Source organism: Phyllostomus discolor, chromosome 4, assembly GCF_004126475.2.
Source record: "Phyllostomus discolor isolate MPI-MPIP mPhyDis1 chromosome 4, mPhyDis1.pri.v3, whole genome shotgun sequence".
Classification (NCBI taxonomy): Eukaryota; Metazoa; Chordata; class Mammalia; order Chiroptera; family Phyllostomidae; genus Phyllostomus; species Phyllostomus discolor.
Genome location: NC_040906.2, coordinates 191,118,688 through 191,262,866, shown reverse-complemented (window position 1 = coordinate 191,262,866; position 144,179 = coordinate 191,118,688). Strand labels below are relative to the sequence as shown.

Sequence of the window (144,179 nt, the reverse complement as noted above, 5' to 3'; positions counted from 1 at the left end):
AAGTCCATTGATATAAAAATGTATTCATAGAAAGGAGTTGGCTTTTTCAAAATTTTTCTTATGAAGTTAAAAATACAGAATTTTTTATATTATCAGATAAATGGAGAAAAACAAAATCATTTCAGTATTTAAAAACTAATTGGTCTATTTTAATATTCTACCAAGATATAACTCATTGGAATTTATTAACAGGACAGAACTTTCTTAACCTGCTATTTGGTGACAAGGAAATTCTTGATATAACATAATATTAAAGGATGAAATCCTAGGAGATATTCTTTTAGGTCAGGAATAAATAAGACTTGCATTTTGCCCATCTCTGCCCATGTTAACTATTTCTGTTCAACATTGTAACAAAAATTACAAGCAGAAAAAATTCCATTAATTAAATCTTTTAAAAATTGAAAGGATAGCAACACGGCAGTCTTCAAAGTTTGTTTCCAAAGTAGCCCTGATATAATCTCTAGAGACCATATTACAAAGGGTAAAATAGACAAAAGAAGACCAGAAGCATAGTCTTGTCTAAGAATACTCAAAGCAATTAATATATTAACTGAAGATTCAGGAACTGATGTTTATCTAAAGAAAGATAAAGAAAATGATTAAGTGGTATCTAGTAGACAACAGAACTACATCTTCAAATTGCTGAAATGAAATAATTCTCCATCCAGTACAGTATAACCAGTGAAAATATCCTGCAAAAATGAGATGAAATGAATACATTTCAATTGAGAAAATATATTAACAGCATATATAAGCTAAAGCAAGTATAAAAGGATATTCTTCAGGCAAAATGAAAATGGTAACAGATGAAAGCATAGATATGTACAAAGATATAAAATGGAATACAGAAAATATGATAATAAGCCTAAATGAATATTAATGTAAAACAAAAGTAATAATATCCTAAGTGGCTTAAAATACACATGTTTAAAATTTCAACAGCAAAATATAAAAAGAGAGCAGAGTAAATAAAGTTAAAGTATTTTAAGTATTTATATTAGGCTTTAATAAGTTAAAGATGTATCTAAAATACCACTAAAATGGTACCACTAAATCAATGCATAAGTCATAGCTCATGTAAGGGAAAACAGGGCATGCTGCAGCAATACCAACTGATAGGATATATAATGGATGGAGGAAATAAGGAGCAGCCCTCCTTACCGTCACTATCAAAGCATCTCAGAGATATCCTAATTTAAAATAAGGAGAGGAGGGCAAAACTTTGCCCCTACATTGACTAGTTCTTAGATGTTGGCTGCCCGTAGGAGAAGGCAGCTCCTCCATGCTAAGGACAGGTCCTGGGGAGTAACTCTAACGTAAGCTTGCCATAGAGTATTGATAGATGAAGGAATGAATACCTTGACCCAGAAGGTAACTTTGGCAATGCCCCACAGGACCCACTACAATGATATAGAACAGAAGACTGAACATAAGTTAATAGTTTTAAAAAGATCACAAAGGAGGGGACAGAAAAAATTGAAGAGTCTACCAGGAGTATCCAACCTGTGGCCCGTGGGCCACATGCCACCCAGGATGGCTAGGAATGCACAAAATTGTAAATTTATTTAAAACCTTTTTTACTTTCTTGCTCAACAGTTTTTTTAGTGTTTGTGTATTTAATGTGTGGCCCAAGACAACTCTTCTTCCAGTGCGGCCCAGAGATGCCCAAAATGTGGACACTCGGGTAGACAATAGGAACAAAGAGCCTGAGGGTAGGCTTAATCTTTAAGTGTATCAATTATGTTAAATTGATATGTTTACTAAATTCATTGCCCGGTAGCACCTCCATAAACTTAGCCAGACCCGCATTTATGATCCTTGAGAATAGTGTCCCTTTCCAAGTTTGTGTACCAGTGGAATGCCATGTATGAAAGACCGGCTGACATTTTTTAGTGCTCACTATTTGTGGAATAAATGAGTTGTAATTATAGTTCCTATCAAGATAAAAAAATGCTGTGTCTTTTGACAGAAATTATAGACTTCTTAGATACTGGGAGGAAGAAGGCCCACGTCTTCATTATAAATGCTATGAGCACTCTCGGTGCCCTGCACTGGGGCAGCCTTTCTTGGAAGGTTTCCTGTCATGTGGGTGGGTGGGCCATTGTTTCTTGGGAATTTTTCTCCATGGTCCTCATCCTTCTGCTGTTGCTCAGGCTTTTTATTCCTCTTAAGGTTGTTTATTGAGTTATAATTTCAATACAATAAAGTTAACTCTTTGTAGGTATACATTTCTAAGTAATTTGAAAAACGTGTAAGACCTTATAGCCATTGCCAAAAACAAGATATCGAATATTTTTATCACCATATGAAGCTTCTTCCTATTTCTTTAGTCAATGTGCTTCTCCCATTCTCAGTTCTGGCAACCACTAATTGATTTCTGCCTTAGAGATTTTGCTTTTGCCAGAATGTTATATAAACGGAACAATACAGTTTTAATATTATTCATATTTGGCTTTTTTCATTTAAGATAACACTTTTGAGATTCATCCATGTCATTGCACATTTTGATGGTTAACACTTCTCATTGCTGAGTAGTATTCTGTTATAGGGATATACTGCACTTTGCTTATCCACTCACCTTCGATGGCCATTCATGGTGTATTTTTCTTATCCTTAGAAAAATTCATGGAGGCAAAGTTGTTTTCTTAAATAGTATGCATGTGTTTAACTATACACAAATGCCTACTTGCGCTCTAAAATCAGGATAGTATTTATGTACTTCTGAGGAACGCTGAGGTTGAGATCTCCAAGGCACACACAGGGGACTGAGCTGAGTATAATAGTTAACCAATGGAAATCACATAGGTATGCTATTTATATTTTTATTAAACAGTAAACTTATATTTTCTTTACCTGTTTTCATATGTTATAGTTCTTAATTCAAAAACATTTTTTAAAAAGTGAGGAGAGAACCCAAATCAAGAATGTATGTTGTCAATGAAGTTATACACTTAAAAATTAAAAGAAAAATGTTGAGTATATCATTGTTTCCTATCTCGAAGGACTGGCATTTTATAGCTAAGGCTTAGTGAATTAGTTAGATCTCATATTCTATTTATATGCCAAACAAAATTTATTGAATGTTCACAACTATCCCACTCAGCTTTGTGTTATAAAATGATGAAGATAGCATATTAAATACAGTTGCTTGTTTTGGTGTCTATTTGGAGTGATTACAAAATGAACTAAAACCCACTAAATGCTATCTTGTAATGATTTTATATGCTGCAAAAGACTTGAATGGCTGCTAACTAGTTAGTTATACTTTTTTTTTCCCCTTTGGGTCATTAACCTGTCCCCTATGTGACCTTTGCATCTTTTCAATGAACCATAAGTATATATTACTCAACACACGTTTGGACATTTTAAAAAGTCCCAAGGTTGCAATATTTTTTGGTTACAAATCCTCAAAATCTATGCCGAGGATTTTTAACCCTTCCCACTACTTTAACAAGTGATGAGAAAGAGAAATGTTGATGGAAAACAGTAAAATAAAGTAGCATAAAGTTCTAATGCCATAGGATGAAATTCTGACTTCATGATAGGAGGAATGTAACATCTGTAAGGAAATGTTATTCTGATTTTTAAAATATGAGTATTTCACTTAGGAAACTTCCCTCTTCTTACTCTATTTTAAAGAGATAATGTCTTTAGTTGGTTTGCCCCTTTTTGGCTGATTGCTCAGTTTCTTTCAGGAAAAGAATTAAACAGGAAGCTAATTTTCAATATTGAAAGGAGATGAAATATGTTCTTTTTTATTGGCTTGTGGTATTTAAGACATAGCTTTCCACACATTACAATTATGTAATGTTATACCCTTCTTTCAGGCCCTCATTATTCTGCAAAAAAAGAATACCCTGGTTAAAACAGAACACACTGATCTGATAGGAAACAAAAAGGATAAAAAGTCAATGATATGTATATGACAGAAGAGAAACTTTTATTTTAAATCTGGAATGCTTTATATTACATAGCTAGACATATTCTGAGACTATACTACTACCCCAAAATGTAAGGCAGAATAGGAATATATTCACAGTAAATAATTTTAGAATGAACCCTGTACAAAAACAATGTTCAAAGTAGTTTCCTTAGAAAAATAAATATGCTCCTGGAGCTTGGGTTGTACATGCATTATTTTGGAGTTGCAAATGAAAAGTGAAAAACAACTACCCAGGAATGACTTTCCTCCTTGTGTGTAATCTTTATCATATAGTATACACATCATGGATATTTTCAAGCATGATATTAGCAGATCCAACACACTGTTTTCTTACAAGGCTTCAGTAACAGTATTTAACACCCTGCCTTTTGCACTTCAGTTACAGTGTGCACTTTTATTCACACTAACAAAAACAATTAGATCACTTCTCCCTGAGACATGAAACCCACATAGATGAGGTGTCTGGAGTTAACACAGGATACAAGCATTATAAATGTCTGTCAGTTTGAGGTACTAATTTGAAAATCCCCTATTGTCTTTGGAAACCTTTTTGAATTTTGATGTGAAATAAAACCATGTGTCTATATAGAATGTCAGAGAGAGGGGCGGGAGCCGTGCCTCATCAAAGAGGTTGGATCTGGCAGGGCTTTACACTGCTTCTCCAGTCCAGGTCCTCTTGGCTCTCTCAGAAGCTCTTTGTCAATGGTCTGGGTCAAGGTCATTGGCAGGCTAGAAGATTTTAGTTTATTCCATTTTCTAAACTTCATTACTCTGCTGAGTATCACTTAATACTGTGAAATGAAACAGGTTCAAAATCTGAAGGTTTCTTTACAGTGTAAAAATCTTCTAATATTCTCCTTAATTTCTAGACAAGAAAAAGAAAATAAATTCTTTCCCTAGTTACGAGAATCTTTTTTCCACTCGAAAGAGAGAAACCTTATGACTCTAGGAAAGGAGGAATTTATTTATAGCATCGGTTGAAGATTCCTTTCTGGGCACATATCTTACAAACACTAATCAAAACTCTTGCACTATTCTTGTACTTTTTTGAATCTCTGGATTCAAGAGGCTGTGTAAAGGCTGAAATGAGAGTATAGAGGAAATAATAAATTGTCCTTTTTCCCACCATATTACCATTTCTTCTCAGGTTAATCCCTATTTTTGTTAAATCCTCACATGAGGATATGTTTCCATTGATTTTTCAGAGAGAGACAAAGGGGAAGAGGAGGGAGAGGCATAGAAACATTGATGTGAGAGAGAAACATTGGCTGGTTGCCTCTCATACATGCCCCAACTGGGGACCCAACCTGCGATCCAGGCATATGCCCTGACCAGGAATGAAACTGGCAACTTTTTGGTACATGGTACGATATTCCAGACAACAGAGCTGCATGGCCAGGGATGATGTCTATTTTTTAATAACAGCTTTACGGACATAATTCCTATAGTACAAAATTCATCTAAAGTATACAATTTGGTTTTTTAGATATTCATAGGTATATGCAACCATCACCACAGTCAATTTTAGAACATTTCCAGTATCTCACAAAGAGCCTGTACCTTTTACTATCACTTTTATCCCTTATTCCCCAACCCTAACTATTCCTTGTCTCCAAAAATTGTATGGACACTTCTTATAAATAGAATCATATAACGTATCATTTTTATTGGCAAAAGAAGTGTTTTTTCAAGGCCTATTCATGTTATAGCATGTATCATTCCTTCATTCCAATTCCTTCTTATGGCCAAATCATGAACCAGTGAACATTTGTGTTATGTCAACATTGTGCCTGTTATGCAGTTTGCAGCTATAAATATTCATGTACAGTTTTTTTGTATAGGCATACACTTTTATTTCCTGAGTATGAGAGTGGCATCGATATGTCATGCATTAACTCTGTTTATTTGAAAAAATACCAGACTATTTTCCATTGTGATTGCTTCAATTTCCATTCACTCTAGCAGTGTATGAAGGTTCTGATTCCTCCACATCCTTCCTAATGTCTCTTATTATCAAACTTTTTTATTACAACCAGGATGGTGGGCATACACAGGTATCCCATTGTGTTGATTTTCATTCCCATGGTGTCTAAAGATGCTGAGCATCTTTTCACATGCCTATTGAATCTTTGTTTTTTTTTTATTGTTGATTTGGGACTTCTCTTTATATATGATAGATACTAATTCTTTATAAAATATATAATTTGAAAACATTTTGCCCATTTATGGATCTTCTCACTTTCTTGGTGGTGTAACGTTAAAGTATAGATTTTTAAAAAATTTTTGGTACAATTTGATGTATGTGTTATTGATTTTGTTGCTCATGTTTTTGGTGCCATGTTTAAGAATCTATTGTCAAACCCCAAGTCATGAAGTATAACTCCCTTATTTTCCTTTGAAAGTTTTATAGTTTTAATTCTTAGATTTAGGTCTTTGGTTCAGTACGTGTTAATTTTTTATATGGTGGAAAATAAGGGCCCGGATTTATTGTTTTCCATGTGGAATCCAATTGTCTTAGCTTCGTTTGTTAAAAATATTGTTCTCCCACATTTTGTGGTCTTGGAATCCTCGTCGAAAGTCAGTTGACAGTAGACACATGGTTTTGTTTCTAGACTCTCAGCTGCATTCTGTTGATGTCTACGTTTATACTTAAACCAGCACTGTGCTGTCTTGATTATTGTTTCTTTATTGTAGATTTTGAAGTGGGAACTAGGATTTCTTCTATTTTTTTTAGATCGTTTACTTATTCTGTCACCTGTGATTCTCTGTGAATTTTAGGATCACCTGTGAATTTCAAAAAAAAAGATGGGATTTTGATAGTGACTGTTTTTAAAATTGTTTTTAATTGTTGTTCCTTTACAGTTGTCCTCATTTTTCCCCATTACTCTCCCCTCCCCTGTCTCCCCACCTTCCACTTTCAATCCTCCCTGCCAGTTGTTTTCATCTTTGAGTCCTTTATACATGTTCCTTGACTTGACCCTTCCCTTTCTTTTCCCCCATTATCCTCCTCTTCCATCCCCTCAGGTCACTGTCAGTTTGTTCTTTATTTCAATGTCTCTGGCTATATTTTGCTTGCTTGTTTGTTTTGTTCATTATGTTCCACTTATAGGTGAGATCATATGATATTTGTCTTTTACCACCTGGCTTATTTCACTCAGCATAATGCTCTTCAATTCCATCCACGCTGTCATGAAGGATAGGAGCTCCTTATTTCCTTCTGCTGCATCATATCCCATTGTGTAAATGTACCACAGTTTTGTGATCCACTCATTTACTGATGGGCACTTAGAGGCTGTTTTCAGCACTTGGCTATTGTAAATTATGCTGCTATGAACATTGGGGTGCACAGGATCTTTTGAATTGGGGTTTAAGGATTCTTAGGGTATAATAATCCCAGCAGTGAAATTGCCAGGTCAAAAGGGGTTCCATTTTTAGTTTTTTGAGGAAATTCCATACTGTTTTCCACAATGACTGTACCAATCTGCATTCCCACCAACAGTGTGCTAGAGTTCCCTTTGCTCCACAACCTCACCAGCACTTGTTGTCTGTTGATTTGTTTATCATGGCCATTCTGACCCATGTGAAGTGTTATCTCATTGTAAATGCTTTAAATATATCAACTGATTTGAGGAGTATTACCTTCCTAACAATAGTAACTCTTATAATTGATGAGCATATAATGTTTTTCTATTTAGTAAGTTCTTCTCTAATTTCTTTCAAGAATATTTTACAATTTACATTGTACAAGTATTATACTTCTTTGGTTAAAGATACATTTTATTCTAAGTGGAATTATTTTCTTAATTTCATTTTTAGATTGTTCATTTTAAGTGTATATAAATTCAGTTGATTATTGTGTTTGATCTAGTATCTTTACAACTTTGCTGAACTCATTTACTAGTTATTAGTTCAAATAATTTTCTTTTTGAGGATTTCTTTTTGAGGATACACACACACTCACACACTCACACACACACGCACACATATGACTATGTTATCTGCTAATATAAATAGTTTTACATCTTCCAGTCTACTTGAGGTACCTTATTTCTTCTTCCTAATTGTCTCTAATACAATACTGAGTATCAGTGGCAATAATAACATTCTTGTCTTATTCCTGGCCTTTGGGGGAAAAATATCTAGCCTTTCATGAGTATGTAAGATGTTAGCTCTAGGTTTTCATAGGTATACTTTATCAGGATAAAGTAGTTCCTTTTTTTCTTCAGTTGAGTATTTCTATTATGAAATTGTTTGGGAGTTTTCAAATGTGTGTTTCTCTACTCATTGAGATGATCTTGTGGTTATTTGCTTAGAAATAGTTTACTCTTCTTTTTACTAGATATTGATCTGAGATCTTTTATTCTTTGTGTATATGTGTATATGTATATTAATTTATGTATATATAAATTAATTATATATATATTAATTTCTCAGTAAGCACTGCTTTAGCTAAACTCCAAAAGTTGCAATTTCTAATTTTCCTTTTGATTTATTTTGACTCCTGATTATTTGGAGTGCATTGTTTAATTTTCATATATTCTTGGGTCCTTCACAATTTTTTTTATTGATACCTAATTTTATTTCATTGTGGACTAAGAAAACACTTTGATTATTTGTAATTTTTAAAATGTAGTGCGGTATTTGACCTACCATATCATTTATTTTGAAGTGTTCCATTTGCACTTAAGATTTTGTTTTTCTGTAACTGTTAGGTGGTGTTCTACAGATGCTTATTAGATCCAACCAACTTATAATGTTGTTTAGGTTTTGTATCTTCCTCTTGGTCTTGCTTACATGTTCCCTCTTTCAATGGAACTGAAATAGTGAGCTCTCCAACTATTGTTGTTGAATTGCCTCTTTATACTTTATCCTGTCAGTCTTTTCTTCATGTATTTTGCTGTTCTGTTGCTAATTGCTTCTATGTTTGTGCCTACAAGCCCAGTGACTGAAAGTAACCACACAGGATGGTCTGATCATTAACTCCTAACTGGTAGGTAACAGTGGGTGGTCATATCCCAGGCCCAGAGCTTCCTTAGTAAAAACTTAACCTGTACCTTAAATGAGACCTTGTCCATTATTCTTATGCATCTTGGAAAACCTGCTTTTGAAATGTCAGAGTACTTTTCTCTTCCAGGTCCTTTGAAAACAGACCCATTGGCTGTTTTCACACAGAAACTTCACACAGAAACTTCATGTTGTCATTTTGTTGCCCACATTCCATTTCTACCATCTGTAATTGCTAAATATGAACTATCCTGTGCCCACCAGTGTGAAAGATTTGTGTGTCTCTCCATTTTTCCTTTTTATCAAATCTTAGAAATTAGCTTCCTTTGCTTTGTCCAAGCTCCTAATCTACCATCAAAAGCAATCTTCCCACAGTTTCTCCATTGATCTCAAATGTGTCAAGTAAACTGCAAAACTGTCTTCCTCCACTGAATCCTTGTTTCTGGGCATGTCCTCAAAATTTTGGGTCAAATAAATTATTATTAAGGCTTCTTATAATTTTAGATGTTTCTTTTGTCTATAGACTTTTGATGATATCTGTCTAAAAGTCCTTCAGATTTTCTTGCTCAATATTATGTATTAAATAATGCTATATTCATAGCATAATACATAATTAAACTAAAGGATGCAGTTTTCTTTTTCAAGGGTTTTATAATTTAATAGTGGGCATGAACAAAGAAGTATTTTTTTTACAATGTGAAATAAAGTACAAGAGATATTAGTGTAATATAAATACATCTACTTTAGCAACAACAAAAAGGATCGTTCAATGGTTCAGTTCTAGTAAAAAAAATTCTATTAGCTCCAAGGCCTACCTTTTGCCCTCTATTTCTATTAAGATGCCCTTTTCCGTCGCTCTTAATCTTTCTATATTCTTTCTTCTTTTCCCTCAAGATTTGACTATGCAAGTTTTTATGCTCACACAGTTTTAACTGCATTCTCGAGGCTAATTATTCCCAAAAGAACATCTCTAATCTTGTCCTTTCTATCTCCCTTCATTCCACCAATCTAATTACATAGAGTGTTGTGTTCCAGAAAAATACTGACAGATCATTTTCCCAGTCGAGTTCCCCAACTATTAAAATGAATCTCACCCCTCACTTTCATTTCCTCAAACTATTGACTCCAGTGCTGAATTTAGCACAGCCTCTAAAATGAAAGTGTGCTAATGATTCCAGGGATCTATAAAACATGAAAATTACAAATATTTCAATACACTGCCAAGAGAACATAATACAGTACTCAGTGTATTGCCACTTGACAAATAGTTTCAGACTTTTAGGGTTTCTTATGAAGCTAAGATTAGTAGTTTGAAGTGCTGTAATAGAAAAACATGTATCTTTCTAATTTATTTTCAAGATACACAAATCATCAAGAAGAAATCTGTTTCTAAGATGCTGATTCTGAAATATGTTCCTAGTGTATTTTGGGAGAGTAGAAGATTTTCCTGCTTGCTAGTTACCATATTTGTAATCTTATCTTTGGCATTATAGCTTTCTTTACACAAAATATATTTATCAACCTTAGTATTGACTATCTCGTTAGCTCTTACTACAAATATCCAATGGATGGATTCCTATAGTTGCTATATGCTATTTTTTCTTTAATTGGCGTTTTGGTATAATTCATTTCAGGCTGAAGTGATGCATCCTTTTTCAAGGATTCCAGTGTGCGTATGAAACCCTACCACATCCTTATCTCCAAATAAATTCCAAATCAAAGTATTTACAAACTATGCATTAAAATTCTTGAAAATGATTTCAAATTAGGAGATTCCATAGCAGTAAGATTACCCATATCATCTAGCAAAGAGATCCTTAATATAAAAAGTAAATATTTTATAACTTCATTTTATCTGTATGATTTAAAATGGACATATTAAAAGTATAACATTCATAAAGTTATATTAAAGAATAAATGTGATAATGCTTATAAAATGATCATCTAGCCTGCATTGAGTTCTAGTTATTAATAATGAAAATTTGAATTACTTTACCATGTGATGGATATTGTTTTTAGAAGTACAATTTATTTCATCTTACTTTCACAATAAAAAAAAAAGAATCAGTGAAGCTAACAGACAGTTTTGTTACAGCTATTCGGCCAGTAATATGTGAGCTGAGATAGGAACAGACTGATTCCAGAAAATTCAACCATTATAATTCAACTAAATATAGAAAGAACACATAATATTTAAAATTATTATTCATTGAGTGTTTTAAAAGTGCTGGGGAGGGCTATATCATAAGCACTTGCATTTTAAGAACTCACTGGTATATGCCAGCTGCTCTTCCACTTTTCTAGAAAACAAACATTCTTTCCTTACTTTTCTGTAATGGGTTGTTTCTTACTGAGCCTGTCCTTTTTTTTTTCAGGAGGCCCTAGAGGTGTTTTGCCATATAGACTTTTTAAGAGCTTAGAAGAACATTTGAGTCCTGTGAGGAAAAATGCTTTATTGACCTTAAAATATTAGAAGAAATCTATCAGTCTAAGATTAATAAATTCTGAATATCCACAGATCAAAAAAATTCTTTCTCTTTCATGTTATGTAAGGATATGAGTACATTCAGCATGAGTTATTGGAAACTGAGAGAATTGTGGACCCTCCTAAGGGAAGATTTCCTGGAGTCTGTAAAGTTGTTACCATCTACTCTACCACCAGGGAGTGCTTAAAGAACTAGCATGTTAATAATCCTTAAATACAACCAACATAGATAGATAGATAGATAAAGTCCTTTGTCTTCTAAGGTTCTCTAAATGCTGGCATGCTGCTCTTTCCTCAGCACTCTCTTCTGATTTTTTTAAATGCTTAAATAACTTTATTTAAGTATAACTAACAAACATTACATTGCATGTATTTAAAATGTAAAGTTTGGTAAATTTTCAAATGTTAGTACACCCATGATTCTAACATTGAAGCCACAACATGAATATGCATTACTTCTCCCAATTTTCTTGCATTCCTTTCTAATTCCTTTCTCTTACCCATCTTCACACCACTTGCCCATGGTGAGGCAACCGCTGATATTTTTCTGTCATTATAGGTTAGTGCAAATTTTCTAGAATATTATGTAAATAGAATCATCTAACATATTCTCCTTTTTTTCTGGCTTCACTCAGTCAGCATATTAATTCTGAAATTCACTCATGTTATTAAGGATATCAACAGTTTATTTCTTTAACTGATATATAACATTCCATTACATGGCCGCACCACAATTGTATTACTTACATGTTTTTCAAATTTAGGTTGTTTCCAGTTTGGAGCTTTTACAAATAAAGCTGCTCTGAACATTCATGTAAAATTTTGGATGAGAATATGCTTGTATTTCTATTGGATTGTTACCAAGGAGTGGAATAGTTGGCTCATGTGTTGGGAATATGGTTAACTTTTAAGAAACTGATAAAGTGTTTTATGAGGAGTATATCATTTCATATTCCCATCAGCAATGGATGAGAGTTTCAAGTGCTCTAGCGATCTTGTCAAACTTGGTGCAATTGTTTCTTTATTTTTCTTTTTTGTTGTAGTCATAGTAATAGGTTTTAAGTTATATTTAGGTATAATTTTAATTTGTATTTTCTTAATGTAGAATGATGCTGAGCATCTTTTCATGGGCTTATTTGCCATTTTTTCTGTGTGCATATAAAGTGTTCAAGTACTTTGTCCAGTTCTCTCTCTTAATTTAGTTATCTTTTTCAGTTGACATACAATATGTGTTAGTTTTAGGTATACAGCATAGTGATTAGACATTTGTATACCTTATGAAGTGATCGCCACAGTAAGTCTAGTATTTGGCACCACACATTGTTGTATTGACTGTATTTCCTATGCTGTACTTTATATCCTGATGAATATTTTGTGAAATAGAATAAGAAGGACAAATTGCCCACCTTTTAATTAAGTTGATCCTTTCCTAACTGTTGAGTTTTGATAGACATTATACATTCTGGATAAAACATATTAGTCCGATAGGAGATTTGCAATTATTTCTTCCCTGTATGTAGTTTGTTTTACACTGTTTTAACAGTATCTTTCAAAGAGCAGTTCTTACTTTACATGAAATTCAAGTGAGAGAGACAAACATCAGTTCGTTGCTTCCCGTATGCACCTGGCCTGAGGACTAAGCCCGCAATGTAAGCTTGTGCCCTGCAGGAATCCCACCCCCAACCATTTTGGTTGCAGGAAGATGCACCAAACAACTGAGCTAAATAAGACAGGGCTCTCCTTCACTTTTGAGGGATAGTTTCATAGGGTAAATAATGTTAGGTTGATGTTTGTTTTCTTCTCAACACTTTAACTATTTCATCCCTTCTCTTCTTGCTTGCCTATTTCCTGAAGAGAAATTGAGTGTACTTCTCATCTTCGCTCTTCGATGGGCAAGGTGATTTTCCTCTGGCTTCTCTCAGGATTTTTTCAATATCTTTGATTTTTTTTATGTAGTTTTTTTTTGACATTTACTATGTTGGTATTTTCTGAGCTTCCTGGATTAGTGGTTTTGGCATTAATTTGAGTAAATTCTCAGTCATTATTATTTCAAATATTTTTCTGTTCCTCTCTCTCTTTCCTTGTTTTATAGTATTTCCATTACATATATGTTACAACTTTGTAGTTATCTCACAATCTTTGAATATTCTGTACTTTCATTCTGTTTGCTTTTATGTTTTCAAGGATTCTACTGACATACCTTTTAGTTCAGAGAGTCTGTCCTCAACTCTGTTCACTCTGTTAGGAAGCTCATCGAGGCAGGCCTCACTTCTATTACAGTGTTGTTTTTTTGGTTGTTATCTCTAGATCTCTAGGTTTTTTCTGTTTTTGGTTCTTTCTTAGGGTTCCCATCTCTCTGCTTTCATTCATTATCCTTATATTTTTGCATGTTGTCTTTTTTTTTTAAAGATTTTATTTATTTATTTTTAGAGAGGGAAGAGAGGGAGGTAGAGAGAGAGAGAGAAACATCAATGTGGGGTTGCTGGGGGTCATGGCCTGTAACCCAGGCATGTGCCCTGACTGGGAATCGAACCTGCGACGCTTTGGTTCGCAGTCTGTGCTCAATCCACTGAGCTATGCCAGCCAGGGCTATGTTGTCTTTTTTTTAATCTTGTAGAGTCCTTAGCATATTAATCGTAGTTGTTTTTAATTCCTAGTCTAATAATCCCAACAATCTTGCCATGTCTGGTTCTGATGCTTGCTCTTCAGATTGTGTTTTTGATTTTTGGTACGACTTGTACTTTTTTTCTGGTAGCTGGAGAGGTTTTACAGGGTAAAGGCAATGGCTGTAAACAGACTTAGTACTGTGATGGTGAGGTCTGGGTGGTGAAAGTCTCTGCTCTTGTGATTACATCTCAGTCTTTTGGATAGCCTGCTTCTACACTGTGAACTTCACTAATGTTTCTCAGGTTTTCTTCTCCCTTATGTGTGAGAAGAGGGCTAGAGCAAGTTGGAGTTGGATTTTTCCCTTCTCTCATGTCAGTTAGACTCTGATAACATCCCAGCAGATTGGTTCTGCTTAACAAGTTTCTGTTGAGGGCAAGCCTTGTTAAGGAGGACATAAAGAGGGCCCAGAGATACATGAAAGGATGCTCAGCATCCCTAGCCATTAGAGAGATGCAAATTAAAACCACAGTGAGATACCACTTTGTACCAGTCAGAATGGTCATCGTAAACAAATCAACAAACAATGAGTGCTGGTGAAGTTGTGGAGAAAAGGGAACCCTAATGCACTGTTGGTGGGAATGCAGACTGGTGCAGCCACTATGGAAAACAGTTTGGAATTTCCTCAAAAAACAAAATGGAACTGTCTTTTGACCCAGCAATACCGCTGGTGGGATTATACCTTAAGAATCCTGAAACCCCAATTCAAAAGAACCTATGCACCCCAATGTTCATAGCAGCACAATTTGGAATAGTCAAGTGCTGAAAACAGCTTACGTGCCCACCAGTAAATGAGTGGATTAGAAAACTGTCACATTTACACAGTGGAATACTATACAGCAGAAAGAAAGAAGGAGCTCCTACCCTTCCTGACAGCATGGATGGAACTGGAGAGCCAAAGCCATGAAAATAAAGAACTGACAGTGACCAGAAGGGAGGGCAAAGGGGAATAACAGGAGAAAGAAGGGGAAGGGTCATAAAAGAACATATATAAAGAACCCATGGACAAAGCCAAAGAGGGGTAGGATTGAGGGTGGGAGGTGGGGGTGGGTGGGGTGGGAGAGAGTGGTGGAAGGAAAATGGAGACAACTGTACTTAAACAACAAAAAAGAAGAAAAAAAGAAAGCTATTCCTTAAAAAAAAAGAAGTGAGTGCTATGACTCATTTCAAATTTTCTCTTCCTCACCCCCACCTTGCCCCCACACTCTACTTGAAGCAAGAAAGGTCTTGATCCATTTCCTAGAAGTAAATCTCACAGTGTGGGTGGGTGGCCGCTGTGACTGGGTTCTCCTGGGGTTTTTCACTCTCATAATTGTACACACAGAACCTTCAGTAATATGTCAATTATTGCTCATCTCTTCCTACCCCAGCTCTGGTTCCCACAGCACTCTCCTCTTATGAATATCTGCTGGTAAGCTTACTCCCTGTGCTGTAATTGATATCCTAATGACTATTTTTGTGAAATGGATTGAAAAGTACAAATATCCCACTTTTTAATTAAGTTGATTATTTCCTAACTGTTGAGCTTTGATAGACATTATGCTTTCTGGGTAAAATGTATTAGTCAGATAGGAAATCTGCCTTTCTCTCCAGTGGTAGGGGAAGTGGTTTGCCTGGTGTCTTCCTCTGTCCTGTGAATCCTAGAGATATTTTTTCAGGCTGTTCAGCTTTTTATTGTTAGACAGAGTGATAACCTCTAAGCACCTTATAATTCAGGGGTGTCCAAACTTTTGGTGTCTCTGGGCCACACTGGAAGAAGAAGAGTTGTCTTGGGCCACATATCAAATACATTGTGACACATAATCACAAGAACACCTCATAGTGTTTTAAATAAATGTATGATTTCATGTTGGGTTGCATTCACAGACATCCTGGGCTGCGTGTAGCTCACAGGTCACAGGTTGTACACCCTGCTTACATATTGAATTGGATGTCAAAATTTTTTTAAATTCCAGTAAAATTGGTATGTAGTGTCATCTTCTTGTCCAAATTATTTTTGCTACTTTAGGTCCTTTCTATTCCCATATGATTATTTACATGTTTATTGAGCCTTAAAATAATCCTGCTAGAATTTTTATTGGATTCATGATGTTTTCATAAGTCAATTTGGGTAATACTCACTTAATAATGTTGTGAAACATGAGCATATTATACAGCTCCATTCATTTGTGTCTTCTTTAATTTATCTTAGCAATATTTTCTAGTTCTCAGTGTAGTCTTACATATGTTTTATCACATTTACCCCCAATCAGATCATATTTTGTGACATTAAATCATAACTAGTCTTTTACTTAAATTTCAAATTGTTTGGTATAGTTTGTAGAAATATATTATTTGAACAATGATATTGCATCATGCACTCACGTTAAATGCAGTGAAATGTTAGTTCTATAACATTTTTGTAGATTTTATAGGGCTTTCTACTTGGATGACTGAATAAAGACAGTGATAATTCTTTTTTAACCTGTATGTTTTATATTTCTTTTTCTTTATTGCATGAGCTGGTGCCTCCAGCACAGTATTGAACGGAAGTGCTGAGGTAGGACATCCTTGAATTGTTCCTGATCTTAGCGGAAAATGCACTTAGTCTTACTTTTCAGTGATGTCAGCTCTGGGTTTTTCAAAGCTGTCCTTTGTCAGGTGAGGGAATTGCCTTCTGCCCCTAGCTTCCTGAGAGTTGTTCTCAGGGATGGGTGTTAGATTTGAAAAATGCTTGAGTTTTTACATCATTAATATAACCATAAGCTTTTATTCTTTTGCCTGTTAATATTGCAAATTACATCCACTGCTATTCTAATGTGATACAACATTTCATTTCTGAGATTAAAACACATGAGGTAATAATGATTTCTCATTTTCTATATTGTTGGATTTGTTTGGCTAAAATTTTTAAAATATTTATTGCTTCTGTAGACATAAAGCATATTGGTCTGCATTTTTCTTTACTTGTAATAAATTTGACAGGTTTGGTATCAGAACAATGCTGGTCTTTTAGAATGACTAGGGTATGATTTTCATTCCTTCAGTATTTTGGAATAATTGATACAGAATCTAAATTACTTCTCTTAACTGTAGGTGGAAATCATTAGAGAATTCATTTAGGCTTGGCATTAAGCAAGATTATTTAAATAATTTAACTTTTATGAAGGCAATATACCTATTTAGAACATACTGTTAAAAGATTAGGAAAGTTGAATGGGTGGGTAGTTCAAAATTTACTTTGAGAAGCTAAAACTAATGCTCCTGAATCAATGAAAACATGTACATATTAATTTCTTAGTATGTTGGTCTTCTATTTGGACACTATAGTTTTTAATCAACAACTTCAAATTTGATGATATATGAGGTACAATATATAAATGTACTCCAGTCTAAGATATATAAAACTTTAAAACAATAATATCTGGGAAATTGTCCAGAAAAATCATTCAGTAAAATTGGTAGTGTTACTAAACTATTATCTACACAGTTCTGTTGGTAAAAATATCAGAAAATTTGAACATGAAAGGCTATTTTTAATAATTAAACTAACGACTGATGAAGTGCATTATTAGAAGCATGTATAATGTGTATTGACATACATGGAAGATAAAACATAGTTTTGTTTTATAGCTAATGCATTCTATTTTCAGCTTGTTGGTGATACGTTTTATATAAAACAACTATTAGTCCTTCTATGCTTTTCTGATAAATGACAAATGAAACATTATACTGTAGCTTTAATTTCAGACTTAACACTTTTCAACCCATGTAGGCTAGTTTTAATGAGTAACCTTGATTTCTTAATTACTATCTTGAACTGTGAAAATATTGATAAAGAACAGAAAAATTAAATATATTTCCATTCGAGAAGGTTTAGTGCATGTTTCCATGGCTACAGTGTTCCACTCACAGTGGTAGTCAAAAGTCTAGTCAGTAACCAGTAGGAAAAGACATTAATCTCGAAGAATTCACTCTCCATTGATTCAACTTCACAGTTTTGGTCGTCATTTAAATGATAATAATAATAAATATAATTACCGTTTCCTTAAAACTTTACACTGTGCCCGACATTGAGATAAACTCTTCATCTCAAAGCATGTGACAACTCTTCAAAACAACAACAGTATTAATAGAGAAAACCATTCCTCTTAGCATATGTGCGAACTTTGTGGCATAGAGTGCCATATGACAAAAGGTCACATTGGATAGAAGAGTAAATGTTCTATATCTGATGTGCTAAGTTAATAGATATTTATTTTTTAATATAAACTAACAAAACTCCTGTGTGAAAGAATAAAATAGCATTTTTAATAATTAAAACAACAATGATTCTTATCCAAGAAGAGTATCAGAAAGGTTTTAAGGATACATCCAGAATATCTTTATTTAATTTTAAATGTACCTTCAACTAGGAAAGATTTCTCCACCTGAGAGCTGCTCTTGGAATGACTGATGTTGGAGCTTAAACATACTGGATGACTAATTTATCCACTTCTTCACATGTATATCAATAGACATTTATATAAGAATGTGCATTTTAATATTTCAAAAACTTTCCAACAATAAGAATTTGTAATATAAACTGCTCATGGAAAACAAATGAAGAATATCTAAAAGTATTTTTCATCATTAGTAATTGCTTGAAAACTTTGAAAAACTGGCCATTTCACTAACCCTAGTTATTTATTCATATGAATACAGGTAAAACAATACAGTTTATTTATCAATTCTTGTTACGACAACATTTTGTTCAATGCAAATTCATTTACTCAAGAATTAACAAAATCATGAAGTTAGCAGAACTATGAAGTTTTTATTTTGTATTAGGAACATTTTGTTGCTCCACAAGTAGGAATATGGTAACAATTGCTTGTCAGATTTTATTGCAAAAGCATCTTTAAAAAGCAACAGCATGGGTGACAGACCAGTTCTTGTCATCTGTTTGCCTTTGTTCTAAGGTTCCTTTTCAGAGTTTTTGTTTTCTTGCCTAATGCCTTTAGAGTCATAATCAACCTTTATTTATGATCTATACCACATGTCTTCATGTTTTAAAATCAGGTCTCAATAACATCACCACATTCCATTCGATCCAGTCATCCCCAAGCACCACTAACAAAAGCAATGAATTTAAATTATTATAGTTTACTATCTTTTCATGTGGACAATTATCTGTTAAAATTGCACAGCAAGTTTGTTTTGTGGGTGTGTTTTGTGTATCCCTCAAAAGTCTCTTCTGTTGTACTTTTTTTTCTGGAAAAGTAGCAGCAATGACATTTTCAAGTCCCCAGTGGAGCCTGAGTGAGAAGTGATTCTAGCTGGGAACACTCAGAGCCCAGGGATGCTGTTGGGAGAGGGAGGAGGGTGTGGGAAGGAAATGCAATGGCAGGCTCTTCTGTCACGCTTATGTGTACATGTTTGCCATCCAGTAATGGGCTGTTACACCGAAAGGTAAAATCTTTGCAATGATTGCTTTCAGTAGGTTTGGAACTAACTTTCCAAGACAAATAATCATTACCAGGTTCAACCCTGAACTTGATGGGGAACATACGAACAAACGAGTAGTACTCTATAATGCCTGTATCTCCTAGGCCTGGACTGCTAATTTGAACATCCTAGAAGTTGTTCCCTACTGATTTTTTTAGAAGGAATTGTAAACTACCATTGAACTCAATTTCCAGGGATGTATGTGAGAATGTTTCTTCCAGGAAATACTCTGAAGATTGCCTTGTAGTGACATAAGAATCAAGTTGCAATATTAGTTTAATACATCTATTATATTGAATAAGAGTCTTCCCCAACTGGAGTTTTTCTTCTAGTAGAGAAGCCAGTGACAGCCCAGTATAGTCAGAGGCTTTTAGGTCTACACCAAGAACATTTCACAACCAATGCAGTTATTTTTCAAGATTGGGTTTGTGTATTCTACCATATATGCGAAGCCGCATTCAACTATCACACCAATTCAGTGAGGATAATTCACACTTGAGAAGTTTGATTATTTTGTTTTTCTTTGTACTGATCCATTTTCTCTTAACCCTTCAGAAAAGCAGGGCCTACATTTATAGGCCTTTGGTTGTGAAGTATTTCCAGCAATAACACTGAATATGTTGTTGAGTTTCATTACTGGTTCATTTTAGTACATGGAAATGGTAGAGAGAGTCTAAAAGATATTCATGGACTGTAAGAAACAAAATCCTTGCACATTGTTTTTCTATAGTTGCCATAAGAAATTATCACACATTTGGTCAATTAAAACTACACAAATGTATTCTGTTATAGTTCTGAAGTTTAGAAGTCTAAAATAGGTAGGCACGGCTGCCTGCTTTTTTAAACTTTCTATCTAGGAAGAATCTGATCCCATGCCCTCTCTAGCTTTTAGAAATTCTTTATATTCCTCGGCTCATGGCCCCATACCCCATCTTCAAGTCAGCAGTGTAGTAATACGGACCTTTATGATTACATTGGGGCCACCCAGATAATCCAGCATAATTACACCATCAGAAGATCCATCATAAATCACCACTCTCAAGCCCATTTTTAGCATGTGAGGTAACATAGTCATAGGCTGCAGGGATTAGGACATGAATCTCTTTCAGGAACCATTAATCTATCTACCATGATATTTTTCAGGAACAAATAATCTGTCTATCATATTTGGGTAACATATCCAGAGAGACATCAATCTAAAAGCTAAGAGAACACATTTTCCCATAGTAGCTGAAAGGAAATAAGTCAAGGAAATCTATATGAAAATGAGAAAGTTAAAGGAAAACAGTATAAATCAGAGACTAAACCATGAGTCAGCCATATATTTTGTAAATAATGCTATACTTATTAAAAAGTGGCCATGTTTCATACATGTATTGCCTATAGTTGCTTTTGTGGCACAACATCAGAGTTTAATAATTATGACAGAAAAGCTCCACTGAGTCCAGGCCCATAGTGGCCTGGCCCCAGTAGCCAGAGTGGCAGCATCCTGACTCCCAACAGGAGATACACTAGAGCCATCAGAAGAGAACCATGAGCTTCATCCTCCTGACTCTTAATGGTCTCGCCCTGCTGACCTAGTGTTCTACAGTATTATCAGTTGGCAGTAGCCAGCCTGGCCCCGAATAGGTCCAGGGACACTTTGGAAAGAACTGAGTTGTGTGGCTTTTGGAAGAAACCATTTTACCCATGCACATCAGTCAAGCCCCATGGTTTAGGTAGAGAGCCCTTCCTTCACATGGCAAAAACCTTGGCCTCTGTGGGCCTAATGAATACTACTAGCCACAATATGATGAATCCCTGAGATCCAGCTCCAGCATAAAGGTCCTCAGGCACACAGTGGGTGATGGGTGATGTTGATGTACACTGATACTGTAGTCTAGTGATACCAAATCCTGCACTGGAACTAAGTTTGAGTCTGTACCAGTCTGTGAATACCACCTGCCTCTGTCTGATGACTCAGTGAGAACCTCCCTTAAGCAACTCATGTACTGCCAGAAGCTCTTTCAGAAACTGAGCCTAATAGGCAACTAGCATGTGAAGGCAGATCTCAAGGCATGTTGCAATTTTTGCTGACCTGCCTCCAGACTCTGTGCTGGTGGAAACCAGACTTGGTGTGCAGCTAAGCACCTCTCACAGAAACCCAGGCCCAGCAAAGACAGCCACAAACCGTGGATTACCTTGTAACTCCAAACGGATAGCCTAGGGCTTGTCACTGGCAGCACATGACATTCACCTGCAGTGAATCCCCTCCTAAGGGGCCCCAAAACTAACACAACCAGTTGTTTGGACCACATCAAAATACGATCCAATTAGCTCCACAAGTGACACACACATAAAGATCCTGTCAGACACCAGGCCTTCTTGGGGTAAATTCAGATTTGTGGAATCAGCCTTTACACAGCAATTCATACATTGCACTCAGGTTATATCCTCATAGCCAGTCAGAGGGGTAACCCTACCCATGGGTGGACCAATGGTAATAAAGACTCAACTATTCTGAGTCTCACATAACTCACAAAATGTTCATTCCTCGAACACCTAGCTCAGGCAATCAGGGAGAATATTCCTTTGAAACCCATGAGGCACCTACTATACAAGGCCACCATACCATAGCATAGCAAGTCTTCTTAACACACAGGAACATATACAGAGAGGTATCCAAAATGGGAACACAAGGAAATGTGCCCCAAATGAAAGAACAGGGGGAATCACCAAAAAATTAAAAAAAGAACTAAATGAAATACAGATAAGAAAGCTACCACATACAGAGTTCAAAACAATGATTATAAGGATGCTCAAGGAACTTAGCAAGAACTTTGAAAGCATAAAAAAGGACATAAGAACCATAAAAATAACCAATAAGAAATGAAGAATGGAATATCAGAATGAAGAATACATTAAAAGGAATCAAGAGCAGACTAGTTGAAACAGATTACCAAATCAGCCATTGGACCACAAAATAACAGAAAAGGCCCAATTAGAACAACACAAGGAAAAAAATGAGGATAGTCTAAGGGACCTCTGTGACAATATGAAGCATAATAATATCTGCATCAGAGGGATACCAGGAGGAGAAGAGAAAGAGCAAGAAGTTGAGAACATATTTGAAGAAATAATGGCTAAAAAATTCCCCAATATGGTAAAAGGAGGACACACAAGTCGAAGAAGCACAGAGGGTCCCAAATAAGACAAACCCAAAGAGACCCACGCCAAGCCACATCATAATTAAAATGGCAAATGTTGAAGACAAAAAGAAAATCTGAAAAGGTGAAAGAGAGTCACTTACAAGGGAGTTCCCAAAACACTGTCCTAAAGAACTCTAACAACTCAAAGCCCAAAACAAACAAACAAACAATCTGATTAAAAAATGGGTACAGGACCTTAATAGACACTTTTTCAAAGTATACATACAGAAGGTCAATATATATATATTAAGATGTTCAACATCATTAATTGTCAGAGAAATGCAAATTAAAACCACAATGGGATATCACCTCACACCTGTCAGAGTGGCTATCATCAATAAATACACAAATGACAAATGTTGGTGAGATTGTGGAGAAAAGTGAACTCTCATGCACTGGTAGTGGGAAGAAAGATTGGGACAGCCATTATGTAAATCAGTATGGAGTTTTTTCAAAACATTAAAGATGAATATGCTTTATGACCCAGCAATTTCACTTCTGGGTATATATCTATGAAACACTAATTCAAAAGGATATATTCACCCCTCTGTTAATTTCAGTGTACTTGAAAGAGTCAACCTATGGAAGTAACCCAAGGCCCATCAATAGATGAGTAAATAAAAATGTGGTGGTACATACATTCCATAGAATAATACTCAGCCATAAAAAAGAATGAAATATGCTTTGCAACAGCATGCATAGACCTAGAAAGTACTATGCTCAGTGAAATAAGTCAATAAGTCAGTCAAAGAAAGACAAATATCATAATTTCACTTATATATATAATCTAAATAAAAAAAAATTAATAAGCAAACAAAATTGAAATAGAGAGGGAACTGGTGGTTGCCAGAAGGGAGGGCATTGAGGGACTGAATGAAAAGGTAAAGGGACTAAGAAGCACAAATTGGTAGTTAAATAATAGTCATGGGGAAGTAAATAAAGCATTGAGCATACAGCCCATAATATTCCATTAACTGTGTACACTGCCAGTTGTGGTACTGGAAATATCAGAGGCAGACCTATATGAAATATATGATTCTCTAACCACTAAGCTGTGCCCTTGAAACCAATACAAAATAAAATTGAAAGAAAAAATAAAAATAATAGAAAACCTGCTAGAACAGAAAAAATAATTGTGACAGTGATCATGTGGCCTACAGAACCAAAGTCTATCCCTACCTACCCTCTTATAGAAAATTGTGGATGGTCCATTTTCTAGCAGGGGTTTCCAAATTTTTAGCATCTCTGGGCCACACTGGAAGAAGAGTTGTCTTGGATCACACATTAAATACAAAAACACTGACAAAAAGTGATAAGCAAAAAAAAAAGATTTTAAGTAAATTTACAGTTTGTATTGGGTTGCCTTCATAACCATAACTGGGCCACAGCTTGGACACCCTTGGCTATAGTATTATCTGTGTGGAAATCTATAGCATTTATTTATATGATGTTCTCATCTCTGGACTAGGCATTGCATTAGAATTCTGGGTTTGCCATAACAAAGTGCTACAAACAATGTACATTTATTCTCTTACAGTTCTGGGGGCTGGAAGTCCAAAGCTGAGAATTACATGCCATTTCGGAAGGCTCCAGTGGAGGGATCTTTCCTTATGTCTTCTCCTTTTGGAGTGGTTATCAGCGGTTCGTGGCATTTTTTGGACTGCAGATGAATCGCTTCAATCTCTGTTTCCATCTCGAAACGCCTTTCTCTGTATATCACTGTCCAACTATCCATTTTGTTCTAAAGACCACCGTAATTTGTTAGGGCCTACTCTTACCCAGTATGACCTCACTGTAACTTCATTACATCTGCAAAGACCTCATTTCCAAATTAGGTCACATCCCAAGATTAGGACTTCCATATGTCTTTTTTTGAGAGGACACAATTCAACCCATAATAAGCTTCAGGAGACATAAAAATATTTTCCTAACATGGGAATCAACAATGTTCTAACTCACATTCTGTTTGACGTCAATCAGGGAAAATACTAGCTCCCTCCAGCCAAGGGAAAATAGTTGTGTCCTTTACATGATATGTGATATATTTGCACTTGAAATAGGAGTGTTAAAGAAGTGGTAGATATACTCAAAGTCATGCTGACCTCAGTGAGTCAAAATTCTTGATTCCCCAGGGAATATGTAGCGCCATTCAAAAGCTGGAACTACGCCCTTTATTTATTCTTTTTTCTGATTCTCTGTGGTAGGCTTATCCACACCCTTAACCTTGTACTTGTCCTGAAACTGAGAATATATGCCACTGGGTAACATACATAAAATGATAATAAATATGACTATTTCCCAAAACCAGGATAAATTTTGAAATGTTAGTATCTCTTTTTATATTCTTGAGATTCGGAACAAATTTAATCTGCACTTGTTTTTCATTTTTGCTTCATGTGGCTAAGTATGTTTTGATTTTCTGCTGCCTATTAAATTGAAGCTGCAGTGGCAGAGATTGTCTTATTACTTTTGTAAATGTGCCCAAAGGTTATTAAGCAATAAGCCTCTCTAATAAATATAATTTATGAACATGAAAAAGCTCATAAATGATCTGTAATTCTTAAGGGGAGCCACAGAAGCTCTGAATCCATGGGATGATATATCCCTTTTGGACTCCGCATTGCTACTCCGGTACAGCATCAAGGCTGAAAGAAATGAATACTGACTTTTAGAACTGTAGTGCAGGTCATAAATTAGGAAGAACTGTCATATCATAAGGCTGTTTGGAAAAAAAATGACGTCCTCACTTGTGATCATTATTTGCTGTTGATGAGCTTGTGTTGTTGGATATGTTTTCTTCCCAAATTACAGATATTTCAAATGTTTATAGGGAAGGGAATGCTATTATAGTTTTAATTAATATTTTTATGCAAAAAACATACTTAAGTATGATCAACACACAGGCAAGCTATCATGAAGCAGATTTACTCATTCATTTATTTATGCTTTCATACTACTTTATAAAAAAATTCACAATTATCATTTATCATGTTATTATAGTCATTCATTTATATGACTGTCACCACTTTGAAACTGTGAAGACCTTCAAACTAAGAGAATGCTTCATTTATCTCTGTAACTGCTACCTGCATGCTAACATATGGTACTCATTTAATAAATGATTTTGGATTAAAAAAAACTTAAATTGAGAATAAACTCACATAACTCCTAATAATTAACAGTATACACACATCCAATAAAACTGAGTATATAAATAGGTGTTAATGAATTTTATTTAAGAGAGGCATTAAATATATAGAAATTAAGATTTTATATTGATTGAAAGCATGCCATCTGCTTTGGTGATGGTCTGCTTTGTTCACTTCAATGAGAAAAATATGAAGAAAACATAACATGTTCTAAGGAAGTAGGAATCCGTGATTTCTTGGCAGGACCTTTTCAAGAAAATCATGATTACCTAGGCCTTTTTAATTATCTGATATTACACACACACACACACACACACACACACTTATATATGTATACTATGTATATACATATGTGTGTATGTATGTGTGTATATATAAAGAGGAACCCCAAAATGGGATTAATTTATTAAAAACATGGTATTTATTTTCACACATTTAAACTTCAGTCACCTTCAAAGTATTCTCCATTTGATGTAATATATCTATCGAATGTTTTTTCCACCGCTCAAAACAGTTTTTGAACTCATTTATTTTGATGCCTTTTAGTGCTTCTTTCATTTTTAGTTTCAATTCTTCCACATAGGGAGAATGTTTCCCTTTCAGAACTTTTTTCATAGGGGGAAAAAAAGGGTAAGATTGGCGAATAGGGAGGATGGGGCATGGAGATCATGCCGTTTTTGGCCAATAACTGCTGAGCACTCAGCATGGTGTGTGCAGGTGCACTTGTAAATCACCCATCATAAAATGGGCAAATGAGTTGAAATTGTCTTAAAAAAATTCACTGAAGATGAACACAGCCTCTCACAACAGTGCCAGCTCCTGCACTGATAAATATGGTTTCCTAGAACACTCACCTAGCAGGGGGGAGGCCTGTACTACAAGGGCCCTTCCCTCCAGAAGATAATTCCATTTTGGGGGGTTCCCCTTTGTGTATGTGTATATATATGCACACAATATATATATAATCACATATAACTTGACACAGGCCAGTTTGTGTCATTTGGTTGGTGCACCATCCTGTAAATGGCAAGGTCACAGGTTCGACTCCTGGTCAGGGCCCATGTCTGAGTTTTGGTTCAGTCCCTGATTGGGGCACGTATGAGGCACCCAACTGATGTTTTTCACATCCATGCTGCTCTCTATCCCTCTCTCCCTCCCACTTTCCCTCTAAAATCAATAAGCATGTCCTCAGGTGAGGACTGAAAAAACATATAACTTGTCAGTTAACACTTAATATTTATATTTCAGAATAGACTCAACAAACATATGTTGAATTCTAATTTGACTCTACACATTGTGCTATCCTTTGGGCCACAGTTTGAAAAAGACATAGTCCTTGCTTAATTCTTGCTCTCTTAGGACCAATAATGCTTCCCAGTGGTCTTTCATGTTTTGTGGAAATCATGTTCCAGAAATGATGTCATATATCTTTGAAATGCATTTTCCTTTTCTTCATGAGCCGGCATGTTATAATTACCAGTAAACATCCACTGAGCAGTATGCTCAATCATGGGGGACACAAAGCCCCTCTTTTATATTTTATCTGTATTGAAATGCCTAGTTAAAAGTGGGTATTATAGTTCAATTACATTTTTTAAATAGTTTATGGAATAATTATATGTAAAAAAGAATTGATATTTATGTGTTTGTCCCTTATGTGACTAGACTTCCTGTACCACCTAAGGCTGTTTCCCTGGACTAATGTTGCAATCACACTAGAGAATTGTATTCTCCTTCCTCCCTTTGTATCTGTCCTCTACCCCACTTAGTTTAGCACCAAGCTTACATTCCACTCGGTTGTAGAAAATAATCTAAAATCTCACCTCCATGTGCCCAGCCATCATTAGTGTTCTACTTTCTCTAAGCTGAAAATAATAGTGCCAGCCTCCAAATTCTCATTGTATTATATATCTAAGGATATTCTAAATCAAATAAATATTTAACATAAATTATTTGGATTTTATATTAATTATATTTGGATATAGAAATAACTAAAAATTCATTGGCCTGGGAAGATATAAGAGCTTTTACTGGCATTATTGATTGTTTCCTCAATACTTAAGAGCTGGCTTTATTAAATACATTCTAAGTAAAATATAACAGAAGAAAGATAGGAGACTATAGTCATTAATTCTACAAAGGAATGATAAATTACTAATTTTAGATATAATTTTCAATTGAAATATTAAAGCCATGTGGATTTTTTCCTAGAAAATAAGCATAAATGAAGATTTTTTTGAATAACTTAATTTCCACAATTAAAGCTAAAGCTTCTTCCATTTTAAAAATATTTTATTTATTTACTTTTAGAGAGAGGGGAAGGGAAGGAGAAAGAAAAGGAGAGAAACACAGATGTGAGAGGAAAACATTAATTTGTTGCCTCTCACACATCCCTTACCAGAGACCCACGCTACAGTGCAGGCACGTTTCCTGACTGGGAATCAAACCAGCGACTTTTTGGTCAGAGGCCATTGCTTAATCCACTGAGCCACACCAGCCAGGGCATTTCTTCCATGTTTGAAAGACAATGGGCACACAAACTTCACTTTCACTTTTATACTTTCTAAAAAACACATAGGGAGTTTGGGATCCAGAAAACGTTAACATATTTTGAATATTATTAAGCAGAAATTTTGCAGGTTCAATTTATTTTCTGAATTTTGATTAACTCTTCTAACATAAAGGAAAATGTTAACACTTAGGTGGATACACTCTGTGCCGGGTGACTGACTAGGACGTTACATAGGATTTCACATTTAATTATTATCACATTAAAACACTTTGTTCCTCTTTTAGAAATAAGTAACTGATACATTTCTAAGGTTAAATAGCTAGTAACAATTGAAATTAGAGCCCAAATATGTCTCTAATTCCAAATTCCATGTTCTTTTTTCATCCGAAGATTCAATGATGTGCTGGGAAATATTTCACATCTGGCTGTGTGTGGAGGGACTGCTTTGTAGCATTTTCTTATTCCCATGGCAGAAATATTTTTCCCTCAAATTTCAATACGACAAATGGGACTACATCAAATTTAAAAGCTTCTGCATGACTAAAGTAACCATCATCAAAATGAAAAGGGAAACAACTGCATGGGAAAATGTATTTGCTAATGGTTTGGAAAAGAGTTTGTTCTCCAAAATGAATAAAGAACTCACATGACTCAACACCAGGAAGAGAAACAATACAATTAAAAATGGGCAAAGGACCTGAGTAGACACTTCTCCAAAGAGGACATACAGATGGCCCACAGGCATATGAAAAAATGCTCAACATCAATAGCTATCAGACAGATGCAAATTAAAACCACAGTGAGATAGCACTTCACACCTGTCAGAATGGCCATCATAAACAAATCAACAAATAACAAGTACTGGTGAGGTTGTGGAAAAAAGGGAACGCTAATGCACTGTTGGTGGGAATACAGACTGGTGCAGCCATTGTGGGAAACAGTATGGAACTTCCTCAGAAAACTAAAAATGTAATTACCTTTTGACCCAGTGATTTAGCTGCTGGAAATATATCCCAAGGATCCTGAAACACCAGTTCAAAAGAGCCTATGTAGCCCTATGTTCATAGCAGTAGCCAACTGCTGGGAACAGCCTGAGCGCCCATCAGTAGGTGAGTAGGTAAAAAATCTGTGGTACATTTGCACAATGGAATACTATGCAGCAGAAAGAAAAAAGGAGCTCCTACTTTCTGCAACAGCATAGATGGAACTGAAAAGCATTATGTTAAGTGAAATAAGCCAGTCAGTGAAAGAGAAATACCATATGATCTCACCAAAAGGTGAATTTAATGAACAAAATAAACTAACGGACAACATAGAACTACAGGCATGGAAGCATGGAACTGACTGTGACCAGAGAGGAAGGTGGAGGGACATAACGGTGAAAAGAAGAAGCAGCAACTAGCTAAAGAGCAGTACCAATGGCACATGGGCATGGACAACTCTCTGGGATTGACTGGGGGCAGGTAGTGCAGATGGGTGGAGGAGTGCAAAAGGACACAGACTGGGACAATTGTAATAAAATAATAATAACCTTAAAAATAAAAAAAAATTAAAAATGAGCAATAACTAATTTTTCTGAGTAGTGGAAATTACATGAGTACATTTAAACTGAAACTCGAAGGGATTTTTGAAATGTGAATTATCCCAATTCAAATGTGTATATGTGTTTCCAAATAGTTGCCTTTGAGATTTCATGAATAACTGGATGAGTGGGGAAATTATTTTGTGGTGACCCATTAAAATTATTTCATTCTTCGTTTGTGGAAGAAAGAAAAAGAAATAAAGGACAATTAGTAACTTTAATAAAGTAATATTAATATTAGTAATATTAATAAAGACTGTTACCTGTTATGAGAGCCAAATTCATGTGCAAACTGAACCCCACAATTGGACAGGATTACCCACCTGTTGACCTGCAACTTTAGAGAAGAGCTCCCCAGACCACAGTATGTGCACTGGTGATATCGATGATGTGATGAAATGAGGAATCCCTGCATCAGGCAAACAGTGTGGTTCCCAAAAGAAAACTGCAGAATAGAGATGAATATAATCAATTATTTCTTCTCATATAAACCAATACATTAACATTCTCCATGCACATAATTAAAATGGTGGATGTCAGGAGTGCTCCATGGGTGAGATTCCCTCCACTTGGAAGGAAACGTTAAGTGGGAGTAAGCATCCTCCTAACAAAACACATGAACACATATGTCAACACTATTTAATATGGATATATTTCACTTCTATTAGAATTTTTAAAACAACACTGTATAAACAATGTTCCATTAAAAGGATGGAGTCATAATTGACCTAAGCAATTCCCCCATAATATTGATGATTTGGAAGATAGCCTGTTATAACTGCATTTATTTCTTGTTCAGCAGATATTTTCTAGTTATATAGTAATTTTTTGCAGACCCACTTACCTAATGTGCCTTATACTCTCTTTCTTCTCTCTCTAGGTAGACACCCAGGTGAAACAAAATTAAACTTTCTCTTCAAAACACTAAAACATTTTGGAATTATTCATTCTTTAATTTCATAACCCTTTAAAACTAATGCCATTATATTTTTATCTCTTTTTAAGATTCTACTTAGGTATTCCTTTGAAAAAGCATCTTTATTCTCACTTCAGTTATTTATGGCTTAAATTTGCATTCTCTCTTTATTCTGAAAAGATATGGTATTGAATAACACTTTCAACTTTCATTAAACATCTGTCACAATCCAGTGTTTAAAAAGGCAGCAGGGAAGCTGTATGCAATAACTGAATAAATCTGATGAGACAAAGAGAATAATATATAGTAATGACAAGAAATTTATTATGCCATCATTCAGAGCCCTAAGACCCAGCTGCAAAAAAGTAAAACAAAAAATCCAATTTTACCTTAAATGTTTTAATGACACATAATCTATTTTCTGGACAAATAGTAGATTTCTGAGTTACTTACCTCAGCAAATTTGTTAAAGCCTTTGTTGAAAATGTTTATCCATTTGCATTCTAAGATTCATCTGTTGAGGATTTGCCATTCATCGTATTGAGATTTAAAAGATCAGTTGAATAGGCAGATCAGTGGGCTATACTGGTTTTGAATGTGTATGAATACCTCCATTAACAAAGACTGAACAATTTGGCTAACAAAATGAGATACCTGCAGACAACAATTACAAAATGTTGAGTGAAAAGTATTTATTGAAAGCAAGAAGGCGTGTGGTAAAAATAACTATTTGAGAGGAACAGGAGAAGAGGCCAAGGGGATTCTATATTTCAAACAGCAAGAGAGCTCTAAAACATTATTGTTAATAAGTTGTCGCTACCAAACTGAGGGGTCACAACTCAAATGGAAATTTCAGCAGTATTCTGGGAATACTGCCAAAACTAGAGAAGAGTTTATCAAGCTCCCATTCACAGGCAAATACAAGAGGTCTGTGGAAAGGTTACAGATGCCAGAATGTTCTGTCATGCAGGAACTCTCAAATTAATCAAAGGAGGATACTTTTGAGAATAAAATCCAGCACTGAAAAGAAATTGTTCAGAGTAGAGTTTATATTGAAAAAATACAGGGATATTGGTCAAAGACAGAGAAGAGATATTTATTATAAGACACACACAAAAATAATAATGAGCAAGATTAGAGGTAATAAAAGTCAAGTAAAACCATATACCTAGAAAGCATATGTAAAGGCAAGCTAAAAATTAAAACCAAGATAAAGGAATTTTAAAATGTTATCAGTGTATAAATAGAACATTCATTAGAATTAAAAATTTAGAAATTAGACATTTTTAAGAAATTTAAAAAGAGTGCTGATACTAAATAGGAAAAAGTTAGAAATGACAAAAATATTTATTTTGATATTGAAGATTAACCTACACAACACAAAAGAGTGAATAAATGTCACAGGTAATGTTATAAAATGATAGAAGTTGCAAAGGGAAAAAGAGGAAAATAAAGAAAATATTGAGGGAAGAATTTTCAAATGTGAAAATGTGATAATTATAGAAAATAGGCAACAAAGGTCCAACATACAAATGACTGGGGTCTCCACTGGGGGAAAAATCACAGCATTGGAACAGAACAAATACTAAGAGTTACAATTAATATATGTACTCTGCACTAAAATGACCTGAACCTATATATTAAAATTTAGTACCACACAATGAGGAAAAATATCTCAGAACAGCCAATACCAAGACACATTCCAGTATTACTGTTACACTTTGAAGTAAAACTTCAGAAATAAGCCAGGCAATGAGGAACCAATACCATATGATATAACCTTTAACTGGAACATAATCAACAAAAGAAAAAACAAACAAACAAAATATAACCAGAGACATTGAAATTAAGAACAATCTAACAATGGCCAGAGGGGAGGAGAGTGGGCAGAGGGGAGAAGGGTTTTCAGAAACTACAATAAAGGACACATGGACAAAAACAAGGGGGACAGTGGAAGCAAGGGAGGGAGGTGGGTTTGGCTGGCATGGGGGGAGTGGTGGGGAGAAAATACAGACAACTGTAGTTAAACAATAATTAAAAATAACTTAAAAGAATCCTCAGAAAGAAAAAAAGATATACTCATTTATAAGGAGAAGAAAATCAAATTAACATCAGAGTTTTCTGTAGCCATACTTTATGCCAGCAGAAAACAGAATAACTTTTTAGCCTGCACAGAGAAAGCCAATTTAGCCATGGGTTTTATAGCAGGCAAAGAGACTATTGAATATAACGGCTGCAGACACCTTGCCACACGTGTAAGATTCTTAGGGTATTGTTCTCGTGAGCCCTTTTTAGACAGGCAATGATGATCATGCTTCTGACAAGTAAAGTGAATGGATATCATCAGCAAATGGTTGTGCTGAATACTGAATATAAATTTACCTGTAGAACTCAGACTAATTGATGGAATTAAGACAGACATTGTATAATATTATGGTGATATATATTGACAATATAGATGTAAGAAAACATAAATTAGTAGACAGTGAAAAAAATCACAAGAAACATAAAATTAAGTTGATTATTTATTTTGTTTCCTGAGAAAATAATGTCTGTTAGTTTAAATTAGCTGCTATGGGTAAAGAAGGAAACAAATATACAAAGTGATCATAATGTTTAAAGTAGGAAATTATAAGATATACAAGAAAATTGAACATTTTATCAGCATGCTAATAAAAATAAACTCTTAGATAAAAGTAAAAGGTTCCCTGTAAGATTCTCTCTTTCTCTCTTTCTCACTCCTCTTTTCCTCTCTCTGATAAAATTTGGATTTGATATATTTACCTGGTCAAATGAATTATAGAAAAAATAGTTTGTCTAACGAAAATCCAAAACTTTGCCATGAACCAGAGAATCCTTAAAAATATTCTTGAAGGGCTGAAAGAGGAGGAAAACTCATACTTACCGAAAAAATGCAAATTAAATATTGGAAGGATCAATTTCATGATATTTGACAGGGTAAAACTCAAATTATGGCCCTAGCTGGTGTAGCTCAGTGGATTGAGTGCGGGCTGCGAACCGAAGTGTCACAGGTTTGATTCCCAGCCAGGGTACATGCCTGGGTTGTAGGCCATAACCCCCAGCAACCACACATTGATGTTTCTCTCTCTCTCTCTATCTCCCTCCCTTCTCTCTCTAAAAATAAATAAATAAATAAATAAACTTAAAAAAAATAGTTAAAAAAACCCTCAAATCATAAAAGGGTAAAACCAAGAAACCATTATAATGCTAATATTTACAGTTAGAACATCTATATTAATATTTATGCATATGAAAACAAAACTTTCATGAAGCATAAAACAAAATATATATTTATACTGGGGTATTTAAAACCCCTTTCAAATTTTTAACACACATCAAGTGGATAACAATAAGTAAGTATATAGAAGATCTAGTTCGTTGAGGTCAGAGTTTAGATCTTTGATTTAAAAATATTTTTCTTCTCTAAAATAAGCAAAAAATATATGAAATCCCTATAAGCACTGCTTATTCTGTATTCTACATAATTTTATATGTATTTTTATTATGCAGTTTAAACATGACTTTGTCACCATTGAGCCAATATCTTTTCCTATTTTTATGAATTTTCAAATATTTAGAGATTTTAAGTATATTTTACTAATTTCTAATTTTATTCAATTGAGATAAAAGAATATATTTGGTAAGAGGTCAGTACTTTTAAAATGATACTTTTTGCCTTAGGATGTGATCTAACAAACAATTTGTGCCATCTTGTATAGACTGGTTCTTGATTTTTTATTCAATTCTATAATCTCAGCATTTATTTAGAGTGCTTATTCAATTTACTTTAATAAAAGTATATGCTATGACTGAATTTATATTTAACTTGCTCCTGCTTTTATTCTTTTTTCCCCACCTGCTATTTGCTCCTTTGTGATTACTGCCCTTTGAGTATTACTTGAAATTGTTTTAGTATTTTATTTTTACCTCCTCTAATATCATTTTACCTCTACCTCTATATATTATTAATTCACTTTTTTCTTTAATAGGTAAAAATGTGATGATTGTCTTATTTTGTTCTACATTGAACTAATATTATATTGATTTATACACATATAAAAACCTTTAACGGCATAATTTTATTAAATGGTATCCCACACATTGGGCTTTTGTTTCCATATATTTGCCTCTATCAATATGGTTATCTATTTATTATTAACCTCAAAATATATCTTATTTTATTAATTAAAATGAATATTTTATATTTACTTACATATTTTTCCCTTTCTCGGTGTTTTCCATTTCTTCCTTTAGATTAAATTTCCACCTGGCAACAATTTTATTCAGTCTAAATAACTTACTTTATCATTTTAAAGTTCTTGCTTGCTAATCAAAAAGTGTAGGTTTTGTTTTTACCATCTTTAGATCATTGGTCACATTGTTCTGCTTTATTCAAAATGTTTGATATGCTTGGGGATTTCTTCCTTTTTTTACTTTTTTTTTATTGATGTTCGAATACAGTTGTCTCCATTTTCCCACAACCAGTTTCCCTGCCCTACCCATGCCCACCCCCACCCTCAATCCCGCCCCTCCTTGGCTTTCTCCATACATGCTCCTTTATGTCCCTTTCCCTTCTTTCCCATGTGATTTCCCTCTCCCCTCCCTTCTGGTTATTGTCAGTCTGTTGTCAATTTTAATGTCTCTGGATATATTTTGCTTGCCAGTTTGTTTTATTAAATGAATTCTACTTATAGGTGGGATCATATGGTATTTGTCTTTCACTGCCTGACTTGCTTCACTTAGCATAATACTTTCCAGTTCCATTCATGTTGTTGCTAAGGGGAAGAGCTCCTTCTTTCTTTCTGCTGAGTAGTATTCCATTGGATTTCTTTTCATTGAGACATTATTTATTGTTGAGCTCTGGATGATGAATAGATTGATTGTGTCCTCCAACAGGCTATAAGTGTGGTGACCTATAACCTTCATGTAACTAGAAAATGAACTTGAGAATGGGGTACATTTTCTAAGGTTCATTATATCTGTACTTCATCCAAACTCTGGGTGTAAAAAGCATGGTACCAACTGAAATCCTTAGTTGTTCACTGAGCCAAAATTTAATTTTTTCCCTTTAAGATTATGGTGTTGCCAAAAACTTTGCTCTACTTCTCTGTGACTTTCCATTGGGTTTCCTTTTTATTTGTATTATTTAAGTTAACAATACTCTAAATATTTCAAAGGGACAATGTGTCATTTGAGTCCCTCTAATTTTGACTGCTATGATAGGTCTGAATTCCAAATTCTATCTCCATATATTAATACAATATCATACATCTGTCTTTTCCGTCTTTTTGTTTAGTAGTACTATTTAGCATAGTTCACAGTGAAAGATAATCGAATGCCTTGAGAGGAAAAACTTCATACAAAATATCAGTTTGAATGGATCAGACTTGTCCAAGAATATATAAGGTTAAACAATGATGATTTATTTGTAGCTGTCCAGGGTAAAGATGCTACCTAGCTTAATGTAAGGTGGTGATGGTGGAAATGAAGATTAAATTTTGGTTGAAGGTATAGTTAAAACTTGTTAGGGGATTTGATCATGGATGGAGACAGGAGGTAATACGGCAGGTAGTATAAAAGTTGCCATTTAGGTTTTTGGCTTACAAACCAAGAAGGAGGCTTTTGACATTACTCATTGATAAAAAGCATAGGACAAAGAGGATAAGATTTGTAAGGTAGGCAATGAACTCAATTTTAAATGTAAAATTTCAGATTCTTAAGAAACATTCAAAAGAAATATTAAGTAGTTAGCTCAAAATATGTATATGGAGCTCCAAGCAAAATTTTTAATTGGTGAAATGGATTAGAGAGAGAGAATGATAGAAACAAGACAGAAAGACCTTGGGATGAGGCTTACGGAATTAGAATATTTAATGACATGTTCGATAGGACGTGTCCTGAAGGGCAAGAGCCCCCAGAGAAGAAGAGCTGCGTCATTGACATCAAGGACAACTGATGTTGTAAGACAGTAGAAAGGACAGCTGCTATGAAATGCTGCTGAGGAATCAAGTATTTTTTTCTTAATTGTATCTAACAGATACTCTCCCATCTATAGCATAGAGTTATTGGAAAAGCCAATGAGATAAAATACATAAAATACATTTCTAGCCCACCATATTTCACATAATAAATTTTTATTGTGAGTCGAAGGATTAGGCAAGGGAAACTGCATGAGACCGATTACTTGTTTGCAGCGGCCTGGAGGACAGAATGTATGAGATCCGAAACAAGAGCTAGTTCACTAGCATTTTATGTGAAAAATAATTCAACTATGAAATCAACCAAGCATGGGTTGAGATTGGGAACAGTTATTAAGAGATTGGTTTAGATGAAAGGAGAAACACTTATGGTAGAGGAATCTAGTATGTTCTTCAGGTCTGTGCTAGGAAAAGAATACTAAAGAATAAAAAGGTTGGTAACATTGCAGTGATTGAAAAAGAGAAAAGATCCTTACTATAGAGAACACTGGCAGGAATTCAGAAACAAAGAGTTAAACAAGTACAGGAAATTCCAGGCAATCAGCCAGGGAATTTCTAAACAGCTAAGCACTAACCCTGTGCTTCACACTATTGGGCAGATGTACAAATATCTGGGTGTCAAGTACAATCTGGAGGAAAGGACATCTATCAGTAGAAATTCTGTTTATCTAGTTTTGCTAATCATGATCTATGGAATGCTTTATGATAGTGGAAGGAATAGCAAAATGTGTGGGTATAACAAATCACTTTCCTGTGTCATGTATATTTCTATGCATTACAATGCCACTCCTCAGCAGTTCCAAATTTGTCTGTGTAGCACAGAAAAAGGAATGAATGTCACTGAATTCTTTTCTAAGCAAAAGCATTTTAAAAATATGAGTATCAAAATAACTGTGATACATCTGTAATGCAGTTTTTCCCTATGCAATGTGCCTATTCTGAGTGAAATTTTCTTCCTATGTTTATAGAAGCTCACACTTATGCCTCATGGCAAAAAAGTACTAATAAAATGATACCACATATAATATTTGCACTTACTTAAAAATACTTGTGTAGCGGCTGTGCTGACATATTAAAATTCATTTTATTTAAAATCCAACATTGTCTTTAAAAATAAATTCAAAGCTTAGGTTCTTGTCTCAAATGATCTTTTCTGTACATAGGTAATAAAATTCTTTAAAAGATTTTATTTATTTATTTTTAGGGAGGGAAGGGAGGGAGAGGGGGAGAGGGGTAGAGAGAGAGAGGGAAGAGAGGGAGAGAGCCCTAGTGCCAGGGCTGGTAATAAAATTCTATTTACTCTTACTATTTTGTCTTCTGTTGCGAATTAAAGCAAAAGTATTAATTTTGTTTACAAAAATATTCAAAATTAAAAATATAGGGTCTGGCAGAAGTAATGGTTGCTTGAGTGTGGTTGGTAGTTAATAATATGGGTGTAATGATTTATAGTTTTAATTTAAACACTTCACCTAAAATGTCATATGGTGCGCTTGAATATGATATTGTTGTGTTACAGTATTACTTACATCCTTATGATTCTGTAATAAAATATTTTGTAGTAAAAAGGGGTGTTATTTGTGCCAGACCCTATATAATAAGTACTTTTTAAAATATCATCATATGAGAAAAAGTTGATTATTAAATCCAAGGTATGCATTTTGTTTTCTCTTGCACATAAGTTACTTTTACCTGGGTATTACCTTTTCCCCACAGATCCTTTTATCTGTATTTCTATTTTACATTTTTAACTTTTCACTCTTCAGGCTTCAGTCTGGTAAACACATATATATGCTACACAAACACTGATGAAATGGAGACTGATGTAAAATTTTAAATAAATGAATAAAGGTATTTTAAACAGGAACCATGCAAGTTCATTTTTATTGGTATAATTTTTTAAAAGATTTTATTTATTTATTTGTTTGTTTGTTTATTTATTTATTTATTTTAGAGAGGGAAGGAAGGGAGAAAGAGAGCGAAACATCAATGTGTGGTTGCTGGGGGCCATGGCCTGCAACCCAGGCATGTGCCCTGACTGGGAATTGAACCTGTGATGCTTTGGTTCACAGCCTGCGCTCAATCCTCTGAGCTACGCCAGCCAGGGCTTATTGGTATAATTCTTAAGAAAAAAATATGTAGTACATTTCTGTGACTCTGTTCCTGTTCTAGTTGTTTGCTTAGTTTGTTTTTGTTTTTGTTTTTGTTTTTGTTTTAGGTATGGTTGTTAATAACTGTGAATTTGTTGTCATTTTATTGTTCATATTTTTATCTCCTTTTTCTTAGATAAGTCCCTTTAACATTTCATATAATAAGGCCTTGGTGATGATGAACTCCTTCAACTTGACCCTATCGGAGAAGCACTTTATCTGCCCTTCCATTCTAAATGAAAACTTTGCTGAATAGAGTAATCTTAGATGTAGGTCCTTGCTTTTCATGACTTGGAATATTTCTTTCCGGCCCCCTCTTGCCTGCAAGGCCTTTCCTGGGAAATCAGCTGACAGTCTTATGGGAACTCCTTTGTAGGTCAGTCTCCTTTTCTCTTGCTGCTTTTAAGATTCTCTCCTTATTTTTAGTCTTGGGTAATGCAATTATGATGTGCCTTGGTGTGTTCCTCCTTGGGTCCAACTTCTTTGAGACTCTCTGAGCTTCCTGGACTTCCTGGAAGTCTATTACCTTTGCCAGATTGGGAAATGGTGATTACATGGAGGGTTGTCAGTGGGGAATGGGAGGAGGAGACAGGGGAAAAAGGTACAGAGAATACATATTATAAATGGTAGGTAGAAAACAGACAGAGGGAGGTTAAGAATAGTATAGGAAATGTAGAAGCCAAAGAACTTACATGTATGACCCATGGACATGAACTAAACTGGGGGGAGTGGGGGTAAAGGGGGATGCAGGGTGGAGGGGAATAAAGGGGGAAAATGGGACAATTGTCATAGCATAATCAATAAAATATCTTTAAGAAGAAAAAATATATGTAGTATACTTCTCAGAAAGTAGCCAAATAATTAAGCCTTAAAAAAGTAGGCAAATTTCATTTTGCAATGAACAAGTTATATTTTTTAAAAAGCTAGAATCTGAGCATAAATGTGCCCCAAACCCCTGTTTGAGAAATACAGGCAGTTAAGAAAATATGAAAACTTCTAATAACAAAGCTACATTATTTATAATAAAATATTTGTAATGACTACTGATAATCTAAACTCTTTGAACACATTTCAATGATGAAAGCATATTTTCCTGTGTTTTACAACACTGAAGAGCCCATCTCAACACTAAAAATGAGATCCAGCCTTTTTATTTAATCATTTCATTTTTTCCTATATCAGTACTTATGTTGATTTAAAGTTTTTTATTTCCCAGAATTTCCTTAAGAATATATGTATAATTATTACTTTTATGTTTGTGAGATTTTGATGGCTCTAAATTTCAGAATAAATAATGTTTTTTAATTCCTCATAAGATTAGTCATTATGTCAAAGCATTTTTATTTTGATTTTACCCTGTATTATGAAATGTATCTGTTTAAACTAATTTAATATACTGTGATCTAACCCAGAAAAATTAAAGGATCCTTGACTTCCATTAGTAATGTTTGCAAGCATTAATTTCAAGACTTCTCAATATATTGTTAATGAAAAAGGGCTGTGGGAGTTTATTGAGTTAATCATAAATTGTGCAGTTCTGCCTTTAGCCACATGAAAGAATTGTATGTCTGCCTGGAATTGGTAAAGTGGCTTGAATTAGCCAACTTCATATGAACAGAACTGTGACACGTCCCTGACAGGTGGAGGTATGCAATTGCTATTGCAAGCCATTTTAGTGACCTCTTCTATCTGTAAAGGTAATCATGAAAGCCTCTGCCCTAAATAAACATGAAGAACAGAGATCCTTAATGATATTCCATGGGCATATAGAGAAATAAAACATTTACATTAAATCATTTTGATTTAATGACATCAGTTATTGCAGCATACCTGAGTGACGCAAAAAGGAAATAATATGTTACTAACTCCTCTCTCTGCCAAACAATTCCTGAGACTGAGAAATAATTTTAACAATCATGAAGATTGTGATATGCAATCAAGTGATATAATGTTATTTGAGCTGATTCTACATTTATTCAATATGTGACAGGTTAGAGAACTACATATTTAACTGGACATGGGAGAGTCATCATCTTAGAATAACATTGATCTAAGAAACATTGATTTGAAGAAACTTCAAATGCTACATATGCATATGACCTAGGATACAATCCACCAAAACAAATTATATTTTGAAAAGTCTTTGGCTAATGTATTGCATCATATACTTTTTAAAATGTTTTATTTATTTATTTTTAGAGGGAGAGGTCGATTTGTTGTTGCCTCTTACATACCCCCAACTAGGGATCTGGCTGCAACCCAGGCATGTGCCCTGACTGGGATTGAACCAGTGACCTTCTGGTTCATAGGCTGGCACTTAATCCACTGAGGCACACCAACCAGAGCTGTATCATATGTTTTATAAAAAACATTGTCAATGGACAGACATAGTTTCCAAGGATGAGCCTAATTTTGATGGGATATAAAAGGTACAATAAACATACGATTTCCTGAATGCTGAAGTTTTTATAGTTCAAAGGGAAATTGGTTCTAGAGATTTTCTTAAATGTAGGATGACCAATTAATATAAAACAAATGAATAAAGTAGAATATTAAAAAAAGAAAAAATAAAAATACCTTCTTTGACCAGATTTTAGTTTTCAACTTTACATACTTTATTCAGTTACAAAACTAGAAAGTAAATCCATTGTTTTATGAGTTATGAAACTATTATTTTGTTTTATGAGTTATACAACTTCCATTATTTTAACATGAATTCATATATGACCTTAAATTTAATTTATGAAATTTATAAATAGATATCTAGCCTTCTTAACTTATTAAAATATTACTAGTCTTCTCTTTATTAATACAGTTATTAAACAGTATTTTAGGTTTAAGCAAGAGCTGCTCCCATAATCTGTATGGGTTTTGGGGGGATTAACAGTTGGAAATTCAAAGTGATCAGCTAATTTGACACTGTTAATCTCAAGTCAAAGACAAAATTTACTGTCTAAAACAGCTTTCAAATATTAATAAACATGCGATTTACGCAAAAAAGGTACATTGCCAATTTATGCAACCTACATGGGTATTATTTATTTATTTTTAAAAATCCGCACCCAAGGACATACTTACTGATTTTAGAGAGAGGGGAATGCAAGGAGAGACAGAGGGAGAGAAACATCAATGTGAGAGAGAAACATCGTCTATCAGTTGTCTCTCATAGATGCCCTACCGCGGGACTGAACCCACCACCTAGGCATGTGCCTTGACTGGAAATCAAACCTGTAACCTCTCAGTTTACAATATAATACCCAGCTGAGCCTTACCAGCCAGGGCTACATGGGTATTATTATTAATAATATCAGTTTCACTCTCAACATCACCCAGCTTAAACAATAAATTATATAGTACCTCTACAAAAATATGTGTGCCTATATAAAGTTTATTATAGAAAGTGAAATGAATGCTGAAATTTGCAAATATTGATTAAATTTAGATATGCAGCATTGACACTCTATCATTCACACCTATTGTGATATCTAATAATTAATGAGTCCTCAAAAATATTTATTAAGTAAATTAATGGATAGTTACAGTAGATGAGATGGATAATGTAAATGGCAGATTTGAGGTTCAAAAAGATTTGTAATATGTGGGAATCAGCTGACTGAGACCAAAGTTATATATGAATAGCAATTCTGATTATTTTCAAAAATTGTCCTTCAAAAACATGACAAAAGATTTTTACATGTAAAATGTATAAAAAATTATTAATTAATTATTAATTTCTTCCCAAGAGTAATATTTTTGAAACAGTGAAAGAAAATAAGATGATTGATTTTACAATTTGCATAATATTAAGTTATACTAATCAAGAAGGCAAAAATACTACACTATTCTGAACCGAATTCATGTCTGCTTTGTTTAGCTTAGGGGTTTAATGATTTAGAAGAAGAGAGCCTCTGAGATTGTAGAGGATATTTTTAAACCAGCTCAGCATTTGCTAAGGGAATTGGGACTTTTTAGCATGGAAAAGAGAATACTTAACAGGTTATAATAATCATTTGCAAATATTTGGAATACTGTAATATATAGAAAAGTGTTCAGGTTTTGTTTATCTCCAGAGGGCAGAAATGAGACCAAACCAATAAGTGAAAATTTTAAGAAGGCAATTTTTGGCTGTATGTTAGAGGACTCTGCCAGAAATTAGAACTGTTTAACAGTCTAATGAGCCATTTCAGAAAGTATGGGATACCACATGTTAGAAATGTCCATCTTTCAGGAATAGAAATTATTTCTCCCTTGGCAGGAAAGGTTGGATATTGAAGATCCTTCACAGCCTTCAAATTCCATATATTTATGATAACATTCTATCATCCTGAGAAGTATTGGTTGAATGAGTTATGAATGTACTGACATGATTAAAACAGGAATTTCTAGGCCATTCAAACCCAAGTGTACAGTCAATGTATTAGAGGAATAACTACAATTATGGCAGGATTTTCTATCCTTTGACCTTCAGTAGAATAGTTACAATGTCAGAATCTCAATGTTCATCTTTCTCTGGACAGATCAGGAGGAGTGGTTCACAACTTTTATTTGAGAGCCATTAAGCCTCTGTCTTTTCTCATCTGTCACAATGATGCTCAACAATAATGTCATTTCTTCCAAGTTAGTGGAGGGCTGGTGTTCATTTCCATTATTTGTCTTGCCCAGTTATCTTTTTTTTTTAAGCAGGGGATTTTTCCACTGTGTTGTGAAAATGTTCTCACCATCTTTTAGTCACTGTTGCAGAAATTAATGATGACATCATTCACTGTATTTACATGTTATTCCTACTCTGAGGACAAAGGGCATTCTTCGACATTTTCTTTTCTTCTGTTTTTTTTTAATTGACATAACACTATCTTTTACTTTGTTTTACTTTTTCAAGATTCACAGTGTTTTATGTTCTAGTTTTTAAATTAATTTGTTCTTTCGGTGTAAAACTTTCTTGTATAAATTAGAAATTAACATGTTTGCCTTCAGGATGGTTTGCAAGACAATCAGGGCAATTTTACATCAAGGAAAAGTATACGAACTTTCATTGCCAATGATATTCTTTTTCCATCTGCACTCTATTCAAGAAGAAGGGAGAAAAATATTTGATTCTCATTTACTTTGACTTTTCATTCTAACTGTTCTAATTCACCATATCTTTTCCATGTTTTGTTATTATTCAGTGAAGATTGCAGTAGACATTTATTGATTTCTTTTGGTCCAGCACCCCTGCTTTCTCTTCACAGGAAACTGCTGAAATCTATTACCATATCCACCAAGTACCAGTAGGGGTAGGAGAGCAGAGAGCAGGACTGTAGCCCTGATTGATTCAAGATGAGTTAGTCTTCATGTGGAGATCAGTTTTTCATGGCAGAAGGAAAAAGAGAAGGAGAAATGAAACAAGAAAGGCAAACATGCTAAGGGACTGGTTCTAGTTGTTTCTGAGACCCAAGGACATCCCTACTACACAAAATCCTACATTCAGGAGTTGTAACTCGTTCTGAATTACAATAAATTCACTTTCTTAAAAAAATTTATTGATTTCACAGAGAGAGAGAGGGAAGGAGAGAGAGCAAAAACATATATTTGTTGTGTCACTTATTTATGCATTCATTGGTTGATTCTTGTATCAACCAATGGCACATGTCCTGAATGGGTATCGAACTGCAATCTTGCAAATCAGTGATGCTCTAACTGATATAGCTACTTGGCCAGTGCTTGGCCAGAGCTTGCAATGAATTCCCTATTAACAATGCTGGGAGAGTGGGATATCTGGTTACTGACAACGAATGAATTAATGAGTAATTTGAAAACATAAGAACTTAGAATAGTGTTTGTGATCTCTTCATGCATTAATTAACCTTGAATTACAGATCTGACACAACCCCTTGATTCTATTTTGTCACATTTGTTTTAATTTTCTTCTTTTAAACATATATTTTGAGCCCAAATTCAGGATCCCCATTCTTCTGCCACCAGACAGATGTAACACCATCACTAAATAGGATATCGTATGAAATCCATTGGCGTCTTGTTCTCTTTCCTTTATTGGTCACCTGAGGTTCCTTCACCTTCAGCGAGTGTCATAGCAGCTAACATCTTAGCTCGTTCCTTCCCAAATAGCTCTTCACTGAGCAGGACCTGCCTGGCCTGGGTTTTTTTTTTTTTTTTTTTGCCTGATTTAGCAAATAAAAATGTAAGATACAGTTTGATTTGACTTCCTGACAAACAACATATATCTTTCAGTATAAGTATACCTTATGCACTTTCTGGGACATACTCACACCATGAAATTATTTACTATCTAAAATTTTAATGTGACTAGGGTCCAGAATTTTATCTGGTAACTCTATGCCTAACGTGGTATCCTCTTCCCCTTTCATCTCTTTGCCCTTCCCCAAATAGTAGCTAAGAGCAATGTGGGATTAGATTACTATTGTTAACATGCCATTGATGCTTAAAAACGACAGGCTCGATTCCATTGAACAGTGACATTGAACCATTAATTATTATTCTAAAACAAAATGTACAACTTGGCCAGCTTTCTTGCCAGCACTTAAAAAGTAACTCGCGCAGTCAGAGAACACCCAGGGCCGCAGACATGGCACAGGGTCCAACTCCAAGTGTGGCAAACTTTCAGGGAAGGCTGAACTCTCAGTCTACACAATCTACACCCAAGTAGGGGCCCTGATAGAGAGAGTGTGAAGCCCTGAAATCTGAGATGTGAGCATCATGAGAACTTTGATTCTTCATATTCTCTGGAACCTTCTTGGCCAGCAAAAGTGGCACACCCTTTCTCATTGGAAGATAGAGAGACTCGTGACTCAACTTGCTTGAAGGCTATGCAGTCTTCAAATGAAACAAGTACCTGAAAGGCAGCCTGTGTCTTCCTCAAATAGACTTACTCCTGAAAGGCTGTGCTATCTCCAGGAGAAGACTGTACAGTGTCTGAAGTGGAGATTTCACCCTGCTTCTGGGGCTCTGCTAGAAATTCAGCATGATGGATGAGAAAAAGGCTGAAGTCAGCCTCCCCAATGGAAATTCTTGATTCCTTACCCAGTTTTCAGAACCGAGCTAATTCTCCAAAACAAAACTCACTGGCAGAACGTAGGGCAGGCCTGCAACACCATGGCGGTTTTTTCTTCAGCCCTTCCTGAACAGAACCACAGCCATTCATAAGGCGATCCTACAATGGGGAAAGGTGAAGATCCAGATGTTTCAAGGTTGTTGAAGATGGGATCTGATTGGTGCTTATACAGAGCTTTGTGGTACCCTCATAATGCCTCCATAAGAGTTGTTTATTTGCTGGAGATCAAATAACGAATGGAGGATGGCTGTTGCCCATTTCATAGAGGAGGCAGGGAGAACTAAATACAGACCTACCCAGTAGTCATTGTTAGTCCAATATGGGTAAGGGAAAAGGACATGCAGAGCAGTTGGCGGGACCCTCACATTCGTTCTGTGACCTGTGGAATAATAACTATTGTATTATCGAAGGACAGATGGATAGCTCTGAGGATGATCCATAATATATAACCAAAAACAATATCAACTATGAATGAGAGAGATCGTTGCTACCCTAAGACATAAAGATGCAGAGATTGTGGTCCACATTACATATTTAATTTATCAGTTAGGCTTTGAAAAAAAATGAACTACCAAAACGTTAATTAATTGGTGGCCTCAAATAGAGACACATTTCTAGATATAGTATCTTTTCCAATGTAGACTAAAATAGCCTCTAGTACGTGGTACACAGCTCTTGATGAGGAGAATGCATCCCTTTCTATTGCCATCGGGAAGAAGAATCATTAGGCATTCACGTTCACCGGGACAGATAATCATAAACACTTGTCCCAAGCCCTGACACAGTGCAGTCCGATAGGAACTGGACAATCCAGACATTTGGAGATATCATCTTTGCTTACCCCATTACTGTTATTATAATCATAACTAATGATCAGCAATTGCTAAGTACTCTGGATACCCTCATAAGATACATGTGCTCTAGAGGGAGGGAGTAGAAAACTCTGAAAGTCAGGGACCTGCCACATCAGGAAATACAGGGTCCAGCAGAAGGAATGCCTGCTTAAGTGTGGTTGGTAGGATAACAATATGGAGCTAATAATTTATAGTTTCAATTTGAACGTGTCCCCTAAGCTGCCATATGGTGTGCTTGATTGTGATATTGTTCTGTTACAGAAGACATGCTTATGGTTTTATAATAAAATATTTCGTAATAAAAAGGAGGTGTTATTTGTGCCAGACTCTGTATTTTGGAAGTCCCATCGTCTGGAGCATGTTGGTACATCCAGTCCCAAGTTACCTTGTAACTCTTTCAATCAGAGAAAATTCCATTTGAAGGTTGGAAACAGCATACCCCACACCTCGGACTCTTTCTCTGATCCTTTCACCAGGCAGTCTGGAAGGCTGCGATGTTTGCATTTGCCCAGAATGAGAAATGCTTCAGCAACAGGTCTAAGCTACAGTATGAGCAGGCCTGCCATAGGGCACGCAGACCAGTTGGTCCTATTACTAGACTTATCATCCATGTTTGAGAGAGATGTGCAGAGCCTCTGGCAAAGAGCACTGGAAGTGTCACAATCCATGCCCCTAAGGTTCTGGAGCAAGGACAGGCCATCTTTAACAGAGAACTATTCACAATTAGAAAAACAAATGACTGGGCCATGCTAGAAACGCAACCTTTGACCATGGCATTTCAAGGGCCCATCTGGTTGTAATTACCATCAGTGTGCTGTCAGGCCTGTTAAATCCTAAGTTTGACCAGGCCCAAGAGCAAACAATTTTAAAATAGAAGTTTCGTTTCTTGGGTAATGCTTACGGGTAAAACTAAGCTATAAAAGTCAAACCAAGCCACGTACACAATTGGTCTGGAGTTTCTATGTCACTTATAACTTCTGTGCCAATGCCTCACATGAAACTTTGCCATGTTCACATAGGTGCCACTTATCATGAGCTGATGAAGGAGGAAAAAGCCCAAGCCTGATCCATTCAAGGGTGTAATTGGCTGAAGTAAAAAATGGATTCCTACTGTGCTACCTTTGGGATGGTTCTAAAAGGAAACGGTGAGGAAAAAAATGCTTTTAGTGTGTCAAGCTTCAGACAGTGCATTTGATCATTCTCTTAGCTGAAAGAGAAAAATAGCCCATAGAAATGGTATACATAGACTTATTGATAGTAGTGAATAAATCGGCTGGATACTCAGGGGGGCTTGCATGAGTTAGGGTCAAAAGAGAGAAGATCAAATGTATACCATTCATTTGAATAGGGGATTTTGACAAAAATAATTATTCACTAGTAATGGATGGACTACTAAGGGATATAATTAAACTCTAGAACAGAAGATTCCAAAAGCAGCCACTACCTCTAGGGCTGAGGTAGAACAACCAAGAAAGGCACAAACTTGGAAGAACTCTATGGGAAGGGTGAGATGTACTCATAGAGCTCATTGGAAAGAATATAGTGGAGACCCATTAGATGGTGCAGAAATTCTCTGAGTTGCTGCAGAGGAAAGTGTACATTGGAAATACTCCTTGGGAAACTGGCCAGAGTGTCAGGCTGTGCCTAAAATTTGCTCTCTGGAATGCTGGCAAATTTGCTAAGAAGCCACCTGTGGGGTGCTGATGAAACTGGCTGGGCAGCTGTCCATGAGGGTGGGGACAAAGTCCAATGAGTGTCACTGGTAAGGTGGATATCACTGGTAAGGTGAATATCACTGGGTGTCTCTCATGCTACTGTCTACCAGGTGACACAAAATCAAAAAGGAAGCTAGCACATCAGAACCAGGAAGAGAAGCCTCTTCTTTCTGTAGTGTCCAAGAAGAGCCCTCCACTGACAAATCATAACATAGTGCTGGCTGGCAAAGGGGAGCTATTTACAGAATCCAGCTTGAATATTATGAAGAAGAGCGAAGATGGGTGGATCTGGAGCTGTGGTACAATAAATTGAAAACACACAGGCCTGGAAGGAACAAGTTTGGAAGACTGGAAAAGGTTTGCCTGGGGAAAAGGCATATAGTTGGCTCTGTGGGAGTGGGTATAAAATGTAAGGTGCAAAGGTCAATGCTTGCTGGGGCACATCCACTGGAAAAGGTGCATTAAACAACCAAATAGTCCGAGTGGTGTGGACAACTGATGTCTGCCAGCCCCTGGCCTTAGTCACCACAGTGTTTGTGTAGTGGTTTCATGACAGAGGCAGTCACAGGACAAGCAAGGAGACTGTTGAGTGAGCCCTTGCAGAGAAGCACTGGGCCCTCCTAGTCCTGTCCTGTACTTAGAGAGTTATTTCCTCCAGGCACATGACCTCCAAATGGTCCTGCTATCCTCCAGTGCTCCTTTTCATGCGTGGCTGCGGTGAAATGGAAACCTCCAAACTTTGGCTCATTAAGATAAGTGCAACATCTTATTCATCCTTTTCTCTCCAGCAGCCAGTACCATTTCGGAAAAACATACAAAGAAGAGTGAATGAAAATGTAAAAAAAAAAATAATGGGAATGTTTTACTTAATTTAAGGAAAACGGATTAATTCCATAGGAGGACCAAAAAAATTCTGTTATCAATGTGTTAAATCCCTTCCTGTGCAAAGAAAAATATGTTGACACAGCAGGTTTAGGTCAATGGTTTCAAAGTGCCCAGGGCCCCTTGGGCCCTAGGTCCTATTAAGAGATCTGAGGGGTCAAAACTGTTCCATAATAATATAATAGTGATGTAGTATTTGTATTTTCCCATTGATTCTCCGCTGAAGGTACAATGGAGTGTTTCAGAATATATATAATGTGTGATGTAACCACCACTGTGATGGCTTAGGAGATATGAGACAATGACAAGAATTTCACTCTCTTCTCTTAGGCACACATTCAAGTTATTTGAAAATAGGCAAAACAATATGACTTTTCTTCCTAAATATTTTTATTTTGAAAATTTAATAACTGTCATGAAACTTTTTATGTCAATCTATCACATTTTTATTTCTAAAATGAATTAATAGTACACATATATTGAACTTCTCAGTCTTAATTTCAATTAACAAAAGCTTTTCTGGATCTTCTATAATTTTTAAGACCATAGAATGGGCTCTGAAGCCAAAAATTTAAGAACTTCTGTGTTAGGTAACTTACACATTTTTTACAGCATTTATTTATTTATTTGTTTGTTTATTATTTTAGAGAGAGAGGAAGGGGGCAGAAAGAGAGGGAGAAAAACACTGATGTGTGAGAGAAATGGTGTTCAAGAGAGTCATGGTTTGGCTGCTTCTTACACACACACACTTGGTGACTTGACCCGCAACCCAGGTACGTGGCCTGACTGGGAATCGAACTGGCAACATTTCAGATTGCAGGCCAGCACTCAGTCCACTGAGCCACACCAGCCCGGGCATCTTGCACAATTTTAAATATGTAGTAATGATGGGAGAGGAAACAGATATTTCGGTTTCTAGTATGATATTTTTATTATGTAAAATTACATATATTTGCATATATACATATAACTTAAATTCTGAAGTTTTAGTTTTCATTTTAATGGGACACTTGAAACTAAAAACATAAAATTTAATGATTATATATTCAGTAGACCATCATGAAAGGAGATATGTAAAATACTATGGGAAATACATTACATTATAAAGTTGTATTTTAAGTTTTAAAGAGACAATCTTGCATTTTATTTGAAAACTTTATGTGTCATTTAAAGGGTAACAGGATTGGATATTGCTGTCCATTGTAAATTCAAAAGAAAAAAATTACTACAATTGAAATTCAGTGGTGGTTTATTTCTAAGTCCATATATGTGGACACAAATGTATGAGTCACTGCAAGTTTTTAAGGTACATACAGCATCTGTAACTTAGATGCTTAAAAAAATCTTGAAACTTAGAATTAAAGACATCAACTATCAATACTTTATACATTTAAATGATATCTCCAACTCATAAAGTCAGCATGAATGTGTTCCCCTGTATTTAAAAATAAAACAATAAGCCTATAAAGAAGTAATGAGCAATGAATAATGGCTAATTTTTGCTTTAAATTTGTAGTACTCCTTTATTAACAAGGACAAAAATAATATCCTGTACAAAAGCAGTGCAAAATAAACAATTACTGAAATCCTCTCTATTTCTATTTTTTGGCCTGGTTTTGTTTTTAAAGGAAATTCTGCCCTTGAACCATAGGAAGTGAGAATGTAGTAAATGAACTCACTTTGTAAAAGTTTTGTTACTGTCATTGTCATCTAAAAGTGAGCGTAAATTTTTGCCCAATACATATCAGGCTTTTTAAATCAGTTTTAAAACACTTAAAGGTGAATATTAGAAGTTGGGATTAAATTGACATAGTAATAAGAGCTACATGTGAATTTAATGGTGGTAATTGGCTTAATAAGGCAGTAATGCCTGAATCCTGCCCAAAATAAGCAAATCTGTCACCCAAACTCCTGAGGGAGGTTCATATACAGGGGATCAAGACAAGCAAAATAACACTTTAATACTTACTGAGTTTAGTCCAAAATTCCATTTAGATCATGAACAAGTTGAGGTGGACCCCACTTAAGTAACATTAATATCTCTTCTAGGATGGCCTCAAGAGATCCTTGAAGTAATAAGAGTTGTAAAGTTTGTTTTATCTGTTTCCATAGAACGTCCAAAACCATTGTGTACCTTTGGCTCTCACCAGTTTGATGAAGGGAATGTTGGGCACTTGCCTAAAATCTGGGTGGAGCAAAGCAACAGAGAGGGGGAGTGTGGGAACAGAGCCTGAGAGAGGCAACTTGGCCCAATATTTACAGTCGACTGTTTACCTTTGGCCAGCACAGCAGCCGGAAGACAGCTGCCAAACTGACAAGCGAGGATGGAGCTCCTAAGTATTACTGCATTTCTCTACATTTTTGGAGAGAAGAGGTTTAGAAAGATTTCTCCAATTAATCTTGTAAATGACTGCCTAAACACTAGGTTTTAGCTGCTTTTTTGTGGTTTTCTAGATCTTTAAAGCTGTTTGAAAATTACCCTTGAAGTAAACAGGCCCAGTCAGGATCCTGTAATAGGACGTATTTAGATCAACACCTGCTATCTTTGAACAGTGCAATGGGGAGGTAAGGCAGGAGGGAGGGATATTTTTTTACTTCATCTCAGAGTTCCTTAGTGCCTGCAGCACCATGTGGTTATAGTGATGTCTGTAGTGAATCAGAGCTGTGACTGCCCATTTTAGGGGGAAAATGAAGGCAATCAGAAAAGCAAGCACTGCCTGAACTTTGAATGCCGCTTCCCAGGTCCGTGTGGCTGCACCTCTGTGAACCTCTCATAGCAGTTCTGACAAACATAGACTCCCTACATTTTGACTACCCCTCCATAGTACCTCCAGATCTTCTAAACAGGTTCTAAAAAGCCCAGTAAGGCCACATTACACACTGTTCAGCTGATCATCCTCCACTCTCTTTTCCTCCTTGAATTCTGCTCACCTGTGTTTCCCAAGCAAGCTCACCAGTCCACAAGCTTTGCCTTTGACAGAGAGAAATGATGTCTAAAAAATAAATCCTCACCCTTGTGTGATTACATGAATTTAAAATTCAAATTCTAAAATCTCCCCCTCCAGTCTCATTGTACTCTGACCCAAATCAGAGGGGTTATGTGCTGGAACAGGTGTGAGGCCTTCAGCAGTGCTGTCACTAAAACAGTGCACCAGTTCAGCATCACCCCGCTGTCCTCACACTCTCAGAGGTACCACTTTTCCACAGTTTCCAAAAACACACATGCACACACTATGCAGCCAGCCTTTGATCCAGAACTAGAGAACATGCAAAGAAGTTCTCAAAATGCTACCTCTCTAAAGTTTATAATCCAAGTATAATTTCTTAATACAGTTCTACTTGAGCAAGCATAATATCATGGTTCCAAGTTCCAAATTATATTAAATGTGATGTTATATGTGTTTTCTTTATTAGCTCTAAGCTACAGAGGAAACAATGCTATCTGTGAGAAGGAGGTAGAAAGATAAAATGGAGTAACCATAATCCTTGACTGACAAGGGCCCTTTTCATTGGTCCATATATGTCTGTATTGTAACCTATGGATTTTTTTATGGATTGAATTCATGTAGCTCCAAAATTCACCCATTGAAGTCATAACCACCAGTACCTCAGAATGTGACCTTACTTGAAAATAATCATTAATGATAGAGTTAGATAAGGAGTAAGGAAGGCACATAGTACGATATGATTGGTACCATTATAAAATGGGGAAACTCGGAGACACATATGCAAAGAGAATGGCATCTGAAGATACAGGCCGGGTTTGGAGTGATGCTTCTTTATGCTAAGGGATGCCAAAGATTGCCAGCAAAAAACCAAAAGACCACAGTTTTCCTTAGAGCTCTCAGAAAAACATTTTTCTGACATTTCGATCTCCAACTTCTGCTATTAGAACTGTGAGACCACATAAATAAATACATAAATATTTATATATAAACACTTAACTTTGTCTGTTGTTGACACTGTTACAGATGTCCCCATCCACCCCTGTGCCCACCTCCACACAGCCCCGCCTCCCCTTCCCTCTGGCCATCCCCACACAGTTGTCTGTGTCTATGGCTCACGCATACATGTTCTTTTTGTTGTGTAAGCCACTCAGGTTCTGGTGTTTTGTTTTGACAGACTACTAAACTAATACAAATATTTTTGTTATTTATCTGTTTGTTTTTTATCATCTTATGAATATTTATGAACATATCACCTATATATACAAAGAAGTGAGACTATGCTGCAGTAATAAACACCATCAAAAGAGTAAATTCTTATAACAAAGTTTATTGCCTGTTTTTATTACCTGTCCATTGAGGGTTAGCTGCAGTTCTGCACCCCTACCCCTAACTCAGTGAGTTCTCTCCTCACCCAGTAACACAGGATGGTGGCCATCTACAATGTGTTTGTTTGCGACAGTAGAGAGAAAAGATAGGATGAATCACACACTGGCCCTTAAAGTTTCCCTCTTGAGAGAGCATATACCATACCATTGGCCAGTGAAAGTCACATGGCCTCACTTAATTGCAGGAGATGGGGGAGAAAAATCATACAATGGGCTCAAAAAGAGAAGAACCAAAATTATATATGTAAAGTCTAATAATTGCCACTTCACCCCAAATCTAATCTATTATATCACCAATAGCTTCTGTCACCACAATTTTGTTTTAGAATATTTCCATTGTTCAAAAGGGCCCCTTAATCACATTAGCAGTCGATTCCTTCTTCCAACTCCCCTCCCCTAGCCGAAGCAACCAGGATTTGCTTTACTTCTCTGTGGTATCACATTTCTGGACATTTCTTATAAATGGAATCATACAATATGCGGAATAGCTTCAAGTAACTTTAGACTTCTGTACATAAACTATAAAATCTTTATAACAATATATTTTCATTTTTCTTTCTCATCTGTTTAGCTATTATTAGCATAAATGTCATTGCTACATCTGTTATAAATTCCAACACACACTTTGTATTTTTTAGATTTTTAGAATAAATGATCTTTTAAAGATATTTTTAAATAGAAAAGGCCTTACATCAAAACATTTGAATAATTATTATAATTCAAGATAAGAAAATAAGCAACTCAGTTTAATAAATGAACCAAAGATTTAAGCACATATGGCACATGGGCATGACACAAAGCACTTTACCAAAAAAGGTGACACCAATGGTCATCGAGCACATAAAAAGATGCTAAAAGCCATTAACAGGGAAATTTAAATTAAAACAAAAAATGAGCTACATCTATACACTTAGGCTAAAATCTTTTTCAAGTGACAAATCTAAGTGTTGGTAAAGATGTAGAAAAACTGAAACTCTCATTCCTAACTAGTGGAAGCATCTTGAAAAGTAATACATATATTTACCATACTTCCTAAAATTTCTATCTACATACTTATACCCCCTGCGAAAATGAATGTACACACACACACCTGTACAGAAATATTTATAGCAAATTTTTAATAATGAGCAACAACTACAAATTACCTAAATATTGATAAGTAAATGAATAACAGATTGTGGCATATGAATATGATGGAATACATCTCACAAATATGAAAAAGAAATTATCAATACATATAACAATAGGGATCAATTTTAAAAATATTATTATGAGCTAAAGATATATTCCAACATTTGTTACAAACTAAAGATTTCTACAAAAATAATGACATGCTGTGTGGATCAATTTAAAAGATGTTCTAGTACATATAAAACAAATCTAAAGTGATATAAATCAGATTGATTATTGCCTGAGATGATGGATATGTTCTAAGTTTTGGTCCTGTGGTAGGTCTATGGGTACATATTTTGTCATAACTCATTAAACTGTACAATTTCAAATGAATGCATTTTATGCTATGTACAGTATATTTCAATAATATTGATTTGTAAATGTTTCTTATCCTTAATTACTTTGTATGACCCACTAATATCCAGCAGGGAATATTTAGATTTCTTATCTTTAATGACAGTTCATATTTATGTCTATTTCACTTTTCCCTTAATATGTATTTATTCTGACTCTAAACTTTAATCTTTTATATAGGAATCTACGGTTAGTTTCCTTTTCAGTTTAATTTAAACGGTATGAATGGGTAGTACAAGGGCAACTTGTGGTGATGGAACATGTCTGTATCTTGCCTGTGCTGGTAGATCCATGAACACACAAACACGTGATGAAATTGTACAGAAGTACACCCACCCTCTGCACCCACCCCGCACACAAACGAGTTCATGTAACGCAGATGAACTCTAATATGATCAGTGGATTTCATCAGTGTCGATATCCTGGTTCTGATTTTGTACTATAATTTTGCAAGATGTGACCACTGGGAGGATATGGGAAGCAGGTGCATGGGATTGTTTTCTCTCACTTCTCACAACTGCATGTGCTTCAACAATTATCTTGAAATGAAAAGTTTAATTAAGAAAAACCTAAATGTGTTCTAAGAAAAACAGTTTTGTTCACTAAAGAGATCATACATTCACTTTTCCTACTGACTACATTTCTTACACTATACCTGGATTTTTCTGAGTCAAAAAGCTAGGACCTTCCAAAGACAAAGTTCCTTTAACAAAATTTTGACTTCTTGAAGATATGTAAATCTCATTCAGTTTTCTCTGAAGCCCTATATTTATTCTTATGTGTTTTTTTCCTATTCATTGCAGCACACTAAACATTCACTGTAGTTGAACTCCCAATCTAGGACCCTGGACTCATAACAGTAATCTGGAATAAATACAGACAGCATGTCTAATGGAAGGCTAAGAAATACGCCGCCCAGGTCAGGTCTCTCCTCTGCCATACATGGTTCACAACAAGATAAAGAACAAAAATGCTGGATCCTAGGAGGCCAGTGATTCTCTCCATGCCTTGAGTCCATTGTGTCATTCTCAGAAGAGCCCTACTGGGCCTAATTTTCATGGGAGTAGATTCCATTATACAGACAAGTATCAAAGACATTGGGTGTAATTTTTCTTTCTCATCCATCCATTTTGCAAGAGTGCTAAGGACACAAAGGTTGGCTTCAAATAACTGTGATCTTTGTCTTCTTTTTAGATAAGTTTTGCTCTACCAAATATAAGCCTAAGACTGGTTTATCTACCAAGAGAAGGAGATTAAATAAATGCTGCCTAGCTTTTATTTTTTATTCTTTACATAGGATTTGTTTTTCTTTCTGAAATAGGTGTTTCATGTGAGAAAATTTGCCGGGAAACTTTGAATCCTTGGCACTAAAAGAGATTTAATAAATTTACCAAGTGTACAGAAGAAGATTCAGGCCTTCATTCTCTTAAGCAGATTAATCACTTTTGAGTGAAAATGAAAGATTCGAGGAAAGGTATTTAGTTTGCCATGTTTCTAGCTAGAAATTAGTAGTCACGTAGAGAGTCCCATCGAGTCACTGTCCAGGCGACCGTGGCCAAAAGTCCTTCAAATTATTATTACAGGGAGTTGCCTTTCAGCTCTTCACTCCCTTTCTGCACAACAGCAGCCATTCTTTTTATCCTGTGCCCTTTTGCTGCTGCTTATTTCTATAAAGCAAACCAAAGTTCTGTGGTGTTTATGACTTCTACCAAGGGTTGGGTGGCCCTGCCCTTGGTCTTTGACCACTTAGTGTCATGCCACATCTAGGGATGCCCCTTTAAAACAATGGACCCCACATTCATTTATACTTCTTAGTCCAGGTGGATTAAATTGTTACAAACTACCTAGAATGACATGTTTCATATTCCTTTACTTCATCTTAAATGCATCATTTTGTGAAACAGATGCTAATTAGCTCTGCCTCCACTTTAGTAAATGTCCATAGACCTGAATGACTCTAAAAAAACCTTTTGGTCTTTCCCTGTTAATTCTATTTGCATGATTTCTCTATTCTCTTAAGATAGTGAGTTTCTAAGTTTGAACAGTGATTATAGTAGAAGTTATGCTATGCTGTTTTAGGAGTTAATTAACCCCCTGGAAATCAAGGACTCTGATTTTTAATTTCCTTTCTTTGACTAACTTGCCAAAATTCTAAGATGATCACAAATTCAGGTACATCAAATCCTTCCTTTATTAAAGTAGGGTTAATAATGTAGTAAGGATTTGATGAAATGGAGCTAATGGATTTTAATATTTTGTAATAATAAAATAATGCACGGGGATATTTGGAAGTAGGTCTATCATACTAATGAACTAAATTTTTAAATTCTTTAGTGAAATCTGAACATGGTCTTTGTGTTTATTCTGTTTTGGGGTCCCGCAGCTTTGAAAAATTGTATTTATTCATGAATAGGTTAAAAACAAGTAAAATTAAAGCTACTTTGCCATTGTTCATGTTGAAACTCTTCTGAAAACTAAACAGTAAATGAGCCCTAAAATGAACAGTCAGCTTAAGCCCAGCAGGAGAGCTCCTCAGAGGGGGACCGATTTGGAAACTAACATTTTTCCATTTGCTGTATCTCTACAAAGGTGTAAATTTCTAGGATGTCGCATGAACTGCTTAAATGGAAAAACCTGCAGAGCAAAGAAAATTCTACTCTCCTGGCCATCCGAAACGCCTGTTCTTCTGTGCACCAGGGTCTCTTACATCTTATCAGGACACTCTGCCTGTCAAGAATACATATCTCCTTAGAGTACTTACTGTAGAGCCTAAGTAGACCATGGCTCCATCAGGTTTTCATAAGAAAATTGGCAATTTCTAATATTACCCAGGTTGGGAAAAGCGCAGCCAGCTCCTGGAGTTGTAGGCTGCCGTGGGTGGAGGGGCAGTGTTGATTCCAAGGGGACATTGAACAATGCACATCCTTTCAGTTCCAAAGCCTGCACTTTGATATTTTGTGCTAAACTCAAAGAATATACAAGTATCCTGGCCATGAGCTACTAGCTGTTTCTCTGTTAGACATTTAGCAATTTATTATTAATAATAATGATTACAGTAATGCTAGTACCATGTGCAATTTGTTCAACATATACTATGTGCCAGATACCTGTCTCTCTGTTTCTGTATGAGAGTGTGTATTGTCTGATGTCTGTTGTGACAACCACCACATGAGGAATTTTTATCCTCATCTTACATTTGAGAATGTTGAAGCCTGGAGAATAAGAGTAACTTGCTTAAAGGGGACCTACGTAAACACACAACTTCCTCTGAATCCAAAGCCCATCATGCTACTGTCCCTTTTCCCTTCATTCCCATCACTCTTCATTAGTAGATGCTGCTGCCTGCATTAGTCTCGCCTAAGTGTTGGCCTGGGGATGTGATACTCTGAGAGGTAGGATGACTCCAGTTCTCCTGACATGGGTCTAAAATTTCACATAAGAGCAGTGCATAAATCATATCATTAGAAATCTCTTTGAAAGGGAAAATACTAGGTATTTCCAGGTGAGTGAGAATACATTTCAGCTTTCCTTTCTCCAACAACTGGATTACCAATGGCTATGAAATGAGAGGTTATAATCTAAGGCATATAAATAACTAGGTAAGCTTTGTATCCCAGGTCCCTTTCTAGATCCACAATTTTCCCTTCCTCTGCTCTTCTTCCGGGTCTCTAGTTATGTTCCTAGAGTTTCTTTTTCCCACTACCATATCTCTCTTGCTCACTCTCTGCAAGTCCTTCCTATCTCCTTCACCCTCCTTCTTTCTTTCTGTTTTCCTTCCCACCTCTAAATCATACATTGTTTTTCAAAGTCAGCAGTTTACACAGTGTGCCTACTGATGCTTGAATATTCAAGTTTGTTTGATTTTTGAGTAGAAATGTGAAGACAATATTTTTGTGGTCCTTCTGGGATAGAATTAAGTTATAAAGACTGACCAGAAGAGGTTGTTTGTTTGGTTAGAGTGGTCTTCTTGGAAGCTCTTAAATCACACTCTTTCTCTGTAAAATCAGACCAGACAAAAACAAACGGTGACAAATTTGAGACTTCAAGTGATTACGGAGGCTTACTGTGGGTGGAGAAGGTGCAAACTGGAATTGGGAGGAGCACGAATGCTGATCTTAGAGCTTGTCATTAAGAACCTCAGGTTTCAAATTTTTTAATATTTGCCAATATGATAAATTATAATTGTTGGCCAGGATTGACAGTGTTTTTCTGTTAAGGACAAAGAGTAAATATTTTAGGTTGTGAGGGTCATAAAGTCTCTATTATGAATTCTAAATTGCCATTGTAATGAGAAATGAGCTAAAGATAATTTGTAAATACGTGAGCATGGCTCCGTTCCCATAAAATAGTATTTACAGAAATGGGTAGATGGCCAGATTTGGCCTGCAGGGTATAATCTTCTGACCTCTGCTCTCGACTCTTTACCTTTCACTGCCTTTATCTGACCAATCAGCATATTTTCAATGATATACCTTTAAACAGGTGTACCTATCATCTTCTCTCTTAAACACTTACGTGACGTTCATTGAGTTCATCAATGTGTATGAATTATTATTAACTTCCTACTACCTGCAAGTTGTACTATTACCTTCACTATGAAACTTAAAAATATGAAGTAACCTGTACCACACATTGCAGCTATCAAGTAGTGGGAATATATCTAATCAGGGAGAATGGGATTTTGGAGGTCTCTTCTCTAACCTCCTATCTTATCTTTTTGCCTAGATTCCCAGCTCTAGGCTACTGGAGTGATTAAATCTCAAGCATAATCAGTTTGCATGTATATGATTAATAGTCCTCAGTGAACTGGCCCTGGCTTACCTCTTCAGCTTTTCACCAGCAAGAACCTATTCCCCTTGACACACACGCACAGACCTTCACGCTCACATAGTTGAACAAGGATCTCATTCATATGAAACTGCACAAAGTGCCACATACACATAAAGCAGTTTCCATGCCACCATCGCTTTGTTTATGATGCTGTCGAGCCCCCCTGTTGCCGCTCACTGTTCTTCACACACCCCTATTTTTTTATTTTCTGCCTTTTGGTGTGTTTCCAAAGTTCTTTCAAGGAAATTTTTCTGACAGAGTTCAATTGACCATTTAACTCTATGTTCTGAATGTGTTTCTGCCGTGATACATGTAACATATCGTTGCATAATATTTTGTTTTACTGCGCAGTATTTTTTGTTGTCTTTTTATTGTGTTTGATTTATATAGAAAAGGGTACTAGCCCTGGCTGGCGTAGCTCAGTGGATTGAGCGGGGGCTGGGAACCAAAGTGTCCCAGGTTCAATTCCCAGCCAGGGTACATTCCTGGGTTGCAGGCCATAACCCCCAGCAACCGCACATTGATGATTCTCTCTCTCTCTCTCTCTCCCCCCCCTTCCCTCTCTAGAAATAAATAAATAAAATCTTTATAAAAAAAAGAAAAGGGTACTATCTGAGAAGGGATTTGACTAATAATTATATAACCAGAAAATTTCACACAATTTGCATAAGAGTAGTGAGTAATGTATTCCTGCGAGGATAAAAGCAACAGTGCCAAATATGAACTATGGTTATTCAAAAATTTATATTAGGTCTTTGTAAATATGAAAGTATACTTTGGCAAATGAGGACATGGATAGATACGGTTTTACCCTCTTGGTATTTTAGTTTTGTTTCGTTTTCATTTGGGGAGGAGGAGGAGAGCTATAATGTGAGACGCACATTAGGATCTAAGTGATGTGACCATTATAGTGTTGGATCTGTGATATGGAAATGGCTTATAATGAAAACTTGATCTACGTAAAATAAAAATAGTCATATTCTTAATATTATAGGATAGGTATTTCACACCAAATGAAAACATTGTACTAAATAAAAATTTCAAAGTAATGCATTCTAGGATCATCTAAAAACTCTGATGATGGTTATAACCATGATTAATAAAATCAACTACTAGAATTGTCTTGAGACACAGATTTAAGAATAAAGTTTTGGCAAATAGATCTGCATGAATATCTTTGAAATCTTTTTATTATTTATAATAAGCTATACTAAAGTAATTAGGCATGGAATAGCACAAAGGAGTTTTACATCATTTGGAGCAAGTAGTTTCTGTTAATAATATGTTTGTCCTACTATCCTATTATTTTTCACAAGATAGAATATTTTACTTTGCTGTAGTGGTCCTATTTACCTGAGACCAACTTTTCAATATTCTGAGTAAAAAACAAACAAAACTAAAACTCTACTACTACAAAGTAACCTTGAGCCTCATATGTTAAGCTCATTCGGAAAAGTTCCCACTAGAGTGTAATGTTGCTCAAAGGGTTGCGTGGAAGGAAATAATCATCCTCTATAAAACTAGTAGAAAGAAGTCACAGACCTGCCGCTCATATGGCTAAGGAATAGTCCATAGGGATGAGTGAGTTGGGGAAAAGAAAGCTTCTGTGTAAATTTACCTGAGAAGAGTGTTTACTAATGAACTATTCCAAGCACATTATGGCCTGAGGGAGTCTTCTCCATGTCTCAGAAGTACAGTCGTTGATCACTAACACACATCACTGATGACAACTCTAAAATGATTTCGGCATGCAGCCCTGTCTCCTAACAAGGATGCAAGGAATCCCCAGGAGACCCTGAAGAGATACACTTGTGCATTCCAGCTTCTAATTTCAAAAAAGCAAAGAGAACAGAAATAAAGCCACAGGACCTGTAAGTCCCGATTCCTTAAAATTAGTTGAGAGTATGGTATGCTAGCTTTTAAATTAGCAAAGGACTTTGTAGTATCTTTAATTTGGATCCTAATGAGAAATGTTGTATAAAAAATCATCTCTCAAAAATCACTGTTGGTAATGCTGTGGTTGAGTTCATTGTGGTTTATCAGCTACTAACAGGAATAGAATAAGAAACAATGAATCTATATGGTTTTAATTTATATGACTTCATCTAAGGAAAAGATGGAAAAGGTCTACTAGGTCTGGTGACAAATCAAGATCTATGAGAAATCTGAGTTGACACAGTGTACTTCTTGATTTCATATGAAAAAAACTCTGGTACATATCATAGGACCATTGATATTGATGAAGGCCAATACACTAAACAAAAAATAACCTCTAAGCCCATGGTTCTTCAACTGTGCAAAGAGCCTCAAAGGGATGCCACAGGATATGTTAAACATTCAATGGAAAAACAGGTATATCATAGGAACTACTAGAAATGTGGACTTTTCCTACATTCACTTGGATGTCACATCTTTGGAAAGATGGGATAGAAAGAGCTGTAGTTAAGAAAGCAAGTCCTGTGGCAAATGAGAACCGTGCGGTACAAAATTTGAGGAGATATACAGCCCCAATGCACGCCCACATCCTACCACTAAATAATCACCTTTTTCAGTTGTGCCCCTGGAATCAATTACTGTTGTGCCTGAGAACTATGCAAGAGGTTAAATGTGTTCTCTGTTTAATAGAAGTGAATATCACTTTACTAATACAGTGACTCAAGCAGGCAACTATACTAACGACATTTACATATGAGTAGTCAAACACATCAGTCTTTTTCAAGCCTTATTAGCTTTATTATCTGGTTTGTAAATTTATTTGGGACACAGAATAACATGGACAATGATTTTGGTTGAATAATCTAGGCAAGAGTAAGAATTATGAAGCAACGAAAGTTTTTTTCTTAAATGTACTTTGTGTGACAAATTTGCCTACAATTTCAGTAAGTATTGGACATTTTTCTTCCCTAGGCTAGAAAAAAACCCCAAATATATTGCTTCCTGTTGAGATATTGTTGAATAAAACAGCAGGGAATTGCCAATAGTCTCGGGTCCTGTAATAAATTTTAGGGGACAGGGGTGCTCCTGTGGGAGTCACAGGAACAGCTGGTTCCAAATCATCTCTAAGAATCTGAATCCTTTTAAAAATGGGGGTTGAGGGTAAATGGGGTGTTACAGGTTGGGGAAGAAGGGTCGCCCAGAGTAAGGCTAGTTGAGAAGAGATGTGAGGAGAACCGGATCAAGATCTGACTTGTGCTTATTTGCATTCTCTGAAGTCACACCTCCCTGTTGTATAATGAAATGCTGAGCACAGTAAATGAGAGTAGATATTTTAACATAAGAGCACAACACAATGCCCTTTAACAGTATCCTCTCTGCTTAGCCATTGGGCTCAAAGTCAAAAAAGATTACTTGAGAAGCAGCAACAATGTGATGAGCCAGCACAAGCTCTACCTGTGTGGAATGCTGTGGTCATCAGGTCTACCTTGCTGCCAACAATTAAAAATTAACCTTGGCGTTTTCAAAAAAGAATGTAGTAAGTAATTCACATGCAGCTTCCCTTCTGCTTGACAATACGTCTAAAGAGCACTTGCTTTCTCAAGTCAAGATGGTTTACATACAAGGAACCTCTTCTGTGTGCAGTGTGCAAGGCAGGCCATTAACACACCTGTCAGAATAGGTGGGAGGAAGGGAAAAAACCTTCCCCTTGGTAAACTCCTTCATTCAAGACACTCAGGTTCACAGCGTTGTCCTTTGAACACCCCAATTACCGCCTCTTGCCCTTACAAACAAGTGGTGTGAATTTTAATCAGCTGGAATGCAATCAAAGGGTGAAATAAATTGTGTTGTTAAACCATCTTCCCAGAGAAGAGCAACCCACATACCTACAGCTGTAAGTATCTCTGGCTTTCACAAGGGTGGAATGTCCTTGCTATGGACAGAAACAAACAATGTTTTATTTTATTTTTTCAACCTCTGTTGACTTTCCTCTACATTCCATTCCCCTCCTATGCCAGAACCTCAGTTCTGAGAATAATTAGCAACACCCACTGGTGATAACAGGGCCACAGCAACCTAACAGCGATATCTTAACGGCGCCAGCTGTGCCTCAGTATTTATTTATGAAGATCACAATATTTACACACTATGAACTCACTGAGATGGTGGGGGATTGAGCAATGCACTAGCAGCTAAATTTCATCTCTATTTTTAAACGGAGAGGAAAATACTTCTAGGCCGTGTACTGTTTACTTCTCTGGATAGGAGATTCAAGCTTCTAATTCCAGTTCAGTCCTGTTTTCTGGCAGTTTGGTGTAAGGCCCCTGGAGAGGCTTTGCAGGCGCACACTGCGGTGGCTGCTGCTCTGAGACGTGCGTGCCTGACACAGGGGACGCTTGAAGCTGTGCAGATGCACGGGATGACACAGCAAAGAAATCGGGCAGCAGGCTTTCCAGGGCTGGTTCCACTGAGCCCAGATCTGTGACTGAACAATTTCCTCAAAATCCCACTTCACTTGAATTATTACATGCTTTTATTTGCTCTTCTGCGAGGATTTGTTAACATGGCGGTAAGCAACATGCACTGTGATTTCATCTGATGAGTGCATTGCTATGTACCACCCCAATTCTAGAGTTTTAGGTGTATATAAGTAATTCTAGGACATCAGTTAAGAAAAAAAAAATGTTACAGGGGTATTTTAGGCAAGGACGAAATGGTGGGAATAAGGAGTACATGCATTTTTTTCAGCATGTAGAACTTCCTGATGTTTCCATCTCGAAGTTTCTCAAGGAAAAGTTGGTTCTACTCTCCCAATGTTAATATTATTGATCCATGAGCAGAAATGATAGGATGGAGGCATTTGATTTACTCTTTTATCAGAATGAGCCCAAATTGCCTTTCATGCATTGTATTTTCTCACATTATAAACATATAGAGAATATATTTGTCATTAAGTTCATCAATACCTTTAAAATAATTGACTTGCTATTGTGAAGTATTTTGAGTATGGGGGCTTAAGGTGGTTACACAGACTTCAAAAATAATAAATATATTAAATCTTAATAGAAGAAATGTTCTGACATTATTGAAGAAAATAGAATTTTTATGTTTAACTTTGTCCACAGTAATAAAAATGATAAATTGTTTTAATTATTCATAATAGCATATATAATTATTATAATATATATTAAATTATAATTATATGTTATAAATCTAATTATTTACAATAACATTATAAATAGTATTTGCAACTCTTTTAATGAAGATTTATCAGACAATAATGTTGTATAAGGTCATAAATTATAAAGTTATTCATGAGCACTGGTTATTTTCACACCAGCCTTAGCCTTTTTAAAAATTAAAAAGAAGAAATACAGCGGTTCAGTTGACATTTAATGTTCTGTTGTCCATGTCACTTTATCTGTCTTATGGCCTTTATACTATAAAAATATCCCAGAATGATCTAATGTGAACAAGAAATCTAATTTTCTGTACTATTTTAACTTTTGTTTTAGAACATAACTGCAAAGGAACATAGCTATTTTTAGAGTAAACCTATGAGTGAAGAAAAGTATATGCACAAAAAGGCGACTGGTGCACAATCGTGAGACTGATTAATGTCCTCAACTTGAATACATCTGTTTGCAGACCCAGAGGAAGGAATGAACTATGACCTGCACACAGAAGCCCTTTGGGCCTCTTCCATGCAGTTTCCAGATCCCCAAGGTAACTACTATTCTGACTTTGAAAAGCGGAGAGTATTTTGAAGGATAATTTAAACATTCACAAAATAAATAGACCACAACATTAACCTCTGGTTTAACATCGTTGATATTCCAAATGTTAATGCACAAACATGATTTAAAATAGCAAGAAAAATTGCTTTGAATTTTTAGAGAAAGACCATACATGCATCCAAATAGCAACTGTTGACAGGATGGCTGCTGTGTTTATGTCTGGAACACAAAACACCATCCTGTTCTATCTTCGCTTGGCTCTGGCAACATGCAGTAAACTGGAAATTTACTACCGCCTCAGATGCTGATGGTACACTTTAGGTTGCCCCGAGTATTTAGTCCAAAAGTGACTATGCAAGACGATTTCTTCAATTCTAGATAGGACAAATAGATAAGATGGGAATCCAAACATTTGCTAAAGCCAACAGTGTATCAGTTTTACGTTTTTGTCCCTAATGACTATTTCAAGTAGAGGAGGTGTGCACTGTTTTCCCTTTTTACTCTCAAAGTCAGGCAGATTGCTTTACCTCTAGTGTGGAGTGATTACATTCTCAAAATAAAGCAAGAAACATTTAAAAATTTTGTTCATCTGATGTTTGTTTTAGGAAAGATGCTAATACTTGTGACTGTCTTATAAAAACTGAGTGCATGCAGCAATTTCTACATAGAAAGCATAGTTCACCTCTATTGATGTAGAAAAGATAGATTAATGACTTCGTGTAAGCCTATTAGGGGTAGATTGTGTATATAACTTCATATCCTATACTCACTATCAAGTTTATTTTTTTCACTTGATATCCCTGAATCTTCTCACTACTGAAGCAAGACCTCAGTACCACTTTACAGTGAAACTCTGGACATCTTGAATTATATGTTTATATTGTTATATAAACATATAATATATATATTTTCATGGTTGTCCAAAATGGAGGTGAAACAGTCTTCATTTTATACATTCAAAGTTCTAGATTGAAATTCTCAAAATGTATCTATTTTTTGGCAGGACATAGTTGAGTGGTCCTAGGTCATGAATGCTGAGAGCTTTCAGGACAACTCCTTCTGGCTTGACTGTTTGAGATACTCATTGTTTCAGTAATAATTAACTTCCATCCATCAACTAAAATATTACCTCATATAGAAAAGATATAGATTTATAACAGCAAGCAAAAGATGAAATTGGCTAATCATCATTGATTTTTTTTGAATGTGTCTTTTTCCTAATCCAACTAAATGTAACTCTTTCGTCTTCATTTTTTCCACCTAATCACCTGTTCATCAAAGATGACTGATTATTCAGAGATACTGACAAAGTTTTAATATGTGTAACTGGACAGTGGACAAATTAGAAATAATATGCAACAATCAGAATAACACAAAACAAGAGCAATGCCTTAACATTAAATGGTATTGATTTGATATACTAACTCTGTATTATTTCAAATTTGTTAATTCAACATACCAAGTGTTTTTCTAAAATATTATACATTGGATATGTTTTATTATTGTATTACCAAATAATCCATCTACTATATTTTTCAAATGTTACCTTATCTTTATTTTCTTAACTAATTTATGTTTTGACAAAATATATATAATCAAAATTAACTCTAAAATGTTTTCAAAATATGGAAAACTGTGTTTTTTCTTTAACTCAGGAAGACATCTCTCTGGTAACCATTATACCTTGAATTTACTGTATTAAATATTAAAAGGGTTCTATGATATAAAATATTTTATTGATTTAGTTAGTTTTAATAACAATATAGCTGGATTTATAAAATTAAAACTTTTGAAAAAATACATCTTTTCAAGAATAGACAAATAATTTATTTTAATATAATTATCCTCTGCTTTCTTTATAAACTGAATCCTTTTACTTGTCCAAGAAGGATAAATTAGATGATATTGTTCCTTCTCCTAATCTGGAATTTATAGTAAAAATTCTTTTAATGCCACATTATTAAAATATGATCCCACATGTAATAATCAGACTTGCTCACTTTTTTTTAAGATTTTATCTTTAGAGAGGGAAGGGAGGGAGAAAGAGAGAGAGAGAGAAACATCAATGTGCAGTTGCTGGGGGCTGTGGCCTGCAACCCAGGCATGTGCCCTGACTGGGAATCAAACCTGTGATGCCTTGGTTCGCAGCCTGTGCTCAATCCACTGAGCTACACCAGCCAGGAGACTTGCTCACTTTCTTGGTGAAAGTGATTTGTGATAAAAGGTAAATTAATCAAATAATGGTGGGCTTCCATGCTGGGTACAAATAGTGAACAAAGCAGACAAAACTTTTATCCTTAAGGACCTTTTATTCTACTCATAGACAACAATCAGTAAAGCTTCAAGCATTTCAATGGTGAAAAGTTTTATGTAGAAAAAAAAAAGGAGCAATGAGGGATAGGAACACTAGCACTAGGTATCTGTAACTTGTTTAAGGAAAACAACTTTTATTACTACTTTCATTTTTTAAAAATCAGCTACCAAAATATATCCGAAAAAAATAAAATAACTATGAGCATGTTTTTAAAATTGTATTACCTACCTGGCCTAGGAGGTCTAAAGAAAAAAAAGTAATATAAAACTACTCTCTGATTACTTAGGCCTCTAAGGTGCCTGGCAATAAGCAGACATAAATCTGGGATGGCACTCGCTCATTTTCATCCAGACAGGATTCCCATGGTTCAAGTGGTAAGAAATATGACATCACATTTAAAATTACAAAACGCATAAAGGAATGATCCATCACATGCCTGTCTCAGCGGTAACTATAAACATTAGAATAAAACACTGAAAAAAATCTCAGGTAACAAAATCATAGGAGGCATAAACCATAAATAAATAAGCTTAAAATCATCATAGACATAGGACAATGCAACAAAGTATAAAAATTTAACAAAATAATTTTAAAAGCACCAAATAAATAAACCTTGAAATAAAAATTGACATGAAAATGTAAGAAACTGGAATACATAAAAGAAGTTTAAAAATGAAGGCTAGATTCAAAATGCACAAAATGTGTCCACTAAAGTTTCCAGAAACATCAATGAAAGACAATAGGGAAAAGCAGTATTCAGAATAATAAGGCTGATAAACATTTAAAACTAATATAAGTCATAAACCCTCAGGCACAGGTATCACAGTGACTTTCGAACAGAATAATAAAAAGCATTTCAAACATAGACATTGCTATAAACTGAATGTTTATGGGATTAGTACTCTGATAAAAGGGACTCAAGAGAGCACCCTCACCCACTTCTGCCATGGGAAGAGTTTTCTATAAACCAGATAGGAGGCCCTCACCACACACCAAATCTGCTGGTGCCTTGACCTTGGACTTCCCAACCTCTGGAAATGGGAGAAATATATTTGTTTGTTTATAAGCTACCCAATCTACGGTATTTTTGTTATAGCGGCTAGAGTGACTAAGATAAACATTTCTTAGTACAATTTAGAACATCAATGATAAATGTAGGAGCTAAATTTACCCTCAGCTAAGAAACATGTTACTTACAAAGAAACAATTAGAGAGATATGAAAAGGAAACTGCTGAAATGTGGAACACTTCCTGATGGGGAATACTGTGAAGGTTTGGAACTTCTGTGAACCCCAGACATCCGAGTTCATCCCCATCACCTATTTCCTATAAGCCTGCTCCAGGTGCTCATGTAAGAGACGGAGGTCAGGGCAGAAAGCCTGAGAGGACTCTGTTCACTCACACAAATGCAAAGTAAACCCACCCATCTCCTACATCTTTTTACATGTCAGTCAAGAGCTGGAAGCTGCTGAGTGAGAAGTAAAAGCCCCACCTGTCCCAAGGCCCAGGCATTGCATTTGAAGATTTGAGTGATGGGAAGGAGAAAAGTTTTTTACCTGTGGCAGAGGGCACGAATACCTGGCAGGGACCAGGATCTCATAGTGACACTAAAATACTTGCTACTGCTGGGGTGCGGCAGAAAAATTTCCTCCTGCTCAAGACCCTCCAAAATGCTTGGCAGAGTTCATGCACTATGCAGGGTGGGAAACAATGCTGACAAAGATTCACCTCCCCAAAATCAGACACATAGCACTTGCATTCACTAAGCTGGCAAAAGGAACTGAAAAACTCCATTATGGGTGGAACTGTATACCTTAAAAGATCTATTGAAGTCCTACCCCTTCTCATTCAATGCCTTATCTGTGAGAATGTGACCATATTTGGAAAAGGGGCTTTGCAGATGTAATCAAGTTAAGGGGGTTCACTAGTGTGGACCATAATCTACTATTACTTGTGTCTTTATTAGAAGAAGAGACAAAGACACACAGGGAGGATGCCATGTGATAATGGACGCAAAGATTACAGTGATGTATCTATAAACCAGGGACTGCTAAGGATTGCTGGCAAAGACAGAAGCTAAAAGCAAAGCATAAAACATTTCTCAGAGAAGCCTTGGAGAAAACACAGCTCTTCTAGCACTCTGATTTCAAACTTCTAGGCCCTAGTACTATGAGAGAATATATATGTCTTTTGTTTTAAGCTACCTAGTGTATGGTGCTTTGTTAGGGCAGTCCTAGGAATCTAGTGCATCTCCCCCCACCTCCCCTGCAAGAATCACATGATAATGAAGAACAGTCTGGAGTGGGGTGGAGCATAACCGCTGGAAAAAACTGCTTAGCACTTTAGGCCCCTAACCACAGGGCAGCAACTCTATGCTGTTGGAAAAATCTGAAGTGTGTGTTTGCTGAAGATAATTACAGCAACACCGACATTCCAACCAGCTCAAGTCCTTACTCAGCAATGCCTCACAGAAAATGCATAACAGAGGATGAGGTGTGGCCATTCTGAACATGAAAACTTTTTACCTCCATCTCAACTGATTTTTATACCCACTGTCCATCATTGCATCAGAACTGATGAGACACAAAAAAGCAAATGGGGAAAACACTTATCAGCAAGAGATAAAAGCAGATAACAGAACAGGGACAGAGACTATCTAGATGTCAGAAATATCTAACAGGGACTATGTAATGACTGATAAAAAAAAATAAAAGGATCCAGTGGAAAATATAGACAGCATGTATAAACAGATAGGTACTTCATCAGAGTGACAGGAAAATATTTTAATAAGTACAATGTAAATGGTAGAAAAAAGTGCATTATTAGAGATGAGGAATTCTTTCAATAGACTGATGAACTTAATATGACAGGGAAAAATTCTTTGAAGATAGGACACTAGAAATCATCGAAGCTGAAATACAGATATAAAGAGAAACAAAACAAAAGAAAAACAGATTCATAGAAACAGAGACCAAAGGACTGATTACCAGAGGATAGTGAGTTGTGGGGGACAGCTGCAAAATGTGGAGGGGTCTATAGTCAATAAACAATATTTTAATATGTTTCTGTATTTTTGGATGTTAACATAGGTAACTAGTGATTCTTATTATGCTTCACTGATATAATGGAATATTCTGTGTGATGCAATCTAAAATAATTGGCTTCAACTCCAAGGAAATTATTTAATGTAACTGACTTGTGTTATAGTAATTTATTAACTTGCATTTTAACTCATGTGTTAAAAGCACTTATCCCAGAAAACAGTGATAAAACACTAATGTAATGTTTAACACTTAGAATAAATTCCTCCATTTAAACACTAGATCCTCTGACGCAACTAGATGATAATATGTATGAACTGAATGAGTCAAATATCTGGATGACCAAGTCAGACTACTTGGCCAATGAAATATGAGTATAAACTGAATAAAGTTTATCTTTCTTAATTTTTCTTTGCATATCTCAAACTTAACCTATTAGTAAGAGAATAAGGAGCAAGTTTTGGCAAAATTTCATAATAATACTCAGAATACATATAATCCATTAATATGTATATTAAATAAATATTTTTTTCTTTAAAAATACATTGAAATTATGACTAGATATTGTATGCTGTAAAATATGAAACAAAAAGATCACCACTAATTCATTTTTACAGAAAGCTGAACATTTATATGCAATGTTAGTATTCAAATGTAAACATTTCAGTAAACAAATTAAAATGCCTATTCACACAGAAAATCATTTCACTTTTACACATGAATTGAAACCTTACATTTCCAAGATGATTTTCTACCATATCTCCATAATGTCATGGATGTTCTTAACCATAATTATTTAATTGACTCTTCATAATTATAGTTTAGGATGCAGTTCAATTATTAATAGAGTTTTATATTTGAAATATTTTATTCAAGACATTATATGAATCTGTTTGGCTTCTGCTCTAATGGACATTATGTCTGCATCCAGCATTTTCATTTATTAAGTCCTGACACCTTCTCTCATTTGAATGATGTTATTAGCTATTTTAAATGAGGTAAATGTTCTTCAAACATTAGAAATTACACTTTAAGTATCTGATAATGTGTTTAAATGGGCAATACACCAACAAAGTCTTGGGAAATCAATAATGATGCTTAATTCAATCTACTACAGCTCTGCTAACTAGTATAGCATTTAAAAATTTAAGAGTATTTAAACTACTGAGGAATTTCCTGGCATTTTAATAGACTATTTTATAACAATCTTTTTTTTTCCCCTGTGCAGGCAATCATGACTATTGCTAATGGAATCAATTCAAAACTCATTAGCTTTTGCTTTTCTTTATGTTTCTTGCTTCCTTCCTCCTCCCTCCCTTCCTCCTTCTCTCCCTGTTCCCTTTGTTCATTCCTCCATCCACCTTCTACCCCTGCCTTCCTCCTTTCCTTTCTTCCTTGTTTCCTTGTATTTGTTTTGTTTTATTTATTTATTTTTTTCCTTCTGGTAGGACATCAATCTATGCCATCATTTATTTCTGACAGTCCTGGAAAAATAGAATCAGTTTCACTAATCAGAAATAACTGCAGGGTACATTTTAGGTAGAATAAAAGCTAGAACCTTTATAGCACAGATGATCAATCATTACGGAGGAAGAGAAAACACTGTGTTTCTGCGCTGAAAATAAATAGTTGTAAATAGCATTGAATCAAGTTGGAAAAAATATCAAAGAGTTATATTTATCAATCAATGCTATATATACTGACAAAATAAAATGATTGAATGTTAGCTCCAGCTAAATTCTTCGCTCTTCTCACTAAATTAAATTAATATTTACAATGACTAATTAAAAACTTCAAGTTCAGTCATTTTGCTTTCTCTCCAGAGGGTTATCCAGAGAGAGAGAAAGAAACATCAATTTGTTGTTTCAATTCTCATGCATTCATTGGTAGAGTCTTACATGTATGTGTTCTGACCTGGGATGGAACCTGAAACCCTAGCGTTGTAGGGATGATGCTTTAACCAACTGAGCTACCTGGGCTTGACTTTTTAAATTATAAACAATATCAAAGTATTGTGAAGTGCTGTGGAGGTACTAATATTTGCAAATCTTCATAACTGTTTAATGTAAAACAATTAAAATTTAGCAACAATTTGGGAAAGGGAGCATATTGATATTTATCTGTATCTATGTGTGAATCTATCATCTATCTATTAGCTATCTATCTATCCATCTATTTATCTAGCTACTCTTTAAGTAAACTTAAGCAGTTCTTAGTTATTGATAATTACTGATAAGCTAAAGTCTCCTCAGTAGTTTCTTTGTATAATTTCTAAAGTCCAAACTTATTTTCAGTCATTTCAACACAATGTAGAACAATTTGCAGCAGTTGCTTCCTTTTCTGATTTTCACAAATAGTAAAGGTAAACTACAGTTCTCCCTATTGGGCATTGCCTGCCAAAAACCAAATGTGTTCTTTTTCTTGTAAACAAACAGGAAATTGTTTCAAGTTAAATTAAAAGAAAAATAGAGGCTTTCATATCGTTTAGATTATATTTATATGACAAATTAAAAGATTGGTAATTCAATGACTTATTCTCTTAGGATTCCTGTCTGTCAATTATTTCTTTGTCATTCAACTACATTTGCCTGAATACATATTTATCATTGCCCATCCAAAATATTGCAAGTTATTAAACATTTTTTTTAGTCAAAGATTTAGTTTTTTAGTTTTCTTGGTCATGTACTCCGATGGCATTTTGAAGAAAGCTATAAAAAAAGTGGGAGACAATGCTTTGCCAGTGAATATCATTTGACTCACACAGAAAAGGGTCTCTCAGAAAGGGTTGTCAAGTAAGAAGCCAGTTGATTTTGTTGTTGTTGTTGTTGTTGTTAGAAGAGTCTGTTGTTCTTGAAGTCAGGATTTAAAAAAAACACATTTTTTTTTGGTAGGATAAAGTGGTGATGTTCATAACTGAACAAGAGTGAATGTAGATTTACAGGAGTATATTCAAATAGTTATTTCAATAGTGGTAGCTCTCTATATTCATAACTAGTAAACTCTAAAATATGTCCTCAAAGAGAAACACAAAAGAATTTCTCTACTCTTAATTGTTTTAAGGTGTTTCTTCAGAAAAGTGCTGATCTTCTCATTTAAGTTATTTCAGACTTCCAGTTGCATTCAGCAAATATGTTATGTGCCTGCCACCTGGAAAAGCCTGTACTATCTGCTTCAGGAGACAAAGCAATGAAAAAAAATCAGTATCTGGCCTCAGTATACTTACAGTTTTATTGATTCATAGACATTTGGTCCTGTCTAAAAGGTCCATGTCACCAGGTCCTTGGGTTGTACACCAAAAACCCAAGAGAAAGTTGGTCTATGCTGACCTACCTACCCAACCCATATGCCATTTCCAGCTGGGGTATCAAGGTGAGAGCATGTCATGGAAATGATTTCCTTGATGTGTTAGGTCCAATGGAATAAACATTTTGAATTTGATGGATGCTGCCACACTGCTGTTCAGAAGGGTGCTACAAATTTACAGTCTCCCTACAATTGTAGGAGTGAAATAGTCCTCACATTTTTCAGAGAGAAATTATTTATCTCTTTAAAATTAGAATATATTATTATTTTATTTGTATTTTCATATTATTCATTTATGTATTCACATATATTTTTAATTGAAAAACAACTCTGTTCCAGGATATCACTATCCTAAGGCCTAGGGACACAGAGTTAAGCAATTCAATCAAGGTTCCTTCTCTACTATGGGATTTCCATTCTAATGTGGTGAAATATTCACTATATATACCAGCAAGTTTTGAACCAGACAAATCTTTAACAAGCAATCCAGAATATTTTTACTGTGAATTGTCTATTTGTATATTATGTTAACTTAATGAATAGTTAATCTGTCTTACTCACTTTTGTTCATAATACAAGTAACTTCCCTCAAATCTTAATTAATATTTGCTTTATTTTTGAACCAAATGTGTAAAGGTTATAAAGTCTTTCTTTATAGTTGTATGTTCTTTTTTTCCTATTTCTCATAATAATATTAAAATATATTTTCATCTAGTATGTTTATTGCTTTGATTTTACTTTTAGGAATTTAATTATTTTACATATGAATGCTATCACAAAGGTTATGGACCATTGTCCCCAAAATATTTATTGATATTGAATAGTTAATACTTGCTCCAATCAATGTTGTTGACAATTTAAAGTCACTGTACATTCTTCTTTTTTATTATGCTTTTTATACTAGTTCTACATATTATTATACTGTTTTAATTATTTTAGTTTTGTATGTTTTATTTATTTCTTATTGTTTTTCGATTACAGTTGTCCTGCCTTTTTCCCCATTGCTCACTCCTGCCCTGCCCCACCCAACTCCCACAGTCAATGCCCCACCACATTGTCCATGCCCTTGTGTCCTCTATTCATGTTCCTTGACTTGCCCCTTTCTCTTCTTTCCCCATTATCCCCCTCCCTCCTCCTTCTCTGGATACTGTTAGTTTGTTCTTTGTTTCCATGTCTCTGGTTCTATTTTTCTCATTTGCTCTGTTGATTAGGTTCCACTTATAGGTGAGATCATATGGTACTTTTCACAGCCTGGCTTTTTTCACTTAGCATAATACTCTCCAGTTCTATCCATCGATATTATGTTTTTTCACGTGCCATCATTTCTCAACATTCTCATACACCATGGCTGATTCTTTTTTTTTTTCTTTCTTTTCTAGCTGCAGTCTCATTTAAGACACTTTTGGGGGGATTGTCAAAGGAATTAGTTTGAATTTGCAGCACAAATCAGGAGAATGGGCATTTTATAATATTATGTTTTCTCCCTCTGCATTTTTACGAAGTTTATTACACTATACTTTTAGTGTGATATGTTTTGATATTTTCCTATTTTCCTTTTATTGTCTATTTTTTACTGTTTTTATGCTGGAAAATTCCTTGACTTTACATGTTGATCATTTAATGTGGATCACTTCTTAATTAGCTCATTATTGAAAAACAGATTTCCAGACAAACGTTTTGAATTTACTAACATAAAGAATTGTACAATGTGAATATTAACAGTTTAAAATACTTTCTAGTTAGCTTTTAAGATTTATTTTTTAATCTTCTTATTTCATTCAGTGGGACCTCTAAATGAATGTTGAAGCACAAAATCAGTGACATAAAATATTCTTATTTTTCCCAAGTGAAATTTTATCTCAAATTCTATTCCTTCTGAAAAAATATTGTCTATAATTCATTTTCTTAAATGCCTTTGTTCATCATTAGTTTTTTTTTAATTTATTGTGTAAACTTTTTTTTGGTATTACATACTTCAGGAGAAAAAAATCTCAAGATTTTACATGATTTTTCTTGTTTTGAAACAAACTGAAATAAACTGTTTTTATTTTTACTTTATTAAATTCACATTTATTATTTTAAAAGTTTAAACAGTTTGCTTTACTTATGTCAAATACAGTTAAAAACATGGAAATTCTGAACTTTTCATGTATCTTGCAACAAACCTATGATCCTTAAAATAACAACTAGAAAGAACTGATTGAATTCTAAAAACATATTTTTTAAGATACTAGAAAACTGCTGAGGTAAACAAGACTTTAAGGACCAAGATCCCCCCAAAAAGAAATCTGAATCTGCAGCTGATTCTATCATCAGGGCATTTGCCAATTCTTGGCACAAATCCTAGCCAAGGACAAAAAGAATAATGGTTTCTGCTAATAGGAAGAAGCCAGCACAGTTTTTGGCAATCTCACAGGTCTGGAGAGACAGAAGTGGAGCTTAGGGATGCCAAAGGAGCCAGGAATGGACAAGAGCCAAGATGTTGGTGATAATGGAAGCATAGGGAATTGATCCAGAAATATGCCAATTTCCCTTGAGACATATGCTGAATATTTGCATTGCAAAGAGAAGGACAATAAGAAGTGAGTCCTAAAGCTGCTGGAATGCAGTACAAAGTGTTCCACAGTGTCACAGTACAAAAAAGAAAATGAGTGGTTCAGGACTTGGCGAGTAGGTGAGGTCTTTATAAATACCCCAGATTTTAACTGGGATCTTCAAGGTACTGAACCTCAATACCAGGTGAACCAAAGGTAAACTGTAGGCTGGGCTGTAAAGAGGCTTCAATTCAGTGTCAGGTCAGCCCAGTGCCTGATTGATTTAGGAGATCTGCCAAGTCCATGCATCTTCCAGAGGAAAAGATAAACTGTACAGAAGATAGCAATCTCATCTGTAGATGTTAAGCTGGATTTTATTAAGATGGCCAGGAACTGTACAACAAGATAGAGATTTTCACCAGAGAACTAGAACTTGTTAAATAAAATAAAAATTTGTAAAAATAACAATGTCAAGAACTGTTCCCAAAACCATTAACTCCAGTCTATCATGAGCAAAGCAACAGGCAAATATTAACTGAGGGATATTGTATAAAACAAACTAAGGAGACAGGGTCACTAAATGTTATGGTGGCAAGTGGCTTGGAGCCAATCAGTCTTGAATGTCTTAAGGTTAATGGGAAAGAAGGATAATACCTCTTCCCAGTCATTGAAGTAATATTCAGATTGGTTTTGGTTTGCTTGGATCACACGACCATTCCTACACACCCACAGAGATTGAACAATAGTGTGCTCAAGTGACCTGGAGGTAGATGCAGCCACAGGCTCTACCTCTGGAGTAGGTGAAGGGATTTTATCTGTATCACATCAATTTAATAGGGAAAAGGTGTTTCTTTTCAAAGTAAAATTACAAGCTGAAATCTGGAAAAGTGTTAAGATTCTTTTGGGGGCAGTTACAACAAGACTATTTATTACACTAAGGGGAATAGTCGTTGTCCTGTATGTATGTATTAGTGCGAGTACAATATGATAGATGATGATATATTTATTATCATTAGAAGAATCACTAAGATTATATATTCAAAGGTCAAATTGTAATAAGAGCTCCTCTAGTCTCTCCCTTACACTTCATTATTAGTTTCATCAACTCAAAGCTTGAGTGTTTTTTTTTTCTAGGAAAAAATCTAATTTAAAATCTGGGTACTCAGAAATCACAGATCTTAATTACTTGGTCTGGGATAAATTTAAATTGGTATTTTCCAAAATATCCTTAGTAATATGATTGAGATTAATGAAACAAAAGATATACACAAATTTAAATCTAAGTTAATATGTTTCAGGTTTTATTTAAAGGACATTTAGTTATGTCAACTGTTGACATAAAAATTATGATAGTTTGGTCATATTCTTTGTCCAAATCACTATTAAAAAGTTGATAAGAAATATGTATTGGAGATATTAGTTTGGTTAAGAACAATCAACCAACCACAGAACAAACAAAATATAAAAAATATAAACAAACAGAAAGAAACCTAGAAAGTCAATCTACACAGCCAAGAGTGGTTAAAATTAAGTAGTTTCCCAGGCTAGAATATCTGGTATATTTACTCCAAGGGCATGTGCATGCAGGAAGTGGATTTGGCAGAATTCTAGCTGTCAGTACATTCTGGAAGTGAAAGAAGCAGGGTTGGGAACAAGGTACATGGTCCACCATATACTCATCAAAAAAAAAAAAAAAATCCTCTGAGTTTGATACCTGGTGCTAAGATGGTCCTATGCAACTGGCCTGAATTGAGACAAGAAATCTGCTCAGACAATATCATGAATATTGATCAGTCACTGGATGTATGGTACATCAGGAAGGTGACATGACCTTGGGTGATACAACTTATTTCAGCTGAGGACAATCTCCATAAAGGCAACTGAGATGTACAATACACCCAACGGCTGGGGCCATGGGAGCTTCAGTGCATCCAGGTTGGTGGTGTGAGGGAGGGAGGACCTTAGCACTGCTCTTGGCACTGTCTGCCTGGCACTGCAGCATTAATGAAATGCCAGCCCACAATTATTACCCATAAAGTATAAATCATTCATATAACAGGGACAAGGAAGAAACTTAAAAGATTACTTATTCTTAGTTGAGAGTAAATATATGCCCAGCACGATATCTTTGATTCCATATATAAACCATTTTGTGTAACACAGCACTAATTTGGAGTGAGAAAAAAAAATCAATGGAATTCATTTCTACTGCAGAAAGAGATCTAACTGAATGAAGAATATTAGAGTTGTATCTGACCCTGTTTCTGTAATTCACATAATTTAAACTGTTTCCTTCTCTTCCTTTTCTGGTGTGTGCTTTTTGAGACCATGCTAAATGTATTCTGTGTGTCCTAATCGCCACAACAGAGAGGAAATGAGGACCTATGAAAACATACAAGTTACATTTTAGCTAAAAATATCCAGGATCTCCAATAATCCAAAACAAATAGTACAGAACTGCACAGGAGATCATTTAAAGGTCAAATTTCAGTATCATGGGCTTTTAGACCAAGCAAAGTAAATATAATGTGCTTGCACTTATTAAGCTAGAACAGTTTAAACAGGAGGCATGAACCAATTAGATTGGCCTGTAGTACATTATTATTAAAAACAGTAATTATCTTTACTGCTGAGTGAATTAGTAAATTGCTCCTGACCTGCTTTCCCATCTATTCATAAGACAGGCCAGATTGCTATTGTTTTCCTAAAGATTATTTCCAGTATGTTGGCCTCAGTGTAATAAACCTGAACTCTGAATGAAATTATCCCAATAATTTATGAGGCTCTGTCTTTATGGAGCCATGTCATAGAGTGGAAAATTTCTAAACCTGAAAAATGTCTGCTACAGCTCTATTTATTTCACTATAAATCAAAAATTGTTTCTCAGTATTTTCTTTCAAAGGTTATCAAACTCTTGATCATAGAAAAGATGGTCTGAAGTATACTCTGCATTCCTAACTGAAAATCAGAATATTTTCATCAGAAAACTCATTCCCATAAAATAACTGATGCTTAGTTTATTATGGATAATTTATTGCATCTATTGTTTACACGTTACAAATATATAGTCACTGCCACACTTGTAATTGAAAAACTAACCTGATGGCAATGCCTTTTTTGAGACAGTGTTTTGCATGATGTCCCTTGAAATCAAGTGATGACATTAATCATACTCAGTGTTTTAATGTTTTGAGCATCTATTTTTCCCCAAGGATATAGACAGAAATCATAATATGAGTTAATTTTTATGAACCCCATTTTGTTGGAATAGCATTGTAGAAAGGACTAGAGAGAGGTGCATCTGAAGACAAATCTTTAGTTAGGCTGGTCAAATCTCAGGCTAGGCCTTCTTCTCCAGGAGGAAAACGCAGAGATCTTGGCACACAGCCAGAGCACAGACCTCTTAGGTCCATGGCTGCAGTTTGAGAACACTTCCAAAGTAAAGCGACTCAGTGTAGGCACGTATTGAAGATTGATGGCTTCCACAGATGTTTTAGCAGACTTCTTTTGTTATTTTTAGAGTTAGCTGAGGGAAGAGGGAACTCGTTCCTCTGAAGTCCTTCTGAAGCCTCCTAAGTGCCCAAGTGCTGAAGGGACACAGGCATACCCAAGCTTCTTATTTTAAATAGCAACCCTTCCTTAATCAAAAATAAATTGCTATCATGACCTCAAATGTCTTCAAATTTATTTAAAGGTCTTTTTTTTCTGTTTAAATGAAATTCCACCATGGATATTTCCATAAAGAGAAAAGGCAAATTGATACTCATGCAAATTAAAAACCTTTGTGAATTAAAGGACACTATCAAATGAATAAGAAGACAATCCACAGAATAGGAGAAAATATTCCCAAATAGCAATCTGATAAGGGGTCAGTATCCAGGATACACAGATGACTCCTATAACCCTAAAAAGACAAATGGTCAGATTAAAAATGGGAAGATGACTTGAATAGATATTTTTCTAAAGAAGATATGCAAGCCCAATCAGCATATGAAAAGAAGCTCAACATCACTAATCATTAGGGAAATAGAAATCAAAACCACAAAGAAATACTATTTCACACCCATCATTATAAAACAAACAATTCCCCCCCAGAAATTAGTAAGTGCTGACAATCAACTTGAAAAATTTATTTTTATAATTTATTTTTAATTTTTGTATTGCTCTTCAAGTACAGTTGTCTGCCTTTCCTCCCACTTCTCCCCTCCCCATCACAGCCATCCCCCCACCTCCCTCCCCTGATTCCATTCCCCTTTGGTTTTGTCCATGTGTCCTTTATAGTTGTTCCTGAAAACTCTTCCCCCTTTTCCCCCCAAAACCTCCTCCCTTCTCCCCTCTGGTTACTGTCCGTTTGTTCTTAATTTCAATGTCTCTGGGTATATTTTGCTTGCTTGTTTGTTTTGTTGATTAGGTTCCACTTAAAGGTGAGATCATATGATATTTTTCTTTTACCGCCTGTCTTATGACAAAGGACTTGAACAGATGCTTCTCTAAGGAGGACATACAGAGGGCCCAGAGATATATGAAAAGATGCTCAGCAAGGCTAGCCATCAAAGATATGCAAATTAAAACCACAATGAGATACCACTTCACAAGGATGAGAATGGCCATCATAAACAAAGGAACAGACAAGTGTTGGAGAGAATGTGGAGAAAAGAGAACCCTAGTACACTGTTGCAGACTGGTGCAGCCACTATAGAAAACAGTATGAAATTTCCTCAGAAAACTAAAAATGGAACTGCCACTTCCACTCTAGGATTATAACCTAAGAACCCTGAAACACTAATCCAAAAGAAGTTATGCACCCCAATGTTTATAGCAGCACAATTTACTATAGCCAAGTACTAGAAGCAACTTAAGTGTCCATCAGTAAACTAATGGATCAAAAAACTCTGGTACATTTACACAATGGAATAATACACAGCAGAAAGAAAGAAGGAGCTTCTACCCTTTGTGACAGCATGGATGGAAATAGAGAGCATTATGTAGGTGAATTTTTTCAATTTTATTTATTTAAAAAATTTTATTTATTTATTTTTAGGGAGGGTAAGGGAGGGACAAACAGAGTGTGAGAAACATTAATGTGTGGTTGCCTCTTGAGTGCCCCCTTTTGGGGACATGATCCACAACCTAGGCATGGGAATTGAACCAATGACTCTTTGGTTTGCAGCTGGGCACTCAATCCACTGAGCCACACCAGCCAAGCTGCTACTAGAGAAATCCGAACTCTTGTACATTGTTAGTAGGAATGGAAAGCAGTGTGGTGCTTCCTCAAAAAAATTAAACATAGAATTACTATATGTTTCAGTAATTTTCCTTGTGGGTATATACCCAAAGTAATTGAAAGCAGGGACATGAAGAGATATTTGTACACTCATACTCATAGCAGCATTATTCACAATAGCCAAAAGGAATTAGTGACACAGTTGTTTATTGACATATAAAGGGATCAGCAAAACATGGTATAGATATACAATGGAAGGTTATTTGGCTCTAAAAGAATTTTGACATATGCCACAACATGGATAAACCTTGAGAAGGTTATGCTGAGTGAAAAAAAGTTAGCTACAAAAAGATAAATACTGTATGTTTTCACTTATATATGCTACTTAAAATAGTCAAATTCATAGAAAAAGTAGATTGGTGGTTGTCAGGGGATGTAGGGGAAGGGATGAAGAACTGATAAATGGATATGGAGGTTCAGTTTAAGAAGATGAAAGAGTTCCAGAGATGGATGGTGTTGATGTTTGCATCACAGTATGCATATACTTAATACCATTGTACTGGACACCTAAAAATGGTTAAGATGGTACATTTTGTGTTATGTGCATTTACCATCATTAAAAAATAAAATAAAATAAATTTGTAGAAAATGAAGGAAAAATTAAGTGATTAGTGGTCAAAAATCACTGAATGCGGATTAGTTCAGTTGGTGGTTTTTAATATAGTCACAGAGTTATGCTGCCAGCACCACAATCAGTTTTGGAACGTTTTGTCATCTTCCCTCCCCAACTTAGCCCTAAGAATCCACTGATCTACTTTCCTTCTCTATAGATTTGCCTGTTTTGGACATTTCATGTTAATGGGATCATATAATATGCGGTCTTGCATGACTGGCTTTTTTTCATCTCGTATAGTGTTTTCAATGTTCATCTATATTTTAATATTTATTGTACTTCATTCCTTTTTATGGCCAAATAATACTCCACTGTGTGGATATGCTGCATTTGTTTATTCAGTTGTCAGTTGATGGACATCTGGCCACTGTAAATGATGCTACTATGAACATCTGCATGAAAGTTTTTATGTGAGCATTGGCTATCCATTAAAATGATATATAATTCCATTTAAGTCTTTATTTCTCTCAGCAACAGTCCTGGTTTATTGTATAGAAGGGTTGTACAGATTTTCTTAAATTTATTCAAAATTGTTCTATATTTGCAATCCTTTTATAGATATAATTATCTTCTGATTACAATTTGCATTTATTGGATGCAAGTATCATTATATAGAAGGTCAACTGACTTTTTTAAAAAATGACTTTGTATCCCTTAAGCTTGTTTTTTTTAAAATTTTAATCATTGTTCAAGTACAGTTTTCTCCCTTTTACTCCCAATACAGCCCACCCACCCAACCCTCCCCACTTCCCTCCCATTACCACCCCCCCAGTTTTGTCCCTGTGTCCTTTAAATTTGTTCCTGTAAACCCTTCCCATTCTCTCCTGAAATTCCCTTTTCTCTCCCCTCTGTAAACTTGTTAATTTTAGTTCTAGTAAGTTGTTTTGAAAATTTTTTAGAACTTTCTACAAAAACATTCAAGTTGACTGTGAGTGCAGTTACTTCTTACTTTCCCATATCTATGCTTTTACTTGCTCTTCTTGTCTTATTATATGCAGGGTTAGAATTTGTAAGACAAAAGTTTAAGCGGAGAAAGAAGATATTCTTGGCTTTTGCTCCAATCTATTATACCATTAAATGTAGTATTAGCTGAGACTATTAGTACCTTCTTTATATCAACTTAAGGAAGTTCTACTTTAATATTGCATATTTGAAAATCAGTGTGTCTATTGTGTCATATGCATTTCCTGAATTGAGATAATTATGTACCACATCAACAACAATGCACAAATTATATGCTTTATTTTTATTATTTCCTTCCAATTAGATTCTGTTTTCTTGTGTGATATATCTTTGACACATTAGTTATTTAGTAATCTATTGATGGCTTTCTGATTATCTGAATATTCTAATTAAATTCCAGTATAGTTAGTGAATATTATGGGTATTATTATAGTCTTTTGAAATATATTGTCACATATTTTATGGCCCAGCATATGATCTATCCTTATCATTTTTTCATGTAACTCAAAATGAATATGCATTCTGCTGTTACCAAATATATATTCTTTATTTTTAATTTTTATTTATTGATTTAGTGGGACAAAGAGGGGAAGGGAGAGAGAAACATAGCAAGAGAGAGGGAGGCATGTATTTGTTTTTCTATGTATTGATGCACTCAGTTGATTCTTTTTTTTTTTTACAAGAGATAACTTTGCTATATTCTCAGTTATGTACATTTTTTAAAATTATTGTTGTTCAGTTACAGGTGTCTGCATTTTTCTCCCCACCCCTTCACTCCCCCTGACCCCAGTCAAACCCACCTCCCTCCCTTTGTTCCCCCACCCCCCTTGGTTTTGTCCATGTGTCCTTTATAGTAGTTCCTGAAAACCCTTCTCCCCACTGTCCCCTCTCCCTCCCCTCTGGCAATTGTTAGATTGTTCAAATTTGAGTACCAATTTACACCATACACAAAAATAAATTCAAGATTTCAAGGTAGATAAAGAACTTAAATATAAGTTGTAACACCATAAAAATCCTAGAGGAAAACATTGGCAGGAAAATCTCAGACATTCCACGCAGTGACATCTTCACAGATATGTCCCCTAAAACAAGGGACATAAAGGAAACAATAAGCAAATGGGACCTCGTGAAATTAAAAAGCTTCTGCATGGCTAAAGAAAACAGCATTAAAATGAAAAAAGAACCAACTATATGGGAAAACATATTTGCCTATGGTACCTCAGACAAGACTTTGATTTCCAAAATATATAAAGGACTCACACGATTCCATTCCAGGAAGACAAAAAAGCCCAATTAAAAAGTGGTCAATTCGTATATGTGCCTGTGAACTTGAGTGTATTGGGACGACACTCTAACCCAAGGAGCTACCCAGCCAGAGCCTCAAATCTTTTGTATTCCTAATAAATTTTTTCCAGTTGCTCTACCATTTAAAAGTAAGTGTTAAAATATGAAGTTATATATGTGGGTTTATCTGCCTTCTTTGATTAACATGAGTTTTTGCTTCACATATTTTAATACTGTCATTAAGTATGAAAATATTAAGTGTGAAAAAATTGTTATACCTTACTGATAAATTGACCCTTTCATCAACACAAAATGTCTCCATTTCACTCTGCCATTAGTACCAGTTTCAAAGTCTATTTTATCAGAAAATTATGTAGTCATAGTAGGTTCTGTGTGGTTAATATTTGCATATTATATCTTTTTTATATTCTTGCTTTCAACATCTTTGTGCCTAGCATTGATACCATATTTTATAGACACCTTAGAGTTGGAAATTATTTTTTATTATTCTGTCTTATTATCACTGTTTTCTTAAATGAACCTTTTGGCCTATTTACATATACAGTAATTATTAATTTGACTGTGTTTTAGTTTACAATCTTATTTGTAATCAAGTTTTCTTATCTGTTTTCTTTTCCCACCATTTCTCTTTTCCTGCTTATTTTGGATCAGTTGAATATTTTCTGATATTCCATCTTACTTCCCTATTTGCCATTTTAGGTATATATTTTGTACTTGTTTTCAAATATTAACCTCTTATAAATTAATTTGCGGTAACAACATGCATAATTTTTCAAAATATAGTAGGCTTAAAATATAGTAGGCATTTGAACTCACCTTGCATATTAGTATATTATATAGTTATATAGCAAAATAAAATATTGAATTTCAGAACCTAATCAGAAATTAAAACAAGTTTCTGCAGATAATGTTAACATTTCCTGAGTTACACACCAGATATTTCTAATCAGTGATTCTCTTAAACTTACACACTCACACGTTACTATTTTATGTTTTACGTTCAATCCCTGAATTATGTAACTTTGACAAATCCAAATATCTACTGGAGACATAATTTGAAAATTTCCCTTTAGAAGGATACTTAATTTTAAATAATGCTAATTATTGTTATTAATGCTTAACTCTTAGAAATAAAATGAAAATGAACAGTTTTCCCCTTCCCTAATCAAACAAACAAACAAGCAAACAAACACTGGCTGACTTGACTGCCCTACTTGAATTCATCTCTTACATGTCCAACTATCGGCAACCCATCTAAAACGTTCACTCCTAGATCTTGCTCATGCTGCCAAAAAAATACTTTCTCATCTGTGAAAAAAAACTATGTTAAAGAATATAATTTTTAAATAGTAAAGATTTGATTACAGGAAACCTAGAAGCACATGGCATGGAAACAAATTAATACTCAATGTTAAGTCAACTCATTGAGAAAAGAGCAATGACAGCCTGCCGTACGTGGAGCGCACCTGGCGGTGGGGTTTCCACCTGGCGGAAGTCCTATGTGTTTCTCTGAAGCCCGATCTTTTAAAATAATGTATCTTTCTGCAGCTCACGGCTAATTTAAAAAGGAATCCTAACACTCTTATTTCTGTCTAAACTAGCAAAGCAATGAGAGACAATGACCCAGTTAAACTCTTTGAAGTGCATTAATGAAACTGAAAAATATGAGGATTTTTTTTCTGTGTGTGCTGAAGGTGTATCTACGGATTGACACTTGGGTCAGTGGGTAGAAGATGTGAATATCATTTTATGTTTTTGTTTTTTCAAAAATTTCTATTCTCATCTAGAATATTTAATGTGGATTTGATATACTAAGAGTTATCTCTCAGCCTTAATTTTTTGTCCAAATATTTACACTAATTGTATGTAAAGATTTTAAAATTATTATAAAATTATTGTAAGCCTTACAACTAATGACTTTAACAAGTCACATTTTTATTTGGAATGTTTTCCAAAGTAATCCGGAATATGTATTAGATTTTTTCTGTAGTTTAGAAACAAAATGCAAATGCACAAATATAATAAATCTTTGCTGCTGGAAATGAGAAAAATCATAAATAGGTTCATTTGGGCTCAAAAGTTATTGCTCATTCATAAAATCATCTGTCCCATCAGAACAGCTGTGTGCCTCATGTGGAATCAGTACTAAAAAAATATTTAGAGAGTAAATGGCAAATTAATTATTCATTTTACAAGTGTCTGTTTCCCAGTTCAGCTTTCAAGTAATTTCCATGCCATCATTCAAAATATGGGCAAATCAATAAGAACGTACAATTTCATTGAGTGATAATTGCCACAAAATGATGAAACATTTTAACAACTGATATTTTTCAAAATATTGAAAGGTCAAAACAGAATAATAAGATAATAAAATATTAAAAGAGACAAAATTAGATGAAAACTAAAATATATACTATAGGCAAAAATTTATGATTAAAACTTGTCCTTCAAAAATAAAAAAGCAGAGATGTATTAAACATATATCTCTTTATAAAGGAAAAAGAGCAAAAGCATAATGCTCTCCACCAATCTGGGAAGTTAAGTGGTGGAATACCCCATGTTTAAGACACCAAAATAAAATGAAGAGAACAATCTGTTCAACCTTATGGAAAATAACTGAATTAAAACATGAATTTTCTAGAAAAATATAAACTCCAAAACTGGTTCCTAAAAACAAAAGACTCTCTAACTAGAGAAATTATTTGGAAGAAACTGAAATTTTTGTTAACTTTATAAAGCACTAGCATACAAGCTTATATAGAGTGGTTCTCTCAAGAATTAAAACACCAGTGACTTTATAATTTTTCACCTGGCTATAAATAATGGAGCATTTGGCATGGAAGAGAGATCAGTTATGGTAGCCCCTTAAAAAGTTACTATTTGAAATGTTTAATTTTTTATTAAAATGTAGCACAAACTTTTAAAGTAATTATAAAATAATAGCAAATGACCATTATCATATTCTATTTTTTGAATATAGTAGCAAACTTTAGTAAACTTAAAAAAAGTCAATCCTGGTAATAGTATAATGAGATTTATGAACTCCTAAATAATTTACCTAGAAATTAAGTAATTTAATAGTTTGTATCTGTCAAAACTTATGAACTATCTATTTAGTCCAATATTTCCACTTGAAATTAGCAGAATTCTAACAGAATATTACATCCAAATATTTTTTGAAAAAATACTATTAAAAATTATCAAAAACCTTAAATGCCCAAGAATGATTTTAAGGGTTCTATTTAAGCAATGACAAAAGCAGCCATCAAAGTTTGTGTTTACAATGTCTTTTTAATGACATGGCAAAGGCCTTATTAGAAGATTATAAATAGGAAAAAGAAGACTGAAAAAATATGCCCATTCTTCCTAGGATTACCACACATACATTTGATTGGCAAAAATACAGAAAGGCAAAGAAAAAAACTTACAGTCATATTTAGACAGGGATCGTATAATGACCTGGAGGGTAATTACAGCTCCTTACCTTCCATATTAGTGGTCTAAATGACCATATGTTAATTTTATAATTAGAACTTATTTTCAGGAATAATTTTCTATTTAAACTAACCATATAAGTTATAATAACTTCATGAATTGATATAGTATTGGAATGATTTATGCATATTTGTATTCAATCCTATATTTACCTATATTTAGCTAATTGACAGTTTTACTAAAATTGTATACCTACAATGTGTATGTAGCAAAACAGTTGGCTCAGATAACTGATTTGGTCTTGAGGTTCACTTTGTACTGAACATTCATGAATTTATGTAACAATAAGCATGTGTCATTTCATTCCTATATCATAATGTGCTTTCTTATTTTATTAATGATTAAGGAAATTGTTGTGAGAATAAAAATGGTATCAAAGGAAATTTTTCCCATTATCCAAAGTTGTATTTAATTTAGTTTTATATTTAAAGCAAATTGCTTAAGAATTACAAATAGTCTTAAGAAATAGCTATGTATAAAATTTAAATTTTAACTGAAAGTTCTTTAGTTGTCAGGTGAGCAGTCATATTAAAAAGTAATTTAAAAGTCGTCTAAGATACTTCTGTGGGAAAATGTAAATTTAAAACACATGAGTAACATAAATACAGAAAAGTGTTTAAATCATAAACACACAGCAAAAACAATGATCACAAAGTGAATTGACTCATATGTCTGCTATCTGAGTCAAGATAAAGAATTTTCCTAGCACTCCAAGACCCTTATGACCCACAAAATCATTACCATTTATTTACCCCTCCCTAAAGGTGATTCTGGTTTCTACCACTATGAATTAACTTCAAAAAGTTTCTGATCTTTATGTAAGTACTATAAAATATTATGTATTCTTTTGTGTCTGTCATCTTTCCCTCAACATTGTTTGTAAGAATTATCTATACTTTAAAAATTGTTATCATTATTTCAATACTTAGAGTGTTCTATTATGAATACATTGAAATTTGTTTATAAATTTGTGGTTATTCTGGTGTTGATATTTAGCTTGTTTCATGTGTGTTTCTATGTATATTTTTAAAGAACATTTTTGTGCATTTCTCTTGTTATATATATGTGTGCATGTTGTATTGAAATTGGTAGGTTATGAGGTGTGGATTTATTCAAATTTAGGAGGAAACACCAAACAGCTTTCCAAAGTGGCCATATCAAATTATACATTGTAACATCTATGAGATTACCAGGTTATCATATCCTTAGCTACTTGGGATTAGAAGACTTTTGAATTTTAGCCATTTTTTCATTGACTATAGTGGTATCTGTTTATAGTCTTAGCTAGTATTTCTTTGAAACTCAGAACCCTGTTAACTGCTAGCACTAAAATTTGTTTAAAGTATAATTCCCTTGGTCCATATGAGTATTGTGTCCTCCTAATATTCCTTACACTATCCAGGTTGCGTGCCATATTCTGATCTTTACCACTGAACAGATAATGGATAATGTCCTCTTTGAACAAAAACAAGACAAAGTGGTAAGATGAGAAAAAATCAAATGTATATCCAAAAGCATGTAATGCCATTGCAGCTTAATTGTTTAACAAAGTATAGCATTATTTACAGATACTAAAATATTTAAAAAATATATTTAAGTGCCTATGTGTTACCATTGGTATAAAACCCGTTATAACATGGTTAATAGTCAAGAGAAAGTATTGTGATTAGAGAAGCTAAGTAAATTCATCTTTTTTACTTCATGCCCATCCCTGTCCCTCATGGTCTTTCCTTTTAATGAGCTGGATCTCCTTCGGTGACTGTTCTTCGTTTCCTCCTCTGCCTTCGGATCAGGGGTGATGGTGGAGGGCCTCTGATTAATTTCCTTTGCAATATCATCTCACAACTAACATCTCAAAGACATTTTAATATTGATTAAACATTTTTAAAACTAACAATTATAGAGTACAGGATGAAAGCCAACAGGAAATTATTAAGGCTTTGCTATGTGTGTGCTGATTATTCGGAGAGGTTAATAGAGGGGAAGCAGAGAATTTGAACAAGAAAGTCTGACGACAATCCCGAGATGAAACCTGAAGTCATCTGCCCCTGTAGATTTCTGGGATAAAAAAAAGTTGTACAGCAACTTCTGAAGGGATGTTAGAGTAAATTGAAGACAAAGCTTTTGAGGCTGTTCTGAAATTTCTCAAAAGAGCCTCTGCACGCACACGTGTGCACGCGCACGCACACACACGTAGTCGCCGTCATCATCATTGCATCATCAAAGAAAGTTGTTTTATATATTATTATGAATGTTACTCATTTAAATGATAGCCGACAATGTTTGAAGATGAGATACTCCTAATCTAAGAGTGGTAAACAATGAGAATATCATATATTGATTCCATGAAGTGTGTAAAACATTCAGTAACTGGAGTTCGCCGCAGCTTTTTATCTTGGTCTGTTTTATAAAAGAAATTCAGACTTGGACATACTACTGCCACCCCACTAGTCTCCCCAAAAGACTCACATTCACACTCACTCTATTATTTAACTCTTCTCTTAAAGGAATCATATGTTGGAATATTAAAAAAAAATGGTAGTTATTTTTATATGTTAGAGAACTAGAGAATGTCTACCAAAGAAATTATTAAATTCAATGTAATTATTGCCTGATTTTAGTTGTGAAATATGAAAAGTAAAAGAAAAAGGGGTGCAATGTGTCTCCCTTTTCATGAAAAGAAAATTCTATTCAGGGAACAGGATAAAATTTTAACTAGCTTCTCTAATATTCGTCAAATATGTTCAGATAAAGATATCTTGTTCTGGATATTTTCTTAACAGAAAAATTAATGAACAAATACACCATATTCATTTAATACGCCAACAAATTTATGATTCAGAATATCTTAAAATCTAAAGTAACTAATATTTCTTTAATAAACAATTACTGATTTCACTTAAGCAATTTCTGATTCCATTTATTCCTACCAGTGAGCAATAATAAACTTTTCAAATCATTTTAAAGTGACATTACCAAAATTGAGCATTTGCTGAAAAAATGGTAGCTTTAAAGCCAATTTTCCAAAATCTGCCCCTCCAAAACCTAAAGAATGCAATCTTTAAAACCTATTAAAATGAAGGGGGAAAAAAGCCACAGTAGAGAAAGAAGATGAAGTGGGAGGGGAAAATCAACAACCTTATGACATTTTAAAATGGGGATTTGGAATGGTGGTATGTCGTTGATTGAGAAATATTTTGAAAAATGAACGTTTAAAAGGAATATCCGGGAGATGGTATTAACAACTACACAGTTTGAGAGAAGGAATGAAACACAATGAGAAGTGTAATGGGTTGACTTTGGGCCCCTACACATTCGTATTTTGACATCCTCACCTCCATTGCCTGAGAAGGGTGGCCCCACTTAGGATTAAGGTCCTTGCAGATGTAATTAGTTAAGTCAAGGTCATACTGGAGTAGGAGGAGTTCCTAGTTAAATCTGCCTTTATCCTCATAAAGGAAAAATATTGGCCCAAAGCCTCAGATTTCATGCCTTTTCTTGCTTCATTTAATTTTATTTTCACTTGAGGATATTCATATCTTTCAATAGTTACTACATAGTAATTGGATATGTGGGCATATTTGAGGCACTATTCTAATGAGGATTTGAATTTTTCAGATTAGCCTTATCAAACGTCCTGTCTTCATACTTCTGTTTTCTGTGGGTTGTTGTTTCCCTTATTTTTCTTGGCAATAAATGTGCTATTTCAAAGATATGAGGAACCAATTTGTTTGAAATATTTATTTGCAAGAAAATGTGTTCTACATAGCTTTGAAATTCAAAGATCCCATAGTAGTTAAATAGAAAAAGGTAAAATAATTATGAAAGTTTTCCCTTTTAAGAAAAAAAATACTAATCCAGTTTCTTATTTTATACATAAAATTGTTTTAAAAAGTAATGTAATGGAGTATTCACTAAAAAATACTGTTTTCTGCAGGATATAATCTTGTTTTTATGCAAATACCTTGTTCTGCATTTTTATTGGATGTTTTATTATTATTATTGCTTTGGCAATAAATGAAAATAGTATCTTTCTTAATTTACTACAATGTTCCATTTTTGGCCATTGCATTCTTAATTTTTAAATGTAGCACCATTGTTGCTTGCTATAGGAACTTATTTCATAGAGAAATAGCTAGTCAATTGTTGATGTATATGCCAGCATTATATTTCATCAAATGGATTTATGAGTAAAAGTTCATTTTAGAAAAATAGTGTTCATACTCATGAGGGCTTTATAAGTAGGAAGAGAGTGTGCTCAGTTTTAGACTCGCCCTGCAGGGAACTGAAGGGGCTGACACTTGGGCTGGCTCCTGGCGGAGGGAGAGCGCCCAAAACCTGATTTTCCCTTTTGCACACAAGAATCACCAATGGAGCTCACAGTGAGATTTAAAACGAAGACTATCTTGTATCTTTTCAAATAATTCTACACAGAGCTACTCGAACGTGAATGGGCTTACGGTTTTGAGTCATGGTGACCAGCCTGATGAATGTCTCATGGAAACTTGCACAGCGGATGTGAGGGCCCTGCTTCAGATTGCCTTTCTCTGGCACGTGTGGTAGCAGTGTTTACACGTGAACAGGGTAAGTCAGGTTTTCTCTTCATTCTGGAAACATAGCTGTGGGAGATCCAACCAACATTTAACAGACACACTTCTTGGCAAAAAGGGCATTTGTTCTTAACTCCAGAGAGACAAATTTTCCTTTTAAAGAAGGTACAATAAAAGTTAGAAATTAGACATTTAAATGGGTCATGTCCCATTATATATTCTATAAGAATTTCTATACTAGCAATGTATGAAAAAGACCCAAATAAATTTTTCAAAAACAAATATCTTACCTCCTATAAATTCTTGCATAAATATAAAAATAAATGAGGTGACCATTTTGCAATATATATGTATATCATCACATTGTACTTGTATACCTTAAACTTACATATGTTATGTGTCATTAATATTTGGAACTGTAAGAAAGTTCGCTTTTAAATGAGAAAAACACGAAGTAGTTTTGCTCCCCCCTTTATAGAAAACATTCATAGTAGAAGATTTTAATGCTAGGTAGAAAATTAAATTTTAAATATGGGTAGATTTAAGGTGAAAGTGAGAAAAATGTGGTTCAGCTTATCACCCGTTAATGTCATAACTCAGATTAGCTTTCTAATATCTCTTCTTTCATTAAGAAAGTGAGAAAAAAACAAGATAAAAGAAGTTAGGAAATGCTGTTGAGCTTTTTTCCTCTTCAGTTTTTTTACTTTTTAAATCAGGAATAATTTGGGATTCCTAAAATACCAGCCCCCTTGATTTATGTTACATTCATTTACCTCCTATGACATATATTTTCACAGGTAGGATTCAGGTTCCCAGATTTATTTCTCCATTGACCCAATTGCACCATTTCTGCCAGGTTTATTTCTCTGCCAGAGAAACATTTGCTTGTTGATGGACTGACTTCGGACTCTTTCATCTTCCTTCATGGTTACTGTGCTTTGCGTCTGACAAAATTTTCCTCTGCTTTCTTTAGGAATGGAGGAAAATGTCTACTTTATATCTGGATTGGTTTTGCTATGTATGAATTTTGCTTGTTTGAGGCTTCAAACTGAAGGGAAATATATAAGGATGTTTGAACCACACTCTTTACAGACAATCATAAAACTCTGTTTACATTTTAATTGAATGTCTGTCATTTTTAGAAGAGCACATTACCTAGTATGTGTGACATACTCAGCTCACAACATAAGATGTTGGGAAAATATGTTTTGAATATGTTATTTTCTGATAGTTTCTTTAACATTGTCTGAAATGGAGTTTAGTAATTACACATTATTGCCTAACACTCAAACTTTATATCAAAGAGCTTTTATATTAAGTGAAAGCTTTTGTTTGGTGAACAGAATTTTAAATAATTTTCTAGATAGAATTCAAAATCATCAATAAGAACAATAGGAGTTTTGTAACCATTTACTTAAAATTAGGTTCTTTCATCTCAATGACTTAAAGACGATTCTTAAAATAAGAATATATAAAGGGAAAATTTTCTATATTCAAATACTTGAATATGATCTGTTAATTACTCAAAATATCCATCATTTGTTATATTTATTTATGAGTATTTATTTTTAATAGATTCACCATATTTAAAATAAAACATCCAAAATTAACTCTTTGTGAAGTACAAAACAGTCTTTCAGATGTATATTATTTTCATTTCAATGATTGCCAGTTGAAAATGACTGAAATCCATGTTTTACAGAATCATGTTTTTAAACCTCTTAAACCATGTAAGTTTGTCCTTCAAAACTGACCCTTTGAAAGATATCTGACAAAGCACTATTTTTACAAAACCCCAGAGAAAAACAACCCCCAGAAATATCCAAAGCTGTATAGAGAACATGAAAGCCAGTGGTCTAGAAGAGACACATCTTCACTGACAGCTTTTCTGTTTTTCAGCCCCTGCGGACCTGACACAGACGTGATACAGTGGGTCTTCTCATCTATTTCAAAGATGCAACACTCTTAATTAACGTGCCACCAATTGCACAGCTCTTGGGTGGTAGACTTGCATTGAAATATTAAATATTTTAAGGAAAAGCTAAATTAATAAAAATTTTAAAATATGTTTTGTGCTAATGTTACAGAACAGGAGCCGGGGGGTACAATCTACTATTACTGAAAGGACCCTCCACTAGGTTCGATTGTCCACCACCTTAGGAAAGATGTCTCTCAATACCAGAGATTTGTGAAGAGGAAAGGAAATGTTCATTTAAAGCTATACAGACTTAAAGTAGTGACCTAATGTCTTCATTAAAATATCAAAGTCCTTTTGCATACCCACAGACACCCACAGTGCTTCCTTGTCCCCTGCCCTAATTTGGGGTACTGTATCACAGGAAAAGAAGTAAACATCCATGATTCAGGCTGCCAGCACCATCAGCTGTGTCACCGCCCAGGCAGGATCTCTAACTAACCCAAAGCCATGTGGCACCTTCTCATGGCCTACTGGCAAGAATGCTTTCACCCTTCTTCCAGGCAAAGTCTCTCCTACTTCCCAGGCCATGTCACCAAAGGGAGTACCCTGAAGCCACATGATCCTCTTCTACCAAAGCTGCAGGGGTCCCCACTCTGGCCAAAACCACATGATTCTTGTCGGCAAAACTGCAGGGAGGTGGGGGGTCACACCTCTGCCAAAGCTGTGTGGCGGTTCTCTGCTAAAGCCTCATGATGATTCCCCACTCTGGCAAAGCCGCATGGTTCCCTTTTCACCTACGCTGTGGGGGTCTGCATTCTGGCAAAACCGCAGGGATCTCTCTCCAGTGGCTGCCGTGTCTGGGTTTAAATCCCTGTGCCAATCTTCCTCTGTACCCCCATTTCCGACTCCTTCTACAATCACTTACACCTGCCAGCATTCCTGTATTATTCCAAGTTTACTGGGCTGCCATCGTGAGTTTGGGCAAGTCTGTCCCCATGTCATGGAGCCAGTCTTCTCCAAGCTCTCACACAGGTGCTGTAACTCAGGGGACCTGCCCCCCAGTTACATCAGGTGGAAGTCCCTCCCTTCCCCCTGGCTCAAAGCATGGCCACAGCTATTTAACATATCTATGCAACCAGTTGAAGGTTATAGGTATGTTAAATGACCATGACAGAGGTTAGCTGCAAAGCTGTTGCTCTACAAAACAGCCCTGCATGTTCCTGCTCCATGTATCCCTTCCTCCAACTCACACCTCTTGTGGGAGGAAGGGGTGAGGCCATCCTGTATATCTTTCTAATATTTCCTGGACACCTTGAGTTCTGGACCCCATTCCAAATCCCTGTTTGGGGCCCCCCTCTTGGCTGCACCCTGTATCACTAACACTACTGAATTGGCCTTTTCTGACTTCTGAAAAATATGTAAATATAATTCAAGTCATGTGCCTGAGCACAAATAGATAACAAAGAACATATGTAACACCAACTTACCTTGGGGGATACAAAGACATTTGAGCTGAATAGTATAGAAAAATACACATTAAAAGCAAGTGCGGTGATTTAAAAATATGCCCAAGTGTATTACCATTCCTTTGAAAATGTAGAGCCTAATTTTTCCCTTAAGTGTGGGTTGGACCTGTGAGTCACTTCTAACAAATAAGGCAGAGGTGACAGTGTGTGGAGTAGAACAAAGAGACCTTGCTGTAGATGCCTCCTTGCTCTTTTCTCTCGGGTCCCTTCCTCTCAGGTACCCTGTCATGAGGACATGCCCTGTGGAAACTTGAGCATCCTAATGTAGACTTTTAGGTGATAAGGTACTGAGGCCCCCTGCCAATAGCCTTGTGCATATGCCATCTGGAAAGTGAATCTTCTGGCCCCAGTCAAATCTTCAGATGATGACAGCCACAGATAACATGTTGATTCCAAATTCATGACAAATCCTGAGGCAGAACAAACCCACTAAGCACTCCTGAATTCCTGCCTCGTAGAAACTGAGATCATTTTATTACTGTTTTAAGCCACTAGCTTTTGGGATAATGTCCTGGTAATCAATAATCAATAAAAACCACCATATAGACTAAATATCCTTAGTGATAGAGGAGAGTATAAATGCATATATGTCAGAGGGAAGTAGTTACTTTCTGTTTGAAAGGCAGAGACGAGAAATCCTTGCTACAGAAGGTACAATATAAACCAGATCTCCAGAGTTTAAAGATCAGTAGTGTTTGGAAATTTCCACACGTAAGAAAAGGCATCCCTGATGCTGAAAATAACAGGAGAACAGACTCATCTGAAGAAAAAGATATATTTGAAAAACAAAATCTGCCACTTTGGATAAGTATAAAGCATATGAAAAGTATAAGGAGATGTGGGATGTGGGGGTGGTTGGGGCAGGAGAGAGTGATGAGGGAAAATGGTGACAACTGTAATTGAACAACAATAAAAAGATCAGGTTATGTGAGAGCTTGAATTACAAATTGAGTTCTATTTAGGGGACAATTGGGTACTACCTGTTCATTTTTTAGTGGGAGGATTTTAGAAAAAAAAATACTGGAGCTATGGTTCATTTTATAAATTCTGAGGCAACATGGAGGAAGAGATTGGGGGCCATTTCAATATTCAGGGAGGGAGTTGCTTCATAATAACCAAGGATAGTTCATTTGGGAAGATACTGGAGGAGAAAAATGCCGTGAAACTTCTGGAGCCTGAATTTGTACAACTTGATATTAGGTGTGTGATAGTGGCCTGCAGACAAGAGCTTGGCAATAATGAGGATGGCGATGTTGTTGAAAGTGTCAGGAGGGAGAGGTTGGGAGGCAAACAGATAGTTAGGGAACAGGTTTTTGAAGAAATGTTGATGAAGACTAGTTGGAAATAGAAAAATAGGGTCTGAAACACAAAAGTATTTATGGGATTGAGGTTTAAAGGACTGAATATTGGTGATATTTTCTGGGTAGTAATAGAGAATGAAAAGAATGGTCAAAGAATGAATTAAGGAATATTTATTTTGGTGGATATGAGGAAGAAAGTTTTGTGAAGTAGTTTATTTAAAAGAACGTGATTTTATGTAGGACCATATTTAGTAAGGAAATGAAATAAAGGGTACCAAATAGACAAAAAATTTACGTAAGGAAAAATCATTTTATGTCTTAAACTCAGATTTTCTCTCCTCTCTTAAACACTTGACTAACTAAAAATCTTACAATAATGTACTAATCTTTCTTCTGACCTAGGTCATTTTGCAATAGAGTAATAGCAAATGCTTTGCTAACTACTTTGTTATTGTAATTTGTATATCTTCAGATGAATATTTGCCACTTATTGAATACATGCCACTTATTTAATCTATTTACCAAATTTCTAAGTTTGAATATTCTCACTTGTAAATCTAGTTCGTTAAATGTCAAACAAATTTTGTTGATCACTGTAGAAAAAAACCTATACCACACTATTCTGGTAAAAACTGATTTTATATCCTGGCTCATACAGTTCAGTGGGTTGAGCACCAGCCTGAAAACTGAAAGGTCACGGGTTCAATTCCCAGACAGAGCACAAGCCTGGGTTTTAGGCTAGGTGCCCGGTTGGGGGGTGTTTGAGAGGCAACTGATTGATGTTCCTCTCACACATTGGTGTTTCTCTCCTGTTCCTTCTCCCTCCCTTCCCCTCTCTCTAGAAATGAATACATAAAATCTTTAAAAACTGATTTCACAAAAATCAATGAAACTGCAGATAATACAGACAGAACTTTGTAAGTCATCCTATCTTCTAGGCCTGGTAACAACATTATCTGTTGTTTCAGTCCCTATTGTATTAAGATTATACTGACCTTTAAACTAGAGCACCTTAATTATTAAATTATAGCTCTGCCCCTCTCAAAGTCTATGACCTTATGTTTTTTAAATTTCCCTTTATTTCTATTTTCTCATTTGTTACATTGTTATAAATGATGATCCTACTTTATTATTGTGCTGTGATAAATTGAATGTAATATGTCTATCACAGTGCCTGGTACACAGTAAGCACTCAATACATTTTACTAGCTTTTATTGTGTTAAAATAAGAAGTTGAGGTAACTAACACCCATTTCAATGGAAATGGACCTGGGACAAACCTTGAATGAATACTAATATGTCCTACAAAAGTCCATTTTTATTGGTTGGTTACACTTAAGGAAATAACCACATTATTTCTCCGTAACTTTCACCCAAAACTTCCCTAATCCAAATATCTGTATTTAGTTTTAATAATACTATATTTATTTTTATCACAGTACTGAAAACCATAAAGGTAGCTTTAGCTCTTTCATTTCCCCATCCCATCCTTTCATCCAGACCTACTCTATTTTACAAGAAGATCACATCAATAGAGGCCCAAACATAGCTGATATTTGATCTCCTGAAATCCAGGTCCTTTCTGCTATATTCCTGACATTCTTGCAGAAATCATGACCTGTCAGAAAACATCGGTCTATGTTTTATATTGTAACAGCATTACTTTCAAGTCCTTCCATTGTGGACTTCTCTCTCTCTGTACCCATACACACATGTATACACATGCACCTGTGTGTGTGTGTGTGTGTGTGTGTGTGTACTCCCAAGGGACTTTTCTCATTTATGGGAAAATAAAATTCTCTTCATAATTATTTTTTTTATTTTTAAAGCCAAAACACTTAGTAAGCCAATTTAGTGAAGATTAAGAAGAGGTCATTTAGCAATAGAGGCTCGATTTGTATAGATGTCACTCATGTAAATACTAGTTCTTTATCATCTTGTGAAAACAGCTCTTGTCTCTGAAAATTACAGAATTTCACAGTGTCATGATAAATTTGCCCTTAAGAAAAGCGCATCAAAGGAAGATAAATACATGGGGTTTGTAGCATGATTTAAAATGGGTGTAAGAAACATGATCATAAAATGAGTATGCGTATATAGAGATGTCAACAAAATGAAGCAAAGCTTTAGGGTAACCTCTTGGTAAAATTCCAAATGCTTTTAAAACTTCCCTCTCATTTTCTTTTGTTATAAATTACTTTTAATAGACATTAATTTATAACCGTATAAAAGTTATGTGTTTTAGAAACACATAAGGAAGAAGGAAGAAAAGCTGGCACTGTGCCTATTTCAGAAAAACTGGGAAGTTGGGCTTCTTTTTTAATAAGTTCAACTTAGCAAATACTATACATTACACTTTTAAAATAACTTATCCTATTTTTACATATTTGAAAATTTTCAACATCGTAAGATACGATATGTTTGCTTTCCTGCCTCTATTAAGATTTCTCAAGTTTTCCTTCTTATAAGAAGTAATAGGCCATGATTCACCTAGATGGCTTTTGATAATGTATACTAAAGTCAATACTAAATCTTACTTGAGCCCCATGGATGGATGGCTTTATTTATCCACAAGCACCACTTCGGAGTGGTTTGGATGCTAAATGAGTGGTTCATTTCTAAACTTTCATGAGTCAGTGAATGCCCCATTAACTCCTGAGGAATATAATTGTTCATTCTTCTTAGAATCGAAACTGAAATAAATAGTCCATAGCTGCTTTTCATTTACAGTGTGGTGTTTATTCAGTTATGACTGTTATGTTGTCTACAGTAATGGTCAGGAAAACCTACTCATTTTCCTTTGTCAATACTGTCTCTGTGTGCTCATCCAAGCTATTGTAAATGTCCTTTTTTTCTTGCCTTTATCATTATTGGTCTCTCAGTAAATGATGGTATTGACTAATATGAAGGTTAGAATGCATAAGCTACAAAAATGAAATGATCTTCAAAATTATGATCTTTCCATACTTGTATAATTGCCATATTTGACACAGATAAATTTCTATATATGTAAAAAAATTAAGTAATTTTTGTAATAAAAACATCTTGGAAAGGGTTACTTATAAACAAATAAATAATAAGTCTACTTCAAAGTTCAGGTTTTAAATAACCCTTTTACTTCAACTGAACAAAATTGAAGTGGGAAATAATTGAAACTTCAGTTATAAAAAAGTCTGTTCTTTGTTTTGCTTAGTGCTAAATCCAAAGCAAAGCCAAGTAAAACAAAAAAATAAAATACTGCAAAGAAAGTTTATTTTGCAGGGTAGGGGGGGATTGGGGTTGCTCCTGATGTGATCTAGCACAAATGATCTCTTTCTCCTTTGGAATCCCACATTTCTCTTATGGACCTGACCGACCTAATGCTGTGGTTAGACAGGCCCTCATCTTAGTTTGTTCTGTCAGCCAGCTTACATAAGTTATAGTGCAGTAACAAACAACCTCCGTATCTTACAAGCTTACAACAGCAAAAGCTGACTACTTGCTCATGTTATATTACCATCATGAGCTGGCCACAGCTCTGCTCCTTGTAGACACCCAGGGTAATGGAGAACAACCCCCATGTCTCTCTGGTTGTACTGAGCCTGTGGCAGAAAAATAAGAGACTTAATAACAAAGCACACACCTGACTGTACCGTCCCTCACCTCACAGAGTTACAAATTTCTTATTCTTGTGATGGGAGCTTTTGAGGTCTACTTTCTTAGCAATTTCCAAATACATAGTACAGCATTATTATCTGTATTCACCATGCTGTATGCCACATCCTCAGGGCTTATTTATTTTATAATAGGAATTTTATACATTTTGATCACATTCAACCATTTTACTCAACCTCTTCCCCCTGCTTCTGGCAACCACCAATCTGATCTCTGTGCTTACCAGTTCATTTAAAAAAAAATGATCATGTTCTGTATTTCAGAGATGAGGCATCAAGGATCCCTGCCATAACTTTATTTACAAACACATCTAGCATGTTGAGTTCAATAGTTAGATCCATTTTTCAAAGAGACTGCACCTCTGAAAATGCTTCTCTTCATATCTGTTTCATAGAGTAACTAAAACATCCTTTTTTTTTAAGCAGTTGGTATCAGTTCCTTTTCTTTTTTTGGTCCCACATACAAATGAGATCACATCTGGCTTTAATGCTTCTGCTTAGAATCATTGCTTCTGCTGCATTTCCGTAGCCAAAGCGAGTCATAAGTGGATATGTATTGTACTCCCCGTGGGAGGTGGGACACCGAATATTACTAACAGCAATGCAGTCTACCCTGCTCCCCTACTGGTCTGTACACTCCTGAATGACAGCAGTTTTTGTATTCTCTGATTCACAAGCCTGGAAACTTGCCAAAGCGCATTACTCATTTTCTGAAATAAAGAGCAGAGGTGGTATGCTGTGGAAATAACATAGATTTATTTGGAGTATCACTCTCTTTTGTGATCTCTTATGTTTCAGTTTGCATGATACTAATTATTTAAAAACCCTTATTTCTTTTTTTCAATAAAATATTTAATACTTGGAAAAAAGAAAAATAAAACAATCTATTATTTAAAACTTTAAGTTTACATATTAAATTTCATTCAGGAGATGAATATGTTCTATGTATCTTTCTGAAAGCTGTTACTTTATAAATTTTTTTTGATTTATATTAAATTATTAAACACTGATATAAGGGCTATGTAAACCAGTAAAGTTTATGAAACCTCTACTTTTGGAGAATGTATAGCTGAGAATTTAAACCTGAGGGAAACTTCATTTACCATTGACAAAAAAAAACATTTTTTCTAATCATTTTATCTTTGGTATAAGTAAAATTACATAGAATGCTGAGCACAATGTTGGATTTCTATGATTTTAATATAATATAATGCAAATTATACTTAGTCAGTTTGACGAAAATGCATAAATAATATGACATAAGTAAATTAATATTATCTTTTATAAATGCCCATAAAATAATAGTAAACGTTATCACATTCAATGATACAAAGAAAATTTTAGTATATTAAAAGCATAAAGTCTATGTGGGTTACATACACTGACCTCTGTACAATGAAATCTATGCAACTAATAAAATATGTATCCTAAGTAAGCATTAAAGACTAAAAAACAGTATATCAAATGAGAAGGGCTGTTAAGGAAAGAATGATCATTGCATAATTTTGTATCAAAAAATATGATATAGATTTGCAAGATTTCCCCTAGCAAGCATTCAAGTTTAAAATTAATCTATTATTCAGAAAGAAAGAAGTAAATAAACTACATATTCATATCAAGAAATTAAACATACAATAATTATTTTCAGTACAGAAAGTAGAGATAATTAATAAAGATAGAAGTACTTTGGAAAGGCTAATAGGCTGATAAATCTTGCATTATTAATTAAGAACAAAGAAAGAAAGATAAAAGAAAATGCATTAACAATGTATAGGAGGATTTAACTGAAATGAAACAGCAATAAATATTACATTAATGGATATAGGAATCAGTTAAACTGTTTTTAATTGGAAATGACAGGGAATTGCACCCAAACTAGCTTAAGAAAAGCATCTATCTATTGGCACGTGTAATAGAAGAATACCTGGATTGAGTTGATTACAGAAAGTTTTGGTTCATAGGATTAATAATTTTTTAAAAGATTTTATTTATTTATTTTTAGAGAGGGAAGGGAGGGAGAAAATGAGAGAGAGAAAAACATCAATGTGCGGTTGCTGGGGGTCATGGCCTGCAACCCAGGCATGTACCCTGACTGGGAATCGAACCTGCGACACTTTGGTTCTCAGCCCATGCTCAATCCACTGAGCTACACCAACCAGGGTTTGGATTAATGATTTTTGTGTCCTTTCTCGTTATTCCAGCTACACAAATCTCCATCTGTATATATCATCCTTAGAAGTGCCAGAGTAACTAAGGCAACTTTAGTGTTTTATCATCCCATGTTCAAATTGATTACAAGAGTATCTGCTGCTCCATCTGCAGTCCAAGGAAAGGCCTCACCACTTCTCACTGGACATGACTGGGTCAAGTGCCTGTCATGAATTAGTCACCAGGCCCAATGCAATGACAAGTTTTCATTGTTAATATTTCAGCCACATGTGTCACTCCAAGAACTGGGCTTGGAAGCAACTGTTAGCACATTGACTGAGATGGAAGAATGGTAATTTCCTGAACGCAAAATCAAGATGGTACAGTTTGTCACTGGGAGAAAGCAAAATGAGTGCAAAGCAGCACAAACAACAAATTCATACTGCACCATGTATTATCTGTTTAAAAATTGATAAGTAGTACTGTATACCAGGTATTTTACTAGTTCCCGTGGTAGCAGAAATCACAAGACTTATACTTTGCTGTTTATAATTACACTGGATTCAGTGTTACTCTCATTATGTTTAATATTCCAACAGCATGATTTAATTGTAGGAAAAAAAAACTAAATTACCTAAATTGTCTTAGTAAGACTTTACAATACATTGCATACTTAAAAATGAACATAATCATTTTAAGTGATTATACTTCTCAAAAAAGTATCATAGATTTGCTCACCAGTGTTAAAATGATATATTTCCATGTTTATTTACTGTAAATTTGTACTCAATAACACATTATGAGAAGTATCTCAAAAGTCCAGCAAGAAAAGACTTGATAAATTCTTTACATGGTGGAATAATATCTCCATAAAATTAGAAAAAATAGACCTAAAATGCTAAGTAATACATTCATTAAAATGTAATATTGAAGACTCTAATTCTGGGATATGATCATACTCCTTGGGTTATTTAAAAAGTTTGGGAAGGAGACCCGAGGTGGTGGAGGAGTAAAGAGAAGCTACTCTAACCTCCACCCAGAACCAAACTGGAATTGCAACTAAATTACGGAAAAATCATCCTGAATAACCGACTGAACACTAGCTGGAGAGAAATCTTATAATCACAGACTGCCAGAGGAAGCCACATCACCACAATGAGACTGCTATGGGGTGTGGAGGAGGCCAGAGGAGGCCAGAGGGGGCCGGCTGGGCTCCCACTGGCAGCGGTTGAAGACCTGGAGGGATATTTCAACAGCAGGGAAATACCTTTGAGAAGTGTGGGATCTGAACCCCAAGCTGGGCTCTCCAGGCTACAGCCAACACAACTGGGAAAGGAACTCCAATACCATGCTGTGGAAGTTTCTGATAGCAGTGCTGGGAGATCTCACTATCTAGTGACCTGGACAGCTATGTAAGCAGAAGAACTGCAACAGAAAGGAGCAGTGTTAAAGCCTTTAGAGTGGTAAACCCTGCCCAGGAAAAACATCACAGGCAAAATGCCATGTACTCCGGGACATGTATATGAACTTGGTGAGCTACTATTTTACCAACGTGTAAATCAAATAAAAATCTTATATCAAGTTGTCATGAGTCAGGGACATGAAAGTATGAAATTCCATAGCGACATAATTTGAAGATGTGGTAAAAGCTTAATCAATTCCTTTTTATTTTGATAATAGGAGTTTAGGAATCCTACTTCCTCAATTTATCTTGAAGTGTGTTTGAAATAGTAGAGCAATGAAAACATAACTACTAAACTCAAGCAATCCAATTTTGTAACATAAAAAAGAAATTTACATCATTTTGCAACAACAAAAATTATTTGAAAAAGCAAAAGCATGGTTTCTTCATCAGTCATTTATTTTGAAAACAATAGTTGTTTCAAAATAAGAAGAACAAATATGGATATACCGGATGGTAGTGTCTATTGTTAGGACATGGACTGTAACAAAATTGATTTTATCTACTCTCTTCTTTGCATATCTGATTCCACATTAATAATTAACATGAATGTCATCCTGCTGGTGTGGCTCAGTGTGTTGAGCGCTGGCCTGCAAATCAGAGGGCCACCAATCTGATTTCTGTTGGGGTTGAGAGAGAGGCAACCAGTAGATGTTTCTCTCTTAATTCTTCCACCTTCTCCCGCTGTCTAAAAATAAATAAATAAAACCTTTAAATTAAAAAAAGTTAACATGACTGTCAATGTGTGATGGTAGAAATGCTAGCATATTTTGAAACAAAATTATAATTTTCTTGACATTTTCAAGGTAATAGTCTAGCTTTTTATAAAAGCCTGCTCCAACAAAACTCATTATAGGAAACTATAATGTCTAAAGCAACAAAAATAAAATTTAAAATTACAACATAAATTTCTAATATATGCAAGTTGCCTAGTTGTGATATGTATACATCTTGCTGATATTTTAGAATGTCAAGGTTAGATATCAATCAGAAATCTCAGCTTTAGAGTCATTTGAAATGCTTCATCACTGCATGGTTGCAATACAGGGTCTAGCAGAAGTAACGCCTGCTTGGGTGTGGTTGGTAGGGTGTTAATATGGGTGTATTAATTTGTAGTTTTAATGTGAACATTTCACATAAAATGTCATATGGTGTGCTTGAGTGTGATATTGTTATGTTACAGAAATACATGCTTATGATTTTGTAATAATAAGGAGTGCTATTTATGCTGGACCCTGTATTGATAGAATCAGAGGGAAGATGTGGAAGACGTAATGAAGAATGTAGGAATTAATGTTTATTTCACTAAGTTGCAGTGATGGAACTCTCAGGAATATTTCATTTTGGATGGAGAGATGCTTACTGGAGAAAGGACCAGATATTAAGGTGGAAAATAAATGTTATTTGTGTTTTCTTGAAAATTAAGTGAATCCTTACATTGAATTTTGTTCCTGTTATGGTTCCAAATTACTCTTTATTTTTATAATGAAACAATCTAGTTTATATTGTTTTTATTCTGTTTCTAGTTGAATATATTACATATCATATACAGCAAAAATATAAAACCCATTTTTTCCTGTAAAAAATGTAGTGGTTTTCAAAAAGTAAGCACACAGATTTTAATGTGTAGAAAATTTACATTCATTTGCACTTTAAAATAGTCATCCAGTCACATTTTCTCTACTTTTGTTACTTTTAAACTAATTTGCATAGAGCATGAAAGTGGACCAGCTGTTCAGTGGAATACAATATTTTCTGCTTTCGAAGAAACTGCAAGCTATATTTTCTGTTCTCAATTTAATGCCCATTTCATTAAATTTCAAGTTAAAAAACATAAATACCACATAAACCAATTAGTGCTTAGAAAGAGGAAAGGTGAGGAATCAAACTCAAGATAACGTGATTGCATGTAAATGCAAGTTTCTAATTGTAACCTACAGTCTCAAATATGTCACATAAATATCATTAAGTGTGACAAAAATGTTTACAAGTAAATAAAAATTATTATGATAGAATAAATACATAATTTAAACATTTTATGATAGTTTCTCTTTACTGAACAAAGTGGCAAGCATGTCCTAAATGTAAATATATATCCTAAAGATCCCCTAAAATACTTAAAGTAAAAAAAAAATTTAATGAGTGTGTGATCCTCTGCTTTATAAATGGAAGCTGAAAAGCCAATAATGTGTCAGTATCGTTGACTACATGACTTCAGTATAATTCACAAGAAATGAGATCCATTCCTTTTTCCAGATGAAGGTTTGCTTCTGTTCTATATGGTTCTAGAATTCAAAGTTGGCACCAAAATTATAGTATTATTAAAAGGTAGACTTTTAAAAATATTTTTAAATTTATTTTTAGAGATGGGAAGGGAGGGAGAAAGAGAGAGAGAAACATCAATATGTGGTTGCCCCTCATGTGGCCCCCACTGTGGACCTGGCCTGCAACCCAGGCATGTGCCCTGACTGGGAATTGAACCTGTGATTCTTTGGTTCGCAGCCCGCGCTCAATCCACTGAGCTATGCCAGCCAGGTAAAAGGCAGACTTTTATAAAACCGGTATTTTGTTTTCTATTCATTAAAACTGTTGCAAGATGGTCATTAACCAGAAGTAAAACAGAAACAAAAAAGCACTTGTCAGGGATTTCATAAAGGCAGGGAGAGCAAGTGAAAACAGATTAAATAGTAACGCCTTTTATAAAATACATTGATTTTAGTAGGAAGCTTTTAATTCTGTGTTCTAACACATTCAAAGAGAGAGTGAAAATGAGGTGGGCATAGGAAGGATTTTGAGGATTTAAACAACTTCAAATGGATATATTTCAACAATTCAACTTGATACAACTTTGTTAAAGTATATATTTTTAAAAATATTTTATAAAATGTTAGCTCCCTCAGGAATACAGGAAAAGATATAGTATAGTATGTGTGGCATGTTTTGGCCCTCATTTAGAAGAACACCAATGTTTCTACTTACATAATGTCTTCTTTCATAAAAATCAGCAATAGTCATTCAAGAAAGTATGAAGAAAGCGTATTGTCCCTGTAACAAACACACAATCTCAGACCCATGTGTACATACACACCCAGTGAAAAATAGTCGAAATTTCATTAGAAAAGCACGTGTTTCCTAAATAGAATGATAGATAAGTGGTAGTAAATGGTTTTGTGCACATTATACATACTTAAGAGTTAAGTATTGAGCTAAGTAAAAGTGAAGAGTTAAGTATTTTAAGAGGTATAAAGTCCCTTAACCTGAGATTTCATCAGTCATAGTGTGTCTCTCTAATAGCTAGGTTGGCATTTAAACTACATTTTGTTTTACGTTAGGAGTCTCATCAGTTTTCCTAGTTGCTTTTCTGATCTGATCTCTTATGAGCCTTTGCCAGTGCACTTACCTAAATATACATATGCCATCGTAGGTATGGGTACGTGTGTACATATAGGGCCTGGGAAATTGGAATGGGGTGAAGTGAGAGGAGAAAGTTTCTACTTTCTATGATTAAGGCTTCTTTCTAGTGTATGGGGAATCTATTAATAAAGTTGAAATATCTGCCCTTTTCTAGAATAAAGGATAAAACTGTGAAAAATGGAACATTTTTATTTGATGAAAATGAGAAACTACTTCTCTCTATGTGTGATTATAAATCAACTTCTCTTTCTTTTCTATCTGATATTTTCTTAAACCCGTTGCATTTGCCTTTGCCTTTATTATAAAAGAGAGAATATTAAAATGCACGATTGTTTCCAAAAGCAAATTTTTGTTCTAATATCAAAGTCTTACAATTCAAAGAATTATGTAGAAATTACTCTGTCCTTTTCATAATTATCCAAATGGCATTAGATAAAAATGAGACTTTTTTTCTTCATAAGTAAAATTGTGGTCTATTTTATTCCAAGCTTTCATAGAAAGCTTTGCATTTGTGAGTCAGCTCTTCAAAGCAAATCTCATTTACAATTCATGACATCTTTTCATCCCAATTATTTAGCTTCATTTCCTTTGCATTTTATTTCTTTTAACTTTTAGACTCACATTTATTTAGCTAAAATTGCTCTGATCTTATTCTCCCCTTGCTGAAAATCCACCATGTATCTGAAAAGACATTTTTCTTTCTTTTGAGAGGTTGGTAAAATAAAAAAAATGGGCCTGAATTATTAGTGTACCAAGGAGGGAACTGTGCAAACATTTCATAAAGCCAACATATTTGTGTGTTACATTCAGTCTTCTCTTTATTTTGTCACAGTAAATCACCCTTCTTATATATTCATCCCCCTCTTTCTATAGTTGAGGTTTTATTGTTCATAGTATCAGTAGCACTCTTTTTAATAATTTATGGATTGAGCGCGGGCTGGGAACCAAAGTGTCCCAGGTTTGATTCCCAGCCAGGGTATATTCCTGGGTTGCAGGCCATAATCCCCAGCAACCACACATTGATGTTTCTCTCTCTCTCTCTCTCTCTCTCTCTCTCTCTCTCTCTCTCTCTCTCTCTCTCTCCCTTTCTTCCCTCCCTAAAAATAAATAAATAAAACCTTTAAACAAAGTAAATAAATAAAATGTTAAAAAAGAATATTAAAAAAAAGAAAAAGAAAAAAAATAACTTAATTTATTTTCTCTTTTCACACCTATTGACAAAACCCCCACTATCTGCTTTCTCTGCTCTTGCCTTTGACCTCGAAAGCACAGCAGGAGAAACTTTTGCACAATAGTTTTCACCTGCAGGACAAATGTATATAAACATAGGATCTGGATCACTATAAACTCATGGTCACTCATCAACCTCTAAACCTCCACTCTGTCAATCTTTCTGTTTCTTCATTTACTTTATTTCTCACTCCTTTGAAGAACAGAAATGTCAAACTGTTTCAGCTCTCCTCACCTCCAGTTTCTCCTTTACCTTGTATTGTTTCACAAAGATGATTATTTCTTGTTTCACAAAGAAAGTCAAAGGTACCGCCCTGGTGCTTCCTCATCTCTCATCCCCAGCTCCTTGGACTTGCCTACATTCCTTATGCCAGTGAACTGTTTCGTTGACATCTCCACATGGATGGCTCACAGACATCTTCGGCATGTTCAAGGTCAATCTCATAATCAAACACCCCTCCCTTTACTCATTCCTGTTTTAGCATTTTCCATCTCTGATGAAAACAACAGCATCCTTCCAGTTGCCAAAGTCTAAAACTTGGGGATCCTCTTGATTTCTTCCTCTTCCTTAACCCAGTTTTCAAGTAATAACCAAGTCCTGTAGATTTAAGTGATTAAAATACCTTTCAAACCCATCCTCCCTTTATATTACAAGTTTCACAAATGCAGAAAATATAGGAATATCTTATTTTCTGTATTAAAAAATAATCATTCTTCCTGTATAGGTTCATTATATTTTTCAAATTATTTATCTTTAGAATAAATTATCTTCCTAAATTTTGTATATTTCTCCTATACCATTTAAAATCTATATTTATATAGTCTATATTTATCACATTTTTCACTTAACCTAAAAAATATCATTAATATGATGTTAATTACCTTCCAATTATAATTTTGATTTTTCTAATGGACATGGTGCTTCTTCACTGATATTTGTGATACAACAGAAAAATATGCATATAAACTTGAGGGTAAATAAACATATCAAACTAACCTTAATTTTTATTTATATTGCTAATACACACTATTGATAATGTTTAAGACTGGCAAAATGAGGCCACTTTCTTGCAACTGTTCCAAATGCAATCCACTGTTATATTGCAGCCCCATTGGTGTGGTAGTGATATATGGCAGGCAGGCAGTATTTTATAATATTGTTACTAAATATCAGTCATTTATGGGTCTGTCTCCCTGTGCTATGGTTTTGGCAAACATTTTTCTAGGTTACCCACTCCCCTCCCTCCATCACTAGATGATACTGGAAGGCTAAAGTGGACTGCAGTGGGAATATTTTCCTTCCCACAGCTGGGAGGAGGCCCTGGTAAAAATATTTTCTCTGGAGAGTGGGCCTTTCTTATACACCATATTCTCAGAGCATTTCATGTTAATTAATCTTCTCCTCGTCCTGACAGAGCCATAAGGGGGTTTTTCTTAGGTCTTTGAAATGAGAACATGTTGGTGTTCCTGGTGGTAAAACCTGCATAAGTATGGGGACTCCTCAAGATTGTGGGTTCCAGAACTTTCTCACTCTCATGCTACTCTACTCTCAGTCTCCAGCAATTCATCAAAATAGTCATTTAAGTGTTTAGACTGGTTAATGTTTCCAGGACTCTCTGCCTCAGGTCCGCATACCCTAGCTGTGACTCTCTAGATGCATCTGTGTGTCCAGATGGTGGTAGTGTGCCTGCAACCCGAATTCACTGACAGCCTCAAGTTCTTTATTTTATTCAGTTTTTCTTGTTGCAGGGATAGATAAGAGTTGTGACTACCGAGTTCTTTATAGTTGGAGTTTAAACCCTCTCTGTTTTTGAAAGGGGAAAAGATTGATTTGTTGGTGTTATTTGCAATTATTAATCTAGCCAGTGTCTAACTTTGGACTAAAATGAAGAGAGGTAACAAAGTAAGGAAACAACAGAGGAAGCCTAGACAGGAACAGTTCACGACTGTGCTTATGGCAGAGAGGGAAAGGTATACATTAGAGATTTGAGTTTATCCATCTCCATGGATATGCTCTAAAGAGGATGCCATCATTTCAAATAAGTAAAAATTACACACATATTTTAAAGAACATCAGCTAAAAGTTTCTGGAAATGTGTATTGTCCCAACTATTGATTCTCTGCCTTCACAATCTGAGTCTGTGAAGTCTGCCCCTAGAAGTGGACTTCTTTGGGATGTGCCCAGAAGCCCTTGCATTCTGGTTCCTGGTGGGCTTCGGGTAGCAGGAGGCATGAGAAGAGATTACTTCTGGAGTAGATATGAGGAGAGTAAAATTGGGAAATTTGACTTTGTAAGCCTGCTCCTGCTGGACCTTTTATAAAAGGCAACATTCCTGTTTCATAACCCCTCTCTTACTTATAGCCACGTGACACTGTCATCTCTCCCTGGCTTCTGGGAATAGCCCTTTGCTGTTGTCTCCACAGGGCTGGAGGTAAGAACGGCCAACTCCCAAGTGTTGCTGTATCCAAGGTGCTACACTCTTCCTTGTTGATTCTTTAATCCTGCTGAGGTCTCTCTGTTTTATTCACTTCAGTTACTCTTTTTCAGTGTACACAGTGTTTTTTTGTAGGGGGTATAACTACTGCAGGAAGACTGGACTCGGTTTCTACCACAAATTGAGCACACATTATATGCATACACATTATATTTTTACAAATTTATTTGTTATATCATATGTGTGAGAAAGAGACAACAAGAGGGGAATAGTAAGAAATAATATAAGGCTTTGAGTCAGGGTGCTTTGGAATTCTGGTGCCATAGCAGGTACAAGAAGAACAACACGGAGTTTGTCGGGGATGTAAGAACAGTAGGGACAGTGAGTTCCATGGGAAGCATGGTGACAAATGGGAGACCTGTAACATCCAGGCCTGATAAGCTGTTGGAAATACAGGCTGGAGAAGTGATTTGTTGAAATTTACATTTGCTATTAACTCAGAGAAATAATAGTGAAGGTCTGTGAATAATAAAAATATAAACAAAATTATATGCCATATTTGGAATAGTTAGGAGAAAATTAAGAGCTTTGTATGCAGATGATAAAAGTTGGGAAGTAAATGGAGATAATTCCATGTTGGGGAAGATAAAGAAGGGAAGTTTTATATATGTTTTCAATAAATTGGTCTACAATTTTTAGTGTTGCTCAAATTTTGAGGATATCAAAAACCAAGAGGCTTTTAAATGCAGCAGTTAGCATGTTTGTGAGTTTTCAAAGAATACTATTGTACTTATTTTTTCTGCTGAAATAGTCCTACAGTAGAGGAAACCAAATGTGACTTGGGAAAATTTATAATATTATTTGTTACTTTATCATATTCCCTTATTTTTTACAAAAATAATTATGGGAAATATGTCCACTCCAAAATGTATCTTGTTTTATTGAAAGTAATATGTCTATTTTAAAACTACCATAGTTGTTTTCTAGGACATCAGACATAATAAATTATCACAATTGTGGAGGCTTAATACAATAGAAATACACTGTTGCACATTTCTAGGGGGGTAGGTAGTGTGAAATCAAGGTAATAGCAAGATCGGGTCCCTCTAGATAGTCATAGGGAGGAACCACCCCATGCCTCTCTCTGGAGTCTCTCTTAGACTCTGGAGGTTGCTGGCAGTCCTTGGCAGGCCTTGATCCATAGAGACTTCACTCCAATCTTTGTTTCTCCCTTTGTATGGCCTTTTTATGTGGTGTCCATAGTCATTGGGTCTTTGTACTTAGGGTTTCCCCTAGAATAGTATGACCTAATCATAACTTAATTGCATCTGCAAAGACCCAAATCTCAAAGTCACATTCTGAGGTTTTTGCTAGACATGGATTGGTGGGGAGGGGCACAGCATTTTTCGACCCACTACAACTACCTAATTAAAATAACTTTTCTCTAGAGAACATGTTCACATAAGTTTAATGCTCCAACACAGTGCATCATTGTTATATTTTATCCATGGCTTGACATAACTCCATGGTAAACAGTTATAAACACTTCAGTAGGGTAAGTCTAACTCTATATTATATGAAGGAAAATTTCACCAAATTTCAAAATGCTGAGGACTAAGTAGAATAAAGCAATGGATTAGAGGAGACATGCCTGGAGCTCTGTGTCAGCCACGTTGACAGGGGAAGGATGGGGCCAGGATGAATAAATCAGGACTGAAAACTAAGATAAGATAAAGAGCTTCTGCTTCTCACAAATCCATTTACCATAAACATTTTGTAGATTGGTTTTCATGAATTTATAGCCATGAAAAGATAGTCCACTTCATTCAGAGCATGCTTTGCACCAGAATATAAAGTAGTAATGTTAATCCAAGGGCAATAAAAACAGTCATGCATTTAAATAATTACCATACCCTAAACAAACACAATCAACAGTCTTCTGTCCATGCACTAGTCTAGAAGTGTGCATTCTCTATGCAGTGAGAAACACTGAGGTGACAAAGGCATTTGAATGGTAATGGAGCAGGTTGAAGGTTCAAGTGAAGCTGCAGTTTATGAATTAAATTCAGTTTCTTGGTGAATGGAAATACCCATGGAAGTAGGTAAAGAACCAGCAGGCATAGTACAGCTAGAGAAGTCTTTAAGAAGGGTCTCTGAGCTCAGATCCCATTAAATTTGTTGGCTGCACAGAAGCAGTGGGAGAAACTTGGATAGTTAGCCTTCTGTGCACACAAATCAAAAGCTAAAAGGATGCATGTTGAAAAGTACACTGTCAACCTCAGGGCACCCTGGAACTCTAAGACCAGGGCCTTTCAAGAGGTGAACAAAACTTAAAAAATATCACTTAGTAGTTTGTCATAACTAGAATCAACGTGATTTAAATCTACAAAGCAGTGTGGAGACTACTTTACACATTTCTGAGAGTGTGACCTGCGATTCCAGTTTGACTCAAGACTTGAAAGCTGAGAATGTTTTGTATGACCTTTCTTATTTTGATAAGAACAATTTACGAATCAGACTGATTTCTACCCAATCAGCAGGCATGTGGAGAAATGGCTCCTGCAGTTTTTGCTGACAGTTATTTACAGGATTTGCTGATGGTAGATTAGGAGACATGCGGATGTGAAAACCCATGGGTGGGAATGAGAAGACTGGATAGCAAGGTAGATACACTATCTACTTAATTTCAGTAAAAACCCAAATTTAAAGAGTTAAATGAGAGATTGAACTAAGGGATGGGTGAGATAGGAGATGTGAAGATGCATGCAATTTCAAAACAGATAACTCTCTGGTTGTTGCACAAGAGAGAGTCTTCTATTTAAGCATGTAGCCATGTTCATACATTATGTGCCTGTAGAAGACGTGCTATGAGAAAATGCACTCACATTTTAAAGCAAATACATTTGTGTGTCCCTGCACTTATCTGTGAGTTTGACACTCACATCCTTGATGACTCTTATGGTTAACAAACAGATTTTCAATGTTAGAGAAGACAAATCTACTTTATATTTTAAAAATGTTATTCATCAACTTTTAGATGTTGGTCTTTCCAATCAGCAAGAGCTATTTTTCTTTACTTATTATTTGAGAAATTGTTGAACCTGTACACAAATGGGAAAAAGTATACAGAAGGCCCATCTGGCATTCTCACAGCTTCACCAGTTCTTCCCCTTCTGATGACTTTTCCTATCATATATACCTGTTTTATTGGGAGTAGGCAAAACAAGTCATCGTATTATTCATAATCCTTCATATATAATTTGAATGATTATGACTATTTATTTCTAAATAAAAAATTCCATGATTATCCCAAATACATGGATAATAAATAATCTAATGCCAAGTCCATATTAAAATTTACCTGTCTCAAAGATGAATTTCAGTTAATTTGCTCAGATTATACAAATCGTACAAATTCCATACATTGTCACACTGTCTTTGATATTATTCTAAAGTTGTCCCTTGTCTTCTAGAGTGGCTGTACACACAGCCCGCTTGTGCATGTGTGTGTGTATATACATGTATATATGCACACATAATTTAACTGAGAAATCAAGTCATCCACAGTGCAGAGTATCTCTCATTCTGGATGTGTTCGATCGCTTTGGCATGTTATGTTAACTTACTCCTCTAACCCCATGTTTTTTATAAACTGGAAGATTGATTTGATTTGTAATCTTGTTTCTTTTTTTTCTGGCAAGAAAATTTATAGTTGCTTCTGTCTCTTTTTATGAAATCCCTATCAAACCAAGTCATATGATGTATATAAAATCTGTTTGTCCTAATCTTAATGGTATTAAGATATTTTTAATCAGATTGTACCATTAAAATTACTCTGTAAACATTTCATGTAGTGGTTTTAACATCCATTCATAGTGTTTTGCCTAAATCCTTTGTTATTATTTTACTAGGAATTGCCAAATGGTGTCTTTCTCTTTCAGTTATCCTTTCTTCATTTATTACCTAGGAATCTTCTGTTAGAAATAAAATACAAGTGTCTTATTATCTATTTGGTTTTCTTGTAATCAAACGAGTAGGGAATGACAGGATTAATAATTTACTTTTTCCTTTATTGATTTTCAGAGTAATGAGTCCATCACTGAAATTTCTTAAATTGACACTGATAATTTCTGTAGTACTATAATGAATATGTACCCATGGATATATTATGTACATATATACCAACTATATTTTCCAAAAATCTCTACTATAGATGGCAGAGTCTTGCTCAGGAACGCTGAAAGTCTGCCTTGTAAGTATTCCATTGAGTCTTGCCATAAACTTCACAAGGCATGTTTTGTTACCAACATTGCCTCTGATAGTATTGGGTCTGCCAGATCATATCCAAGTAGGCTACTTACTAGAATTGCTTGAACCAGCTGCTAAGTTCTTTTCTATCTGTGTGCCAAAACAGTAGTTAGCCATTGGTGTGACTAGATCAGAGAAGTATTCGTATGTGTGGAACATCTTGCCTGCAGAATCAAATGTTGTGTTTTTTTCCTTCTTAGTTAGAAGTACAATATTAACTAATTTATCCATTACAATGAAGTTACCCTGGCATGTCCCAGATGATTTTACAATGGACACTGATATTTACACCAGGGTTTATTTCTCATTGCCATGAGTACTAGTAATGCCTCCAATGCATCTTGCACTTCTTGCCTGACTATTCCTTTGCATACAGATTTATTGACAGAATGCAGTAGGATTATGTTTGCAGGATGGCCAAGTGATTTAGGCCTCTTTGGAATATATCATGACAGTGGGTGAGAAAGTTAATATAGCCCTTATGCAGGACTCTAATGTATACTCTTGTCCATTTAAGGGGAAAGCCAACGTTATCTCTGTATCCCCTTTCCCCTTATTATGGTGAGAACCTTTACATCTGAAAAACCCTGTGTGAGAGTAAGCATAATTCCGAAAGGAGATCACTATGGGTGCTGCTGAGTGCAGCCATACAGTAAAATGGTATTGTATTTTCAATTGAATTTATTCATGAAAATACAACTGGACAAATACAAGTTGAGGATATTATACAGGAAACTGGCCTGGATACATAGAAGTACCAATAACATGAAAGATAAAAGTAAATAAATAAAAAGAAATGAATTGGTCAATTCTTCTTGCTACTAAATGCAGGGCATAATTCTTAATTGTTTCCTTCACTGAACAACAATAAACAATGAAAACTTCACACAGCTGGAAAATACATTGACAGAGCAATAAGAAAAACTAAATATTGATTACTGTATTGTAGTATTTAAGAACATTAAATTTACTGGACATGATAATATCATAGCAATATCAAATGGTGCCATTCTTATTAATAAATATATGTCATAGCATTTAGAGAAGAAACAGTGTCCAACTCTCAAAAACTTCAAAATCACAGAGAAAGTGCAAACTTAACAACAAAATGGTAGTTACTAAATCTCTTTGATTCACTAATAATTGTATGGTTCTTACAACTTTTCTGAAGGTTGAAAATTTTAAATATAATGACTTATTGGTGGTATAAAATAAATGTGATGAGAAATAAAATAAGTTAAACATAATGAATATGTTAGATAATTGATTATTGAGCTACAAAACATGGTTAATACAAAAATATTATTGAAATTTATTGGAGTTTCAACCAGGATGGAGGTGTAAGTAGATAAGCTACACTTCCTAATACAACCTAAAGAAGGATAACAACCAATTTAAAAATGAAAACAACTAGGACTACCAGAAAATTGAACTGTACAGAAGTCTGACAACCAAGGAGTTAAAGAAGAAACATTTGTCCAGACTGTGCCACAACACACAAAGTGGGTTGCCTCACCCTGGAGAAAATCTAAGGCTGTGTTGTTTATAATGTAACAGGTGTACCAAGACAAAGAAATCTGGCTCAAGTGAAAGAACAGACCAAAACTCCAGAAAAAGAACTAAAGAACTAGAGATAGCCAACCTATCAGATACAGAGTTCAAAACACTGGTAATCAGGATTCTCACAGAAATGATTGCATATTCATGCAAGACAGAGGAAGAAATGAAGACTATACAAAGTGAAATGAAGAAAAAATTAGGGAACTGAAAATGAGGGAAAAGAAACCAGGATTCAAATCAATGATTTGGAACAGAAGAAAGAAATAAGCTTTCAACATGGAACAAAATGAGAAACCAGAATTCAAGAAAATGAGGAGAGGCTTAGGAACCTCTGGGACAACTTTAAACCTTTCAACATCTGAATCATAGGGGTGCCAGAAAAGGAAGAGCAAGAAATTAAAAACTTAATTGAAAAAATAATGAAGGAAAAATTCCCCAATCTGGTGAAGGAAATAGACATGCAAGCCCAGGAAGATCAGAGCATCCCTAAGAAGTTGGACCCAAGGAGGAACACATCAAGATAAATCATAATTAAATTACCCAAGATTAAAGATAAGGGGAGAATCTTAAAAGCAGCAAGAAAAAAGGAGAGTTACCTACAAAGGAGTGCCTATAAGACCATCATCTGATTTCTCAAAAGAAGCCTTGCAGTCAAGAAGGGACTGGAAAAAATTATTCAAAGCCATGAAAAGTGAGGACCTACATCCAAGATTATTCTATCAAGCAAAGCTATCATTTAGAATGAAAGGGAATATAAAGTACTTCCCAGATAAGGTAATATTAAAAGAGTTCATCATCACCAAGCCCTTGTTATATGAAATGCTAAAAGGACTTATCTAAGGAAAAGAAGGAGATCAAAACTATGAACAGTAAAATGACAATGAACTCCTGACTATCAACAAATGAACTGAAGAACAAAAACAAAGTAAGCAAACAACTAGAGCAGGAACAGAATTACAGAAATGGAGATCACATGGAGGGTTATCAGCAAGGAGTGAGAGGGGGATAATGGAGGAAAAGGTACAGGAAATTAAGAAGCATAATTGATAGATACAAAACAGACAGTGGCAGGTTAAGAATAGTATATGAAATGGAGAAGCCCAAGAACTTATATGTATGACCCATGGGCATGAATTAAGGGTGGGGGAATGCTAAGGGGAGGGGGTGCAGGGTGAAGAGCAATAAAGGGAAGAAAAAATTGGAGAAGTATAATAGCATAATCAATAAAATATAGTTAAAAAGAAAATATATGTTTTCTATAAAAGTTATACTCTATTATTAAATAAATTAGGTTTAAATACCAGAGTATATTAATTAAAACCCTACATAATGGGGTAAATTACATATACAAGTATGTGCAGTTTTATTTCAGATAAGGTGAGGGTTAGTAAATGAATTATTTTTCTTCACTCTAATAAAAAGATCTGTTATATTTAAATAAAAAGTGTGCTTCAAAATCACTAGAATTAAAAGAATGTAAGGTTATTAAAATATATACTAAAAGAAAGTTAAAAAAATAAAAGAATCTGTAAAGTAGTCTTTAGTTATAGCAATACCAAAATTGAAAATTCATGATAGCTAACATGAATTTATTAAAACCCTATTGCATTTATATGCCTCTGACTCAGCCGATCAGTCATCCAACTGTATGAGCCTCAACAAAGAAATGAATCTAACAGACTCTTGAAAAATTGAATGAACAGTAGGAATTTTTAAAATGTCGCGTTCTGGTTCATGATAGCACACAGAACAAATATTTATTTTTCCCCATCTTTCTTGGGCCTGGGGAATGAGGTTTTTTGCTCTGTAGAGTAAATAATGTACCATTTTTTGAAAGCAGCTTGAATGTTATATCAGTGATTTTCAACCTTTTTCGTCTTATGGTACATATAAACTAATCATTAAAATTCTGCAGCACACCAAAATCATATATATTTTTTTGCCAATCTGACCACATAATAGGTATAATTTTTATTTATTCACACCAGAAAGCTATTGTTGCATTGGCTGTGGTTGTTTTTTTGCTTGACAATCCTAAGGAAAGAAAGAGGTCAGTGCTCTTGACTAAATATGCAGGTGTTGCATGTTTGAACAGTTCTGTGGCACACCAGTTGAAAATCCCTGTATGATATCAGTAATATTTTTAAAAATCTGAAAATATTTATGCCTTTTCATTAACTTATTGCCTTATAAAACTTCGGTCAAAACAAATAAAAACACATTTAAAAATTATACAAGAGCCCTGGCTGGGTAGCTCAGTCCTTTAGAGAGTCATCCCCATAATCTAATGTTGTAGGTTTGATCCCCATTCAGGGCACAGACAAGAATTAACCAATGAATGCATAAACGGGTGAAATAACATATCCATGTTTCTCTCTCTCTGTCTCTTTTCCTTTCTCTCTTAAATATCAATAAAAATTTAGCAATTATGTCTGAGATATTTATTCCAGACATATTTAAAATTTAGCAAATTATGTGATTAGCTAAGTGTCCCAAAATAGGATAGTGACTTAATAATTATGGAAGTGGTATGAAATACCACATAGTTCAGGTATGGACAATTATTCATCCAATAATAATAAAGATTTCAAAAAATCTTGGCACAGTCCCTGGCCAGGTAGGTCAGTTAGTTGGTCAGAGTGCTGTTATGAGACACGAAGGCTGTGGATTCAATCTTCAGTCAGGGCACATCCAAGAATCAACCAATGAATGCAAAAAAAAAAAAAAAAAATAGAACAACACATTGTTGTCTCTCTTCCATATCTCTCTCCCTCCCTCTTTCTCTCTAAAATCAATCAATAAATTAAAAAAAACTTAATAGGATATTTTATATCATTTTTAATTTAAAAATATAAATTCTATATGCTGTACAGTTTCAATTTGGTAAACAAAATATTATGCACTAATCCTGTATAAAATTATTAAAAACTTAATCATGGGTACATGTATATGTGAATGTGTCACATCAAAAGCACTTATTATATAATCTATAAAATAATAGCAAGAGTAAAATTATACCTAATTTAGTCACCCCTCTTTGATAATGTTATATACTTACCACTTGCTTTTTACTGTTATTATTTTGTATACTTTGTACAATAGTAAAACATTACTATTAAAGTCAGAACACAAATAACAAATAGTTTGTAAATATGGTGAAGAGCATAAATTAAATATTAAAGAGCACACTAAGAAACTTAATCAAATATGAATTATCTATAGCATAAAATTTGAACCAAAATAAAAAAGAATAGCATAAATACTAAATGACATATAATATACCAGGTCTGCCTGGTAAAAGTCCAGTCATTGTTAATATAATGAGAATGAATTGTATGACATTGACGTAACCTGGAAGACAAGAAGTGTGGACTGGATTGTGCAAGGGTGAACAATAATAACTTCACTGTACTAGTCAGTGGGGGTGGTCATTGCCATTGAGTGAGTCTGTGTACTGTGTACTGTCAACATTCAAAATAACTGAGTAAGCAGAGCAAAGAATCTGCATCAAATTGAGTTATGCTTGAACATTCATCCATGGAGACTATTCAAATGATTCAGAAGGCTACAGCTATGGGCAACTGGTGATTGGAAGCTTCATCACAACAAGGCACCCACTGATGCATCACATCTTGTGCAGAGATTTTGATGAAACAGCAAATCACCCAGGTGACTCAGCCCATTTACAGCCCACATTTAGCACCCTGAGACTTCTGCCTTTTCCCAAAACTAAAATCATCTTTGAAGGGAGAGATTTCAGATTGTCAATGAGATTCAGGAAAATATGATAGATCAGCCGACAGCGATTGGGAGAACTGTGTGAGGTACCAAGGTGCTATTTTAAAGGGGACTGAAATTTCATTGTCTTATACACAGTGTTTCTTGTATCTTGTATGTTCTTCAATAAATGCCTCTATTTTTCATAGTACATTGCTGGATATCTTCTGGACAGAACTTGTATCAATTTTATAGTTAGACTTGATGAGATTAGATAGGTTATATCGGAACTCCACAGAACAAATAAAACAAACTCTTGAGATCATAGTAAAATCTTCAAATGCAGCCATAGATTCAAAGAGAAAAATATAATTTCAGAATTTAGAAAAATAAAAAGACAGTTATTACATGTCGGTGGATTTGAGACTATCGTGTTTTTGTGTGTTTCTGTGTTTATGTGTGTGTATGTCTATTTTCCTCCTGTGATCAGCCCAATGTGGTAAATACATAGTATTCTTTTAGAATAAAAATATACCCAATAAATTCTTATGTATATCAAATAATTATTTGGTAGGAACACAAATTCTCATGACAGAGAGAATTCACAGAAGAAATGTCTTGGTAGAATGAAGTTGCTTTAGAGAGATGTTGTAGATTACCAAATTTTATATATATTCCAGAAATAGTGCTTCCCATTCTTCAGAGCCAAGCCTTAAAATGGTGAGTGGGAAGCACTATGTCTGGAACCATTGTTTTATTTTCTTATATATTTTCTAAGCATGTGCCACAGCCAAGGCAACTATTATGTGTGTGCAGCCTCTGGACTGGGAGCTGGGGAACTGTAGTTTCTTGGCCAAATTGGTCTGTAGTATGTTGTTGCATGGCTTCAAAACTAAGAATTTTTTTCTTTATTTTATGGTGACAGTACCTGAAATCTACTCTGAAAAAAATGTCCAGTATATGATACAGTATGAACTCTAACATGTTGTAGATCTCTACACTTATTTTTCTATTAAAAAAGCCACTTTGTAGCTTTTGACCATTATCTCTCTCTTCCTTCTCCCTCCCCACACTATCAACCACTTTTCTCTTTGTTTCTACGTATTCGGCTTTCTTAGATTCCACATGTATGTGAGATCGTACACTAGTTTCCTATTTGTGTCTCACTTATTTTACTTAGAATAATGTCCTCTGAGTTCATCTATGCTGTCACAAATGACAGGACCTCCTTTTTAAGGCATAATAACTGTATATATCTAGACATATATTTTGGCTATTGGGAGCAATGTAGTAATGAACATGGGAATGCTGGATCATATGATTGTTCTAATTTTTTGAGGGCCTCTCATACTATTTTCCATAATGGCTCTATCAATTTACATTCCCATCAATGGCGTGCAAGTGTTCCCTTTTCTCCACATCTTGGCCAACAGTTGTTATCATTTATCTCTGTGATATAGGCATTCTGAAAGATTTACATAAAACAAACAAAAATAATAAAAATACATGTGAGTCATAGGTAATCTGCAAAGCCTAAAAATTCTTACTGTCCAGTTGTTTATTGAAAAAGTTTTGCTCACCTCTGATGTAGATGGTCTTCGTGTAGCAGAGAAATAACAGCAGAGAAATAACATGGAAAAGCAACATGTGTGGTGATAATAGTCTTGGTTTAGTCATCAGGCAGACTCCCGTATAGGCTACAATTTAGTCACCTAATTTAGCTGCTTAAATTTGGGAACGATGTTTGGTAGCTTGTGTAAAGTAGTGCTGACAATATCTTCTTTAATGGTCTCTGGTCATTAAATTCAAAGCTAGATGAAAGAATTAGTGAATTACCACAATTATCATGTGCTGTACATGTGTTATTTACCCATAGACACTTAGCAGTTCCAGGGCTCATGGGCATAGTCAGCTGGGAGCAGTGGCAGCCAAAGAAGAGGGATTGGTTGAGGAGTGAGATGTGGTAGGATGTATAATCTCAACTTCTCCAAACTTGGCGGCATGCAGTTCAACATACAGTCCTACAGAAAGCTGTCTGGACATTCTCTGGCTGCTGCTGACTCCCCAGCTGCATTTGGAAGTCACTGTTCCGTGATTCACCCTCATTCCGAGGGGAGCAAGACCATGAGATGTTAACATGGTGAAAAGAAAATGAAAGTCGGTGCCTTGACAATGGATCTTTTTGCCAGAAAAACATACAGCGTGCTAAATCGTTGTGTTGTTTAAAGATTATAGTATATGAACACAGAGAGTTTAGAAAATCTGAAAATAGAACTATACAAAGTAAAATTCAATGAGCCAAAGATGGAATTTAACTATAAAATGACATTTTCTCTGGCATTATTATTCCCCCTTTAAGCTAAACTTTGATGTTTTTCAGATAGGCCATTGTTGAATATTTATATAGAAATCAGGTTTGTTTGTTTGTTTTCAAGAACAAGGTTCTGACCTCCCAAGAAGATAGCAGAGTATCATCTAAATACCGCGATGACTTTGATTTGCTTTTCTTTTGATCTTTGATTTCTCTGTTAATGTCTCTGACCTTGTATACTACTTTGTTTCTACTTTGTTTTGTTTGCTGCTTTTCTCTTCCATCATTTTTCCCAAAGGCAATTGTACACATCACTGTGTAAGAGATGTAATGTCCTGAAATTTCTCAAATGCTTTTAAAACTTGGATTCTTTTAGTAGAGATTTTAGAAAATTTTAAAAAACCTGATATAATTAATTCAAGATTTTTTCATCTCATATTGGTGTAAGCAAGGCTGGAACAGCTCACACTTGTTTCTGTGTATCCATTTGAAGAACATATTTTCTTCTGTGGGTCAGTGAATGACTATATGACTACTTATTTCATTCCTTTATTTCCCTCTAATCAGTATGGTAATATATTAAATTTTATTTCATTTGGGTAAAAATGCTCATATTTTATGATGAAATAATGTCTTCACCATTAAAGAAGGGGAAAGAACAGAGTAATAATATCCTAAAATAAGGCTATGCATGACTGTAGGAAATGCATCTTTAAAAAGATACATGTTTTCAATTATGTACACTCTTTAAGTAATACAGTTGAACATAATTTATTTTCTTAACACTTTGAAATTTAACTTTGTTGTATTTCATGAGTAAGACATATTTAATGGGAACACTGTAAGGTTCATCGAACATTTTTTTCTACCTATCAAATTGAGTTGGATAAGCTGCCTGGCCACGTGTATATATTAGAATTTTGAAATAACAAACAAGAAACTGTTTAAAGATGTGCACTGTCACCATACGTCTCAAACTATTAGCCATTGTATCAAACCCTTTTAAAATTGAAAATAAGAGTGTATTACTAACATACCATGTTTTTAAATCACATATCATAATATAAATTATAAAATGATAATTAGATAATCTAGGAAAATTGTTTATTTTATTGACACTGATTTTTAAAGTGTAGATGAATGTTAACATTTATTCAGCAGCCTATCATGTTACTGCTGCAATATTTTACAACTCATGCCAGTGCATTCAAACTCATAGACTTTGACTTGACTTTTTTGCACATTTTAAAGATGAAGTTTTGGAATGTTAAAAATTAAATAGTATTCACTCTTTTATCTGTGTAGCAAATTTTGTCATTGATTACAATGACTTCATGTTTCAAATATATTTTGTAATATAAATTTGTGTTAAGCAACATAATCCAGTACAAATAATAATTACTGACTTGAATTTGTATCATTGACTACTTATAGCTGTGAAGTAACAACTATATACACTTATAATGTGCAGGTACATATACAAATAAGTGAATTTTCTTTTATAACTTCTAGGTTTAGCCAAAAAAAAATAACTGTAAACATATAATTTCATTTCAGAAGCCTTGTTATGATAAAATTTAGTGTATACATCTACCAAAATTTATTAAAATTGTCAACTATAATTCTTGGATAAATACTGCCAGACATTTTTATGTATAAAATAATGGACCATCTTCCCACATTTTTCCACTTTAAAAAGAAAAGAAAGCAAGTAAGTAGCATAAGTGCGTAGGTTCCTTGTCAAAGACTCATTTTTATGATTATATAAAAACACCAGCCCAGGCTGGTGTGGCTCAGTGGATTCAGCGCTGGCCTGCCAATCAAAGAGTTAATTCCCAGTCAGGGCTCATGCCTGAGCTGCAGGACAGGTCCCAAGTAGGGGGCACTCAAGAGGCAACCACAAATGGATGTTTCTTTCCCTTTCTTTCTCCTTGCCTTCCCTTCTCTAAAAATAAACACAATCTTAAAAACATAAAGTTTTACTAAGTAAATAAATAAATACACAAATAGATAGATAGATAGTTAAATCGATCAATAAATAAATATGCCAGCATTTTATTCTTACGATGACAGGACCTGAACAGTAATTGTTGTAGTTGTCAGGGACCTTGAAGAATGGCAAAAATTTCATCATCATTACAACAAATTTTCTTTTCAATTCATAGAAAAATCCTTACTTCCTCTTTTCTTTGCCTTTTTAGAATTCTAAAACTTGTTACAAGCTTTTACACTCTAGGATTATAGTATATGTGAAATAACATCTTTTGAACATAATCCCTCAATTATTATATGCCAAATGCACCAATGCTGCAATTACAGGAATTTAAATGTAGTGCTCTAAACAACCAATATATCCTTGCTTTGTTCTGCAGAGAAGACACTGTTGTTGGATGCGAAACTTTATTTTTACTACAGTTAAATTTGTGGCAATAACTGAACTTCATGGGGATTTTGCAGAATCTGCTAGAGGCCCCATTTTCATCATGTCTTTGTGATACTCATATAGATGTGGTTTTTTAAATCTTTATCTTAATGGTGGTGCTAATTTAAGCATTCATGAATTCAGATTCATAAACCTATAGACAGCTACAGTATTTTCTGCTCTCCCTGAATATAAGCATGGGAGAATCCACTGGTCCACGTTATCGACATTCCTAAGGTTCAATTTCAGAGGAAATAATAGGGACATTGAGTATCACTATGCTGAATATTGCGCATGTTCTCGACCTGACAACTCTTGCAAATATACTATTGGTGTGTAACATAAATCTGACTTTTGGAGTGATAAATATGAGCTCATTTAATTGAATTTTTTTCTTTACTTCAAACAACAATTTAAGACAGTTTACAGTGATCCATTTAGCATAGGATCATGGCCTGGCTTTACCTTGGGAAAGATACTTAACCTCTCTGTTAGATTTTTCTTCACTCATAAAACAGGCATGATTAACAGTACCTAAGTTACAGAAGGTTAGTCAGGCTAACTGGAGTGATACGCATAACAGGAATGTAACATTGACTGCTGCTGAGTACTCAACATTAGCCATTATAATAGATATAGTTAAAAAAAATAAGCTGAACACAGTGACCTTGAATGTTGTTGACTCTATGATCTTCAGCAATTGCTTATTTCTGTCTCCTTCCATTTACCTATTATTTATTTATTTATTTATTTATTTATTTATGTACCCTTTTCTTACTAAGAATAACTTTTCTTCCGTGCAGGAGAAGAGAAATTCATAATCAGGCTTGATTTTAATGCCATGCTATCATGAAACTCCTGGATATAGAAATGAAGCATGCTAACAACAGAACAAATCCAAAGGGAAAACTAAAAGTGTGAAACCAGGTAGAAAATTTTAACACTTTATAAAAATGTTCTTGCTTGATTGCTTTATTTATTTACTGCTTGCTTTCACCAAGGACCCAGATCTCTTAAAGCAAAAAGTTATAGGCCAGTCATTCAGGGTCAGAATGCCCTTTAATACCCAATGGTATTAGGTTTTCTTTTCTTTCTTTGTTCTCTAATTTCCAATCCTTTCTTGGTGGGGAAATGTTTTGATACTAAATCTTTCAATTTTCCTTGTCTTTACACTGCTTTAAAAATTAAAAGTGAATCCCGGTATACTCTGGACTTCCACAGCTAAACCAAACAGGGAAGATCAAGCAGTGAAAGAAATATGAGTTTATGGTGAATGGAAAGAGAGTAACTAAGGGGGGTGTAAAGGAGACGAGATGACCTCTGGCCTTGGTTTAGCTCAGGGTATAAAATGTGTTCATGACTACAGCTAAAGAACACACCACAGAACAAGTACCCACTGAATGGTATAAAAATTTGTATGGGTTGTGGAATTAAGAGAAGGGATTATGGTTTCCAGTTTTGGTATATATTTAGTAACTATTTATAACTGGTTCAAATATGTATGAATTGCTTTTACTGCCAAATATCAGTAGCTATCGTAGGCAGCTCTGAAATGTACACTGAAGATTTTTGCCTCTGAATAAGGCCTCTTTTTGCTTGTGGGAACTCCGTTGTATGACTTTGCTTGTAATACCATGTGTGACACCTAGGTCTGTCTCCCTATGTTAGGTACCATTTCCTTAGATTTGACAGCCTTGTTCTGCTTTGAGGGATGAGATAAAAAAACAGAAGAGGTTAGAAACCCATCCAACAGTAAAATTCACATTCCTTCCAAAGATTTTCATGGGAGAACTTTACATTTAATTTTGGCTTAATTTGTTCTTCAATTTTATACAATTTCCTATTGTAAATTTCTGATATCCACAATATTACTGATGAGGTTAATACTATTATATATTAGAGTTTATGATTTTATAATATAATTTCATGAAATCCTGATGTTAGTAAAATAAACTCTAAGTGCCTTTGGTTATTAGCTGTTGTTTCTGCCCTTTCCATATATTTTTATTGTGAAAAATCTGGTCTTGAACAAGGTTATTGGATTTTATTTTCCAAATGAGATTCTGTTACACCATACTGAATTTTTCTTAAATGTGAAGACATCTTTCAGTTTTTTCAGGAAAGCAAATAAATATTTATAATTGGATTTTATGAACGGCTGTTCCTTTGAAAATTGTTTTTATTCTATTAATTTTACCTCATAAAAACTATAAGATGTAACTACTAAAATAAGTTACTTAGCTTTTCACATAAATTACTCAATTTTATATAATTTGTAAATAATAAAACAAGCTCTTCTTTTTAAAAAAGATTTTATTTATTTATACTTTTAAACAGAGAGGAAGGGATGGAGAAAGAGAGGGAGAGAAATATCAGTGTGTGGTTGCCTCTCATGCACCCCTTACTGGGGACCTGGCCTGCAACCCTGGCTTGTGCCCTGACTGGGAATCAAACCAACAACCTTTTGGTTTGTAGGCCAGAGCTCTGTCCACTGAGCTACACCAGCCAAGGTTAATAAGCTGTTCTTGCCTGGAGTCTTTTCCATAAATTTCTTGCTAAAGCATCTATAGGTACTAATGTCATAATGACAATCATCTATAATTATTATAAAATGCATAAAAGAATAATTTGTGTATTTTTCCAAATAATTTTTGTATATAAGCCTTTATTTTCCCTTAACCTCAGAATTTTTAAAAAATAAACTGGTCTTTGAAATTGAAGGGATAATTCATTTTGAATCTAAAGAAATCTAGACGTAAAACACAAAAATGAGAAGCAGAAATATAGAGTCCCATTAAAATAAAAGCAGGATCCAAAACCCATTGCGTAGTTTTCAAGGATGGATGTTGTAAATTAAAATAGCTTAGAGCAGTCTTCAAAGAAAGGGAACAGTTTATTACAATTGGCTACAGCATTTAAATCAGTTGCTGGGGAAAAATATGACAAATTGGGCTGGACAGAATGCAAATAGATTAAGAATTTCCAGTAGGCATTTTATAGGGCTAGTTTTGACAAGAGACTTGGACTAAATATGCTAGTATGATAATTATGTTGCCAGAGACAGTGGAAAAAAAACAAGAGTCATTATATTGTCAAGAGTGCCAATTGAAAATTTTAAGCTTTCCCTAGAATACATCGAGTCCTTTGAATTTCTTTTACAGTAAAACACTCATATTCTTGGAATATTATAAGTATTTTAAAATGGTACCCAAGAGACATTCAACCAAATGAAATTTTGATTTGTTAGAAATGTTGATATTATATAACTCAGAGTACAAAAACCTTACTTTGGTATTTTGAATTTTTCTCCAAACTGAAACATTTAAAATAAAATGTTCTATTTTGTTCCACATAAGAATAGTATTGAGTGTTTTTTATATTTTTTTAAAAAAGAAAATATTTTAGCCTAACTTTTGCTAATTATTTTTTAAGATTTAACTTATTTTCACAAGGGAAACTCAGTGAATGGTCATAAAAATCTTACTAAAAATCAATATCCTCTTTTTCATTAAATAATACAAAAACCAATCAACCAAGTTTGGAAAAACACTGTTGTGTGTTTCAATCTTCTTACTTTCATACCCTTTTTTCATATATAGCTGTATTTTTTTATGTTGTTGGTGAAAGTAAGGCTTTTATATATAAATGTTTTGTTTCAACAGATTTCAATAGAGCATTTTATTTTCTCTAGTAAATTTTCCTCTCTCTTTCCTGACGTAGTCCATGCAAAGCCCCGTAAGTAATGTGGGCGATACTTTCACTGGCATATAAGAGTATTGCCTTGATGTGGGTAATCAATGATTGAACACAAAATCACAAAGAATAGTGCCAGAAAATGTGCATGAAAAAGTGCTGCTAGAAGAAGGGAGTAAATGGGGTCCAAAAGTAACTATTACAGAAGAAGGTTTGGTGTTATGTGTGCAGCATGAGAAATCAGCATTGCCAGAGTAAGTTTTCAGAAATAAACCGAATTGTAGTCTTAGATTTCTCTTGAGCTAAGCTTTATTTTATGGAGGGAACAGATGGAAGGCATTATTTAAAAGACCAGTTTCTTCTTTGGCAATATCATAGGCTTGTTGCTGGTTGTTTCTGTTATTGTTGTTTTTATCAAACATATCAATGTGACAATATTTGTTGACTCTGCCCTTTGGTTACTTTTTTTCCTTCTCATTATTCTTATTAATGGTGTTACCCTTTCAGGAACCTAACCTGAACTCTTGTTGAACTGATAGAGAAATATTCTATACTTTTCCCTCTTACCACAATTATAATTATTTATGTGGTTAATGTTTAATTTCTACATATTCCACTCGACTCTTGTCTAAGCAAGGGCAAATACCTTATCTGTCATCTTAACTGCTGTGTGCTCTGCACCCGTTCCTGGCATGTGGTAGGCATGCAAACTATTCAGTGAACAAAAATATTCATGTGGCCTGGAATGCTAACTGAACTTTCTAGCAGATTTAGTTTATATTTTATTTTATTTTTAATTAATTTTTTTCAGGTGGCAATAGTTAATAAGATTATGCAGGTTTCAAATGTATAATTCTATACTGAATTCCATACTAAATCATCTGCATATTGTATTGTGTACCTACTGCCCAAAGTCAAACCTTCCATCGCCATATATTTGAATCCCTTACAGGCTACTCCCCCTACACCCCCCTTCCCTCTGGTGACCACCATACTGTTTTTTTGTGTGTGTCTATGAGTTTATTTTTCTTGTTTGTTCATTCATTGTTTTAAGTTTTATATCCCATATGTGAGTATAGTCATATGATTCTTAACTTTTTCTGTTTGACTTATTTTACTTAACATAATATTCTCAAGGTCTATCCATGTTGAGGCAAATGGCAGTATTTCATCTTTTCTTCCAGCTGAGTCGTATGCCATAGTACATATGGACCCTGTTTTTTTATCCAGTCATCCAAGGACACACAGGCTGTTTCCATGTGTTGGCCACTGTGAATACAGCTGCAATGAACAGAGGGGGAGGGTATATGTCTCTGCAAATAAATGTTATCAAATTATGGGGGTAGATACCCAGAAAAGGGGTTACTGCATCATATGGTAACACAATTCTTTATTCTGTTATTACTTGTCTTGTTGGTAATAGCCACTGTTACAGGTGTGAGGAAGTATCTCATTAGAGTTTTGATTTGTATTTCCCTAATAGCTACTGAAGTTTAGACTGGCATTACCTCAGTGGTTTACCTGTCAAGCCTGTTCTCTTGTCAACCACACTAGTAGACATTATTGATGTTACTTTTAAAAAGGATTACTTAAATAACAGTCACAGGTTGGGTTCTCTGAGAAGCAGACCCTGAGACAAAGTGCAATGATGAGGATGATTATTAAGGAGTAGCCATTGTATCTTGCAGAAAGGAAGGGAGGAACATAATTGAACAGAAGGAAAAGATTGTATTGCAGCCCTCCCAACAAAGTGGGGCCATGGGTGCATATGGGAAGGGATAGTGCATGTGTGTCTACTATAGTACGTACATCCTCACACCTCACAGACTCAGATCTTCACATGCACTTGTTGGAGAGCATTTCCTGCAGGGACACACAATAAAAATGTGACTTGGATACATCACAACCCTTCTTGTTACAGCCAGTCTTCATACAATAATGAATACTTCTTATTTCTCTTCGACAGTATCCATTCTAGAGTCCCTTCTTCCTCAGCTAATGCTTCTACCGGTCTTGAAAGCTTGTGATCTCTCAAGGTCTTGTGAAACATATTGTTACCCATGGTCAGTAAGCCCTGGTCGGTAAAATGTTTTCATCACAATTGGACATCATCTGTGTACCAAACCCAACTCTGTCTGTCCCTATTGTGTGGTAGTGCCCCTGCATTCTCCTGATCATCAGAGTCAGTCTCCACTGCCACCACAGTTATTCCTCAACTTGCATGCTAATCCAAACTATTAATGCAGAGCATGGGAAATCCAACGTGTCTAGGCTATAAAGTATAAAATGGAATGGGGCCTTTCAGTATTTCCTAGTGGAAATATTCCCCACCTGAGAACCAGGAGCGCTAATCATGCAAAACATAACATTTCGGAGAATGAGAGGAAATATTTCATAAGAAGCTCATTGGAAGAGATGGCACTAGGACACTCACTTCTCCAACTCTTAGTTTTCATATCTATATATTCTTCCTATGAGGAAAAAGAAAACACATAAATCATTTTTAAAAGTATTTATCTTTAGAGAGGGGAAAAGAGGAAGAGAAAGAAGGAGAGAAACATTGATGAGAGAGAGAAATATCACTTGGTTGCCTCTCCTATGCCCCACCCAAGGTGAGAACCTGCCACCCAGGCATGCGCCCTGCCCAGGAAATCAAACAGGCCATTTTTTTGGTTTGGATGACACCCAACCAACTGAGCCACACCAGCCAGGACAATAAATAACTTTGATTAAAGTTATATACTGTGTCCTGGAGGACTGTGTCCAACATTGTACAGTCTTTGCTCCAGGCAGGCACTTGATCAGTGTGTTCACAGCTTTCTGAAGACTGCAGCTTCTGCCCGTGATATTGGATATACTGCTCTTGATTTACTAACTTGGGTATGGGGGACACTTTCAGAGACTTTAACTTGCCAACACATTTTAATAGCTCTTACCTCACAGGCTTGAAAGACAGTGTGAGAACGTTAGCAACTACCAAGTATGTTTTTCTTCATTGTAAATTCTAGGACCAGGGAAAGCACAATTATTTGACTCTGTGAATACAGTGAATGTGCCTTCACCACAGGACCTTAACTAGGACTCTGTTTGCTGCTGGGACCACAAACAAATGCCTCCAAGCTGATAAGGAACATAAAGATGCTCGATGTCCCTGAGTATCAGTTTCAGCTTGGACTCTGTATCCAACAGTCTTTAAAACGTTTGGTATTTCCCTTTTCCTTATACAGGATACAGTTATCTGAATAAATGATCACAAATGTGTTTGCCGAAGGACCGGAGTTGTCATTACTGTGTGTACATGATAGGATGGATAGTCTCTCCATCTGGGGAGCTGACTTTTCATGCAATTAATGGGTTCCCTGTTCAGAAACTGGGTTAGGCCTGGAGACCGGGCAAGGAATCCTGACATTTTACTGAGGCAACTGCCATTGTGACCTCCAGACCATTACACCACTTTTTCTAACCTATTGGAACATTTTGTGTAGTAGGTTTGTTGGCTGCTGAACTTATCTATCCACATAGATCCTGAGTACTATCAACCATTTTCATAAATATTTGTGGGTCAGTCCCCCTTGGAGGTGCTTCAGCTTTGCTTTCAACTAGGGCAGGGGCATCAAACTCATTTTCACCGGGGGCCACATCAGCCTTGTGGTTGCCTTCAAAGGGCCAAATGTAATTTTAGGACTATAGAAATGCAACTACTCCTTAACAGTTAAGAGAGCTCCGCACTGCCACAGGGTAGAAACAAGGTGCCAGGCCAGATGAAACAAAGTGGAGCAACAATTTTCATAAGTATCTGTGGGTCAGTGCCCCTGGGTAGCCACTTCAACTTTGCTCCTGTCTAGATTCTGACAGTTAAGTGTTACCACTTCACCTTCTTGGTTTATGAGCCTACCACCCCCATGCCAATCAGTGAAGCAAGGCCTGTAGCAGCGTCTTCTACCAACAGTGCTGTCCTATGGAAGGGAACCACCTCCCAAATTCACAGGGGCGAGGGCACGTCTCACCAGTGCATTTCATATGATCTCAGTACATGATATGATACCAGTCATTAGGCCTGCACGTGAAACATCTGCTGGATGTTCCAGATTTAGTGTAACCCTCTTGAGTAAGAAATCCTCTGCAGGTTCCATCCCCTCTTCTACTATCTGACACAGCAGTTCCAGCATTATAACCTCATTGACCAGAAGTCATCATTTTCTTTCACATTGACCAGTCATGCTAATGATGAGATCACACCATGTTGGGGCATCCTTTCCAGATGGTAAATCTTGGACCTCAAGGAAATAATTTCAAATTTAAGTAGTGGCCTGCTTCATCAAGGCCTTTTAGAAGTGAGTGGCATATATTCTTCCTCAACTACTACTGGAATATTCATTTAGTCTAGCAACTGCTTTGAGGTGTATTCCTGTTTCTTCTCAGGCCCAGCACATCTCCGTCTGAGTTTTGTTGTTATTTAACCATAGTTATAAGCCAAGTGACCAAGACAGAAGGGACTCCTATGTTGACCTGAGGTGGAGAAACCTATTAGCTTCAAGCAAGGAGAATGTACTACTTTCTACTGACAACCCACGATTTCTTGCAGCATTTTATCTTATCTAGATTTTTACTAGATCTTAGAAAGCCATTAATTTCTGTCACTTTTATTATGTCTATTTTCTCCATATCTTTCAAATATCAGATTAATCTCATAGTATATTCTCTTCTACCACTACATGACTCTAATTCACCAGTAGAATTTTAACAATTGTGCCATTACCTTAATACTAGGGGTATATGTGTTCTCCCTACTACCATGATTGGGTTCTCATTGCTAGCCTGGTGCCAGGCACTTCAGCTCTAAAATGACATCTTAGCATCTGCTTTCTGGGGTTCCTCCAATCAGTCACTTTCCCAGTTTGACTTCTATAGAAAGCAGAACTGAGACAGATTTTAACATCCAGGATGCTTTTGAGGGATGATATTATGATTAATACTTTCAGAATGGAGGAGGAAGCAGAAGGATCATGACAGAGAAAATTTGTTCTGTAACGTGGTCTGACAGGATCTGTCCACTTCAGTGGGAGTAGAGGACCAAAATGGCTCTTAGAGTTGGTCCCGTGTTAATTCCAAATCACTGGGCCTTTAAACCTTCACCTGAATTAGTCGTTGGAGGTGGGATGGCCTCAGAGGGTCATGACTATGGGTATCTCTGTGAAGCTAAGACAGTCCTTCAAGAGGCTAATAGGCAGCTGCTGGCTGTGCTCCCAGAAACTGTGGCAGTCTGCCTGTCTTTGAAGGATACATGTTTAGCATATCTGTGTGTGTCCACCCCAATGGCTGAAATTGGGTCCCCACATAGAGCATTACATTATCCACTACCGATTCTTGTTTAGCCACCGCAGTCCGTTTACTTAAATTTAAAACATTTAAATTTAAGTTTAAATATAAATTTTAAAAAATCAAATTTACTTACATTTAAAACTTGATGGTCATTTGGATATCTTCTTTGATGCAATGTCTATTCGAGTCTTTAGCCCATTATCTTTAGGTTATTAGTCTTTTTGCTGTTGAGTCATAGATGTTTCTTATATAGTTTGGAAATTAAACCCTGTGTAATATATGGTTTGCGAATGTTTTTCCCATTCCACAAGTTGTCCTTCACTCTGCTGGTTGTTTCCTCTTCTGCACAGAAGTCATTTAGTTTGATGTAGTCCCACTTGTCTGTTTTTGCTTTTGTTGCCTTGATGTGCTTTGAATGTTGTATCCATGAAATCATCACCAAGACCAATGTCATGAAGCTTTTCCTGTATGTTTTTTTCTAAGGGTTTTTTACAGTCTAGGGTCTTATGTTTATGTATTTAGTACACTTTAAGATGTTTATGTATATGGTGTAAGGTATGGGTCCAATTTTAGTTTTTGCTTGTGGATATCCAGTTTCTCTAGCATCATTTGTTGAAGAGACTATCCTTTCACCACTGTGTATTTTTCACCCCCTTTGAAGGTCAATGGAATGCACATGTATGATAGTCCATGTCATTAATCATCAGGGAAATTCAAATTAAAATAAAAATGTGATATCACCTTATACGTGCCATGATGCCTATTATCAAAAAAATGAATGAAAACAAGTATTGACAAAGATATGGAGATGTTAGAATCTTTGTATGCTGCTGCTGAGAATACAAAATGGTACAGATGCTATGAAAAATGGTGTGGAGGTTTCACACACACAAAGAAACGACAAATAAAAGTAAAAATACCAATTCATTCATTGATTCTAGAAGAATTGAAATCAGGATCCTGAAGACATTTTAGAACTCCTATGTTTATTAATACACTATTCATAAAAGCCAACATGTGGAAATAGCCTAAATTTTCATGGATGGATAAATGAACAAAGGAAATGCGGTATATATATGAAGGATTATCAGCCTGCCTTAAAAAAAAGCAAAGAAATTCTGCAATGTGGGACAATGTGGAAGACTCTTGAAGACACTATGATAAGTAAAATAAGCCATTCAGAGGAGCTCAAATGTTGCATCATTGCACTATTTGTGTGTTACATCTGAAATAGTCAAACTCAGGGAATCAGAGAGTAGAAGGGTCTGAGGGGGAGGGGAAAATGGAGGAAGTTGATAATCAATGGACATAAAGTTTTAATTACACAAGATTATTATTGTTCATTATCATTATCAGCATTGCTCATTATGATACAGAACAGAGCTTACGACTTCTCTTCACACTTATGCCTACTGGTGTCTCCTTTGTTTTTTTTTTTTTTTAGATTAAGAAAAAGCCTCTGTATCATCAGACATGTTTTAAATTTGTGCATTTTATTATTTCATTTATTTATTTGTGCCAATAACCTCAATTCCTTCAAAGAGAAAAGAGAGCTTATTTTGCAAATTCTAGGGTTTTGCTCCATTGTAGAAAGGAGCTTAAGATTGATAGGAGAACATCATTTTCTTTCTTTTTTTTTTCCTTCAGTGGTGGGGGTCTGGTTTCTACAAGTATAGTAGTCAGCTCTGTTTGTTATTACAGATGAGTACAGAGGAGAATAAGGCTGCTTAAACCTCATTAACCAAATTATTATGCCAACATACTCAGAGGGACATATTCTTATATTATGAATATATTACCAAAAAATACATAAATATTACTTGTGAGAACATTTCTCCCCTGATTATACCTTCTTCAGCTCATTTAAACATTTGGATGTTTCAGAAAACAACTTTTAGTAGGAAATGTGATGGATGTAACCTTTTCTGACATTCCCCAGAAGAGAAGTTCAATAGTTAGTAAATACCTACATTCTTCCTTTCCTTTTCTATGCAAGAACCACTTCAAAGGAGATGGATAATTGAAATAACACCTTCATTATTCCATCTATATATAATTGTTAAAAACTTGACTATCCAGTAAAAGCCTTTGTGGATCTAAAGCAGATTGATAACTTGTGCTTTTGAAAAATAATTTGCTCAGTTTTTTGGAAGAAAATCTTGATCCTGACCCAAATGTCAAGTTTTAAATAAAATTGGCAAATATTTTGTAGTAGAGAAATAATTTATTTTTTGAAGATTTTACCCATTTATTTTTAGAGAGGGAAGGGAGGGAGATAGAGAGAGAGAGAGAGAAACATCAATCTGCGGTTGCTGGGGGTTATGGCCTGCAACCCAGGAATGTACACTGGCTGGGAAATCGAACCTGGGACACTTTGGTTCTCAGCCTGCGCTCAATCCACTGAGCTATGCCAGACAGGGCTGAGAAATAAAATTTAAAAAGTCACTTTATTTCCCCAGACAAATATTTTTTGTTCTCTTCTTTTATAAGATAATAGAATTATCTGTTTCAGAAACCTTTCAGATAAAGGGGGTCCCTACCTGTCTACATTCTTTTGTTCTCCAAAGAAGAAGGTAAAGGGAATAATCTTTTTTATTTCCATTCCAATGTTTGATTCTGTAAAAACTAATTTTAAATGATCAGTTGATTCATTCTTTTCTTTATGGAAATACAAATTATATGAAGGCAGGAGACATTTCACTTACTGAATGTGTAAACAGATCATCTCTAGTGGGGAAACTGGAAATGAGATATATTAAAAACTAGAGAGGCCATGCCATAGTAAAAATACTAATTGCTTAAATATATTCCTCTTAAATGGTTATGAAATGAAGAAAAGAAAAAGTAATAAAATCCTTTCAATTTCCAGGAAACTCGTTACCATTTTAAATAATAATTTAAAATAATAACATGATGCTAGAAGCAGAGATGATATCTTGGTTTCCGAGTATTGGAAATGAACTTGCGAGATAAACTTCTAATGTGTTTGAGGAACTTAACAACTTAACTCCAGAGCACTTAGGTAAGTAGCAGCACACTGTGGATTAAAGTTTTCTAAGTCTATTACTATTCCATGACCATACTCTTTTATTAAAAATTCAATCATCTCCCGATCAATTTCTAGAATGGCAGAATGAGAACCTGGTGAACTTCTTCTCCCTCTAAAAAAAGAAAATTTGAAGAATACAACTAAAATCAACCATGTCAGAAAGCTGGCAATTCACCAATGCCACAGAATGAGCTGAAACATCCTCTGTCCAAGTGAAACTACTGAACCTCATTAATACCGTGGTGTCTGGGAAGTCCCGATTCCAGGCTGTTCCACCAGCCCTCTCTCCCCAGTTCAGCTCCCTAATAGCTACAACCTGGTAGCATTGCATTAGAAGGAGTTAGTGAACCTCTTTCACAACTGTGTTAAAAGTTTCATGCACATAGCATAGTAAATATTTTCCTGTACTTGTAGATCTCTGGAAAGCCTCTGCTCTCAGGGTGTGGTGGTGATTTGATTTGACTCAGAGCTAGGTGGGGATAGGGGAAGTACCACCTTGGATTTACCAAAACAATAGCAAACTCTGGCATCATCTCAGCAGTCTAAAGCCATGATTTCAGTTTTAACATTCATTTTGTATCCACACAAATTAGATTATACTGCACAATTGTGGGTTTTAAAATCTTAAGTGTTTGTCTTTGTGGCTCTTCCATATCAGTACACATCATGCTACCTTATTTTCCTGTTTGTATTTTTATTTGGCTGATTCAAACTCTGTTTAATCTAACTTTCCAACTTCTCCATACCCATTCTGATGGGTTTGCCTGGAACACACACACACAGACTTACACACAGCCATGCTGAGTGGTCTCACATTAAATTAATGACTAGGAATCCCAGGTGAGTTGCTAATGAACCTTGGCCATTGTGCTATATTTCCTCATGCATCTATTCTCTCACTGAGATGACTATTTCACATCTCTTATCTCTCATTTCCAATCCTTTCACTCAGCTAATAAGGGAGCTCCTAACTCAGTGAGAAAATTGGAATACTCAAGTAATAATTAAAAGGACAAAAGCCACTTTCTCAGACTCTGGTTCTCAGAGCTGGCTGCACCTCATAAAGCATGACTGACCTTAATTGTTTTGTCCTCAGGACTAGAAAATTACTGGAGCCTTTATCCTCGGGACTAGAAAATTACTGGAAGTGCCCTGAAGGCACAGAGGCTCCGGGAACTTACGAAACAGGACATACCAGACCATGAGTGGATGGGACCCTGCACCCAAAGATAACATCGAGACTATTTGCAGCCCAACTGAAACATCCTGTCCTACAACCACACCATTGCTGGGTAAAAGCCCAAAGCCCTATCCCCTCACAGATGTGCATTTCTCTGCACCCAGCCCTTTCCCTACCTTGGGAGAGTAAAAATAAAAATGTTTAGTCTCTGCATTTTCTTCTCCTTGTGAATTCTTTCACAGCCCGCATCACCAACCACCCTAACAATGATCTTGAAAAATTCCACCCATCATGAGTACCTGCTCTCATGCCTAAATTTACCTACCTTCCATTATATATCCACTGATGTACCATTGTTCCATCTAAACTTTCTTCCTCTCTCTATATGAAATCTCTTTTCTTTCCTAATCAAGGATATATAATATACCTCCAGCAATTTTCTTCACTCTTTTATATTATCCACATTGGTGGTATTTTATGGATTATCCTCATCAATGTACAAACATGGTACAATTTCTTATATTTTACTGAACATCTGCCAGTGGCGGGAGCTAAGGTACCATACCACGATGGTGGAAGGAGCCAGATGTAGCACACAGAGCAGGCTCCTTGGCTGCCCCTCTGCTCTGCCTCAGCCTTCAGTTCAGGAATGATACTTTCAAATTACAGAGTTTGAGAAAATGGTTAAAATCCTTATTTATTTCCAAAGCTGATGCAAGAAAAGATGTTCACTACTATGCCCTAGCTAAAAAATGAAAACAAGCAGCTTGTACAAATTATGATTGCATGATGTTAAGCTGGATGCCTAGGTGCATACCACAAGGTTAGTTGTGTTATCAGAAATTTCTAAAGGTTAACGTTGCTCTTATACTTTGGTGGAAGCTTGAAATACCAGTCGGCAAGCTCCGCAGTATTATGCTGTCTGCATTGGATGTATAAAGGAGATTATCTATTCCTTAAGAAGATCATGAATAAACTCAGAGAAAATCAAGAAATCAAGCCCTGGCTGGCATAGCTCAGTGGGTTGAGCGCAGGCCGAGTACCAAAGTGTCTCAGGTTCGATTCCCAGTCAGGGTACATGCCTGGGTTGCAGGCCATGACCCCCAGCAACCGCACATTGATGTTTCTCTCTCTCTCTCTTTCTTCCTCCCTTCCCTCTCTAAAAATAAATAAAATATTTTAAAAAAAGAAATCAAAGAATTCTGCATGATAAGAAGCAATATTCTTCTCTAGAAAGAAGCAGATGCTAAGTGGAGTTCAGTTTCTGGAATGAACCTGACCCACACAATCAAGGCTCAATATGTCTATGAATTCAGGTCTTAGAAATTCACTAGGAACCATACATGAATGGGTACAATTATTCTGTGAGTAGCAAAATAACCAATTTTCTCCAAAAATGTGTTCATAGATACACCACAGTCTCTAATTTCATAAGGGTTTTGAGATGCACATGAACCCGAACTGCATAAACATCTCTTAAATCCAACAGTTAGGCGACATTTACTTTCCATTTCAAAACTCATTATAAAGCTATAGTAATTAAGATAGCTATAGATTAATGAAACAATTAAAAGTCTAGATACCAGAACTTTGCATTTATAGTCAACTGGTTTTCAACAGTGATAAGACGTTTCATTGGGAAAAAAAGCCTTTCCAAGAAATATTAGAGCAATTTGCAAAAGGAGGACTTTGGACCTCTAATTTATTAAACAATAAAAATTAAGTGAAAATGGATTATAGACCTATACGTAAAACTAAGAAAGTTTTAGAAGAATGTCAGAGAAAATTTGTGACCTTGGGTTAGTCAAGATTTCTTATTTGCAGCACCAAATAAAAAAATCCATAAGGAATAATGATATCTTAGATTTCACCAAAATTAAAAATATTTGTCCTTGAAGAAACATTGAAATGAAATGAAAAGACAAGCCATAGACCTGGCTGGTGGGGCTCAGTGGATTGAGTGCCAGCCTGTGAACCAAAGTGTCACTGGTTCGATTCCCAGTCAGGGCACATGCCTGGGTGGCCTGCCAGGTCCCCAGTAGGCGGCGCATGAGAGGCAATCACAGATTGATGTTTCTTTCCCTCTTTCTCTCTCCATTCTCCTCTGTCTAAAAGTAAATAAATAAAATCTTAAAAAAAGAAAGAAAACACAAGCCATGGAATGGGAGAAATTATGGGCAAATTCTATTACAAAGATTTTTTATTCACAGTATATAAAGGGTTATTAAAACTCAGTAATCAGAAGACAAATAAGCCAATTAAAATGGGAAAATATTTTAGTATATAATTTCATCAAAGCTATATAAATGCCTAAAACATATTACAAAACTAAAATCATAATATGCAAAGAAATGCGAATTAAAACCACAATTAGATTCCATTTTGCATTAAGTAGAAAGGCAATAATATGAAAGAAAGATTGTATTAAGTGTTGGAGAAGATACAGAAAAACTGGAACTTTCTTTTTTTAAGATTTTATTTATTTATTTTTTTTAGAGAAAGTGGAAGGGAGAAAGAAAGAGACGTAGAGAAACAGCAATGTGTGAGAAAAACACCGATGTGGCCTTTCAGTCCACAACCCAGGCATGTGCCCTGACTGGGAATCAAACCAGTGACGCCCTGATTCTCAGGCTGGCACTCAATCTACTGAGCCCCACCAGCCAGGGTGGAAACTGGAACTTTGAATGACTGCCACGGAGATTGTAAAATGATACAAATTTAAACACAATTTGGCAATTTCTAAAGAATTTAAACCTAAACTTATAGTACAACCCAATAATTATACTCTTGGTATCTTCCCAAGGAAAATGAAAATATATGTCCACACAAAGACATCTATGGAAATGTTTATGGTAGTATTTTCACATGACAGTCAAAAGGTGGAAATACTCCAGATGTCTGTCAACTGATGAAAGGATACACAATGGAATGCTGTTCTGTGATGAAATACTAATACATTCTATATCATGGAAAAATCTCAAAAATGTTAAATAAAAGATGACAGACACAAAAGACAACATATTATATAATTCTACTTATATAAAACTCCCAGAAAAGAAAAATGTATAGGGACAGAAGTAGATTAGTGGTTGATTGGGCTGGAATTGGGAGCAAGGTGTGACTCAAAATAACCATATGTGTCTTTTTGGGGTACTTTTGATTATCTACTACAAAGGTGCATCTCACACATCTTTACAGCACCCTTCTGATGGCTTAGCCTGAAATATTAGAGATATCTTTGCTTCTGTCATTCTCCCACACCCAATTCATGAATTAATAAGTAAGAGATATTATTTGGAATGACAAAGGATACACTTTAAATTCTGGAATAAATCTCCATGTTGAACACTGTATATGTGATGTAAGTATATTAGGCTGGTTCCAGATGCTCCTATGAGTTTGGTTCAATCCTTAGTATGTGTATATTGGAGGCAGTGGATTTAGGGCAGGGAATAATTAGTCATATGCATGAAAAAGCATAGAAGAATATATATATAAGAGTTATTAAGCCATTATATATGCTGCCTTAAAACCTACCCATCTACATTCTACTATGTGGGACTGGATCTTGGGATCTACAGAGCACACTTACTTTTCAGAGCTGGCCGAGCTCAGCTCTGCTGGCATGGGCTCCAATAGGAGGCAGCACAACTGGAGGAGGAAAAAGGGATGTATGCATCCTCCTTGCTGCCCCTTGTTCCCTCTTTCTGCAAGCATCGCCCAAACCTAGCTACCTTCCCCCAACGGTAGCTGTTGCAGTAGCAACAGATGAACAGAGGATATGTTTTATAGGTGATATAGATTTTCACATCAGTGTAAATTTTATTGCAGGGAGTTTCTTTAGTTTCACCATAAAAGTCAGATGCATTGCAAGTTTAGATGGAAGCAAATTCTGTGAATAAGACAATGAGTTACAGAAATGAACAACAATTATATAAAATCACATCAAAAGATACCATATGGATATAATATATTGTTAAGAATATTAATCAGCTGATTAGAAAGTAGAGAGAAACATGTGCTTATTACCCTAGCAGGTGAGGAAATTGTAATGTTTGGGGTGGATAGAATTATGTTACCATACTCTCTTTAAATCAGAAAGTCCTTTCATGCATACAATGAGATTTTTCTAAAGGAAAGAAAAAGCTGTGATAGGATGATCAGTAAATCTATAGTTTAAGAATA

The 144,179-nt window shown here is 35.1% G+C and overlaps 1 long non-coding RNA gene across 1 annotated transcript; it reads left to right on the top strand.

Annotated features, from left to right (window-relative positions):
* Positions 1-50,315: 50,315 nt before the first annotated feature.
* LOC118500352 lies at positions 50,316-112,234 on the top strand. The gene is made up of 4 exons (XR_004902922.1): positions 50,316-50,354; positions 58,031-58,943; positions 65,722-65,932; positions 112,156-112,234. It is a non-coding gene; the product is annotated as an uncharacterized LOC118500352 (long non-coding RNA).
* Positions 112,235-144,179: the final 31,945 nt, after the last annotated feature.